Source organism: Phascolarctos cinereus, unplaced genomic scaffold (assembly GCF_003287225.1).
Source record: "Phascolarctos cinereus isolate Bilbo 61053 unplaced genomic scaffold, phaCin_HiC Scaffold_5;HRSCAF=322, whole genome shotgun sequence".
Classification (NCBI taxonomy): Eukaryota; Metazoa; Chordata; class Mammalia; order Diprotodontia; family Phascolarctidae; genus Phascolarctos; species Phascolarctos cinereus.
In genome coordinates this window covers 115234664-115378842 of record NW_027555958.1, presented here as the reverse complement: position 1 = coordinate 115378842, position 144179 = coordinate 115234664, and positions in this window count along the sequence as shown.

The following is a 144179-nucleotide window of genomic DNA, read 5'->3' as shown; positions in this document are numbered from 1 at the left end:
TGAATTGCCAGACTTTCAGGATTTTGTTGCAAAAAACCAAACCAAAACAAACAAAAAAAAACAACAACAAAAACCTAAGTTTAATAGAAAATTCGACCAAGATCCAAGAGAAATATAAGGTACACATCAAAGACTAATTACAAGGCAGTCAATAAGGACAGACTGTTTACCTTTTATATGAAGAAATATGAAACATAGGTTTAAGATTGTTATTAGTAATTGGGTAGTTTGAAAGAAAGATTGTGGTAGACTGGAGTATGATGTGATTCTAAAAAGTAAAATCATTTAGAAAAGGTAAAAGGAGTAATTATTTTATACAAATGAGGTGTGAGAAGAAGAATTAATACAGAGGAATTAGATGGGGGAAGAGGGCTGGTGTTTCTCAAACCCTACTCTCATTGAGAATGAATTAAAGAGGGAATAATACATACATACATACATACATACATACACACACATATATATATATATATATATATATATATATATATATATATATATATATCTAGAAGGGTAGAAAAAAAATCTTCCAAATTCAGAAAGAAATAAAAGGCTAAGGGGATAGGGAGTGGGGAGAGGATAAGGGATTTTTAGAGGGAACCCTACTCACATCATATCTGGGCTAAAGAGAGAACAAGATACACATTTAAAAGGGAATAAATGTCTTCTAAATTTGTAATGAAATAAGAAGATGAGGGAAAAGGATGGAGGGATAGAAGGGTGTCTAGATTAATAAGAATGGGATAAAGAGGGAATAGCATATATATTTCAGAGGTTGTAAAAGTCTTCTAAATTCAGATAGAAACAAGAGGGTGAGGGGAAAGGGTTAGGTTGGAGGATAAGGGATGGGGGGTAGGTTAAGTAATAGGAGGGCATGTTATTAGGTAGACGTAAAGTAGAGAAATCAGGAGAGATAGGGGATAGGAGATACACACAAATATGAAATAAAGATCAGGAGTAGAATTTGTTAGGAAATAAAGCAGGGGTAATAATCACAATCTCAGACAAAGTTAAAGCTAAAATAGATTTAATCAAAAGAAAAATAAGGAAACTACCCTATATGTTAGCCATATTAATCAATATTGTTTTAGACTATTTAAAATAGCTTAGATTAAGCATGATGTTGGAATATTGCTGTGATGAGTTGGTGGACTTAGAAAAATATGGAAAGACTTGGACTTATGAAGGAAGATGCTATTCACCCTTAGAGAAACAGAGGACAAACAAGTATAGTGTGATCTTAAATAGATGCATATGAATGTATACATCTATGTACGAGTATGATTATAGCTATCTAAGTATGTATATGTAAGTGTATGTATGTATGTATGTATATACATATATACGTGTGTGTGTGTGTGTGTGTATGTATGTATGTATGTATGTGTCCGTACTTAATTATAGCCTTCTTGGGGGAGGGGATAGAGGAAGGGAGAAAAAAAGAACAAAGTAAAAAGTCCACAGCACATAACAAAAGAAAACTTACAAGGAAGCAAAGAAAAGATGTTCAGCTCTGAACACAATATGTAGTATTTATTATATAGGCTTTCTTGAAATGGAAATTTGTTGCTGCATATTTTGAATCCTCTTTTATGTTCTGCTCTGCACGTAGCAATGCTTTTTTAAAACTTTTCTTATTTTGTATTTAAGTTTATAATATTGTTCTTTTTCTTTTCTTTTTGTGTATTTGAGTTGTAGTATTTAAATTTAAAATAAATTAATAAAATATTTAAAAATCCTGAAATGTGATTCAGCACCATCTGCACCTATACATTTTGTTTGCTCATTGTCCATCTACCACACTCCATACTTAAGACTGATAGATATCTGTGTATACACACAGGCACACACACACTGCTGAATTTATTCAAAGACATGTTCATCTAGGGCATGACATAATCTGTGTAATATGTTTTTCATCCATTTTATTTCTCCTAGTGTAAATTTTAGACTAATTTAATTTTCTATGTGTGGCTATACTGTGGATTTTCCTGAGGATGTTTAGTAGTATCCCAGGGCATGATAATGTATGTAATTAGTATAATAATATCTGCAAATAGGAACCTTTGGATAATCATACCATTACTAGGCTGATAAATTTGTAGATATTTTGAAGGGGATAAAAATCTCTCAGATCTTGTCTACTGTTTTGACAAATAATCCTTTGTACTTGCTTAGAAAGAATAACATTTTCAAAAGTCTGTGAAAATAAAGTACTTCATCTGGCAGTGCAGAAAGTACCATAGGGGTTTAAAAGAGATCCAGGACAAAGGTGTCTTTAATTCTAATCCTTGGCTCTTGTTACCAGACCACATTGTTTTGTTGGTTTGCATTAAGTACTCATATTCTTTTGTTTCAAACTCATTTCTTTATTTAAAAGGTACTATTTTAAAATAGTTCAGGATAAAAATATATGTTTTTTTGATAACACAGCTTTTTCATATAGAAATATTTAGAAAGTGATAATGATTTTCTTGTAACTAACTTGGAGATGAATATTGATAATTAGTGAAATTGTGTCTATTTAGGATACTGAGCTATTTGGAAAAATATACACTTATTTGTTACCATGTATTAGTATTATAAATAGCCTTAGTCATTAGACATGTTTTCTTCTCTAAGATAGAATGCTGATAGGAGGCTCCAGAGCGAGGGGAGGACTAAACCATCAACAGCTACTAGCAATTTCATCATCAACAAAACACCTCTTCACACGCATAGTCCATATTCTTTCAGAACTTGAAATCTAAGACAAATATACTGAAGCAGGAACATGTGGTTGTACCAAAAATAGAGTTGAACCAATGCATGAAATATGTATGATGCCTTTAATCAGCCTTGTATTCCATTAGCTAAAGGAGCGGTATTGACTTCACAATGATTTTGACTCTTATATCTGGTTTCTAAACGAACAAATTTGCAATCCTAACAGAATTTAAAGTCTTTGAAGGGGGGAATAGGATCTTATACCTTTCTAGTATGCCCCACATAATTTATTTAGCATAAGGCTAAGTATACGTAGGTACTTAATCAGTCATGGTTGTAGGTAATATTATGTGACATAAAACAGAAAAAAAAATAGCATGATCCTTTCCCTGAAGGCACTTTAAATCCATTTGAGAAAAAAAAGGCATAGATATGGAACACCAGATAATAGTTGTTGGGAAAAGTGTGTGGCATTGACAATGAAAGCAATAGTACCAGCACAATAATGGAGGCAAAGCAGTTGATCCCCATGGTCAGACCACAGCTGCTGACAATGACCTTGATGAGAACAACGGTTTTTATAGTATTCTCATGCTTCCTCTTGATATTATATAATAGCAAGGGTTCCCTATATCAGAAGTCAAGAAACTCTGGCATACAGAGCTTATTGAATGTAATGAATAACAGTTAGTATAGTGTTGTGCAAATATACAGGATTTGGAGCAGAGGGTGTGGGTTCAAATTCTGCTCAATTATTTGTGGCTGGTGTGACTTTCTGGGTTGTGGATTCCTTATCTTTTAATTGAGGAGATTGGACTGGATCAGAAATGTCAAACCTAGGGCCAGCAGGCCCCATCTGGCCCACAATACTCCTGAGTTCAGCTTGAAGTAAACTAAAATTTGATTGGAAGTATTTGACAAAATGAATAAAATGCAATAAAACTCAGGTAATATTCACATATTATTTTCTAAGCCAATATGTAGCCCACAAGGATCCTTACTATGGTTTAGTGGCTCCTATTTCTATTTAAATTTGATACAATCAGAGTAGATGTTCTCTAGGGTGTCTCTGAGCCCTGTATTTATCATCCTATGAAAAAGAAACTTAAAGAAGTAAAAAATCAAAATAGGCAGAATGACAGAAAATGATTCATGAGGGTGTGTGTGTGTGGGGGAGGGTCCTGAGATGAACTTCAAAGAATCAGTCAAATTGAGATAAGCTGAAAGTAGAGAACATATTTCAAGCAGAGGTGTAAAAGGTTTCATCATCAGATGCTACAACTATTTTTTGGGGTAAAATATCATTCAGAAACTCCTACCTGACTTCAGCATCTTTCAGTGTACCCAATTTAAAAGCATAATGGATTTAGATAGAAGGGGAGTAGTTGTGCCATGTGGGAGTGCTGCTGCATAGAGGGAAGGAAGAAGAAATGAGCCAAAGAAGGGACATCCAGAAGCTTTAGGGGAGTAGCTGTGGCACAGGTAGGCATAGCAAGAATAGGGAAGGAAAAAGAGAAGGCAGAACAGATGTTATTTTGATGTTTGAAACTCTGAGGTCTGGGAGAAGAAAGCACATTATCTGCTTCTTTGAGACAAGAAGACAGATGATTGAACAGAAACCATTTGTGGATGCTCTCTGACATCTTCACACTCTGCTGCAACTGGAAGTGAACTTTTTCAGTCGCATGATTGATCTGTCTTGGAGATTGCATGAGAACATGACTCACCTGTTGCAGCAGGGGCTGTGAGGAAGCAGTAGCAATCTGTGTATTGGTGCCATCCAAATTGGTTTATTTTCTTTGTTATCTGTCTTGCTTCATGACTTGATTGAAAGTATTACTGTGCCTTTAGTGTGTCTACCATAACATAATCATCAGGTAGGGGCTCATGAGCTATAAATTTGAGTAGTATCTTAATCCAAAGTACATTCAAACCTGGAAATTAGTGAGCACTCCTAGAGCCAAGCAATGGAGATAGGAACAAATACGGCATGATCACAAGATAGTGTGGTGATGAGTCTGACTAAAGAAGACAATACAAGTTGGGGAGTGGTGGGAAGAAGGTTTTGATATACTTGCAGTCAGGAAGACCTGAGCTCAAATGTTCCTCCAGACACTTACTAGCTGTGTAACCCTGAGCAAATAATTCATTCTTTCAGCCATGATTTCCTCATATATAAAATGAAGATAATAATAGTACTTCTTTCAATGGGTTGTTGTAAAGATCGAATGAAAGAACTTATGTTAAATGTTTGTAATATAAAGTTCTTTATAAAGCCTAGTAAGAATAGTACTAACAATAACAAAAATATTATGGGTACTACACACTAGATGTCGGAGAGCCACGGAAAGCAGGATTTTATATGCTTCACACACAGAAGTCAATAAATATGTCAGAGATGTAAAGAGTAAACTGTTATCAATTTGGTTTTACTGAACAAACTGACTGAAAGTGCCAAAATAATATAGTATTTATTGATTATTAAAAATTTTTGACTCAATCATGTAGTTCTTGCCTACTCACATATCACACATTTATAAAATAGACCCAAAATACTGAGAACACTAGAGCCCTTGGTGTTCTCATGGAAAACTCTTCTCTTCTAAAAGACATGCTATTAACATAATAATATCAAGAACACTTGATATAAAACATGACATCTTCCAGGGAGATAGTTTAAGTAAGTCTCTTATGATACTGCCTAGCCTTAAATCCATTACCACCTCTCTTAAATAGAAAAAAAAAGAAGAATCATTTCCCATTTAAATATAGTGTTGTATCAAAACATTTTATTAATTAATTTATATATACGGATGACATCAAACTATATGACTCTGCTGAAAAATACATTTAATGGTTTATCCAGCTCATGAAACATTTCTCTAATACTATCAGGATGTCATTTGAACTGAATAAATGTAAATTTCTTAATGCATGCCAAATAAAATTAGAGACTTCAGGTTTAATAAATGTTTATTGATTGATTAATTGATTGATTCATGCAGAGGTCAGTTGAACCAATGGATTAAGGTGATACTTACAAATACCTTTCTTCATCTCCTTTAGGCAAGATGCATTAAACATAAAGCTCTCAAAGAGCCCTGGCTCTATATGCCAAGAAGTATACTGGCATCATAAAATCAAGCTCATTGAGAAGAACATACTTAAAGCAATTAATATTTCAATGATTCCAGCTTTAACATATACTTTTATAACTGTAAAATGTATCATGACAAGTTTGGAAAGTAACCTGACAGAAACCTTTACTATGTTAATGAAACACAAAGCCCCTTCACTCTAACACACTTATAGAAAGATGAGCACTTGCTTTCAAAAAGGAGTAAGAAGATTGGTAAATATTTTCAGAGCACATAATAAACAGTTTAAAAATCTCTGAAATATTTTTGGAACAAAGAACATCGCTGCAGTGAGCAATAGCAAAAACTGACCTTAGGTGCCATTTAATTTGTTGAATACAACTGAAAATATTTTTTTTTCCTACAAATGGAACCTGCAAAATGATTAGGGCCTAAGAATGGAATCAGAAGGTTCTCCATATAAAATATGCTTTTAAAAAGTGTCAGACAAATGATTGAGTCAGAAGGTTTTCTTTTTTTTTTTTTTTAAGAACTGGAAGGGTTTATGGTACAAATCTAAGACTAAGTCATCACAACCAGCAATTACACATGGGTTGTTAAGCATATTGGATATACTGATCAAAGCAGTTTTCAAATGGTAGGAAATGTGAAAATCATCATGGTAGTCCACAAAAATTTAGCACCTACTGAATACATAACAAGACGATGTAGTGGCTAGAATTACACAGCAGAAGATCACAATGCTTCATGAATGAATAGACACAAATACAGAATCAAGATATCCTTAAGAATTCAATAGATAAACTATTGGATCTAGACTATCATTTCAGATAGAACTATTCCCCATAATTATTCAGACACAAAAATTTAAGAACATAATTTTTAATAGATGTACCACATTTCCAAATTACAGAGAATGAAAAGCTTTCAAAATATAGAGACCAAGCAGAAGAAATAAAAACCACATGGGGACAGGGTTATCTAGATAGACATCTATAAAGGCCATTGAAGGCACAATTCCAAAATCAGGTAGAATGGCAGGAAATACATTCATACATGCACACATACACATATAATACAAATATATGTAATACATTTATATGCATAAACATGGATCATAATCCATCCATACATAATTTAAGAACATTTTAAATAGATAATAGCTATAGATAGATTTAGACATCAGTTATAGCTTTCTATTCTCACATAGTTTCAATTTTGTCTGCTTGGTCTCTATATTTTAAAAGCTTTTCATTCCATGTAGTTTAGAGATATTATGGTACAGGATCTATTAAAATGTTAAATTACCCACACATAATGTATCTCTCTCTCTCTCTCTCTCTCTCTCTGTCTCTCTGTCTCTCTCTCTCTCCTCTCTCTCTGTCTCTCTTTCTCTCTCTCACTCTCACACTCTCACTCTCCCACTCTCCCATCAGCCTTATCATCCTGTCTGATATCAGAATTAGGCTGAAGATACCTCTAGGGGCCATAAATTGAGAAGATGAAATTTACTCCCAATATTTTTATTCATTTGCAGAAGCAGTTATTTTGAGCACAATATAAAAATAGTAACATCAGGGTAATATTTGACTTGGGCCTTTTTTCTGACCATGATAATTTAAAAAGATGATAATGAGATTAATAATAACAAGTTTACATAGCACTTTAAAGTTTACAAAGTATTTTATATTATCTGAGAATCATAACTGGTCTGGAAGTAGGTAGTATAGCTATTATCTCCATTTTGTATGTGAAGAAACAAGGTCCAAGAGTTCAAATGACTTATTCAAGATTAAAGCCATTAAATATTAAGAATCATATTTAAACACTCCTACCATGCCATTGGTTGATGGATAGATTTTGATTTCCGTGTAAAACAAGTTGAATTAAAGGCATATCAAAGTGATGGTGGGACCTAATCACAAGAGGAAGGTCAGTGTTGAACATGTGGCTTTGAGACTCATCTGTGTAAAAAGTACTTATTGATTAATTGCATGGAGTGGTTGACATGATAATGTTGTCTTCCTTGTAAGAAAGTTAGTGAAGATAAAACAATCTATGCCACTCTTGGTCACACAATAGATCTTTCACTATGATAAAAATTAATTAACTTTTACTCCAAAGGTAATTGAAGCATTTTTCAACAATTTTACTTTATTGACAGATGATGCAACTCTTGTGTACTGGCTTGGATATAAGAAAGAGATAAATAAACTTAATATTTAGTAATAATTAAAAATCTAAAAAAATAGGAATTTGGGAAAATTACTGAAATATTGAGTACAAGGAGAAGAGCAAAGAATAGATGGTAGTGTCACTAGGAATCATTGTGATTAATGATTAAAAATAATAGCAACAACCAAACACACAGACAGAAATCAGAAGTTTTTAAACTGTTGATTGATACTGTTTTCTCTGCCAAAAGTAATGATCTTTAGAATTGTTTATCCCATAGGCATCTCAAACTCAACATGTCTAACAAAAAAATCATTATCAAATGATCAAATGAGAGAATATATGTAAAATCTTTTGCAAGTCAACAAATTAACAAGTGTTTATTAAGCACCTATACCATGTCCCAGGCACTGTACTAAGGACTGAGGATAAAAAAAAATCAATAAAACAAAAGGCCCTGTTTTCAAAGACCTCACAGTTTAAGGGGGGCAAGGGAAGAAGAAGGGAACAAACATTTATTAAGCATCTATTATGTGCCAGGCACTGTGCAAAGTGCTTTACACATATTATCTCATTGAAGACTTGAAACTCTGTGATGTAGGCACTATTATCCCCATTTTATAGTTGAAGAAACTGAGGCAGACAGTGGTTAAGAGACTTGCCCAAGTCCATACAACTAGTGTCTGAGGTCAGATTTTGAACTCAGGTCTTCCTGATTCCAGGCCCAGCATTCTAACAACTATACCACCTAGCTGCCTCACAATAGGGGAGACAACATACAAATAACTATAAATAAACAGGATAAATTGGACATAATCTCAGAGGGAAGTCACTAGTATGAATGAAGATTGGGAAAGATTTCTTGCAGAACATGGATTTTAGCTGATACCTGAAGGAAGTTAGGGATGCCGGGAAATGGAGATAAGGAGGGAGAAGATTCCAGGTAAACCTTAAAGCATTATATTAATTATGGCTTTTAATATTGTCATTACTATCTTTTCCACAAACTACCTACTTCTTCCAAATTCCCCCATACTCCAGTCCTTTCAGTCACCTTGCACACTTGGAGCCATCTTAGACTTCTCATTGAGCCTTACATTGTACATCCAATAGTTTTCCATATCTTTGTAATTCTTCTGCCACAACATCTTTTGCATTTGCCATTTTTTTTTCCATTTTCATGTGGTCACTGACCTAATTCAGACCCTTATCACTTCGTGCCTGGATTATTGCAATAGTCCCTTCATGTCACTCCCTGACTCTCTTTCCAGTTTGTTCTCCAAAAAATGGACAAAGTGATTTCTTTAAATCACAGTACTAACCATGTTGTTTTCCTACAGAATACAATTCCACTGTTTTCATAAAAGTTCTTGGGGGCAAATACAAACTCACATGTTTGGCATTTAAAGCTCTTTACAACCTATTTTCAACCTACCTCCCCCGCCCCCGCCACTGCTTGCCTATCTATCTATCTATTTATCTATCTATCTATCTATCTATCTATCTATCTATCTATCTATCTATCTGTTTGTTCATTTACTTATTTATTTATTTATTCATTAACTTTTTAATTAATTAATTAATTAGTTAATTAATTAATTATTTAATTTTTTAGTTTTCAACATTTACTTACACAAGATTTTGAGTTCCAAATTTTTACCCCATCTCACCCCACCCCAAGATGGCATGCATTCTAAATACCCCTTCCCCTAGTCTGCCCTCTCTTCTATCTCTCCCGCCCTTCTCTTATCCCCTTCCCCTTCTGTTTTCCTGTAGGGCAGGATAGACTTCTGTACCCCATTTCCTGTATTTCTTATTTCCCAGTTGCATGTGAAAACATTTTTTTAAACATGTGTTTAAAACTTTGGGTTCCAAATTTTCTCCCTTCCTCCCTCCCCACCCATTCTCATTGAAAAGGCAAGCAACTCAATATAGGTTATACATGTGCAGTTATGCAAAACACTTCCATAGTAGACATGTTGTGAAAAACTAACTCTTTTTCCCTTAATCCTATCCTGCTCCCCATTTATTCTATTCTTTCTTTTGACCCTGTCCCTCCTCAGAAGTATTTGCTTCTGATTACCCCTTTCCCAATCTGCCCTCCTCTCTATCATCCCCGCTCTCTTGTCCCCCTACCCCCCTATTTTCTTGTAGGGTAAGACAGATTTCCGTACCCAATTGAGTGTGTATGTTATTCCCTCCTTAAGCCAAATCCTATGAGAATAAGATTCACTCATTCCCTCTCACCTTCCCCTGTTTCCCCTCCACTGTAAGAGCTTTTCTTTTCTGTTTTTTTTTGTGAGATAATTTACCATTCTACCTCTCCCTTTCTTCTTCTCGAGTATAATCTCTCTCATCCTTAATTTTATTCTCAGATATGACCCCTTAATCTTCAACTCACCCTGTGCCCTCTATCTATCTATCTATCTATCTATCTATCTATCTATCTATCTATCTATCTACTATACATACAATAATTTTTCCTCCAACTACCCTAATACTGACAAAGGTCTCATGAGTTATAAATATCATCTTTCCATGCAGGAATGTAAACAGTTCAACCTTAATAAGTCTCTTATGATTTCTCTTTCCTGTTTACCTCTTCATGTTCCACTTGAGTCTTGTATTTGAAAGTCAAATTTTCTATTCAGCTCTGGTCTTTTCATCAAGAATGCTTGAAAGTCCTCTATTTCACTGAATGACCATTTTTTCCCCTGAAGGATTATACTCAGTTTTGCTGGGTAGGTGATTCTTGGTTGTAATCCTATCTCCTTTGCCCTCGAATATTATATTCCATGCCCTGCGGTCCTTTAATGTAGAAGCTGCTAAATCTTGTGTTATCCTGATTGTGTTTCCACATACTTGAATTGTTTCTTTCTGGCAGCTTGTAATATTTTCTCCTTGACCTGGGAACTCTGGAATTTGGCTACAATATTCCTAGGAGTTTTCCTTTGGGGATCTCTTTCAGGAGGAGATCGTGGATTCTTTCAATTTCTATTTTGCCCTCTGGTTCTAAAATATCAGGGTAGTTTTCCTTGATAATTTCTTGAAAGATGACGTCTAGGCTCTTTTTTTGATCATGGCTTTCAGATAGTCCAATAATTTTTAAATTCTCTCTCCTGGATCTATTTTCCAGGTCAGTTGTTTTTCCAATGAGATATTTCACATTGTTTCTAATTTTTCATTCTTTTGGATTTGTTTTACAGTGTCTTGATTTCTCATAAAGTCACTAGCTTCCAATTGCTCTATTCTAATTTTTAAGGAAGTATTTTCTTCAGTAATCTTTTGGACTTCCTTTTCCATTTGGCCAATTTTTCTTTTTAGGGCATTTTTCTCCTCATTGGCTTTTTGGACCTCTTTTGCCATTTGGGTTAGGCTATTTTTTAAGGTGTTATTTTCTTCAGTATTTTTTTGGGTCTCCTTTAGCAAGCTGTTGACTTGTTTTTCATGATTTTCTTGCATCACTCTCATTTCTCTTCCCAGTTTTTCCTCTACTTCTCTTACTTGCTTCTCAAAATCCCTTTTGAGCTCTTCCAAGGCCTGGGACTGATTCATATTTTTCTTGGAGGCTTTGGATGTAGGAGCTTTGACTTTGTTGTCTTCTTCTGGTTGTATATTTTGAACTTCTTTTTCACCAAAGTAAGATAATATAGTCTGACTCTTTTTGCACTGCTTGCTCATGATCCCAGCCAATTACTTGAGTTTTAAACTCTTTGTTAAGGTAAGAGTCTGCTTCCAATGTAAAGAATGTACTGTCCCAAGCTTTGGGGGTTTGTACAGCTGTTTTCAGAGATACTTTTAGGGACCTGTAAATTTTCAGTTCTTGCAAAGTGGTATGATAAGGGGCGAAGTGTTTACTCCATTCCTGGCCTGTGCTCTGGTCTATTAGTGACCACAAGCACTGCTTTCGGTCCTTGACCTGTGAGGAAGCTTTCTTCTTCTCAGCCACTACAAGCTCCACTGTGCCAGCACTCCTCCTAGCCTCAGAACCTCCGCCCAGAACTCTGGCCCAGATCCAAGCATGGGCAAAGCAAGTGATTCCTGCCTCAGCACTGGCAAAGAGATCCTGGCAATCCCCCTCTGATTAGTCACTTAATTCTCCCTCAGTCTGTGTGCTGGAAGCTCAGAAGGCAGCCACCGCCCCAGCGCCCACCCTCTGTGCTCTGCGCCCTGGCACTGGCTCTGACCTAGCTCCTCTCTCACCACAGAAACAGACTTTTCCCACTGACCTTCTAAGTTTTCTTTGGTGTATGTGGATTGAGAGGTCTGGAAGCTGCCACAGCTGCCTGAGATTTAATCCTCTGAGACCTGCTCCAGGTTCATTGTGGCCTGAGCATCCACGCCACAATGCGCTCCTCTACAAGCCCGGTGTGATGTACCTTTCCGATCAATCATCCAGATTGTCTTGGGCTGAAAATTTGGTTCACTCTGTCTTTTTGTGGGTTCTGCAGCTTTAGAATTTGTTTAGAGCCATTTTTTATAGGTATTTGTAGGGGTTTGGGGGAGAGCTCAAGCAAGTAGCTGCTTTCACTCTTGGCTCCGCCTCCTCTACCTTTACAATCTTGAAAAGGTACTCCTCTTCACATACCCTATATTCCAGCCCAAATGCTTTCTTAATGTTCCTCACATATGATACTACACCTTATGTCTCTGTGCCTTTGTGTGTACAGACCATTGCTCCTGTCTTCACTTCCACTTCATAGAGCGCTCTGTTTCTGTGTGAGGCCTTTCTCTGTAAGTGCTTCTCTCCCACTTTCTCTCTCTCTCTCTCTCTCTCTCACTCCATCTCTCTCTTCTTCCCTCCATATTTACACATATATGTATACATTATATGTGTGTGTATATATATGTATATATGTGTATATAGACAAATAGATCAATAGATCAATAGATAGATATAGATATAGATATAGACAGAGAGACAGAGATCTTTTTCTGTATCAGTATTATCTGCATGTATGGATACATTGTTTCTCTTGGCAGACCTAAATTCCTTAAGGGCAGGCCCTATTCCCCTCTCCCCCCCACTTAATGGAATTTTATTTTTTTCTAATTACATGTAAAGATAGTTTTCAACATTCACTTTTATAAGATTTTGAGTTCTAAATTTTTCTCCCTCCCTCCCTACCCCACTCCTCAAGAAAGCCATCAATCTGATACATATCCCATATATGTTATACATATACAATCATATTATATATATTTCCACTTTAGTCATGTTGCAAAAGAAGAATCAGAAGAAAAGGGAAAAATCATGAGAAAGAAAAAAACAAAAAGCAAAACTGAAAATAGTGTGCTTTGATCTACATTCAGACTCCATAGTTCTTTCTCTGAATGTAGATAGCATTTTCCATCATGAGTCTTTTGGAATTGTCTTAGATCATTGTGTGGCTGAGAAGAGTTAAGACTATCATAGTTGATCATTGCACAGTGTTTCTGTTACTGTGTAAAATGTTCTCCTGGTTCTGCTCACTTCACTCAGCATCAGTTCATCTAAGTCCAGGTTTTTCTAAAATCCAACTGCTCATCATTTCTTTTAGAACAATAGTATTCCATCACACCCATATACCACAATTTGTTCAGCTTTTCCCCAATTAATGGGCACTCTCTCAATTTCCAATTCTTGGCCACCACAAAAAGAGCTGCTATAAATATTTTTATACATGTGAGACCTTTTCCCTTTTTTATGATCTCTTTGGGATACAAACCTAGTATTGGTATTGCTGGATCAAAGGGTATGCACGATTTTATAGCCCTTTGGGTATAGTTCCAAATTGCTCTCCAGAGCAGGCTGTATTTTTCAACTTTTCATTTTGTATCCCTATCATCTTAGTACAGTTCCTAGAACATAGAAGGTGCTTAATAAATGCTTGTTTATTGAGACATATAAAGCAAAGATGATTAATAGATAGTATGAAATCCACGTGAAGATTTATAAGATAGTATCTTGTTATCCTTAGTGAGTTCAAGTCACTAGACCAGGAAAAATACACTCCTGAAGTATTGAAATAACCTGAAGATATGACTATCGAACTCTATTTTTTATTGTAGCTCTGTTGATGATCTTTGAAAAATTGTGGCAACTAGAAAAGATACCATAGACCTATGGATGGACACTCATCATCTTGATATTCAAAAATGATATAAAAGTATAGTGTTCAACTCTAGGATAGTGAATTGACTTCAAATTCCTAGGAAAAAATTCTAAAGAATGAGTTATAAAAACTTGGAAAGGGAAGTAACAATCATTAAGAGCCAGCATGGGTTAATTAAGAAGTCATGTCAGACTAACCTCATTTTCTTTTTTGATTGCATGACTAAATTGTTACATTAGGGAAATTCAGTCAATATAACATGCCTAGATTTCAGGAAGGCATTTGAAAAAGTCTTTCATGATATTCTTGTGAATAAGATTGAGAGATGTAGCCTGGATGATTTTTTTTATTGTTAGCTGATTCACAACTGGTTAAATCATGGTACCTAAAAAGTGGTTATTGATGTCAACTTGATCTCTAGAAGAATACCCTAGGATTCTTTTGTTGTTTCTCTATTGTTCAATGGAGGGCCGTAGAGTTAGGATCACAGATCTAGATCTCATCCAGTGTTCCTCTTCAAGGCTTGACAACGTAACACTTGAATCCTTATTTTTAGGTTCAGGACAAACAGAAGCAAATGACAGCTCTCTGGTGATATACTGTTCTCCTTCATTCTCCATAATGTTCTTTGGAATAAAGTTATGAATAGGTTTCAAAAGACAGAAAACTCAGACTTTAACTAGCTATTGATCCTTAGTCCTTTTTCTTTATCCCATAATCAGGTTTTTAATTCCATGAAGGACTTTTTCTCTTACTTAACTGGAAGTTCATAGTTGTAGACTCTCCTGAGAGAGTTTACCTGAAACCTTTTGAAATGTTTAATTATTTATATCCCCATCCTTGGATCTGGCCAATTATATCTGCAACTGTCAGTCATATCTATATTTTGAAAAGGTGGTTCATTCTAACAGCTGTTTTTAAATGACAGCTTAAAAATGTACTGTTAAAAATGTTCATACCTTCCTTCTTTAATTCCTTTATAACTTTCCCTAAGTGCCAATTGATTTATAGCAGCTTTATTTTTCAAGTTTATCGCTTATCTATGCTTTGATAATGGCCTTTCTGACTCTTCTTTGCCATTGTCATTTGGAAAGATTAGTCTTGGGAAGCAGTTTTACCTGTCTCTTCTATAAGTCTGCAAAAAAAAAAAGTCAGAGTATATGTGGCTAACTTAGGCACCTTCTTTGATTTCTTTATTTGCTCTCTTGCTTTCCTGGTTCCAGCCACACTCTTCCCCAGGTCCTAGGCATCCTGATTCTGGACTGCTAAAATAATTATTTATTAGTTAAGAAGATAATATGCTTGAATGCCTACCTTGGGCTACGTTTAGGTGCTACAAAAGCAGCCAAGAGAGGGTGAATGCATGATCACAGATCCAAAGAGTTGAATACATGAAGACACATGTAAATAAGAATAATATAATTGCATAAATGCAGAGGAAGTGCTAAGTAGAAAACAGTCAGGTTCTGAGGAGCTCATTTTTGAACTAGGTCCTGAAAACAGTGACTACCAAGGGATCTTGGAGGACAGGAAGGAGGAGGAGGAGGAGAAAGAGGAAGAGGAGGAGGAGGAAGAGGAAGAGGAGGAGGAGGAGGAGGAGGAGGAAGAGAGAGACAGAGAGAGAGAGAGAGAGAGAGAGAGAGAGAGAGAGAGAGAGAGAGAGAGAGAGAGAGAGAAGTAGAATAGGAAACACCTTCAAAGGGATGGTGAGGAGATTACTTTAGATGAAAGCTAGCCTATAGAAAATTCAGTGAGAAATGAGAGAAGAGAGATTGTTTTTGTTTTGTTTTTGTTTGTTTGTTTTGGGGATTGGGAGGGAAGGAATGTGGGGTAGGAGTTAGGGCTGGGCCTTCCTATCTTTCACTTTTTTTCCCTTTGTTAATGCTAAAAAAAAAATGTCCCAGCTATGTTTCTCATTACCTATTTATATTTCTCTTTTTCCTGGCCTCATTTAGGCTGTATACTTCATGAAAAAGTTTGCTGAACTTTTGTACTTTTAATCTCACAAAATTCGGTTAAGTACAATATTCAGATTGTTGAGTCCCAATATAATAAAAACAACAGCCCCCTTATAAGGGTTTACAAAGAACTGAGGAGGGGGAAGGGAGAATGTTGCCAGTGAGGAAATGATATAATGGGGAAATATATACTCATGTATTAGGACAGGCTTTAATTGATGAATAGTGTACATGGGAAATCTTTACAAGAGGGTTTCACTGTATAGGGAAGTCTCTTTATACCATTCCTGTGAGTTCTTCTACATCTGGATAAATATCTCTTTAAGCAGTAAATTGCATGTGTCTCTATCACACTGAAACATTACAAAAAAAGTTTCCTCATGTGACTTATTTTCCTTGTTCAGTTTGAATTATTTGGAACCACAAATGACCTGACAAGCTGTAGTCCTGTCAGGACTCACTTTTCCTCAAATGGCTTTTCTGGGAACCGAAGGCCTTTCAGAATGGCTATGTAGTGGGGGAGGGGAAGAACAATTGAAAGCTTGGAAACATGAGGAGACCTCAGAGTTTGTAATCAATTCATAGCACCCCTGAGGGGGAAGGGCTTTGGAGATGACAAGAAAGAGAAAAACAAGGTAAATCCCCTCCAATACTCCTCCTTCAAAAAAAAAGAGAAAAAAGTAAAGAAAAAAAATTATTTCAATTCTCATCTCTTTAAATAAACATAAATGTCTCGAACTTTTATCAGAATAAGTGGTTACACCACTATGATTTTCTATTTATTTTTGCCTTCCTTTATTCAAATTATGAGTCGATCTTACATCTGGCACATACATCTGGCAAGAGAATGTTTATGATTCCTCTGCAAGGACTTGAAATAGGAAATATCAACATGTTTGACAGCTTTTAAGGGTGATGGGCCTTTTTATGACACAGGATAGCCAGTTTGTTTCTTGTTCCTAGTCTAGTACCAAAATGACCCCAGAAACAGCAGCAGGCTATCTAAATTGGTTAAACTCCACCCTGCCAGATATATAATATTACTTTTTAATACATATTTCTGGTCTCCCCTCAATTCTGTTGTTGATCTAGCTATCTATTTTTGAAGTACCACTAGACATTTAGTGTCCAATATGTTAACAAATTTCCTTTGGATTTTATAGATTTGGGTTTAAGAATTGTTGTCTCATTTTCATATATATATATGTATATATATATATATATATATATATGTATACACATACACACATATATTAAATAAAGATGTGTTTAAATACATAAATCCATTAAACATATATTATAGCTATGGTCACAATCAGCAATTTGGGAGATTATTCTAGTATGATAAATAATAGTAATAATGATGATGAAAATTATGATGATAATGGTGATGTAGCTAGCAAATAGAAATCTTTATAGTAGCCAACTGCATTTTTACCAGTAATTGCCATTAATTTTACCAGACCGTAGTTTTCAATAATTCAATCTTCTCATTATTAAAAATAAAACAATGTTAATCCATCATCAGTTTGCAGTATCTCACCATCCTCTGTATTCTTGTCTATAAGATCCTATCTGCAAGTCCTTCCAGTAACCTGACATATCATTTGTCTATGTCTCGGGAATTGAACTCAACAGGCTTTCTTAACATTTCCCACCTCTCTTGAGCTTTAAGAAAGCAGCAAAGAATAGTGGAAATAGTGCTACCCTTAAAGTCAAGGAGAAAATATTGCAAATCTTACCTTAATCACTTACTATTTGTTTGACCCTGGGCAAGTTGATTTTCCTCTCTGTGCCTCATGCTCCTCCTCCTCTGTAAATGAGGGGGTTTGGTCTTATGGCCTAGATGTTCCCTTCCAGCTCTGAATCTATGATCTTTCTGTTTAACCTTCTAGTTTGAAAGGCAATATCTTTCTTTAGTGAAGACAAGTGAAAATGGGATTGAATAGATCTGTCCTCTCACTACCTTTTGTTACTTGATACTGTTGCCAAACAGTAAATAGTAATAATAAATAGCATCTATGTAGTATTTTAAAGTTTGCAAAGCACTTAGGTTATCTTGTTTAATGCTCACAACAACTTTGTGAGGTAGATGCTACTATTATTCTCTATTTTACAGATGAGTAAACTGAAACAGAGAAATTAAGTGACTTGTCCAAAGTCTCACAAATATTAAGTACCTACCTGCCTGATTTCAGTACTTAGTAGAGTGCCTGGAACATAGTAGGCACCTAATAGATGTTTATTGGTTGACTGATTAATTCAGTAGTTCTATTCTTTCCTTTTCTTCTTCCTTCCATGACAATAGCTTATTTTTTTTTCAAATTGTTGTTGCTGCTAGCATTTTTTTTCCAAGCCCCAGTTCATTCTTGATTTCACTTTTCTAACAATGTCCCCATGGACCATTTTTGTATTTATCCTTGGTTATATTATTCTCCTTTTATCTTATATTCCTGTCCTTTTAAAATTGAGTTCATCAGAAAGATTTCTGTCTAACCGTTCATCAGAGAGATTTCTGCCTAACCAGATTAATTTGGTTAGATGCCTCTATTTTTATTTCTCTTTTGCAATGTTGTTTCTTATTTAAAGTGCCCTTTTGACTCAGAATCTATTAAGGATGCTAAGAATCCCTAATAAAGTCTGTAGCCACCAATAAAATAAATAATCCATTAAGTGGAGTGCAGACATATCAGTTTAGATGCAATTACCTAATTTTCTGATAATTAATTGATCTTATGCAGTCCATTGACTTTAGGTACAGTGTATATATTCTTAAACACACACATATACACATACATACATACATACATACACGTATCTTCTTTCTATCCTTGCTCTTTACAAAGATTTAGGGCCAGAGATTTAGCTAGGGCAGAGAAAATTTAATTTCAGAATATTCTTGAGCAATTCTTATATTTTAAAAAACATTTTATAACACTTTGTAGCAATGCATTATAATCTATGCATATGTTCTTCACTGTTTCATTTCAATTATTCTATAGTCCCAGAAACTGGATAGTTGCCCACAAAAATCCCCTCCTGAAATTTGTCAGAATTGGAATTTGTGAAAACATTTGCAAGTTAACTGTAAATATGACTCCTAATTTTCTTATTTTCATATTTCTCTTAGATTTTCCTTGCATGAAATATCTTAACGAACAGTAGGGGAAAACACTGAAAAAAAATCAGCCTGGCTATTTTAAATTTTGGAGGGTTGCTTTTTCTTGCCATTTTTTGGATGCTTTTATGTTCATATAACTCATTTTTGTGATTCTTGCAGCTTTGGGATTAAAAATGAAATCTTGCAGGCAATAAATCCATAGAACAGAGTGATTCTTTTTGCTCTTTTTCTTTAGCATACACTTGTGTGTGTAACGGTGAACACACATACACAATTTCTTGCAGTAAAACTGCAAATTTCTCTCTGTTTTAGAAAAATAGCTCCCAGGGAACTGTCACGGTTGATCAATTAAAAACTATGTTTTAAGTATTCTCTAAAAATACCTTTCAAGTGGCCTGGTCATCTTCAAGGGATTCATCACCAATTTACCAATGGATTCAGTCACTCACCTTAACACGGTATTTTGACAGACATAGCTATGGCCACACAGAAAAGAATTGAGCAATTATGGAATGCATTTCATCAATGAAAAAAAAATTCAATAGTGTCTCTTCTCTCATAGAGTGTGCTTTTGTTTCTGGATTACCTTTTCACTGCTTCAGATCTTCAGTTTGAAGTACTTATTGAGAATAACTGAATAATATGGTTGTGAGAATTTATTTTTTCTTCTCAAATAATTCCATTTTAAAATATATTCCTCATGTTGCCATAATAAGCAGAGGTAGAACCCTTCTCATTTGGTTATTTAACAAAATAGTCCCTTTGCATAGGTAAACATCAGATGTCTTCTGGAGTTCCAGAATTCTAAGGTCATGAGAACTTGGATGATATACTTTAAAAATTGTTTATTTTAAAATTTAACAAATACCAAATTTAGGAACTTAATAAACACCAAATAAATGAGAACCTTCATGCATATAGTAGGACAGGAAAAGAGACTTATACAGGAAAATACAAATCTCTATTATACACAGCTTGCTTTTCTCTTTAAGTATATAAAAATTTAATATGTAACTTTCAAAGCTGTTCTTGGCTATGATTCTTTCTGGCTTTTCTGTTCTCCTTTTTATGGTTTAAAAAATGCTTCATTGACCTTCCTTTCTTTTTTTCCTTTGTTAAAAGTTTGATTACACTATACTTAGCCACCATCTCCTTTCATATGCCCATTAAAAAAACAAACAAATATTGTAACAAATATCCATGTCAAGCAAAACAAATTCCCGTATTGGATATGTCAGAAAATGTATATCCTATTTTGTATCTTGCATCTACTTCAGTCTCCTGGATTCATACTTGGTTATAGCATTGATCAGAATTCATAAGTTTTTCAAAGGTGATGGTCTTTAAAATTTTGTTATGATATAAATTATTTTGGAGTCTTATTTCCTTCAGTTTATAAAAATCTTTCCAGGTTTCTCTGAAATAACACCTTCCATCGCTTCTTACTGCAAAGTAATCTGCCTTTACATTTTTATGCTGTAACTTGTGAAGGCAGTCCCTAACTGATAGGCAAACTCCTTTTGTTTTTAGATTTTTACTGTAACCAAAAATAGGTTCTACAAATATGTTTGTAGATACAGGTCCTTTTTCTTTGATTATTTCTTGGGGTATTGGTTTAGCATGGCCTTCCTGAGTTAAAATTAATGAACTGTTTAATCAATTTTTAGGCATAGTTACAAATTGCTTTCAGAATGGGTAGACCAATTCATAACTCCACCAACAGTATATTAATGTGTCTTTTTCCAGTTGTCCTTTCATCAATTATCATTTTCTAATTTTGTCATCTTTGTTAGTATGATGCATACAAAATGAAACTTCTGAGTACCTATAAGTTAGATTACTGTAATTATTAGTAATTGGAGAATTTAAAAATATGATCATTAATAGCATAGCTATCTTCCTTTGAAAACTGTTCATCTCTCTTGGTCATTTATAGGAGAATGAATCTTTTTCTTATAAATCTAATTCAGTTCCTTATATATCCTATATCTATCTATACATACATACATATAATTTTTTCCTTCCAACTACCCCAATATTGACAATGGTCTCATGAGTTATAAATATCATCTTTCCATGCAGGAATGTAAACAGTTCAACCTTAATAAGTCTCTTATGATTTCTCTTTCATGTTTACGTCTTCATGTTCCTCTTGAGTCTTGTATTTGAAAGTCAAATTTTTGTATTCAGCTCTGGTCTTTTCATCAAGAATGCTTGAAAGTCCTCTCACTGAATGACCAGTTTTTCCCCTGAAGGATATACTCAGTTTTGCTGGGTAGGTGATTCTTGGTTGTAATCCTATCTGCTTTGCCCTCCGGAATATTATATTCCATGCCCTGCGGTCCTTTAATGTAGAAGCTGCTAAATCTTGTGTTATCCTGATTGTGTTCCCACAATACTTGAATTGTTTCTTTCTGGCAGCTTGTAATATTTTCTCCTTGACCTGGGAACTCTGGAATTTGGCTACAATATTCCTAGGAGTTTTCCTTTGGGGATCTCTTTCAGGAGGAGATCGGTGGATTCTTTCCATTTCTATTTTGCCCTCTGGTTCTAAAATATCAGGGTAGTTTTCCTTGATAATTTCTTGAAAGATGATGTCTAGGTTCTTTTTTTGATCATGGCTTTCAGATAGTCCAATAATTTTTAAATTCTTTCTGCTGGACCTATTTTCCAGGTCAGTTGTTTTTCCAATGAGATATTTCACATTATCTTCTAATTTTTCATTCTTTTGGATTTGTTTTACAGTGTCTTGATTTCTCATAAAGTCACTAGCTTCCAATTGCTTTACTCTAATTTTTAAGGAAGTATTTTCTTCAGTAATCTTTTGGACTTCCTTTTCCGTTTGGCCAGTTTTTCTTTTTAGGGCATTCTTCTCATCATTGGCTTTTTGGATCTCTTTTTTCCATTTGGGTTAGGCTATTTTTTAAGTGTTATTTTCTTCAGTATTTTTCTGGGTCTCCTTTAGCAAGCTGTTGACCTGTTTTTCATGATTTTCTTACATCACTCTCATTTATCTTCCCTGTTTTTCCTCTACTTCTCTTACTTGCTTCTCAAAATCCCTTTTGAGCTCTTCCAAGGCCTGGGACTGATTCATATTTTTCTTGGAGGCTTTGGATGTAGGAGCTTTGACTTTGTTGTCTTCTTCTGGTTGTATATTTTGATCTTCTTTTTCACCAAAGCAAGATAATATAGTCTGACTCTTTTTGCACTGCTTGCTCATGATCCCAGCCAATTACTTGAGTTTTAAACTCTTTGTTAAGGTAAGAGTCTGCTTCCAATGTAAAGAATGTACTGTCCCAAGCTTTGGGGGTTTGTATAGCTGTTTTCAGAGATACTTTTAGGGAACTGTAAATTTTCAGTTCTTCCAAGGTGATATGATAAGGAGTGAGGTATTTACTCCATTCCTGGCCTGTGCTCTGGTCTATTAGTGACCACAAGTACTCCTTTCTGTCCTGTAACTGAGGAGCTCCACTTAGCCAGCGCTCCTCCTCACCCCAGGACTGCTGCCCAGAACTATGACCCAGATCCAAGCATGGGCAAAGCAAGAGATTCCTGCCTCAGCACTGGCAAAGAGATCCCTGCAATCTCCCTCTGATCAGCCACTCAATTTCCCCTCAGTCTGTGTGCTGGAAGCTCAGGAGTCAGCTGTCCCCCCCCCCCCGGCCATGCTCTTGGGGAATGGAGCTGAGACCCCACATTCCTCTTTCAGCACCATAGAAATAGACTTTTCCCACTGACCTTCTAAGTTGTCTGTGGCATTTATGGGTTGAGAAGTCTGCAAACCCTGACAGCTGCCCACAATTCAGTCCTCTGAGGCCTGCTTCAGGTTCGCTGAGACTTGCGTGCCCACGCCACACTGCACTCTGCTACCAGCCTGGGGCGATATATCCTTCTGATCAATCATCCAAGTTGTCTTGGGATAGAAATTTGTTTCACTCTGTCTTTTTGTGGGTTCTGCTGCTTTAGAATTTGTTTAGAGTCATTTTTTATACATATTTGTAGGGGTTTGGGGGAGAGCTCAAGCAAGTCACTGCTTTCACTCCGCCATCTTAGCTCCACCCCTCCCTTATATATCATGGATATCAAAACATTTTCAGGATAACTTGATGCAGAGATTTCCCCCACTCCCAGTTACATGTTTCCCTTCTAATTTTTGCTGCACTGATATTGTTTGTTTTTAAATTTTATGTATTCTATATTTTATCAGTTTTTATTTTGATCATATTTATTTCTTTGTTCAATACCTTAGAATACGGTGGGAGATGATGAGCTAAGCCTAGTTCCTGCATGACCATTTTTTCATTTTTCTCTTCAATTTTTGCCAAATCATGATCTTTTCACCAGTTCTTTGGGTTCTTTGGGTTCATCAAACACTATACCTCCAGGTTCATTTACTTTTGTATATTGTGTATCTGTCTTCCACTATTTAACTTGTCTATTTTCTAATCAGTACCAAATAATATTTGTGGTTATTGCTTTGTAGTATAGCTTGAAATCTGGTAATGCTTCTTCCTTAATATTTCCTTTGAGATTCTTGGTCTTCTGTACCTCTATAGGAATTTTCTTGTTATTTTTTCAGTTTTCTAGAATTATCTGTTGATAATTTAATTGGTATGGCATGAGTAAGTATATCAGTTTCAATAGCATCACCATTTTTATCCTATTGGCAGAATCCAACAGTGAAAAATTTATATTTCACCATTAATTTAGGTCTGTCTTTCATTATAGAGTATTTTGTAGTTGTATTCATATAGTTCCTTTGGTGTTCCTATAGATAGATTCTCAAATATTTTATTGATACTATAATTATTTTAGATGGAATTTTTTAATTCTCTTATTGGATTTTTTTGGGAAAAAACAGAGAAATTCTGATGAAATATGATTTTATCTTACATCCTGCAACTTTGCTAAAGTTATTAGTTGTTTTAACTATTTTTAATTGACTCTTTTAGGTTCTTTAGACATCAAATATTTGTAAATACTTGTAAAATATTTACATCAAAATATTTGTAAAATGTGATAGATTTTACTCATTGCCTAAGCTTATTCCCTCAATTTCTTCTTTTTATCTTATTGCTATGACTAGGATTTATAAAAACATATCAAATAATATTAGCTCTGGTTGCTTTTTTTTTTAAGATACTACTTATTATAGAAAGGAAAGTTTTATTTATTCCTATGCTTTCCTTAAAAACAAACAAACAAACAAACCTGAAAGGAATGTGTCTTTTATCAAAAGCATTTTCAATATCTATTAAAGTAATTGTGTGGCTTTTATTAATATAATCTATTATGTTTACAGTTTTCTTAATACTGTACTAATCCTCAATTTCTGACATACAACCATGTTGGTTATATTAAGTAATATTTTAAAGATGTTGTTTATCTTCTTTGCCAATATTTCATTGAACAGTTTTTTTAATTAATATTCATTAGGAATACTGTTTTGTAGTTTTTTTCTTTGCTTTATCTATTGTTGGCATATGTAAGAAAACCGCATTTGTATAATACAAAGGATCTAGCATGATCTGTAATTTTCCTATTTCTGTAATACTATTTACTTAAAATTGGAATTAATTGATCTTAATTTGAGAGGAATCACTTATAAATATTTTTTTCTGCCTACCCCATTTTTGGATGTTCATTTATTGCTTTTTAATTTTCGCTTCATGATATTGGATTTCTTGTACTTCTCCTAACCTAGGCATTTTATAATTTTGTAGCTATTCATCCAAATCATCTAAGTTGTCACTTTTGTTAGCATATAATTTAACAAAAGAGTTTCTGACAGTTTCATTTTTCATTGTCAATCTCTCCTTTAAAATTTTTGTACTTAAAATTTTGTTTCTCTTAGTTAAAGAAGCTATTTTGTTAGTCTTTTAAAATAGCTCACATTTTTATTTATTAAGTCCATTTTCCCCAATTTTCTTTGGGGAAATTTTTTAAGAATGTCTAATTTATTGTTTAGCTGGGGCTTTTGGTTTGTTAATTTAAATGTTTATTGAATCTCCAATTTGTTGATCAGCTCTCTATCTCTTTTATTGATGAAAATTTTTGGAGACCTAAAATGTCTCCTAAGACATTAACATTAACAGCTTTAGCTATATCTCTTACATTTTAAGATATTGTCTCATCTTAGTAACTTTGTTTTCTTAATTACAAATTATTTTCCAGGATGGTTCCAGAATTATTTCTAATGATTTTTATTATCAAGTCACAGCTCCACCAAAATGTGTTAGTGTTTTTGTATCTCACAACCCCTCCAACATTGATTATCCTTGTATTTTGTCATTGTTGCCAGTTTTCAGGGTGCAAAGTAAAACCTCAGAACTGTTTTCACTTGAATTTTTCTTATTTTAATTAATATATATATATATATATATATATATATATATATATATATATATATATATATATATAGAGAGAGAGAGAGAGAGAGAGAGAGAGAGAGAGAGAGAGAGAGAGAGGAGTGTGTGTGTGTGTATAGGCTAGGCAATGGGGTTCGGTGACTTGCCCAGGGTCACAGAGCTAGTAAGCATCAGGTGTCTAAGGTCAGATTTGAACTCAGCTCCTCCTGACTCCAAGGCTGGTGCTCTATTCACTGCACCACCTAGCTGCCCCTGGAATATTCTTTCATGTAGTTGTCAACAGTTTGAAATTCTTTTGAGAACCATTTATTTATATCCCTTTACCACTTCTATATTGGCAAATGACTTTTTGTATTATTAATTTCTATAAGTTTTCTACATATCTTGGATATAAAATATTGGTTTTTTACATGATTTCCTTCAGTCAAACATTTCCCTTCTTTTTCTAAATATATTCTGTTTGTACAAGAGCTTTTCAATTTTATTTAATCAAATTTGTCTATTTTATCTTTTGTAATTACTTTTATCCTTCATTTCTTTACTAATTGATCCCCTATCTATAGCTGGAGAGTTATATGATTTACTTCTAATCTTTGTTATGATCCTCAATATTCAAGTCACATTTCCATTTTGAATGTTTTGTGGAATATGTTGTAGGATATTAGCATAATCTTAACTTGTCCCCAACTGCTTTCTGGTTTCCTCAGCAGTTATCAAATGGAGATTTCTTTTTTAGGCCACTTATCTCTTCTAGTTTATCTAATATTGGATTTATTTTAGTTCCATCATTTCTACTTCTCAATCGTCTAACCTGTTCTCTTGATCTATTTCTTTTCTATTTTTAATTAGTTCTGAATGATTTTTATTATTTCAGCTTTATAATATAGTTTGAGCTTTCATTTCTACTTTTTATTTTTTACATTGGTTTTCTAGGTCTTTTGTTACTTCATGATTTAAAAAAACCCCACATTTTTATTAAGTTAGATGCAGCTAGGTGGTACATTCCTTGATTCAGGAAGACCTGAGTTCAAATACAGCCTCAGGCACTTAGTGTCTGTCTAACCCTGGGCAAGTCATTTAACCAGTATCTGCCTCAGTTCCTTTATGTGTAATATGGGGATAAAATAACATTTACCTCACAGGGTTGTTGTTATGATCAAACAAGGAAATATTTGTAAAGCAATCTTTTGTAGATATTAGTAAATTTTTAAAGATTTTCCAAAGTAATTTGCACCTAAAGTTCTATATAAATGTTAGCTCTCATGATCATCATTATTATTTTATGTAAACTATACCTTTGTAGTTGGATTGCTTTGGTATTTAATCTACAAATTAACTTTGATGGTATTCTCATTTTAATTATGTTGGTACAGCTTAGCTATAAGCATGGAATATTCCTTTTTCTATTTAGTTGGTCTTTTATTTTTTAAAGGACTATATTGTAATTGAATGTATAGAAATATTTGTATGTATTAGAAAATGGACTCCAAAAGGTTTCATACATTTTGGAGTTTCTTTGGATAGAATTTCCTTTCTATTATTGCCTCCTATATTTCATTATTTTTATATTGCAATGCTATTTGTTTTGGAAATTTATTTTATAGAGTTCAAATTTGCTAAACTTATTTATTATCTCAATTATTTACTTTGCTTTTGCTTGCAATTTTAGGATGCTGTAAAATAATAGTGAAGAAGGAAATATCTTTGCTTTATTCCTGTATTTATCGGGAGGGCTTCTATTATATTTCACGTTGTATATTTTACACATACATACACACATACCTACACACTCACACACATTAACATTGGCGTTAGAGTTATTCTTTTTAACCATAGTAAAATATCCTTTTTCTGCTGTACTTTGTAGCATTTTAAAGCATAAATGATTGTTCTATTTGTTGAGATTATTATGTGGCTTTGAATGTTTTGAATGATTAATTATATTGTTTGTTTCCTAATGTCAAACCATCTTTGCACATTAGTATAAATTAAAATTTGTCACAATCAATGATTTCTTAGATAAATTGCTATAGTTTCGGCCAAGATTTTATTTTAAAACTTTATATTCATTGATATTTTGTATAATTCTCTTTCTTTGCTATATCATCCATGGTTTATATATTAAGACTATATTTGTTCCATAAAAGTAGTTTGGTAATATACTTTCCCCCCTCAGTGTTTGAGAATAATTTGTGAAGTATAGGTATGAATAGTTCTTTAAGTTTGTTGGGGTTGGGGTGTGGGGAGGACAAAGCCAAGATGTTGGAGGAAAAGCAGGGACTTGTCTGAGTGCTCTCAAATTCCCCTACAAACAACTTTAAGTAATGTCTCAAAATAAATGCTGGAGTGGCAGAACTCATTTAAGGATGGGGTGAAACAATTTTTTAGCCCAAGGCAACTTAGAGGGTCAGCAGGAAAAGTCTATTGAAGTGGTATGAGAGCGGAATGCAGGCTGTGCTAGTACAGCAAGCCAGCAGCAGGTCTTAGGAGCTACTGAATCAATGGAGAAAGTGGTTTCTTCTGGACATTTCAGCCCAAAGACAGTAAAGGAATTGGACAACTGGCCAGAAGATTATGGGGGTCCTTTTGCTGGCACTGGGTGGAAGATTTTGTTGCATTACCATATTCAGATCAGAGTCACAGTCCTGAGTTGCAGTCTCAGGGCAAGGAGGAAGTCTAGCACACCAGACATTGTGGCTCCAAAGATTGGAGGATGCTGTCACAATTCCAGAGCTGAAAAGAGCACTTGTGAGTAGGCACAGACCATAGGGCAGACCAGGAGGCTAGTAAATATACCTCTCCTTAGATTATATCACCCTGGAAGAACTGAAAGCTTATAGACACCCAGTATTAGCTGCACAAAGCAAACAAACAAACTAAAAAAAAAACCCATGAAATTTGGAACATGGTACCCTCCACCCTAGGAGCACAGCCCAACTTTAGCATAAAGTTAAAAGTCAAGAAATAGGCATAAAAATGAAGAAATGAAAAAAAAATCTTGACCATAGAAAGTTATTATGGTAACAGGGAAGATCAAAAAACAAATTCAGAAGTCAACAAAGTCAAAACTTCTATATACAAAACTTTAAAGAAAAATATAAATTGGCCTTAGGCCCAAAAAGAATTCCTGAAAGAGCTCAAAAAGGATATTAAAAACAAAATAAGGGAGGTAGAGAAAAAAGTAAAAATAAAACAACAATGATGCAAGAAAATCATGCTTGGTGAAGGAGGCAGAAAAAATACGGAAGAAAATAATACAAACCCCAGAATAGGCCAAATGCAAAGGAGGCACAAAAATCCAATGAAGAGAACAGCATGGACAGAATTGGTCAAATGGAAAAAGATATACAAAAATTCACTGAAGAGAGGAACTTAAAAAGCAGCATTGGCCACATGGAAAAGGAGGTAAAACATTTCACTGAAGAAAATAATTTCTTGAAAATTAGAATTGGGCAATTGGAAGTTAATGACTCCATGAGACATCAAGAAGCAAAAAAACCAAACAAACCCCAAATTCACAAAATTAAAAATAGGAGAAAATATGAAATATCTCATTAGAAAAATAACTGACCTGGAAAACATATCAAGCAGAGATAAATTAAAAATTATTGGACTCCCTAAAAAAAAAATTGGACTACCAGAAAGCCATGATGAAAAAAAAAAGAGCCTATATCTCATCTTTCAAGAAATTATCAAGGAAAACTGCCCTGATATTCTAGAACCAGAGGGAAAAATAGAATTTGAAAGAATCCACCAATCACCTCCTGAAAGAGATCCCAAAAGGAAAACTGCCAGGAGTATTATCGCCAAATTCCAGAGATCCCAGGTCAAAGAGAAAATATTGCAAGCAGTCAGAAAGAAACAATTCAAATATGGAGCCATAGTCAGAATAACACAAGATTTAGCAGCTTCTACATTAAAGGATCAGAGGGCTTGGAATATGGCATTCTAGAAGGCAAAAGGAGTTATTGGTACAACCAAATATTACCTACTCAGCAAAACTTAGTGTAATCCTACAGGGGAAAATGGATATTCAATGAAATGGAGGAATTTCAAGTATTCCCGATTAAAGGACCAGTGCTGAATAGGAAATTTGACTTTCAAATATAAGACTCAAGAGAAGCATGAAAAAGTAAACAGGAAAGAGAAATCATAAGGGATTTAATAAAGTTAAATTGTTTACATTCCTACATGGAAAGATGATACTTGTAACTTCTAAGTACTTTGTCATTATTAGGATAGTTAGAAGGAGTATACATAGAGTGAACAAGTATGAGTTGAATATGATGGGACGATTATCTAACAAAAATAAATTTAAGAGGTGAAAAAGGAATGAACTGGGAGAAGGGGAAAGGGAAAGATAGAATGGGGTGAATTATCTTACATAAAGGAGATGTGAAAGAACTTTTATAGGAGAGGGGAAGTTGGGAGAGGTAGGGAAAGGTGAGTGAACATTATTCTCATCTGAATTGGCTCAAATAGGGAGTAACACACAAACTCAGTTGGGTATAGAAATCAATGTTACTCTTCAGGAAAGCAGGAGAGGAAGTGGATAAGAGAAGAGGAGGCTTATAGAAACTAGAGCATATTGAAGGAGGCAGTAGTCAGAAGCAAAACACTTTTGAGGATGGACAGGGTGAAAGAAGATAAAGAAAGTAGGATAAATGGGAAAATAGAATGGATAGCAGTAATCATAATTAGTAATAGTCACATAACTATGAAAAAATTGTAGCAAGTTTCTTTGATAAAGACCTCATTTCATAAATATATAGAGAACTGAGTCAAATTTATAAAAATAAGGGCCATTCCCCAATTGATAAATGATAAAACGATATTAACAGGTAGTTTTCTGACAAAGTAAGCAAAGCCATCTATAGTCGTATGAAAAAATGTTATTAATCAGTATTGGTTAGAGAAATGCAAGTTAAAATAACTCTGAGGTACCACCCTACATTCATCAGTTTGGCCAATATGACAGAAAAGAAAAATAACAAATGTTGGAGGGTTGTGGGAAAATTGAGACACTAATAATGCACTGTTGGTGGAGTTTTGAACTGATTCATCCATTCTGTAGAGCAACTTGGAAATATGCCCTAAAGGCTATAAAGCCATATATACCCTTTGACCCAGCAATAGACCATTAAGTTTGTATCCCAAAGAGATAAAAAAAAAACAAAACAAAAGGGAAAATGGCATATATGTACAAAAACAGTTATAGTAGCTCTTTAAGTGGTAGCAAATAATTGGAAATTAAGGTGATGCTTATCAATTGGGGAATGGGCAAACAAATTGTTGTACATAATTGTGATGAAATACTATTGTGCTATAAGAAATGATGAGCAAGATGCTCTCAGAAAAACCTGGAAAAACTTAACAAGAACTGATACATAGTGATATGAGCAGATTTAGGAGAACACTATATACAGTAACACCAGTATTGTATGACGATCAACTGTGAATGATTTAGCTATTATTAGCAATACAATTATCCAATAAAATTCCAAAGGACTTGTGATGACAAATGCTATCCATCTCCAGAGAAAGAACTGATGTAGTCTGAATGCAGATTGAAGGATACTTTTTTACTTTATTTTTCTTCATTTTGTTTGTTTTCTTTTATAATTTGACCAATATGGAAATATGTTTTCCATATTCCTATATTGCATAACCAATATTCAATTACTTGCCTTTTCAATGAGAGGTGAGTGGAAGGAGGGAAGGAGAGAGAGAGAAAGAGAAGTTGGAACTCATAAAAGTGAATGTTAAAATTTTTTTTACATATAATTGGGGAAAATAAAATATATAATAAATAATTTTCAAAGTTTGTTAGAATTATTCTGTAAATCAATCTGATTAGGAGGTTTTTTTTAAGTTCCTGTATAGATAGTCTCTCTCCTTTCTTTTTGAGACTGGATTGTTAAAATTTTCTATTTTCTATTTTGTTATTTTGAGTATTGTATGTATGTGAAGATAAATTCTCTGTTTCTTTTGTGTTCTCTTTTTTATTGATGTAGAACAATAGTGAGTTATTTCTTTTTATATATTCTGCCTTTGTTATTGTTTTACCTTATTCATTTTTTGTGGATTTGTTTTCTGCCCCCACCTTTAAAATCCAGTTGGGTATTTTTTTTCTCTTAGAGAACTATCTTTTAATTTTGTTTAGGATTTATATAAACTTTTGGTTTCCACTTTATCTATTTCTCCTCTGATTTTCAAGATTTCTTCTGTATTTCTTTTGGGTTTGTTCATTTGTCAGGTTTGTAATTTTTAATGCATATTGAGGTCATTAATTTATTTTTATATTGTCAATGTTTCTTTTTAGGCATATAATTTTTTCTCTGATGCCTGCTTTAGCTGAATCCCCAAAGTACTGACATATTGTCTTATCATTATTGTTGGGTTTTTTTGGTGGTCCCTGAATTGATTACCTTTTCATTATAATATTTTGTGTAAAGGGTACACTTTATACAGGGCAAGTTTTATGCAGAGGATCGGCTTTTGCTTTTGAGGTGTGACTTGGAAACATAAATTTTTAATAAATATTTGTTGACTTAATTAACTCAACAGGAACAACCTTACACATATACAGAGTAGGTGGTTGTCTCTAGGGCATAAATTGCCAACAATAGACTCTCAGTAGATATTTGTAAAATGTTGCATTAAAGAATCTTTGGGGCATCCGGTGCAATATATTTACTCTTTTGCCATGCTACCAAACCCTGATATTATTTTATTAGTGACATATTCCATTGGTAAAGCATTGCCCTCTTCTGGGCACTCTTTTTTAAATGCAATTAATCCTGAGAAGGATAATGGATGACATTGCCAAAAACAAACAACAACAAAAAAACCAACAAAAAACTTTGATTCAGTTACCCTTTATTCCTCCCTGACACAAAGGACAGTAAAGAAGATTAATGAAAAAGTTTAGTGTGGTGATCAAGCACAGAAAAGAGGTGAAAGGGGAAGCAGAAAGAAAAGGCAGGAGGTCAAGAACAAACTCTGTACATCACAATTATTCTTTGAACAGGATTTGTTACTTCAGGGCAGTCAGGAACAATTGCATATCATGCCACATAGTGTCCAAGATAAAAATTTTCCCTAAATAATGAGGTCAGAGTAAGTAGTGTCATCTCAATCTTCCTCTTGGGATAATAGGGTGAAGAAAGGTGGTCTCCATTTTTCTATTCGTGTGGGAAGAGGAGAACTTGATGAATCTTTGACTTTTTCCCAATATGCATAAAGCTAGAGTTTGCAATATGACTATCTATTCTCCCCTTGAGCAAAGTTTAGTTCTAGTTGGAGTGGAGAATTTTCAGGGACAATATGGAGTGCAAGCTAATTTCCTTTTGTTCCCTAGTAGGGAACACAATTAGCATCTTCTGCGTATGAAGTCAAAAATAGAGCTCATTAAGTTTCTCTTTTGCTACTTTGTCATTAAGTCTCTCCTTTGGGTCATATTTTTCTCTCAGATTTACAGCCATTGCTTCTATTGACCTCCATAAGCAGGAACTGTCCCTGCACTGCTGAGTTTTCAGAAACCTTGCTACCCACAGTGGCTAAATGAGATGAATACCATAACCTATGATTGCCTCTGCCTGAAGCATCATGTTCGGAGAAGGTTAGGACATAGTCTGGGAAAACACACACACACACACACACACACACACACACACACATACACACACACACACACAATGTCAATTTTTCTTTCAAGTATTAGAAGGTAGACTTTGGGTTTAAACCATGATATTCTTATGAAAAGAGATTTCTCAGTGTGTTTTAATGAGGCAATGTGACCTGGTACACATAAGGGATCACCCTGGGTAAACTCAAAATGTTAACTATGTGATTAAGCACATAACTCATACTTTCATTTAAAACTACTCTCCCCCCTCTTTTTGAAGCTAAACCAAATCAGCCTGTGATGTGTTCCATAGGTTTTCAAATATAGTTTTGTGGTTAGGTGAAAGATATATTTGTGCAAACATATTTCACTTGAGATTTGGTTGCTCATTCATTTCTTATTAGTCGTTTTTTGCTCAAGAAAAGGTATCAGATATGTGATTTAGAGATCTTTTGAACCTCAAAGACATTGACAAAGAAATCATCGTAGAAAAGTTGATGCTAATATTGTCATCTGGAATTGGGTTATTGGATCACACATCTTCGTAATCATCACCTAAAAAGAATTATCTTATGCTTAGGGATGAGAATAGCTAGAGTTACAATTTTATTTAATTCGTCAAGCATTTATTAAATACCCAATGCATTTCAGGAATCATTACCTGCTGGAGATACAAAGACAAAAATGAAAATATGCTCTTGTACTCTAAGAGCTTATATTCTACTGATCATGAGAAAGGAGGGGGACTGAGTTGGGCAGATATTATCTACAGACAAGGAGGTCTTAAACATATGTTATGGGCTTAGAATACTTCTTTCAAATCACTTGCTGTGTGAGTCAATGAGAAACTCCACATTCCCTGAATTATAATAACTTATCTCACAAATGTCTATTGTGGGTTCATAAGAAATGGTTGCTTCCATGTGGGACTTGTGAAGCAAAACTTGCCATATGAATTCAGTGCTGTGTACACTCTTTGAAGGCTGTTGAGGAAAAGGGATTTTCAGTTTGGATGTGGTTTTGAGAATTTTTTGAAAAGCACTTATGGATTCTGCTGGTCTTACAGGTCACTAGAAAATTGTTCTTTGTTTTAAAAACCCTTTTGAGAAGTTGAAAACATATATGTTTTTGCACAGAAGCATACGTTCAAAGCAGGACTCATTTTTCCTCCCAAATCCACTCCTCTTCTAGCTCTTCATATATTTGTTGAAAGTACATCAACCATTCAGGCACTTGGATTCACAACTTCAGAGTTATCCTGAATAGCATATTCCTTCTTACTACATATATTCATTCAGTTGCCAAATCAGAATTATTTTGTCTCTAAAACATTTCTTCCAACCCCTCTCTCAACCAACATGACAACCCTTCTAATTTAGGCCTTCATCACCTCTAGCCTGGAGTATTTAAAAAACCTCCTATTTGATCTCTGTGCCTCAGGTCTTTCCTTGGTCTAAAGATGTTAATTCCCCACTCAATAAATTCCAGTAGATTCCTATTGCTCCTAGGATCAAACACAAATTTGTCTGTTGGCATTTAAAGCGCTTCACAACCTGGCTCCAACATACCTTTCCAACATTAATTCCCTTTATACACTCTGCAATCCATGCCTGCCATGCCTTTTCAATGGTTGTCCAGCATTCCTGGAATGCACTCATTCTCATATTCATTTCTTAGAATCTCTGGTTTCCTTTAAAGTTTAGCTCCATTGCATTATACTTGAGGTTTTTCCTGATTCTTCCCTCCTCCAGCTGTTAGTGCCTTGGCCATCCATCAGATAACTTGCATTTATCTTGCATTACTGAATGAAGCTATCTAGACCCTCTCAAGTTAAAGTAGGTTAATGGACTGAGGTTCCAGCTGGGAAAGAATTGTGTGCCCTGTAGTGGTGTAGTGAATAGAGTGCAGAACTTGGAATCAGGAAGGTCTGACTTTAAATGTGGCTTCAAACACTGTGTGACATGGGGCAAATCCCTTTATTCTCTGACCCTTAGTTTCTTTGTAAAATGAGAATATATATATATATATATATATATATATATATATATATGTATATATATATATATATATATATATATACAATATATATATATATATATACAATATACATATACACACACACACACACATATATATATCTATATATATATATATATCACCAGGTTATTGTGACAATCAAGGTGGGGTTATCATTTCTAAATCTTAAAGTGGCATATAAATATCAGTGATCATCATCATCATCATCATCATCATCATCATCATTAACTGACATCCAACTGCATGCCCTGAATCAGTTTCATTATAGCTTCAAAGAGTGAAGTTTAGAATTGTACAGGTTCTGGGGCAGCTAGGTGGCACAATGGATAGAGCACTGGCCCTGAAGTCAGGAGTTCCTGAGTTCAAATCCAGCCTCAGACACATAACACTTACTAGCTGTGTGACTCTTGGCAAGTCACTTAACCCCAATTGCCTCACAAAAAAAGAGAAGGAAAAGGAAAAAAAAAGAATTGTACAGGTTCTAGAAGCCCTGAGAGTATGACATTCCATGGGTTTTTCTTGACATTTCAGGAGAATGTTCAGAAGTCAAGGCAAACCAATGTCCTTAATCCTGTACATTCACTTTTACCCATCTCTAACTAGTTACAATGATTTAAATAGATTATTAATTTTTCATTCATATATCTTTAATTTAGTCCCTTAATTTTAGTCACTTGTTTCTTAAATTTAAATTGTTTGGTGTTTTAATTGTATACATGTTTTATAAAGCAAGAAAGAGAATATGTATGATGTTTCTTATTTGGAAGACTTGGCATACTTCAGTAATCATAGCTGACATTGATATTATCATGTACTGTTTGTGAAGTGCTTTATGTATGATCTCAATTGATCTACATAACAGTCCTGAGAGGTAAGAGCCATTAGAAACTCAGTTTTACAAATGATGACCTGCAGTTCAGACAGTGACTTGCACACATAGCTAGTCTTCTTGACTCTAAGTACAATCCTCTATCAACTATACTACCCTGACTCTTGTCAGTGCCAGACATATAGCTGGTGATAAAATGGATACTGGATTTAGAGTTAAGAAGACTTGAGTCCAAATTCCAGCTTGGCTACTTACTACCCATGTGACCTTGAGGAACCTCCTTAATTTCTTTGTCACTTTTCTCATCTGTAAAATGAGATTGGATTAGGTGACCTGTAAGGTCCCTTCCAGTTCTAAATCTCTGAGTGTATGTCAGTATGCTTGCACTAGAACAGGGGTGGAGAACCTGTGGCCTTAAGGCCACATGTGGTCTGGTCCTCAAGTGCAGCCCTTGGACTGAATCCAAACTTTACAGAACAAATCCTTTCCCTATCCCTACACTAGGATAATTTTTTTTTATAAGGATGAAACATTTAAGAGGAAAAAAGAGTGATATTTGAAACTGAGGTTATTAATGTACTTTAGTCTTCAGATAAGGCCACTCAACCTCCATTTGGCTTTCCTTCCAGGGTGCAGAGCTTACACAGTTATGTGGACACCATGGGCCATATTCCATTGAAGAGGGTTGGGAAACAGATTGTTTTTCAGAAGAATCAACTCTCAAATTTATGAATAGCCTGGTAACAGAATCTAAACATACTGGCTACAAATGTTTGGCTTAGATCTGGGGTCAACTAAATGTTTTTACTGTGTCTTCTTTTACTGCTGTCGATCCCCTGTTTTGTAGAAGCTTTGTGAATTACGGTGAGACCTTTTCAGGTTGAGACTTAGTTCCCCTCTTTCCTCCTTCTTATCCCAAACCCTGAGGACTTTGCATTTAAAGCCAGTAAGAAGAACATGGAGTACTGGGACTAATCTTTATTATTTTTGTTCATCATTCAGGGGTTAGTGTGGTCAGAATAACAGCATAAATCACTAAGTCAGAGAAAATATAATATTCTGTAATTTCCTCTTTTGAAGTCACCTGAACTTCATAATTTACACAAATGGTCATTTCTTGGTTTTGAGATGAGGAAGAACATTATATTAAGTAGCCAAATTACTAGAAATCAGCAGTATATGGAGGACAGATTCCCCAAAATATGTAGATCCAGATTTCATTTCATCACAGTCCTGACGATGTGCATCCATTATAAAGTCAAACAGGAGGCTGGCAATTCTTGTGGGAATTTAGGCAATATATCTGGCAAATTTGTTTAATTTCTAATGAAGTCCTTGATATCCCTCTAATTATCCTCTAGCAGTCATCTTCCTTTCTTTCTTTCTTTCTTTCTTTCTTTCTTTCTTTCTTTCTTTCTTTCTTTCTTTCTTTCTTTCTTTCTTTCTTCCTTCCTTCCTTCCTTCCTTCCTTCCTTCATTTGTTCACTCATTCCTTTCCTCTCCCTTTCACTCTCTCTTTTTCTTTCATTTCCTACTTCATCCCTTCCTTTTTTCTTTCTCAATTTCTCTCTTCCTTTCCTTCTTCCTTCCTTGTCTTTGCTTTCTGCCTGGATTACCTAGGAAAACTGCAGCTGCATAAAGGGGATCTAATGTGACCTTGGAAACACAACTGAACAATTTTCTTCCTTGGGTTATATCTGTAATGTGAATATGATGGTGGCTACCTACTCACTTATTTTTGTTTGTTTGTTCGTTTGTTAAGGCAGTTGGGGTTAAGTGACTTGCCCAGAGTCACACAGCTAGTGAGTGTTATGTGTCTGAGGCCAGATTTGAACTCAGGTCCTCCTGACTGCAGGGTTGGTGCTTATCCACTGCACCATCTTACTGCCCCTATTTACTCATTTCAATAAAATGTTTTGAGAATTGATTGAATAGTAAAACATAAAACAGTTTAAACTACCCAAGAAGGAATACAATATATAATTTTATTTAAATAGCTTAGATCTCTTTTCTGTATTTGATACAATGTGTATGTTATCTGAGCACTTGGATTTTGAGAAAGATCTAAATATAGAGTATCTTAACTTTAGGTTCATTAACTTGGTTTCTAAAAAACTGTTTGATAACTGTATTTAATATAATTGGTTTCCTTTGTAGTCTTAAGTATTTTTTTATGTATTAAAACAAAACAAAACAAAACGTTGTTCTGAGGAATCCCTATGCTTCACTAGACTGCCAAAGGTGTCCATGATACAAAAAAAGTTACAAACTCCTAATCCAAATTATTTATTGGCCGAAACTCAAATTCCACAAATGGTGATCAATATTCCACCTGATTTTTTTTTTGTTTTATGCCTGATCTTTTTTAGATTTTGTTCATCAAACTTAAAATGTAAAAGAGATGTACATTTTTGGTGTGGCCAGTAAGAGAATTTCCTTTAGTGTATTATGAATTCTACATGTTTATAAGAGTTTTCTTTTTCTTTTCTTTCCTTTCTTTTGTTCAATTTGGAAGAGAGAAGGAATATTATAAATGCATGTGAAATAAAAAAATAAAATTTTGTGCATCAACACTATTCATGTTATAAATAAATAGACTGTGATTACTTTCAGTTCTATGTGAATGATAAGGCCTAATACATGGTTTAGTGGAGAGATCACTCACCTCAAGTCTAGGAAGAACTGGGTTCAAATCCTACCTCTAACAAATGCTGGTTATGTGACATTGGGCAAATAGTTTAGCTTTTCAGTGCCATAGAGAAATTTCTGTCTTTAATTTGTAGAGAAGAGCAAGATTTGCATTGATAGAGAGGTTCTTCTTCTAGGACTTCCCTATTACCAACACAATCCCAGGTCCAATCCCTATTCCTTTCTATACAATGTAGAGATATATGCATTTGCATAATCTATCATCCTTTTTTTAAATGTAATTATTTAATAATACAAGTAGGATAGCAAATGGTACCCATTTATCCACAATAAAAACCGTTCATCCAAGTTGTTCCTCATAAGGCTGAAGATCTTCCACAGGCTTTAAGTTAATGAAAATGACCTACCTTTTATTTAGCTATTGTTTTACTTTGTTTCATCATAACCTTATTTCAGATTCAGATGAATTTCAAGTACCCTATTTTTCTGAAGGCAGTATACAAACCTTAGCAAAAGTTTTGGGAAAACTAGAACCAGACCTAGTTTCTTTTGGTGTTTCATAAGCTTTATCCAAATTTTAATATAATTCATTTTTAAGATTTTCATAGTTTTCTTCTTTAAATTACATGCAATGTCTTTCATCTGAGCACAGACACTCACAACATTAATCTTTGGCGTGTGGACTTTTCTTCCCTTTAATAAGGGTTTTATTGAACTGAATATTTTCAAGTGATTCCATGGACCATATCAGAAATTAATGTAGCCCTTTAAATGATAGATTTTTATGTCAGTCTATGGACCAAAATATTACTTTTGAATATATTTGGAAAGAGAGATTTTGTAGAACTTCAAAATATTTACTGTGAAACAAAACTGCGTTTATTTAGAGCTGACTTGAAGTTGAAAAACAAACATAATAGACCCTTAAAAAAAAGGAATAAAGCCCCCTACTAACAAGCTGGTGCAGTGATTGATGATATTGTCTCCGTGGGATGGTGCCTTGAAACAACCATCAGTGATCATAATCACAAATGTTGGGGAAATCTTTCTTTTACTTATACAAAACAGCTTTAGAAGACTAAGAATGGGGAACTAAACACAAAAAAGGTACAGATATTAATAGGGAAACTGAGTAAGAAAATCTGAGATGGATCAAAATATGATCAATATAAAATTAAATTATTACGGAAAATTGTATAGGAAAAAGGATTTTAATTCAAAAGTAGGTTCATTGTAGACTGGTCAATTCTAATGATCATAATGGATTCACTGAAATAATGAAGGAAATTAATAGGGAGCCCACCTTACCAACCAATTAGCTGTTCCTCAGGTACATGAACAATACAGTGCTCATTAGGAGACTCTAGAGAGTGAAAATAAGATCAAAGAAGGCCTACCACGCTTTCATGAAGTGTAAATTTTGTCACTAACCCAAATTCTAAATTCAAGAAGTAAGGCTAGAGAAAGAGGAAGCAAAAGAAATCACCAAATCTAAACAATATTAAGGAAGCTAGGATGCTCAAAATACAAATATAGAAGAGAATCATTCCTCCTCATCTAAAAGAAAAGCCTCAAAGAAAATCAACAACTCTACTAGAAGCTCTCCCAGGATTCCTGGGAAATATGAAGAGGTGCTTTTTCTTTAAAAACAAACAAAAAAGATTGCATAGTTAAAATGAGAGCTCTAGATAATGGATTCTCTATCTGAGGTCGATTAAGTATTTTAAAAAATTACATATTTTCATAATGATACTGCAATATAATTTGTTTCCTTTGGAAAGAAGGAAGGAAACAAATATCTATTAAGGAATTGCTATGTGCCAGGCACTATGCTAAATGCTTTATAAATAATTTTCATTTGAAACTTGCAATAATCCTTGAAGCTTCCCCCATTTCAGAGTTGAAGAAATTGAAGCAAAAAGAGGTTATGTTACTAACTCAGGATCACTCAGCTAATAAATATCTGAGATGAGATTTGTACTTTGCTCTTCCTGACTCAAGTTCCAGTGCTGTACCCACTGTGACATTTAATTGCTTCTGTAATTCTAAATTTTTTTTGTGCATTTAAAAACATTATTTTGAATAGAAGTCCCTAGGGTTAATAAGACTAGTGAAGGGGTCCATAACATACACAGAAAAGTTAAGAACTTGAACTCTAAAAGAAAGAATATGAAGAGAAATAACAATTATAGGGCAAAAAATTGGAAGGAGAAAAAACAGAATAGTAAGGTATGAAACATTCCTCAAGTAATAAACATTTTCAAAATTAAATTGGGTCTATTAACAACACAAAATGCTAGAACAAAGTCTAAAGACTGAGGAAAAGAATATGAGAAAATACAGAGTTATTATTAAACTATTATTGGTTATTAAAATGATTAATGTTATCAGTAATCATCCCTCATTAGTAGTAATACTATTGGTAATTATTACTCAGTATTTTCTAATATTATTAGTAATTATTACACATTACTACTAATAAATTATAATTGATTCATTAGTAATAAATCATAATAAATTGATTATTGTAAATTATTATGTTGATAACATTCACAACATATTAATAATGGTTAATAGAAAGTATTTAATTATTAAATAATAATAATTGCTATTAAAATTACCAACTGGAAAACAGCAAAAGGAGAGATGATCTAAGAGTCATTGCACTAAGGATAAATATGAAAGCCAAGGAACCATATGTCAAAAAAAAAAAGAATGAAAGCTATATTGTCCTATGAAAACCGAAGGGCATAGCAAAAATAGAAAGAGTTGACTAGGTACCTATTGAAAAAAAATCCTCAGATAAGAACTCCTATGAACATCATAGTCGAAGTTCTGGAGTGTTCTGTTTAAAGAATAAGAAATATTGCAAGAAGTCAGAAATAAAGAGTTCAGGTAGCTCAGAAAAATACACAGGAAAACTCTATACCTGGAAGCTTCCCACAACACAGGAGAATAATATTTAATATATGATATTACAGAAGAAAAATCAAGAATAACTTGCCCAGTAAAGCTACATATGATCTTGACAGGGGTTGAAAAAAGACCTTTAATGAAATGGGGGACTTTCAAGTATTACTGATGAAAAAAACAAAAGCTGAGTAGATACCTTAAAATGCAAACAAAAGAGTCAACAGAAGTATAGAAATTTGAGTAATTAAAAGGAACAATACTGTGTTAAAGTGTCTTCATCATATTCTCATGGGGGCAAAGAAACAGTCTTCCTTTCAGAACTCTAATGTCTTCAAAGGTCATAGAAGGCATAAATAAGACAGATGGTCTAGGAGCCGTTTTGTGATTTTTTTTCATGCTCTTAAGATAAAAAAAGAACAGGGAAGGACAAAAGAATATACTAGAAAAGAAAGGAGAGGAAGAGGAAACTTATCTTACATAGCTGGGTTGCATCAGAATCCTATACGAACATGGAATAAGGGGTGAAGAGATTGGACTATGAACACACTTCACTTTCATCTGGACCTGACAGCACAGGTTAAATTCAGGAAGCACTTAGTCACAAGTAAAAAACAAAAACAAAAGCAAAACAAAAAACTTTGGAGGATGAAGTGTGAATGAGAGAATAAAAGAAAAGTAGCTTATGAGCAAAAATTGTGTGAGGGAAAAATAATTGTGGAACTGATGAAGATAGCATAAAATGAAATCACTAATGCTGAGCACTACTGCTGTTAGGTTTATACTACCAAAGAGATCAAATACAGAGGAAAAAGTCCCATATGTACAATCTTATAAACCAGCATTTTTTTTTTTTTTGCCACAGTAAAGAACTGGAAACAAAGGCAGTGCCCATCAATTGGGGAATGGCTGAATCATTAATGTCTTATAGATATAATGGAATATTATTATACTTTAAGAAATAAATATTTAGATATTTAGATAAATAGAATATTTTAGAGACATCTTAAAGACTTTAATATGAGATTCATTGAACTTATACAAAGTAAGGTGAACAAAAAGAAGAGAACAATTTGCACAGTAACAACATTGTAAATATGAAAATAAACTCCTCAGTTCAATGACCAGCCATGGATCTGGAGGAGGGATGATGATGCACATTACCTATCTTCTGACAGGAATGATGAATCCAAGGTATATAATGAAACATTACACTTTTGACCATGGTAAATATGTGACTTTATTTAGCTTATACTTATTTGTTACAAAGATTCTTTTTTTAATAGGGAAGGCAGAATGGACCTGGGAGAAAGAGAAGAGTTAGGGAAAATGTTGCCAAAGGAAAAAAAAAAAGAAAAAACCCCCAAAGATGGTCATTTAAACATTTTTAAAATGAAGAGAGTATAACAGAAGAGAAACAAAAGAAAGTCCAGAAAGAAACAGACAAACAAGATAGCTTTGAAAGTAACATGTTGAATCTATTAAATACTTTTGAAATATACAAGATATATGTAGCAGATTAATAACTCCACATGAAATTCTCTTTCTGTTCTACTTTGTACATGGCAATTACTTTTTCCACTAAACTCAGAATGAAATTAAAATGAAGGCAATGAGATTTTATATCAGCAGTTCATATGAAATAAGCTTGATCTTAAGAAAATGACATTCCTTTAGGGATCCATTATAATGAGACAACAATACAAACACACATAATTAGTACATATAGATTGTGCAGGCATTATTATATCTGTTTTACAGATGAAGAAATTGAGGTTCAATGAGGTTAGTCACTGCCACCAATCACACATCTAGTAAGGGTCACATGGATATTAGTAGTCAGAATGGGAAAGTGTGCTCCAACTACTAATAAGTAGATATTGATACAATGAACTTTTTCAACATAAGCACTTTTGAATTGTTACTTTTCTTCCTTTCCTTTCCATTTCTCTCCATTCTAACATTTCTTATTGCTTTCATTTTTCTGTTCCATTTTTCTCCAATATGTCTCAATTTCTGTTGTTACTGGTGGTACTTTGTAATGCATCTTTATTTCCTTTCCTCAATGTTTATTATTTTACTGCAAGACTTCAATCAATACAGGTCTTTTTTCACCTACATTTTAACATTTAGCATTATAGATTAAATTCAAGTCTTCATCTCTGCTCTCAAAATACAATTTTTACTTTCTAATTTAACCCTGTCTATCTCATCCTTTCTAGTTCTAACAGTTTTCTATTCCTTATCCCTGGTTTTGTGTGTGTATATGGGGCTAGATTGGTGCCTTTTTTTCAACTTGAAAGGATACTTGTTTTTCTTCTTCAGTTTTTCAGTTGAGTCTCATAACATTATTACGTAACAGATTAGTTTCTCCATTCAGAGACTAGAAAAGCTTTCTTGAATAAGTAAAATGAATAAAAATTTTAATAGGCATTTTACTACATGCCAGACATGGTGCTAAGCACTAGAGATGCAAATACAAAAAGCAAAACAGTCCCCCTCCTTCAGAAACTTGCATCCTAAAGGGAATGGCAACACTTATAGGAGAGTAGTGGGCATTGAAATATGTTTGGTCCGGGAAGTAGCAATGGTGGTGAGTAGAGTCATAGAACAATTAACAGACAGATATTTTCCAGGAATGATAGTGTTGTTTTGAGTATATTTTCTAAAGGAAGGGATGGAAAGGGTTGTGGATAATAACTCTATATTATAGCGGTATGGCTAAAAGAAAGCCAGAGTGTAATATTGTGTGTTTAGGGCCCCTACATATGGGGAACTCTCAATCAGTGTTTCTATCGTACTTATGAAAAGCCAATTCCTATGCTCACAGAATTATAGCTCTAGAATTAGAAAGGTCCTCAGAGGTGAAATACCTCATTTTATAATTGAGGAACCTGATACTCAGGGAAGATAAATGACTGGCCCAAGGTAAAACAGTTATTAGAGGTAGAATTTGAATCCGTATCCTCTGGCTCCAGAGCAAGTCTGGTTTCCATTGTTGTTCTTGTTTAGTTATGGGTTGAACTAGAGATCTTCTAAGGTTCCTTCCAGTTCTGAGCTTTTGTGATTGTGTATGACTCCAAGTCCAATGCTTTCTTTGCTATATCATAGTTTGCTTACCTGCTATATATCCAATGCATTATTTTAATGCAGAATCTAAGTGTGTAGATCCCTGGGTTATAACAATAACATGATTCCCTTTCTCACTTTACAGATAACAACCTGCTTCCCTCCTGCCCACCCCCCAAAAAACATATATTTACTCAGAGAAAAAGTGAGGAACTTTTGCAAAGTATGTCAATTTTGTTTGTTTGCAAACAATAATATTTAGTGTTCCAATATATTGGGGAGATTCAGTAGTGTATCTAGATTTCAGCAATTAGGGTTGTTGATAGATAAATATAGGCTTATCTTTGTGAATACCCTTGTTATTAACAAGTATTGTTGTGAAGAAATGAAATCATAAAATGTGGTCTGGATCATTCCACTGGGGAAAAAGAGTATTGATTAGTAGATCAGTATAGATTTGGCCAGAATGTTTAATGAAGGATCATAGGGATCAGTATTTTTCCATGACATAGTATCCTTTCTCTTGATTTTTGATAATTTCATCAAATAATACCTATTATATCTGAGATTTGTTTTTTGACCTACCGATTATTTAGGATCAAATTGCTTAGTCTCTATATAAATTTAAGTCCTTTCTTCAATGAATCTTTATTGATTAAAATTGTTATTACACTATTACCAGTACAGAATATGTTTAACATTTCTGTCTTTCTACATTTATTTGTGAGTTTGTATGCCTTAGCATATGATACATTTTTCTAAGAATAGCATGCACAGCTGAAAAATTACAGACATTTTGATTTCTAGACAGAGGTCTCTCATATCTAACTTTTCTAAAATTCAATTTAGGTTTTTTAATCCTTCCTTCCTTCCTTCCTTCCTTCCATCCTTCCTTCCTTCCTTTTTTTAATTTTTTCTATCTTTGTTGCTGTTGTTGTCGTTATTGTTAATAGCTAGGATTTATATAGCGCTTTAACGCTTGTAAGTACTTTGTAATTATTATGTCATTTTATCCTTACAACAACTTTGTGAGTTTGGTGCTACTATTATCCCTATTTTGCAGAAGAGGAAAATAAGATGGACAAAGGTTAAATGACTTGCACAGGGTCATACAGTAATTATCTGAGGCAACCCCTAGTCTAGAGTTCAATCCACTATGCCATTCTCTGTTTATATTTTTATTAGTTATGTTTAGTCTTAAAAAGGGTGCATTCAATTACCCAACCATTATAGCTTTATTTTCCATTTTTCTACATTTCAATTAACTTTTCCTTTAATTATGTAGATAATATAATAAGTCTGGGTGTAATTTCATTGTCTATGATGTCATTAGACCCAATATAATGTTTACTGTTTATCTCTTTTAACCATATCATTTTTTACTGTTGCTTTCTCTGAGATTATGATTGCTCTCCTTAATTTTATGATTTCACTTGAGGTATAATAAATACTGCTTTGACACTTAAAAAACTGCATGGATATTTAGGTTTCAAGTATGTTTCTTAGTTGTAACATATTGTTAGATTTTGCTTTGTCTAATCCTGCTTTCCTTTTTTTTTCTTTTTATGAGTGAGTTCATCCCATTCATGTTCATAATTAAGATATTAATTTTGTATTTCCTTTCAACCTATCTTCTTTCTCCTCTCTTCTTTCCCACTCCAATTTTTATTAAAAAAAAAAAGAAGGTAGTGGTAAAAGAAGAGTGTGATCTATAATTGCAGCAATGTACTTCATTTCTATTGCTCCTTTTCTATTCACCCAGACTCTGTTTAGTGTTTCTTACCCTTTCTTTTTTCCCCTCTATATTTCCCTTTCACAATCTACCCTTTACCCTTTCTCTGGCTCCCATGTATTCCTGTTGAGTTTAATATATTTCTATATGAAATTTTAATGTGAATATGGGTGCATATTAAGGTTGGATTGGAGTTCAAGTAGTTTCCATTCTGTCATCTTTTCCTCTGTGTCTTCTTGCATAACTGCTTATGAGAAATAGTAAGTTCCTCACCCTTCTTCATTTCTATCCTAGTGTCTTTTTTTCCCTTTCATTCTTCTTTTCCTTAGCCTAAATTGATTTGCCTTTCTACCGTTCTTTTAGCTCGTATAAATGCAGTTCTAGTTTTTTTTCATCAGGAACATTTAGAAATGGCACCTAGCTGACCATGTCAGAGTGCTTTAGAGGTCCTAATTCCTTGTGACAACTCTGATCTGGGCATTGCTTATTCTTAGCTATTGCTTAAGCCAAAGACACATCGTGATTTGTATCTACTGGCTCAAGGCCCCCAACCCCAGCCAAGGTCATACCAAATGAAATTTCTGATTACACTGATGCTTTCATGTTTCAGTTCTCTAGTTCCCCAGTCTTAAACACAGAGTTCCACTAGCTCTCAGTATCTCTAAAGGTTCTTGGTTCCAGATGTCAAGTTTCTATCTTATTTATTTATCCTCAAATTGGCTTTTGAAGGATGGTATCATTTTCCAGCTTCTAGATGTCTTTTTATATAATCTAGGGCAGGATAAAGACACTTATTGTGGTTTCTTTTTTGGATTTCTTAATTGTCATTCAGTCTGGTGATATTTAAAAGTCTTTGCTGAAGTACATGCATCAAAGCTCTGCAGCTCCTGCATCTCTGTTGGAAGAATATGCCACATTTTAAGAAGCGTGCTGAAAAATTGTCCAGAAAAGGTCTACTAGGATGGTTAGGAACCTTGAAACCATATCATATTAAGATAAACTTTATAAAGAGCTGTGTCTAATCTTGCGAAAATAGTGGAGACATAATTGCTTCCTGCAAATATTTAATAACTCATTACATGAAAAGGGACTGAGCTTCTAGGAGATAGAATTAAGACCAATGAGTGATAGTATCAAGAAAGAAGAACTTTGTTCAATAAAAAGCAGAACTTTCTAATAACTAATATATTATGAAGTCCTCAAGGAGCTTGCTTCTCCCTTAGTAAAATATTTTACACATAATGGACACTAATTACGTATTTGCTATGTGAACTAGTGAAAAATAAGAATGATTTAAAAATGGAATGGACTACTTCCTGAGGTAATGAGTTCCCCATTACAGGAATTATTAAAGTATGAAGACTTCTCTGTTTCTTCCAGCTGAAGTCAATCTCTCTCTTACATTTCTTTAAGAATTTTACAGGAACTACTTCTTTTCCTTATCACATTCTCTCTTCCTTGTATCATACTTATTTTGCTATATGTTTCATCTATCAATTATGCTTGAAGGAAGAGATTGGTGTCTTCTATTACTAAATTCCCAGTCCCTAGCACAGCTTCCTGAATGTAGTATACACTTTAAAACATCAATTTGAATTGAATTGAATCCACTTGTAAATGATATTGCAAAGTAGATTGATACATAAGGAAGATTTGAGTAAGCCACTTCTGAAGTCCTTTCTAACTTCAAGCTTATTGTATTTGACTACATTAAGATAGATGTCATAGTGTGGTGGTTAATATTTTGACTGAGGAGTCAGAAAGAGATGCTTTGGCTTTCATATTACAGACAGTATGGCCCCGGACAAGTCACTAAACCATTGTGAGGTTTAGTTTTTTCATCTCTAACTTAAGTACAATAATATACGGATAAGAATCAAATACAGTGATGTCTACATAAAGTGTTTTGGAAGAGTAAAAGCATTTCATAAATGACAGAAATTACTATTTTTAAAATATAATTTAGAAAATTTGATTCCATAAAAGTGTACTTATAGAATATTTTATAGAAGCAATATGACATAGTGAAATAAAATATTGATCTCAGATTCAGAAAGTTGTTCTATCATGTACGACTCTATGTGACCCCATTCAGATTTTTCTTTGCAAAGATATTGGAGTGTTTTACCATTTTCTTCTTCAACTCCTTTTACAGATGGGGAAGCTAAGGCAAACAGGGTTAAGTGATTTGCCCAGGGTCACACAGCTATTAAGTGTCTAAGACTACATTTGAACTTAGGAATATGAATCTTCCTGACTCCAGGCCTGGCATCCTATCCATTGTGCCACCTAGCTGCACCCAGAATCAGAATGACATGGGTTCAAATTCCACCTCAGACCCTGTGAAAATATTCTGACTTTTTGGTACCTCAAGTGGTTCCCTATGATTTATTGACAAAATCATAGACAGATTAGTGACTAGAGCTCCCTCATAGGAACTCCTTATGCTACTTCTTATGAAATTATATACATACTTGCAATTCATAGTGTTTTAAACTTTGTAAAGCTTCTTTTCCTAAACAATTCTGGGAAGCAAAGAGCATTAAGTATTGCTATGCTATCCGTATTTTACAGATGAAGACACTTAGGCTCAAGAAACATGAATGACTTGTTCAGGGGCACACAGCCAGTGTCAGAGCAACCTTAAACCCAGGTCTGTGTCAGTCCAAGCCCTTTCCACTGTACTACAGTTTCCTACTGGCTTTCAAAAACAAATGCACAAAGGGCCTACATAAAGTCAGTCTTTTGTTTCCTTCCTTGTATTCCAAGAGGAGAATGGGATGTAAAAAGTTTTGAATAAAAACCCAACAACCTAGTGATTTCCATGATTTGTACCCTAGAGTGTGTAATGAAGGGGACTATTGGCAAATTTATGTGTTTATTATAGTCACATATAATATCCTTCAATTCTTCTTCTCTGCCCTCCCTGCCTCCTAAATAAAAACCGTTAATCACTAGCACTTTCTGGATGATGTGATGACAGCTGTTACCAAAATGTCCCTATTCTCTATAAATTCATTCTCTTAGATGTGAAAACAGAACTGTGAAACACAGCAGAGATAGCCCTTGTGCAGGAGAGAAATGAAGGTGGCAGGAATGAAATAAAAATCCAAGCACAAGCCAAGAGCCAAATCACATTTCCCAGATTCCAAAAGAAGTGACTGAGAAGAGAAGGGTGTCAGGGAGGAGGAATTGGGGTTGGGGGAGGGGAAGAGAAGAGAGAGTTCTTCCCCCCTCCTCTCTTCCTTTTAAAGGAAAAAGAGCAGCCAGCAGAAACTAGATGAGGATCAACATGGGGTGAGGGTGGAGGGACTAGCAACTGCTGAGACAGTCAATAGACAGATTGTTCATCACACATTGCCAGAAGATTAGCTGAGCAAACGGACAGACAATGCTGATTAGAGACTTGAAATGCATCAGTTCTTACAGGGGGGAACAAAGACAGACCAGATTCCTGAAATACAGCTCAGTTAAAGCAATGGACCCCAGCTATGTTTAGCACAATATTTAGATTTGAGAAATGGTGGCAACATGTAGATTTGTTTGTATTCACTTAATTTTTCTCTCCCTGAGAGAGCCTCAAGAGATACATATCTTATTTCTATCAGGGTCCCAAGGATAAAAGCTCTACAATCACACCCCAGCATACTTCTGTCTCACAGGAGTTGGGTAATTCAGAAAACTGAATCTGAGAAAGCAGATGCCATTGAGCTGTCACAATTTTACCTCTTTTTTTTTCTGTACCATGCAAATGAAGGAGATTATGCTAAAATAATTTTTAAACCAAACTGTTTATTGTTTACCTAAAGAAAGAAGAATTTTTCAATTACAGAGTTATTGTGTATCTTAGAAGATAGAAATGTCTACTTTTTGGTTTTTTTTGGGGGGCAGCATTTTCTTTGAGAAGCCCATGTGTTATTTGTCCGTAGTGTTTTCATTTCTAGCTCACACTAAACCATAGTAGCCTTACTTCAGTTCCTTAAAAAATTAGTTCTCAATGCTTTTTACTATGGCATTTTCATTATTTTCCATGAAAATTTTGGGGTCAATCAATCTCCAGGCAACTAAAAAGTATAATGTTTTCATATGACAGTAAGATTAACAAGATACTAGACATTTATACATTTTGTAAAGTATTGATGAATTACCTAAATATAGGATTTTCATTCTTCCAATTTGATATTGAAACTTTATCATAAGTTTATTTTTTTTCTGGTGGAATTAGTCCATCAGTCAACAAGAATTTATTAAGTGCTTATTATGTTCCAGGCACTGTGCTAAATGCTATACAAAGGGGAAAAATTGCTATTCTTAAGGAGCTTATATTCTATTGGAAGACACAACATAAGTATATACATAAAGGATCTATGCAATGTAAATGGAAAGTAACTTTAGGGGCATGGGACTATAGAGAGGGAGGAATAGCCTTCTATCAAGGTGGAATTTGAGCTGAAGGAAGCTAGAAGGTGGAGGTCAGGAGGAAAAGAATTCCAAATATAGGTGTCAGTCAGTACAAATGCATGAAGTCTGGAGATGCAGTTTCATGTATGAGGAATCAAATAGTCCACTGAAGCTGAATTGTAGGGTTCATTTGTAGGTAAAGAAGTGTAGCTGAATTGTAGGGTTCAATTAAAGAGGAAGAAGGAATAAGAAAACTGGCATAGTAGGAATGGGCAAGGTAGTGAAGGGTTTTAAATACCACAAGACTTTATATTTGATCCTAAATACAACACATGAAGATTATGTAGTAGGAGTATGACATGACCAATTCTATACTTTATGAGGATCATTTGATTGCAGAGTGGAAAAGGAATGGGAGAAAGGAGGGAGTTAAGGCAGGGATACCAATTAGAATAAGGCTATTGTAATAGTTCAGGTGAGAGTGAATTAAGGTTGTGGCTGTAAGAGTAGAGAAAAGGAAGTTTCTAAGAGATATTACATAGATATTATGCAGGTAAAAATGACAAGAATTATAGGTGTCTTGATCATCCAATTAACTAATCAATAAACAAGCATTAAGTACCTGATTTGTGTCAGGTATTGTAGTAGATACTGGGAATGTAAAGAAAAAATAGAAGTCTCTCACCCTAAAGAAGCTATATTTCAATACATTTGGTTTTCTTTAAATGTGTAAATTACACATGTAAAATACACATTTTAATTTACACATTTAAAAATTTTATACTGAGAAGGGGTCCATAGAATTCACTAGACTTTAAAAAGGGGCCTGTCACCAAAGAAAGGTTAAGTACTCCTGAACTTGAGGAATGTTTTAGAACACTGGGTTGACTTCCTTTTGAGGATTTATAGGAGCATATGGAAAAGAATCGTATAGGATGAGAGAGGCTGTAGATTGCAAGCAGCATTCTTGAAAAGAGTTTCCACAGTGAGGAGTTGACATCTTCATCAAAAATTTGAAGCATCAAAGAGACTGAGGTGCTTATTTTGGATTGGTCTATAGATACGAGAATCATTGGGGTAGAGGTTATAATTGACCTCATGGCAGACAAAGTTATTTGCAGAAGACAAAGTGGGAGTGAAATTCAGGGTAGAGGAGAGAGGAGATGGTTTGAATAGAGTGGAATCTGATAGAGAATCACTCACAGAAGAAAAGAAGGGTTGTCTTGTGCCAGTATGGATCCATTTAAGGTTAGAAATGAGACTGCTTAGTGGATCCAAACTACATTATTTTATAGCTTGTTTCAGTAACATTTAGAAGCTTGGGAGTGGAAGGAGATAGCAGAGTTTCTTGGTGGGGAGGAGTCATGTTCCAGGGTGGAGAATTGGCAAAGTCCAAATATCACAAGGTCTAGGGAGCAAGGGATCATGGGTGGAGTATAGTGTCTTTTTGGGGAAAAAAAAGATACATTGCTTTGGCACAATGAGTACTTCCAAACAAATACTTTAAAACTCACTGAATGAACTCACTTTTCCTGAGGAAAAGTGTTATTTTAGGATCTTTAAAAAATAAGATATGTGTCCTTTAACTGACAATATAGTAACAACATCAACCATTGTATTTGATTTGAATTTTGTTTCTAAAACTCCATGTTGACATTATTTGCATTCTTATATTCATGTATGTTATTCTTTTGATTCTGTTTTTACTCTTCATCACTTCCTATGTCTTCCCATGTTTCTCAGATTTCTACTTAAACATATATATATAGAATTCCTTATATCACAGAAATATTGAATTACGTCCATATACCATAATTTGTTCAGCCATTTCCCAATTGTTATCAGAAGAAATTGTTATAAGCATTTTTTTTACATCTGGGTTCTTTCTTCAATAACTTCTTTGGGATATAGTCCCAGATTTTGTGACTTTGTATAATTCTAAATTGTTTTTTGTAATGATTTAACCAATTTACAGCAAAACTAGCAGGGAACTAAGTTGTGTCATCCCACATACCATACACAAATGAGTTTTCCCATTTTTTTTTTAGCACCTTTGCTAGCTCAATTAGTGTATTTGGATCTCATGTATATCTTAATTAGCGTTTCTCATCTATTTGTGGTTTTGAACATCTCTACAAATGACAGTTTGTTGACAGATTATATTTCCTCTTTTGAAAACTTTTCATAACTTTTGAAGACTTTTTGGTCTAGTGAGAAATGGTTAGTACTTGCTATTACATATTTAAAAAATAATCCTGCATAAATGTTAGATGTCTAACTTTTATTAGAAATATTTAATGCAAATATTTTTACTCAACCTTTATCTTTTCTCCTTATAATTACATTGATCTTATTTATGAAAATGCTTTAAAATTATGTATCAGTCAGAATTGTCCCTTTTGTATTTTATGAATTTATATCACTTGCCTGGTTATAAAATCTAACCCTATCCATAACTGTAAATAATTTCATCTCATAATTTTTATTATGTGATTTTATATTATTGAATTTGTCCATTTAAAATTTATAATATGCAGTGTATTGTAGTGATTAAGGTCTTTTTAAATGAGTATTTTCCAATTTTCCCAGTGGTTCTTGTTAAGGAATCTTTACCCAATAAATTATTCTTGGGGTTATCAAATGCTGTCAATTTTTTTATAAAGTCTTTTTCACTAATCTATGTTTTTATCCTCCACCCCCCCAAATCCAAGGTCAGATAGTTTTGATAATTATTGCCTTATAGTACATTTTTAAATGTGGAAGTACCAAACTACCTGCCTTTCATTCCCCCCCTTTTATTCTCTGTTATCTTTGAACTTTTATTCATCCAATTGAATTTCTTTGATAATTTGATTAGTAAAGCAGTAAATCTGTAAAATGTTTGAGTACTATAATTTTTATTTTCTTGGTATAGGCCAATGAAGGCATTGAATATCTCTCCAATTATTTAGTTATACTTTTATTTCAATAAAACTATTTTATATTTATAGTGTGATCTTGTTACACTAATTTTATGAATAAAAATGTAATCATATTTAGGAATTATGAGATCATTATTGCTTTGGAGAGAGTAGTTTTAGTTGATAAAAGTATATTATCCCATCCTACTATTTTTCTTATATTTTTATCTACATTGATTTTATTAAGTTGTATGCAATCAAAATGGCTTATTTTTCTATATCTTGCTTGGTTAATAATTCCTTTCCTTCTTTTTTCTATTTTAATTTTTGCAATGTGACTGTTTACATATAAGACACATGTAGAATTTTATTTTGGTGTGAGGTGTAAAGTACTGGTCTGAGCTCAATTTCTGACAAATTGCTTTCTAGTCTTCCTGGAAGTTCTTGTAAAATAAGAAATCTTTCTTCCAGTAATTTATGTTATTGTATGTTGAATACTGGATGACTTTTTTATTGTCTTAAGCTTTTGTTTAACTTGCTTATTCCAATGTTTTGCTTTTTTAATTTTAAACAAGGACCAAATAGTATTGAAGAATACAAAGTATAATATACTTTGAGGTCTGATAATCTTCATTCCTTCTTTTTTCATGATTTTTCTTGAAATTCTAAACCAAACGAATTTGGTTATTATTTTGTCTTGTTATAGTAAGTATCCTCTTGATACAGCAATCAATCTATAAATTAAGATATTGTAATAATGTGTATTATATTGGCATGGCATAACTATGAGCACTAAATAGCTCTCTGATCATCACATTTTATGCAAAGAGTTATGTCATTGTATCTGTATTAATTTCCATTTATCTTGGTAGCTCCTAAATATTTTGTTATTATATTGTTATTTATATATATTATATATTATTATATTGTTATATTTGTTGTTATATTGAAATGTATTTCCTTATTATCATTTATTTCAGATTTTTAGTACTATATAAAAATGCCGATGATTTAAAAATGTTACTTTACATCCATGCACTTTCTTGAAGGTGGTATTACTTCAGTTTGTTTATTGATTCTCTTATGTTTTCTGTGTATACAACCATGCATGCCATCTGTAAATAGGTTTAATTTCATCATCTCCTTTCTGATGTTTACATATTTAATTTTGTTTTCTTGCTATTGCTAGAGTTATCATTTCTAGAACTATAGTTTTTTTCATTAAATCATACCTCTTTTGATATGTATATATATGCATATACAAATGTGTGTGTGTGTGTGTGTGTGTGTGTGTGTGTGTGTGTGTTTAGTTCTCCGACTGCTCCTCTGAATGACTGGTGGTTCTTGGAATTGTTGCATTTTTACTTCAGGAAGTCTTGGAGAGTATCTTGTAATACTTTAGCCTTCAGGAAATTTTAACTTGATTTCCTTTCCTGTAAAGAATTTATTCATGGAGATGGCTCCTTTCTTGAATTATTTATTTCTGCTCCTTAATTTTTATTTGTTTTTATTAATCTCTGTGCTGATTTTTCTCTGGTGTCTTTTCTTTAAACATGCTTATGACCATGAATCCTTTCCTTTCTTTAGTTCTAGCCCTGCCTCCCACTCCAGCCCTTTTTTGCCTGTTCTCTTCTCTCTTAGACAACTAGGGTTGAAAGATATCTTTAACCCTTGAGGAGTAAGGAATACAGCTGCAGGAAGAGTTCTGTAACTGAGTCTATTTTCTGCTTTTCCCAAAACAACTTTTTTACAGGTTCATCTTCTCTCAGTGACTGACTTTGTTCAGTTCCTTGGCTGACATGGGTGGCATTCAAGGCCTCTAAAGCAAAAAGCATTAAGGAAAGGTCATCTGGGACTCAAATAAAGGTAAATTTCAATAAACCTTTGCAATTAAGTCTCTTTTCTACCATTCCACTACTCTTTCTTTTGGCTTCCTATTTCATCCTATGTAGTGTTAAATTGTTGTAATGATTACCTCATTTCTGGGTCTCTCATTCCTCTATAAGATTGCCCTCTCCATCACGGGTCTATACAACTCTACAGATGCCCCTTTTCTTCCTCATGAGCTTAGTAACTTATCTGATCCATGATTCTTAACCTACTATATGAAGAAGGTCCTTGGGATGCTGCCAGAGAGTTAACTCCAAAAGTCAGTGTCTAAACTTTCAGTGTCATGAGATATATATAGGGACAGAGTAATCATGGGCTATGTGAGGGAATTTGGGGGAGTGAAAATAGCAGAAGCAATTGACCGATGAGAACCAATGAGATGAATTTCAGGGTTTTTTGTATGAATTACAGTGTAGAGAATTCTTTGTTTTTTCTTTCTTCCATTGTTTTTTTTTCTTGGTTCTATATTTCCATTATTGGACATTTTTCTTGTTTACTGAAGCATAGGACTAGTAATGGTATTACTACCTCAGTGAATATGGACACCCTGGTAACTTTTTGGGTGTAGATCCAAATTTCTTTCCCTAGAGGCTGGAATAATTCCCAGTGAATTAGTGTACCTGTTTTCCCACAGCCCTTCCAACATTTATCTTTCTCTTTTTTAGTCATCTTTTTCCAATTTGATAGGTATGAGGCAGAACCTCAAAGTTGATTTAATTTCTATTTATCTAATTATTAGCAACTTGAATCAGTTCTCTCTGTCTCTCTCTCAAATGAGACCTTTATCAGAGATATGTTATAAAGATTTTTCCCTTCTAATTTTTACTATATTATGTTTGCACAAAATCTTTAAAATGTTATATAATAAAAATTATACGTTTTACTTTGTGTGATCCCCTTTATCACTTGCTCAGTCATGAACTGTTCCTTTATCTTTAGATACAAAAAGAAATTCCTTCCAAAATTTGCTTATCATATAACTTTTCATAGCTCAATTCTATATCCATTTGGTTCTTATCTTGGTATATGACACGAAGTCTCAGTCTAAACAGTTCCTTCCAACTAATGTGACATTTTTGCAAGCAGTTTTGGCATGTTTTTGCAGTTTGGGAGCAGCTAGATGGTACAGTAGAAAGAAAATCTGAATTAAAATCTGACCTCAGTTATTTATAAGTTCTATGACCCTGGGCAAGCATTTTTACCTCTATTTCCTTCAGTTTCTCATATGTAAAATGAGAATAATAATAGCACCTATATCCTAGTGTTGTTATGTAGATGAAATGAGATAATAATTGTAGGATATTTGAAACAGTGCCTGGCACATACCAAGTATTATTTAAATTTAGCAACAATAATCATGATTGTTGTGGTGGTTGTTATTAAATAATGATTTCTTACTCCCAAAATTGGAGCAGTTGGGCTTCTCAATTCTTATGCTACTGTGTTTGTTGATTTTGTATGTTTAACATGTTCTACTGATTTCTCTCTTTATATTTAGTTTATCAAAACTCACCTTAAAATGTCACACCAAGAATGAAACACAATATTCCAAATATGGTCTGACAATGGCAGCCTACAACAGGACTATGTTCTTAAGTTCTGAACAATCTGATTCTCAATGAAGTTTCCTATTGTATTAGTTTTTTGATAGTCATTTCACATTTAGCTCATAAAGGGAATATAAATCTTCTAAAACTTATGGATCTTTTTCAGATGAACTACTGTTAAGCTGTGTCCCTTCCATCTTACACAGATGATTTTTTTGAACCTTGAGTGTCAGACTTTATTTTTATTTCAAATTAATTATTCTCATTTTAAATTCTGCCCACCATTTTATCCTATTAGTATCTTCTTGATCCCAACCAATGTATTTGATATGTAGTCCAGCCTTGTAATGTACCAAAATTTGATAAGAATGAAGATTATACCTTCACCTTAGCCACTTGTTAGGAAGATGAAGCATTCTTGAGCCAGGCCAAAGTCATTGAGGAAGACGACGGATATGAAAAATGGGGAGTGATATAGGAAGATGGTGTGGACTTAAAAAGGAAGTTTGTTGAGTTATGTTGACATACCAGTAGTATAGAATTGGCAGAGGGATATAAGAAATTTCTCAACTCTTTTTTGTATCTTCAGTCACATATTCCCCATCCCTGAAGAATCTGAAGAAGTCTATTAGAGATACTTGTAAGAGAAAGTAGTTAGTTTGTAAAGAGAGTGTTCAGTCATTGTTCAGTCATGTCTGGCTCTTTGTGACTCCATTTGGGGCTTTATTTTTTTTTTAACATTCTCTTTTATTTAGTTTTCTTTTAACATTTTTCTTTGCATTCATTTATTTTTAAAATTATTCAATTCAACTTGACAAGCATGCCTACTATATGCTAGACACTATGCCTGGCATACAAAGATAAAAAAGAAACAGTCCCTGCCCTCAATGGACTTCCATTCAACTGAATGGAACCAACATATATACAGGTAACCATAATCATAACACATTTATATAGCACGTGTTATACAGAAAGATCATTTAATATAGTTAAATATCAATCAAATATTTTAAAATGATTTATAAAAGCATTTTATATTTCTTTTATAAAATCATTTTTCAGGTATATATTTAGTCAGTCAACAAGCACCTGTTACATGGCAGGGATTGTGCTAAGCACTGGGGAAATAAAGAAAGACAGACAGCCTTTGTCTTTGGGGAGCTTACAATTTGATGGGGAGGAGACAACATGCAAACAAGATTTACTGGGTTATTTGAAGGAAATCTCAGAGGGAAGGCATGAGCACTGAGAGTGACCAGATAATATAAGGAGAAAGTAAGGAAAACCTGTATTTGAGCATTTGCTATTTACTGTGTAGCATGACTGTCAGATAGATAAACATATTACCTATTAATATCATCTTAAACTTCTGCTATAATTGAAATTAGGGGGTGGTGAAGGGAGGAGAGATGGAAATAATTATGTTCAATTTAACAAGTAGTTATTAAATGCCTACTGTATGCCAGGAACTGAAGATATAAAGAAAATAGCAAAGCAATTTTTCCCCTGAGTTTATACAATTTGGGGTTTTCTTGACAAAAATTCTGAAATGTTTGCCATTTCCTTCTCCAGCTTACTTCACAGATGAGGAAAATGAGGCAAACAGGATCAAATGACTTGCACAGGATCACATAACTAGTATGTGTTTGAGGTCAGATTTGAACTTGTGGAGATGAGTCTTTCTGACTCCAGGCCAGACACTCTAACCACTGAGGTACTAAGCTGCCCCCATCTAGGGTGTTAATTGTGGCTAAAGGAAGAAAGGGAAAAGGAAGTTGAGAATCAAGTTGGACACACATTTTAATAATAGGAGAGAAGGTAACAGAAAACCGTTTCCAAAACTTAAATCCAACCTTTGTCTAAATTAACCAAAAGTTCAGAATGAGTAGCATATGAATTCCAGATAGATCCCTTCTTTTCAAGCCATACACACTTATTTGATGACTACCTCCTCTTTCCTAGGCTGTATTTTTCCCTCCAGCACAAGTTCCACTATAATGCTCAGCCCAGCTGATGAATAGGTCTATCTCTTTCTCCCATAATCAAGCAGAAGGTTCTTACTTATATTTTTTCCTCCACTTATTCTGTTTTTGTTTCTCTAAAAACAAAATGTTTCTCACTTTTCTCATCTCTTTGTCCAAGAACCTTCAATTAAGAATCAAATTCAAATTATTCTATCTGGCTTTTGGGTGCTTCCAATACCTGACCTCAGCTTACCTATCTGACCACACTGCAACATAGAATATTAGAACTGGAAATGGGTTTGTAGGTCAACATTTCCCAAACTAATTTGTCTGTAGAGAACTTTCTGGCTTGAAATATACTGATGGAGCCAATAAAAAACTTCTGGGAAGAATGAAGTAAAAAATGAATTAAATCTACTTTCATTCCTCCAAATTTCTCTAAGTAATTTTGATACAGTAAAAATTTCATACTTACTAAGGAAAACATTTCTAGAATTGTATTTTTTCACAGAATTCTTATTTACATTCTTGGACTTTATGGAACAATTTGAGAAAGGCTAATCTAGTAAAATCCTCTTATTTTATGAACAAGGAGATTGAAGAGAGGTGGTATGATTCATCCAAGGTTCCACATATAGTATTTGGGCTATTATATATTAGATTTCAAGATTTGGTGCTTTACCCACTACACTACTAATTCTGCTCAAGTTAATCAATTCATCAACAACATTTATTAAAAACATGTCATTTGCTTGGCCCTAACTGTGATAGGCAGTGGGAACACACAGCTACAAAGATGAGGCACTCCTTGCCCTCAGGTAACTTGCATTCTACTAGTGTTCTACATCATGTTCACACTTAAGCAAATATGGGAGAGATACAAAAGAAATGTGTAATGATGATTTTTTGGGGGTTGGGTGTATTGCCAATGGGGAGTAGCAGAGAAGGTTAATTGCCTAATTTTTCTTGAGCATTTATTATTTTCACTCCTACATATTTTTCATTGTTTATACTATTACACCCTTTCTTAGAATACCCTCTCCCTTCCTTTATTTCTACCCATATTTTATATCCTAACTCAAGTCCAAACTGTTTTCTGATAACTCCAAATTGTGATCTTCTCTCTATTTTCTAAATCAGTTTGTACACTATACTAAACAATTCTCTTTTTAAATATCATCTTATTTTTTTAATAGACTATATTATATAGTTTAGTATTTCAATATTTTTCTTATTTTCAAATTGCATAAAATATATGTATATGCATGTATGTATATATATGTATACATACATAAGTGTGTATATAATTATCTCTCATTAAACTTTAAGCTTCTTATAGATAAAGACAATGTATATGCTTAACTTATTCAATATACATTTAGCACATTACTGGGAATATATGAAAACAGAGAAGAATCATAGGATCATAAATTTAGAAAGGAAAAGAAACATAGAGGTCATCTAATATAATTCTATCATTTTACAGATAAAAAAACTGAGGCCCAGAGAAGTTAAGTGACTTTGAACCCAAATCTTCTCATTCTCCAATCAAGACTTTTTCATTGAATCACAGAATTTTTAAATTGAAAAGAACCTCAACAGTCATTCAGTGCAGCCTATATCCTAAAGGAATCCCCACTATAATCTGCTCAAGAATTGTGATCTGGCCTGTACTTGAAGACCTCAAATGAAAGGAAATCTACTTCCTTGCAAAGGCACCATTGTTAGAATTTTTTCTCACATTAAGCCTCAATTTGCCACATTGAAACTTCTACCTACTGCTCCTGGTTCTGCTTTTGGGGGCCAAGGAACATATGTATAATTCTTCTTCCAAATAATAGTGCTTTAAATACACAAATACAACTATCATACCCCCTATTAGTCTAATGTTCTCTAGATTAAACATCCCCAGTTCCTTCAATGAATCCTTATATAATATGACTTGTGGCCCATCCCCTTCCTAGTTGCTTTCCTCTGGGTACTGTCCTGCTTATCAATGTCCTTTCTTAACCATGGTGTCCAGAACTGAACTCAGGATGTGGTCTGACCAGGAGAGAGTACAGAAGTACTTTGACCTCTTTATTCCTGGAAGCTATGTATCTCTTAATAGAGCCCAAGATTAGACTAGTTCTGGCTGCCACATCCTACTGCTGACTCATACTGAGCTTGAAATTCATACCACAATGTGCTTGTGTTGGTAAAGTCTAGCCCTTTCAGCCTAGAAGAGATCATGAAACAGGTCTAAAGAAAAACCAGCCTACAGGCTGTCATATTTAATATTTGTGTACCTAAAATATGGAAGATACTGCATTTTATATGTACATATATACATATATGTATATATATATATGATATATAAAAGTCAGAATAACAACTTTATATTCCTTTATTGGATTTTATCTTGAATCTTCATCACTACAATAATTCTGTATCCTCTGCATGAAAATGTCTGCATATCTTTAATCTAAAAGTATGGGTAGTAGGATAAGAAGTAGGTAATTATTCTGAGGGAAGATATGTTATTGAAAAATATTGATGAGACTGGTACACCTTTTGGAGACTGAATAGAATTTTAGTGGAACTAACTACTTTTTAAATTAATATCTGCATTTGTTTTATTATTTTAGTTACATTCAGGATCCTATCCAACATTTCCTCATCTTAAGGTTATTAATATTTATTAGGTGGTTATATGCACTATCCTGGGAAAGGAAAGAATTGGCCCCATTTTGAATGGGCTTAATCAAAAGGGTTATTAAATACTAACTAGATGAAAACAAAACAAAACTCCAGAGTTATTGAATAGGGATATTGACTAAGGAAATTTCTGCACAGATAGATGATTTAAAGGTGCTGGACAAAATTAATAACTTTGTAACCCAGAAAACTTAGAGAGCATTGCTTCAGAGACATAGAATATAAAGCAATCCTGCAGATAGCCTACTGAAAATTATGTTGGCTTTCTAAATTTTCAGCAGCAATTCACAGAAGTATTAATATTATATCAATATTCTTTATAATCTAGATCATACCCCCTTAACAACAACCTTGTGCAGCTAAATCATTATTATCTGCATTGAATACGTGAAGAAATTGGGGCCTAGAGAAGTTAGATGACTTGTACATGGTTACATAGCAAGTCAGTGCAGAACAAGATTATAGAAATAGCCTTCATTCTTACTAGTAAGGGATCCAAGCCATATTGTACCACAGGTACAGAGATTATGTTTTAGTAGTCAGAGATCTACTTGCTGAATTTTAACTCGCAAGGATTGAAATGACCTTGTTTGCAAACCAAATCACTTAACTTTATTTCTGTACACTCAAATTTCTTTATAACTCCCTCTAGTGCTCTCTTGTAAATTGTGCATTTTTTTCTCCATGAAGTTATATGGAATTTATTACGCATCAAGTCCACTCTAGACTTATATTATATTTTATCTTCCTTATGACAAGAATTAGCATTCAGTTTAAGACCTATGTGCAACAAAGATTGGGCTCCTATCTTAAGGAAAGAAGAGAGCTGGCCACTTCATTCTGAATGGGCTTCATTAAAAAGACATATTACATATCAACTAGATTAAATAAACAAAACCAAGAACAGAAATACCACCACCAAAACTCTGAGGTCCTTCAAATAGTTACACTAGCTAAGGAATTTTCTGTAGAGCCAGGTAATGTAAAGCAAAACTGAATCCTGGGAAGAGTAAAAATAGTAAATGGTATATAAGTGTAAACATGTGTGTACGTGTGTGTATATATGTATATATGTATATATGTGTATATATACAACATATGTGTATATTTGATATATAAACACTCTCTCTGTCTCTGTCTGTCTCTCTGTCTCTGTCTGTCTCTCTCTCTCTCTCTCTCTCTCTTTCTCTCTCTCTCTCTCTCTCTCTCTCCCTCAGATTGGATTTGAGACCTGGAAGGGACCTTAGCAATTATCCTATCTAATTGTTTCCTTTTATACCTGAGAAAATTAAATTTTAGAAAAGTGAAGTGACTCTCTCAAGGTCCTTCAGCACATGCGTGCTGGTGCAGCGCTCTTCCTCTTTTACTAGTTCCATTGCTGTAGTTAGCATTTAAAAATTTTGTTAACTAATAAATGCTACTTCGTTGTTATTTTTCAAAAGAATTTTAGCTTTATATAATAAAAAAATTCTACACAGAAATTTTCAACTTGACCAATTCTTAGAGGTATATCTGTATCCTAGATTTGCCTCAATTGGTTTTAATAAACTTATGCACATTTACTATTTCATGCTGAGTAAGGAAAAACGTGTTTTTGCATTTTAGCCTGCAAATGTTACCAGGCCATTATAATTGAAGAACAGTTTTAGCTAGATTAGATTGCACTAATTTTATAGACAATACAATTTATAGATGAATCCAAGTGCTATTGATCTCAGTAATTATAATTATTGTTTTTACTCCTACTCATCCTTCAAAGCCCAGCTCAAATGCCCCTTTATCTACAAAACCTTCCTTGATCCCTGAGCTGCTTGAAATCTCTCCCAAATCAAACTCCTAGGATGCTGCACAGCTCTTAGATACTCCTCCAGTCCTTATATTTTAATTGGTATTATCATCACTTTTATACATGTTCTATTCCCTTTAGTATGGGGGCTGCAACTTTCAAAAAAAATTAACTTTATATTTGTCCACCAATCAGCACAGTGATTTGCATATCTTTGTTGATCTTTGTTGAACTAATGCATAATAGTAGTCTAATGGTAAATATAAACTTAAAGTATATGGGGGAGGGGTGTTACAGGGAGGGGTAGATACTAGATGGTACAATGGAATAAAGCAATGTTAGTAAATTAACTATCTAGCCAGAGATAGTTTGCTCTTTGATAAATTTAACAAAACAGTGAAACTTATTGCTAATATTCCACTAAGGAGAAACAGCCTAAAAACATGTGTTCTAAGAAAAAGTATGTTCTGATAGTGGAGCTGAAACTAAAGATTGTAGCCATGAATGCAAAGCTGGTGATCATTAGTGTCTGGGTACTTTTGTTTGCATAAGTTCTGTATCTACCTTTTTTAATGTAATTTTTAAAAGAATTTAAAAGAAAAGAATTCTTAAAAAACACCAAAGAAATCAAGCATTTCATATGCAAAATAGAATTAAAAAAACTGTTCATGAAACTGAGTCTCTTACAAAGCTTATTTTTCCTTTTAAGTACTTAATAAGTTCAATGTGTAATTTTCAAAGCTATCCTGCCTGTCTGTTTTTCCTTCTGGCTTTTATTCTGTTCTCCTATGGTCCTTTGAAAATGCTTCAATTACCCACTTTTTATTTTTTAGCTACACTATTTTTTCCCCTTATTAGGAGAAGAATTAAAAATAACTATCAACTATGCATAGTAACATAAATCCTGTGTTGGCATCCCAAAAATGTATGTTTCATTCTGCACTTTTACTTTATCACTTCTCCATCAGAAGGCACATAGCATGCTTCAATATTAATCCTCTGGAATCTTGTTTTTTTCATTGTATTGATCAGAGTTCTTAACACTTTTGAAGTTGTTTTTCTTTACAATGTTGTTATTGAATAACAATTTTCAGTGGTTCTGCTTGTTTTGCTTGTCCTGCTCCCTTAACTCCCCATCAGCTTATACAAATCTTCCCAAGTTTCTCTAAAGCTGAGCCTTTTATTAATTGTCACAGTGGGATAATATTCTATTACATTCATGATTGTTATATGTTCTGCCAGTTCATGGGCACCACCTTAGTTTCTAGTTTTTTATTCTATAATAAAACTGCTATAAATATTTTTGTTCATATGAATGTTTTCCTTTGGAGTATAGGCCAAGTAGTAAGGTAAGTTACTGATCTGCATCAATGAAACAAGAGTCCAATTTTGTAAAGATCTGGGCATATATTTTACATGATAGCATATTATCTATCTATCTATCTGTCTATCTGTCTAGCTATCATCTATCTGTATACATACATATGTATGCATATACGTATATAATTACATACATATATGTGCATATAATTAAAATCACTAAAATATATCAATAATGGTATTATACAAGTACCTTATAATCAGTAGGTTTAAAGACTATCTTAATATGAGGAAAAGAAAACAACTCCCTAATGATAATTTAATACATGCCCATGGTGCTTGAGGAATCATCCAGAGTTTATAAAGAATACCATGTGACAAAGCAATACTTTACTGTCCAATGCTTGCTGAATAAGTACCTTTTTCTTCATTTTGACTATTTTCATTTCTGTCTCAATTCATAAATCCAAAGCTGATGACACCATAAACTACCAATTACATTTCATATGTTTAAGTGCATCCTAATGAAAGTCACTGTAACTAGAAAATGCAGAGACAATGGCCAGGGGCTTGGAAGCAGGTGGCCTTATCAGTTTCAATAGAGCCATACCTCCTCAAATTTTAAAAGCTAATCAAGTTTGGCCCATTCTATTTAGATGAAAAAATAACAGACTCTCAAGGTGAGTTGTTTCTCTCTGATGGCCATAGCTTCTCCTAATGAGGCTGTGTACTGAATAGATCTTTTCTGAGGCAGAAAATCTTTAATAATATTTTATTTGGAACATTTTTATATTTTATTTCTTATGGGGAAAACCTAGTGGCAGTTGTCTGCTCTGTTATGTGGGAGAATAACTACTGGGTATCATTCTTGAACCTGTTAGTTTGTTCCCTGGGGCTTCATTGAATACAAGGAAAAACACTAGCCTAGAGCCATCCTGCCCCGGGCTGTAAAGTTGTCAGATCTCATAAGCTAAGCAAAGTATTTGGGTTTGGCCAGGACTTGGAGAGGAGACCTCAAAAGGAAAAAAAAAGTCTGTGGAACACACATCTGTTGTGCACCAGATGGCAGCTGTTATTTCATCTCCTGTGGAACTTTTCCCTATAATTCTTGTTGCATTTCTTCTACTGCAGTGTTTATGGGTTTAAAGAAAGGGGAAAAAAACCAAAGCAAAATATTTTGGAAAAAAACTAAAGTGAATGTAGCATTAAAATGGAGCCTTTCACAGTGTCTCAGCTCAGGATGTGCTGAGTTAAGGTTCCCACAGCAATCCTATAAACTATGCAGTGTGCAGTACAATTGGATCACTCGTTACATAATCACAAAACCCTGGGTAATGTTACATACTGTTCAGCAGATAAAGGGCAGACAATAATGGGAGGGAACTGCACTTTTTCATCTAATCTGAAATGTACAGAGCATATTGTATTACTGAAGAAAAAACTACATGATCATGAGGTAAAATATACTAATGAAATGCATGCATGCAAACCAAGGGTGCAAGGTGAAGACTGGTTGTATTGGAAAATCATAATGATTTTCTTCATCTTTGGTGAGAGGCCTCCATCTTAATTTAGCATTTGTTTTTTATGGTAATGATGTGTTTTAGAAAACCCAGATGTCTTTAATGGGCTTGTAAAAAAAGGTATTTAGTGTCATCTTGCTAATTGGCATCAGTGGCATGGCTATGGTGGACCATCATTGTCTTTTGCTTTTGAAAAATGAGACTGCTCACCATGCTATTGCCTAGTTATTTAAATGTTGCCACAGAGGCTAATTTGTGGCCAATAGTTCCATCCACATTGATTGGACATAAAATTTATCCTTTGGGCTGTGACTGCAGATGCTGTCTTTAAGGCTTGATAGTGTTTGAGCCTGGGGAAATAATTTGTGACATTTGTGAGCAAACCCAGCCAGTCAATTTCTGACTGCTGAAATACTCCATAATGTATGATTTGACAATCTATATGCATTAAGTGCCTACTGTGTGAAGCATTGCACTATATGAGAAAGTCACTTCCCTTAAAGGGCTTACAATAATTAGCTAATGATGGCAATATTATATTTTAATAACTACTACATCATGTGAGGGGGGAAAATATAAATGGGTAATTTATCAAGGGGAAAAGATAACAGATGTCTAGCCCCTTTGTGCCAGTGGTAGAGACACAAAGTCAAGACAACTCAAATAAGTCTCTCAAAATCTATGATCCTGTATTGATGGTACACCCCATTCCCCTCCAGTGCCAGTGCTTAAAGAGTACATGCAGAAGAATCAAGAGTCATGAATGGCTTGTGAGTTCTGTAGCTAAAGGAAATACATTAAAGAGATCATAGAACCTTAGGAGTATTGGAGTAGAGGGAATATTTCAATGTGTACTAAATCATTTCTTTCACTTAACTGCCATAATACTTCCCTTCCTTGGTTTGCAAAATATCACTACTGTGATATGATGTGTCTTCCACAACAAATTTAGTGCTGACATGAACATGCTCTTAATGAAGATCTTGGAAGAGCCTCGGCTCCACTATGTTGCTAGGTGTTTTATCAGTCAGAGAACAAGCAAACAAATATTTATTAAGTACTTAATATGTACAAGGCACAATGTTAATTGTTGGGGGTTTATATATCAATCTACTTATCTATTTCTGTCACAAATCTAAACATCATATATGCATGTAATATGTACGCTATATATAAACATTTTATAGATACATGTAAAACAACAAGGTATACACAAGATATAAATAGGATAGGTAGAAGACACTTTCTGAGGGAAGACATTAGCTGCTGGGCTGGGGGGTGAAAGACCTCTTGCACGATATGAGATTTTATCTGAATTTTGAAAAAAAAACCAATAAAACAGAGAACATAAGAGGCAGAGGTGAAGAGTGATAACATCTCATGCATGGAGGACTGCCTTTTCAAAGCACAGAGACTAGAGATTACATTTTGCGTAAGAATACAGCCCAGTATTGTTGGATGGCAGAGTATCAAGAGGGAAATAAGGTATAATAAGACTTAAAAATGCAGGAAAAGGCCAGGTTATGAAGGGTTTTAGCTTCCAAACATGATTTTATATTTGATGCTGGAGGTAATAGGGAGCCACTGGAATTTATTGAGTGAGAGAATTACATGGTTAGCCCTCTGCTTTAGGAAAATCATTTTGTCAGCTGTAGTGGAGGATAGATTGAAGTGGGGAGAGACTTAGGGAGACTAACCAGAAGACTCTTGCAATAGCCCAGGGAAGAAGTGATGAAGGACTCTGCATTTTATTTTTATTCTCTTTTGTGGCTACATTTCTTTCTTTTTTAAAACTATTTATTTATTTATTTTTAGTTTTCAACAGTCACTTCCATAATATTTTGAGTTTTAAATTTCCTTCTCTTCCCTCTCCTCCCGCCTCCCCAAGACAGTGTACAATCTGATATGGGCTCTACTTATATATTCATATTAAGCATTTTTTTTAACATTAGTCATAATGCAAAGTAAAATTAGAACCAATGGGAGGAACCATGAGAAAAGAAACAAAGTAAAATAAAAAAGGAAAGGAGAGCAAGTAATGTGCTTCCATTTGCATTCAGACTCCGTAGTTCTTTCTCTGGATGTGGATAGCATTTTCTATCATGAGACTTTTGGAGTTGTCTTAGATCCTTGCATTGCTGAGAAGAGCTAAGGCTATCAATATTAGTCATCGCACAACATGGCCGTTACTGTATATAACGTTCTCCTAGTTCTGCTCATTTCACTCAGCATCAGACCATACAAGTCTTTCCAGGTTTTTCTGAAGTCAGCCTGTTCATTATTTCTTATAGCACAATAGTATTCCATTACATTCTTATACCACAACTTGTTCAGCCATTCCCCAATTGATGGGCATCCCCTCAATTTCCAATTCTTGGCCACCACCAAAAGAGCTGATACAAACATTTTTGTACATGTGGGTCTTTTCCCCAGTTTTATGATCTCTTTGGGATACAGCCCTAGAAGCGGTCAAAGGGTATGCACAGTTTTATAGTACTTTTGGCATTATGGCTACATTTCTTGAGAAGGACATCTACAATTGGTGCCTTCACTTCCTTCCCTCTTACTCTTTTCTTGACTCTCTACAGCCTAGATTATAATCCTCTCATTTACATGAAACTGCTCTCTCCCAAATTTCCACTGATGTCTTAATTCTTAAATTTAATGAACTTTTCCCAATCCCCATCCTTTCTGACCTGTCAAAATATTTTGACACTATTGATTACCCTCATCTCTGTAATATTCTCTTCTATCTACCTTTTATGATACTATTCTCTTCTGGTTCTTCTCCTACCTTTCTGACCATTCCTCAGTTCTCCTTAGCAGGATCTTCATTCAGGTCATGCCTGCTAACTCTTGGTGTCCCCTAAAGCTCTTCTTCAGTATTATTTTTCTTGGTGATCTTTTCCATTCCCATGGATTCATTGAAAATCTCTAAGGAGATGATTCTGAGATCCACTTATCCAGACCTAACTTCTCTTCTGATTTACAGTCTCTCATCTCCAACTGCCTATTGAACATCTTGAACTAGATGCACACAGATAAACTCAGTGTATCCAAAACTGAATTCATTACCTTTTGCCTCAAATCTTCCCTTCTTTCTATGTGTCCTCTTACTGTTGTACGTACGTATTATCATCTTCCCAGACATTCAGGTTCAAAGTGTAGATAATATCCTTGACTCCTTACTCTCCCTCACCAGCCATGTCCAATCTGAAGCTAAGTTCTGTCGATTCTACCTAATCTCCTCTGACACTGCCACCACCCTCACATATAAAATACTGACACTTAAATCCCTTCTTTATCTGATCTCCTCCTACTTCTCCAGCCTTCTTATATCTTACTCCTCTTAATTTTCTCTTTGATCCAGTGACATTGGCCTCTTTACTATTCCTTGCACAAGACACTCCATTTCTTGACTCTGGGAATTTTCATTGGCTGTCCTCCATGCCTGGAACTCTCTTCCATCTCATCTCTGCCTCCTGAATTCCCTGTTTTTTGAGGTCATAAAGTCCCAGCTTTTATAAGAAGCCTTTCTCAACCCCCAATAATGTGAATATCTTCCCTTTGTTGAGTATCTCAACTTACTCCACATACGCTTTATTTGCACGCAGCTGTTTCAATGTTGTCTCCCCCATTAGACTATGAGATCCTTGAGAACTCAAGAATCTTTTGCCTTTATTTTGCCTTTCTTTGTATTCCCAGCACTATGCATTGCACCTACCATGTAGTAGGTGCCAGACAAATGCCTTTGTTGTTGTCATTATTGTTTCTATTGTTATTGTTGTTGAACTAGAGTGGTGGGTGTGTGAGTGGAAGAAGAGGACATAATCCCTATAATTATCCTCACTGTCAAAATCCAAGTTGTTTATGCTATTAGTAAAGATGTTTAGTAATTAGAGCTAGAAATGGTAATATAAATTTATATTTTAACCCCTTAAACACTTTTTAGAAATGAGAACTCAGTTCTTCCTGACTTTCCTTCTTACCTCAGTCATAAAAATAGTCATTTCGTGGGCTCCCTATTCATTGGCCTGCTTAGGTGGTAGCTAAGCTTATTTTCAAGATTGAATTTGAAAAAAAAATTGGAGTGCTCCAACACAGTTGAGTCTCATGGGAATACTAGAACTGCTGCTGTATAGACCTAAACGTCTAAGATTAAATCTAAAACTGAATGTTGCTCAATATTTAAATCATGATCAATGCAAACAACAGCCTAGTAAAAGTATCATATTCTGAAAGGGAAGAAAATGCTTCCCTTTGAATATCAGAGTTGAGAGAGGCAAAAGTTACCTGAGATGTGGGCAGAAGAATAAAAAGGCCCTAAATGGATATCAAAAATAGGAAAATAATGGGTTGAGATGAAACAAAGGACAGAGGAGAAAAGAAAGTTGAGGGGAAATTTTTTTTTAATTACATAGTATGTATCATTGTATCAAATAAAGATTTCCTTTAGGAATGAAAACTACATTCTGACCTTTTCATTTCCTTGTATAGGGTAAAATCCCCTTATATTCACTGTCCTTATACTGCATGTGATCAGCATTCTAGATAAAATTATAGTCCTGTTATTGACAGTGGAAGTACATTTTTTCTCCATTCATAGTACATTAACATAGTATCTCATGGCATAAACATAATAGCTTTTCTTTTTAATTGCTGGGACTATGCACATTAATTTTGCTGAATGATCTAAACACATACAACTTAAGCCTGTTCTTTAATAAGAGAAATTCCCTTTGAATGTTATGGGAAATACTTGTTTATTTGAAGTGCCCTCAGGCTTCTTGCTAACACATTGATTGTTACCTGCTGTGGGCTTTGGCTTAATTATTTCTATTTATTAATTTGCATTTATCTTAGTTGTCACAATCAACTCCATTTCCAGCATGGAACAGGAAAAGGAGGGAGTAAGTAGACAGAAAGAAAAAAAAATACTGATTAATGTAATCCATGTTAAACTTGAGCATAACAAGTTATTTAAAGAACATCTGAGAAAGGTATTAATAGCAAGAATTAGACAATTATCTTCAAATATGCAGATAAGCTGGCAATAAATAGTATCTTAGAAATTCACAAAGATTTAGACCAACTTGTGGAGGTGAAATGCAGAAAAATGGTGGCTCAAATTGTGGGGAGAAAAAAGATAAGTACTATATAGCCTTTTAATATGAATTGATTTCTACTTACTATTAATTAGTTTCTGCTTTTAACATACTGTTTATACTAAGCCACTTCACAACTAACATAAATCTCCCAAAGTGCCTGGAAATTTTTGTTTTGTTGGCTACTGTCATAAGAGAATCTTAAAGAAAACAAAACCCCTCCCCCCAAAAAACCCCCAATTATACAGTATAGAGATTTCTTTTGGTTTGGCACAGGTAAGCAGGCAGCTTTTTGGCCATGAAAAATCTTTTATTCTATTGTGTTATTTTTAGTTTCAAGTAAAATGTTGTGAAATATACATTTAATGTTGTCAGTGTTTACTGTGATTTTCAGTTGTTGGCAAATTAATAGCTGAATGGTTTGAATGACCTCAATCAGGGCTCCCTTTTGATTGCTACATTTCCCTGTGCCTATAAAATTGGGGTCACCCTTTAGACAAATTGAGCCCTTTCCTGTCTTAAGTTGAATTATGTCTTTGCTTCACTTTGGTCAATTCCAATGTATCTTGTGATTGACTTTTTGGAAATCAATATCTGTGTAGGGTTAACAAATGATTTATGCCATTTATGTCATTTCAATGACCTGTAATATATTTCCTGTAATAATATAATAGGATTAGAAAGGACTTGTTGAATCTACTGGTCTAGCTTCTTTATCAGAAAGGGTGAATACTGTTCCTTTTTTTTTTTTTAATGAATTTAGCCAAATGTTCCCAGAGAGTGGGACAGAAAGATCTAACTCAATAAACTGTTCTTTGGATCTTGTCCTAGGTTTTAATAATGTTTGTAGTATCTGTAGGAAAGATCTTTCATTTTAGCTTGAGTTAAACTCCAGATTTCAATTTATATTATAAGCCCAGGAATAGGACTACTTATAATTGCATTTCCTCTTCATATTGCCATCACTCATACTTTCATTCAGTTGGTTACTCATTAAAAGCATCTATCTAGAAGAGAGGAGAATTTCCAAGCTCTACTACTATTTGGCCCCAGACATTTCCTGGCTTCTTTTGTTTGTTTACATCAAGAGATGATAAGACAGGATGTGACCCCAAGGGGAGTGACTCATTGACAGCCAATCAGGAATCCAGGAATGAAAAGATCCTCTTCTAGTTGGCAAAAATCAATGTTTTAAAAATAGATTTTGAAGAAATGTTTTGTTGGCTCTGTCATTGCACCTGTAAACTCTGATTCATTCCTTCCCAAAACATGTATTTGCTTTTCTGAATGTATAATACACACTTCTTTTGTCAACTTAGACTAATTAATTCTCTCATTTCACTTTATGCTCAGAAAAATCATCCATATGCCACTCTAGTATGTTTATTTCTAATAAATTTTTGCTAAAAATCTAGCTAGCCAGTGACATTGATCTTATTTTTCCAGTGTTTTGAGTTATCAGAATTTAACCTTTACCAGATTCATTTTCTGTATAAATAGAATTAATGGTGTCACTTCTGTATTCACAACCTTTTCATTTTTTCTTACCATTGCCTGCCAAATAAAATACAAGCTCCCTAATCTGACATTCAAGCCTCTTTTCTGCATCTATGCCCTGCCTTACCTTACACTACTCCCCTCTAAATGCATTATGTCTGTGCTGGCCAAATCTATTTAGCATTGTAGACCAAGGAAGAGATAGTCTTATTTGAAATATGAGAAGACTGAGGTCAAGAGTCTATAACTTAGCCAAGGTCACACAGGTAATAAGTAGCTGAACCAGAATTGAAACCTATGTCCTTTGACTCCAAATCCATGTTCTTTTCTCTCTTTTATGTTTTCTCCTTCCTTTGCCTTACACATTCAATATGTTCTTGCCTCTGCCTTGGTTCACTCTATTTCCTATGCCTGGAGTGCCCTTTTTTGATCTCTTTTCTGTGAAATCCTTTCAGTTTCAGCTTAAACATTAGCTCCATCATGAAACTTTTCTTATTCCCCTAGCATACATGAGCTTTCCTACCTCAGGCTTTACATAGTTCATTGTGCTTGCCTAATAATAATAAAAACAACAACAACAATAGCTGGTATTTATGTAATGCCTGCTGTGTGCCAGGCATTGTGCTAAACACTTCACAAATATTATCTTCATTTGATCCTCACAACAACCCGTGAAATGGGTGCTATTATTATCTCTATTTTACATATGAGGAAAAAGGAAAACAGAGATCAATATTTTCATACTTTTTTGTGGAGATAAAAAAAGTACTATATGGCCTTTTAGGGTGCAGCTAGGTAGGCCAGCGGATACAGTGCCTTGCCTGGTATCAGGAAGACTCATCTTCCTGAGTTCAATCTGGCCTCAGACATTTACTGGCTGTGTGATCCTAAGCAAGTCACTTAACCCTGTTTACCTCAGTTTCCTTATTTGAAAAATGGGCTGGAGATGGAAATGCAAAAGCATTCCTGTATCTTTGCCAAAAAAAAAACAACCTCAAATGCTGTCACAAAAAGTTAAACACAACTGAACAACAACATATGGCCTTTTAATATGCCCAAGGTCATACAGCTAGAAAGTATCAGAGGCTGGATTTGAAATAAGGCCTTTCTGACTCAAGGTCCAGTGTTCTATCCACTGCACCACCTAGATGTCATATTAATCCTAGATTATGGATTATGTTATGGATTATAATTGTCATAGACATTTATAATATTGAGTATTTATGCATTTTATTCTCAGTAAGAAAAGAAACTACCCCAATTTTGTATTATCTGACATGAATATCATTGTTGTCAAGACATGCCAAGAATTTGCTAGAAACAATGGAAACTTCTTTTAAGCTCATTTGTCAAAGGATTTAATTAATTTTTGACTTAGTTTCCCCAGTGCCTAGCGCAGTGGTTTATGCATGGCAGGCACTTAATAAACATGTATTGGACTGAATTCTCCTTGCTAAACTGTAAGTTTCATAGGGACAGGGATCATGCTTAATTTTCTTCATATCCTGAATTCTTCTTTGCATTTGCAAGGTACTTCCTAAATACTTAGTCAATGAATAAAAGAATGATTTCAAATTTTTTGTTCATACCAACTCAATCCTGTAAGTAATATCTACTTTCAAGCATCTTCTTCATTATCTCTGGAAAGTTCAAGACTCATAGCCCCATAATTAAGTAGGACTTCTTCTGCCTCTTAGAAAACCTTCATGAATTAGATTGGAATTACATTAGCTTCTTCCCTACAAATTGTCTTAAAATGAATATTTTTTTGTGAAAGAAGAAAACCTAGAAAGAAGGGAAATGGTCAGACTGATAATAGAGTGACATTCTTCCATTAAGTGATAAATATTTTTAAACTCTTCATTGGGACAAGATCTTTGCTTTGATCAGGTCAAATTGAAATTCCTATTCAACAACTTCTTTGCCATAATACCTTATGTGATCTTGCTATAAGAATGCCTATTTCTTCTGCATTTATTATACATTTCTCTGATGTATTCACCTTGCAAGTTCTTTCTTCTATACTGGATGTAATTATCTGGGGAACTGGACTCTAGCCAGGAAAGCAGATTTGATGAAACCACCACAAAAAGGACAAACAGGTGGCTGAAAAATATCCAGGGACAGGCAGTTTACTAATCATTTGGAAACTGCACCAGCAACCCATTCCTATTCTCTGCAAACATTTGGAAATAGTTTCTATCTAAAATAGGATTTCATCACCTCGTTTAATTGAGGTTAACTTTGAACACACATGTACTGGGTATCAGGAAGATCTGAGTTCAAATTCTGCCTCAGACCCTTAATAGTCATGTGATACTGGTTCAGGATGCAGCTTATAATAAATAAAGTACTTTGAAGACCAGAGTAATGGATGTTATCATAGAAATTTACAATTATGAAAGAAAATAGTTGGGTCACATAATGAAAGTGAAAGACAAGTATTGGAGAGCATATGTGCCCAGCAAGTTTCTGTATGATGTTAAGAGTGCCTGAGTAGTGCTCCCAGTACCTAGGGTGTCCCTCTGTTCCCTGCCATAGTGACCTAATGGGAAGACAGAGAAGAGGCACAGATGAATGTCACTAAAGGAAACATCCATCTTGATGAGATTAAAGATCCATTTGAGTGTTTGAACTTTTAGAAGTACAAAAGCATAGTCCTATTGTACTCTTCCCTAGTCACACCTCATGTGAAGGATTTTGTTTAATTCTTAAAATTACAGTATAGGAGTGGTGTTGAAAGTTCGGCAGCACTGAGAGGAGGGCAATCAGAATGGTGAAGGACTGTTTAAGTTCATGCCTTTTGATAATTGGCTGACAGAATGAGAATATTTAGCTTAGAGAAAACTATGTGGGAAGGTGGAGAAAGGGAGATATATACTTGTCTTTAAGTACATGTAAAATTGTCTCATGTGGAAGAATTGAAGTAACAAAAACTTTATTTATGGACCACATAATATTTGCATATTGATTTTCAAAGGAGTAGATAAAGTTTGCTAGGAGGGATGATCATCACTGGGAAGGTGGCTACCAAATGATGAAATCTTTTGTTCATTGGACCATTGATAAAGATAGTATTTTCCAAACATTATGAAGCAAGACTTTTTATTAAACCAAAAAATTGGTACTTTCCCCTATATTCCATAAAAAAAATCTATGTTGATGATTTTCTTAGCTTGTATTTTCTTCAAACAAAATTGAGATTTCATTATACTTTATAGCAAATTTTAGGAATACAACAAAATAATATAACATACAGATATTGGTTGATAGAATAGTTTAGTTTTCACATTTATAGCTTATTAAAATATTAATGATACTTTCATTATGATTGGTAGGCTTGTTTTTCAGTGCCAGGTTTCTCAAAATGTGTGGTCATTAATGATATTGCTACTCATAATTCTATTTCAGCCACTAATTGAGACTGATATTTTATCTTTAAGACAGTTTCAGCAGAAAACCTTGTTTCTAATCAAACTGATTGTGAATCCCAATGGTAAATACAATGGATCATATTTTCTGAACCTAGAGTTTTAAAATTCTTTTTCTCTCTATTTCTATTACTTCAACCATCTTCATTGTCTTTATAGTAGTTTCAACTACACCCATAAATTTTCTCTTCAAACCAGCTATACACTTATCCATCACAAATGAATATTACTATACATAGAGATGATATAATTTTAAGGCAGATTTAAATCTTTTGAAAACTTTAAAGTTTTTTTTATCATTCAACTTTTTAAAGTTCCATTTTTGAAGCCTGTTTTTGTATTTCATTCAACAACACAAATTTCCTTGAAAAATAAACATATTATATCACTTTTAACATTCATAAAAATATTATCTTTGAATTCCATAGTTTATATTAAAATTCAGCAATCAGTGTGGTGACTCACCCCAACAGATAGAGATGGCAGAAGAACATGCCTGCTTGAGATTTGATATGTGTTGATTCAATTTTGACTTCCTTTGGGCATACAGTATTAAATAATATTTGAATTGAATTTACTTTCATTTGTGAATTTTGAATCTTAATATTGCTTTTTCTGACTTTGCTTTGAATTTTGTTTATATTGTTTGTGGATATGGGAGTAATATTAGGGAATAAATTTCAATAAATTTGACTGCTTCATGCTCTCATGTCCCAAGGGTCTTGCACCTTTCAGTTGGGAAAATTGTCCTAAGACATCAGGCATTTCCAACTTCATGAGTGAAAGAGATCTTCTCAACAACTTTGTGAGGTAGGTGCTATTATTATCCTCATTTTACAAAGGAGGAAACTGGGGCAGAGACAAGTTAAGGGACTTACCCAGAATCACAGAGCTAATGAACACCTGAGGCAGAATTCAAACTCGGGTTCTCCAGACTTCAATTATAACAATGGTATGCTACACCACATAGCTGTTGATTATGGGAAAAACGAAACAAAACAAAACAATCAAACTTTGATTTAGTAAATAATTCTTGAAATGAAAACAAATTTTTGATTCAGTAAATAATTCTGGAACTGAAGTATCAGAGCTTTGATAAATTGAAAGGAAATTGCTGAGTGATTGAAAGATAAATGACTTCAGGAGAGAAGGACAACTATTCCTTAGATACACACAAACACATAGCAGAGTACCCATTTAACTATGATTCTGGTGTTTGAAGAAAGAGAACTAAATTTTCTATTTTAAGGGTAGGTTGAAATTCATATGAAGTCAAAATGGTAAGCTCTTTAAATAGAGAATGTTTGTGCATTGTAGATGAGGCAATTAAGCTGACCATAATCTAAAAATTACTGAGATAGAAAATTCAAGGATTCTAAGCCAACCTGCTTTCAGTTTCAGCATGGAATTTAGGAAATGAATGAGATCTATTGGCCAGCATGATTGTGTTATTGTCAGACACTACAAGGGGTCAACAAAGGAGGACCAGTGAAAGAGATTAATAAGAGCAGTCACCTATTTGAATAAAGTACTACTAGAGGCTCTTCTTATCTCCCAAACATCTAGTTCTTTTACCTACCAATGGTAGGTAAAAGCTACCCTTTGTACTCCTTTTATATTGGCATGCACCAATAGAATTACCCAGTGTTAGAGAACAAAATTGGAACCATTATCACTGAATGGATTCATTTAAAATTAATATATGTTTTTTAGAAATAGAAATAGATTTTTTTTAATGTTGCTCCATTAACAACTTTTTTGACACATTAGTATGAATGAGGTTATCAGACTAAGAAAGAAAGCAGAGATCAGAATCCTAAGTAGCTAGAATATAAGACATTGTCAGGAGCTTTAGAGACAAGAGTACCTTGGTATTAGGTGAGAACATAAGAGCACTTGGAACCTGGTCCAACCCGTGTTTGTACATGATGGCATCTAAAGTTCTTTTCTTCTCTAAATCTATGTCACTATGACTCTATGGAAACTGTAAAGCCGGTATGTTTGGGAAAGGTGTCTGTACTAGGTCATTTGCATATTCCTACCCTGGACACTATCAGAACCACACAATAATAACATAGTATGAGATGTTCTAATGCTCCTTGGGGGCACCAGAATTTGATAGATCTGTGTTCAATAAAGGGAACATAAAGGAATCCATAACCATAATGCTAATTAAATACACACATAACAAAAAAGTAATGGTAGAGCACAGAGAAGCATTTGTGGGTCAAGACTATGAGCTCATAAAAATGGGAAATGTTATTTTTTAATGTTTCAAAAATTGTATCTAAAATAGGAAGTAAATATTCTCTGGCCCTCATGGTCTTGGTTATACCTCAATACAAAATTTGTACTTGTTTTATTTTTTTTTAAATAAAAACAAACTAGAATCCTAAAAGAATTATAAGCAAAATGAGAAAAAAAAAGTTTGGAAAATTAAATATGTGATGGAAAAGTGCTAATAATGAGAAAAATTTCATCTTGAGAAAAAAAGAAAGGAAGGCATGAAATCTGTCTGATAATTTGAAAAGAGATATTTAGGAACAGGAAAGGCACTAATTATTTTTATTAATTAAAGTGCAAAAAGGAATTACATTGTCATGTAAAACATTCTGATAAAATATTAGTGAAAACTTTACACATCTTAATTAGAAAAAAGCAAGAAATTAACTAGGTTGTCAAGACAGTTTTATAGAATGGTTTTTTAGAAGATACATGTAAGGCTAAAAAAAAATAAGAACAATCAATAACTAGTAGGGAAACAATTACAGCAATCCTACCGTGATATGAGGGAGTAGAATCGAAGCCCTCTAGACTATGAGATTCTGGGATTTCCCTCTCTTAACTCAGATTGATAGAATATTCATAAACTATACTGATTGCTTCATCATACTGTTAACTGTTGAGTAAGAAGAAAAAACATATTGGAAATAGTTCTTATAAAAACAGATTTTTAGTAGATCCATTAAGTTGATAAAAGACTTTTTAAATTTTTTTTTTATTTTATTTTAGGCAATTGGGGTTAAGTGATTTGCCCGGGGTCACACAGATAGTAAGTGTCTAGTGTTTGGTCTGAGGCCAGATTTGTACTCAGGTCCTGACTTCAGGGCCAGTGCTCTAGCCACTGCGCCACCTAATTGCGCCCTGATAAAAGACTTTTTAATAAAGCATAGAAGACTTCCTGGCCACCACCTTACCAAGTTGTATTTTCTTTGACCATCATTCTTATTTGCATTTCCCTCCCACTGGAATTTTGGACCCTGCCCCTGGTTTCCCTGGATCTGATTGTTGAACTTATGGCTAATTTTGTAGGAGCCCAGGGTTCCACTTCCCTTCTTGGCTATCCTTAGGGTCTATGGTCCATCTTTGCCATTCCTCCCTTTCTAATCTTCCTTTATCTGTTGTCTTCCTCCATTAGAATGGATATATTTTGAGGGAAGGTCTGTGTTGCTTTCTTCTTGTATCTGCAGCACTTAGCTCAGTGCCTCCTACTTGGTAAATATTCCATAAATAATTTATCTAGCTATAGAAGGCATTTCCTTATTGCTGATAAAAATGTTATTCACTAAATTGAACAGAGTATTTATTTTTAATGGAACTCAAAATTCTTTACCATTAATCAGGTGGTTCAATATCCATTATATGATTATTATTAAGACTTCAAATTGAAGGTATGTTAAAGATCAGAACATCACTGAATCTCAGGGTCAGCTCACAGATCTGAGATCTGAGATCAGAGGTCATCTAGTCCAACTTGTACTTGCATGACTCCACTAGTGGGACTCTCTATTTATAAAGGAGGAGATTGAGGCTGAGGAAGATTAATATATTTATACATATTTTACATATAGTGATATGCATATGCATTATCTACCACAATAGAATGCAACTTCCTTGAGGGAAGGAACTAGTTCCTTGTCTTTTTATTTTCAATACCTAGAAGAATGCCAGATGCATTGTAGAAGCTTCAATAAATACTCATTGATTTAATTAGCTGCAGTTTAATCCCAGTTTTTCTGCTTTGGATCCAGAGATTTTTCTAGGACATCAGACTCTTCCTTAGCTCAATATCATATTGTCAGCCACATTTTGCAGATGAGAAAAAGAGAGAAATGCCACGCTCAAGAATATATCAAGGGGAAGATTTAGTTGGATGGAAAAAAAACAGAACAAAACAAAACAACTTCAGGGGCTTTTTCTTGAGTGACCAGTGTGGTCAGGAAAATTCCCTGCAGTATAATGCAGTGTAATATTTTGAGCCCTAACTGTAGCTGTAATGAAACCCTCTTCCTTTCTTCTCTCATCTTTCCCCCTCCCCCTCCCCCACCTCCTACTTCACTTAGTCTGTGGCCAGGATGTCAGCACTCCTGTATTGGTGACTGAAGTGTCCCAGGGTGTTTATCACTGTCATATTGTGATTGTCTGTTTATAGCAGCAATACTTTATTTCATCTTTCACACACAGGCATGGAAATGAAACACCATGTCAAGAAATCCAGGTTGTCTTTATTCTAAAGAGCATGTTGTCTCTTTAGGGAACAACAAAACACAATAAGTAGCTTTTTTTTAACTTGCAGCTTAAGATAATGCAGAAATCTGACCCAATGAAGCATACTGGGTGATCTTTTTTGTACCCGGCACTGGAATGGTTAATTATGCTGTGGTTTTTCTAGGAAGACAACAATGAAAATGCTCTCACCATTGCATCACTATCTAAAACCAAACTGACAGGTCACACTCCTCAGCTGAAACAGATGGTTGCTTATGGGGCTGACAATGCTAATGTAAACTGTAGAGGCTTTCATTTGGTAGTGTGGCTCCTAAGAGGTGAAAAGAACACTTTCCTTCAGGGAAAAAAAAATGAAAAGGAAAAGATAAAAAGAAATGCAGCATGCTGCTGCCTCCTCTATACACCACCACCTTGTCTCCAATCACAGAGACCTGCATGTAGGGGAGTGAAATGTAGGACCGTGTCTTGGCAGAAACACAAAGAAAAATGAGCTTAGCAAAGCTGAGAGTGGACAGTGAACAGAGAGAAATGATCTTACTCTCACCTCTGCTTTTGAATTATGACTGATAATTTTTTTTATGCATTTACTTAAAAAAATAATAAGCAAGGCCTTGGAAATATATTGGAAATCACAAAAGCAGGATCGACTATTCAAGGATCTAGGAGTAGGGGGTGGTATTTATTAAAGAAACACCTAAGATAAGCTATGTTTAGCTTGACTATGTCACAGTTGAGCAAAGGTCATTATAACTGACCATGTGTATTTTCATAGGATCATAGGTTTGGACCTGGCATGGCCTTTGGATCACACCTCATTGTGCTTACTGATGAGGAAAATGAGGCCCAGAGAAGTTATAACTTTCCTCAGATCACACAGCTAGTAAATGTTAGAGGGAAAATGTGAATCTACGTCATATGAATCCAAACTCAGTCTTCTATGCATTATGCTATCCTGTATGATACCCATATTTTGACAGGATGAGAATGCTTGAGAGATAGGATGGCCCTATGACCAGAGGACAGGCCTGGGGTCAGGAAGACCTGTGCTCAATCTTTGCCCACAACAGATACAAGATGTATGACCCTGGACAAGACAATTAATTTCTCAGTGTTCTTGAACGCTTTCTAAATGCCAGAATGATACACATCTGTAATCACTGCTCCCAAAGAGGCTGAAGCTTGTAGATTGCTTGAGTTTAGAATTTCTGCGCAGCAATGGGCCAAAACTGATTAGGTGTATCTACTATGTCTGGCAGCAATATGGTGAGTCCCTTGGACCTGGAAGTGGGGACTACCAGGACACCTAGAAAGGGGGTATAAGATAAACATTATTCTACCAGCCTAGGTAGGAAATAGAACAGTTCAAAGCTTCCATGTCCATCAGTGGTGGGCTTAAACAAGTGAGTGGTTGCAGTACTTTCTGCATGGGGAGAGGCCCAGTCTCAAGAAACAAAAACAAAACAAAACAAAATAAAAAAAAGCCAATGACTTAGTTGGCTCTAGAGAATTGGCTAAGAACATCAGTAATATAGAAACTGTTGATTTGGGGAATTTCCGCCATGCCATATTGACAAAAACATAGATCTGAACACACACACACACACACACACACACACACACACACACATTTAGGAGAAATATAGTAGAGTAAAAGTTCCCTGGATGATAGATTCAGGGGATCTGTTGGCAAGACCTAGCATTCCTACTTATTAACACTATAACATTGAAAAAAATCATTAATCTTTCTCAGCCTCAGTTTTTCCATATGTAAAATGGGATTAATACTTGTGCTGCCTACCTTTGGGTGTTTGAAAAGATAAAATGGGATGATACATTTAAAGTGTTACATAGGAACAACTCTTGAACTATTGGGAATTAATAAGATCTTCAGAAGAGAGGGTATATGCAGAGAACATAAAGGTCCCAGAATAAAGCCCATGGCAGGGAACCCCACATGTGGGGTTGGAGGTTAAGAAATGAATGATGATCTAGCAAAAGAGCCTGAGAAAAAAAATAGTCATACAGATAGGAGGAGGATGAGCAAGCCAAGAGAGTAAAGAGTCCAAGAAGGTAGTCATCAGAGTGAAAAGTTGAAAAAGGATCAAGGAGAATGAAGATTGAGAAAAAGCCACCAGATTTAGCAATTAAGGGATTAGTGGAAACATGAAAGAAATCAGTTTCAGTTGAATAACAGGATCAGAAGATGTGGGGTCAAGAGTATAGATGGGGTTTGACATTGACAAAAAGACTATCATGTCCTCAGAACGGTAGGATAGCAACAGAAGCTGTAGAAAGGCATTGAAATATGGAGCAGAGGAAAAGGAAGCTAATAGCTGATAGTCTCTAATTTCTCATTAAGTAGAAGTGAGGAAATCAATTGAGTCTAGGGGAAGAGAAGAAAGTACTGGAGAACTAAAGAGAGAAGAGAAACTTTGGAGAAGCTACTAAAGGTAGTGAACTAGTGAGTGAATCCTGGAAGTATAAAAGTTTCGCAGTGCAGCAGCGAGGACACAATTGAGACTAGATAATATAATTTTACAGTGAATCCATTTGGCATGGTAATATGACATTTTTTTTAGTGAGGCAATTGGGATTAAGTGACTTGCCCAGAGTCATACAGCTAGTAAGTGTCATGTCTGAGGTCAGATTTGAATGAGGTCCTCCTGACTCCAGGGCTAGTGCTTTATTAACTGTGCCACCTAGCTGCCCTGTAATATGACATTCTTATTGGCATTCACCAGTTCTGAGTATGAGAACAAGCAAATTTGGAGTATGATTCAAGACCAAAAGTTTGAAGGAAATGAATGGTAATAGGACAGAGGTGAAAGGGAATAAGAGGTAGAGGACAGTGTATAGCTAAACAAGGGTTAAGACTAAAAACTAAAGAAAAAAAGACTAAACAAAATAATATGAGGAGAGAACAAGAGAAAAAAGGGAAGAATGTAGAGACTAGAGGTTGTAGCAAGGACAAAGAAAAAACTAAGGAGGAATGAGGAAGAGGCAGATATGGAAAGAAAGGAGATTATGATCTGAGCCCGGGTAAAGGATATAGCACACTTATGAATTATGCAGACATCTAGGGCATGATTGTCATTGTTGGTATGGTAAGGCAGAGTGAAACTATATATTTGGGAAGTTGAAGACATTGATAAACTGGGAGGCCAGAGTGTTAGAAGAAATAGCAGTATAAATGGATGAGGTGAGTCAGAGGACCTAGCATGGTGCAGCGGAATCAGAGAATTTGCATTTCAATCCCACCTCTGACGTTTACTATGTATGTCTTTAGACAAGTCACCTAACCTTCAGAGGCCTCTGTTTCCTCAATTGTAAAGTAAGGGGTATGGATTAGATGGATTCTGAAATCTCCTACAATTTATATCAATTATCTTAAAATCCTATGAAATGTCACTCCTATATGTGTCTGTGAATGAATGTATGTGTATAATTAGTATACTACTGCAATATCCATGAATCATTGCCTGCCTCTTCCGGGTCAGTCTCTTATGCTTTTACTATAGTTTTTATTCTCCTTTCAACTATATGAAAACTTTTCTTCTCCTATGTCCACTATTCAATTCTTAGATTTATGATTTTAGCATTTCATTCATTTCTCTCCTATATCATTGCTTTCCCTTTTGGTCTTCCTCATCTGCTATTTTGGGAGGTTCTATTAATCTACACTGGCTCAGCTTTCTTCACTAAACATTTGATTACTTCCTCCCATGCTCTCTCCCACCCTTATCTCCATACCCAGTTGCACATCTCTAATATCCTCTCTAACAACTCTTTGTTTGGTGCTGCTCAGGTATTGCCACCCACTCACCAACTGAGGCCAAGATATATCATGTACACTCAGGGTTCTTAACAATGTCTTTTTGTCTGTAGATGCTATTTCTTCCCAAATATTCCCTCCCAGTATAACATTGCTTCTTGGTAGCTTATTGTCCATAACTCCTAATTTGATGATTGTTGTTGTTTGTCCTTGGAGTCCAGTGGCAAGACAAAAGTCAAGACACCTGACTGGATGGTGGATGGATGGTGGCAGCTCTCCTTTCCTTCCTTCCTTGTTATTTGAATGGACATTTGCCAGATAGTATTGCTGAATTATATGTCGTACAGTTTTACAGTCTTCCTTTTCCTCAGTAAACATCTCTGTAACCTGATAATTTTGTCTCATTCTATCTTCAACACCTTCTTCTTCAGTAGACTCCACCAATTTCTTGTGCCTTGCTCTGTGTAATGTGTTTTCTTGGCATCAACAACAAGGGTAAGATAATCATTTGATCCAGGGCTTACATCTTAAGGGATATAGAAAATAATGATATTTCCTTCCATTAGATTTCCATATTGATAAAGGTGGCCTTTGTATATAGATTTGATTGGGGTCCGAAGATTGCTGCCAATAGGCAAAATATAACTATCATGGACTTCCCCTCACAGTATGGAGCACTATCCTTCCTGCTTATAACAGTCTGTTTAAGGGGAAAGTCCCACCATATACAGTGAATTCCATTGCCCTTGACTATTTTCTCCAGGAGATGAGAAATCTTAGGAAGGAAATATAGCTAATCGTCTTCATGTATCTTATGTTATTTAACCACTTGTTATAAGAAAGTGGGACTGAACTTATGGTTTTGCTTATCTTCAAGGGTAAAACTGGGATCAATGGACAGAATTTTCAGGGAGGCATATTTCAGCTCAAAATAAGGAAGAATTCACTTAAAATTAGCAGAGTAATTGGAAACTGAATGGGTTGCCTTATGAGTTTGTGAATTTCCTGTCACTGGAGGGATGAGATAATCATAGCAGAGGTCCATCAAACATATTCATCTGACTTTCAGCTGAAACCTTCCAGATGTGTCTCCCTCATTAGAATGTGAACTCCTTGAGGGCAAGGGTGGTCTAAATTTTCTATTTGTATCCCCAGAGTGATTTGTGTATAGTAAGTACTTAATAAATGCTTCATTCATCCTTTCCCATGCTTCCTGCAGCACCTATCAATAAAATATGCAGGGCTAGGACAAATTTACTTTCCTGTACTAATGTGCATTGTTTGTCTTGGTAGGTTTACATCTGGAAAGAGGAAATTTTGAATATTTTGAAATTTAAACATTATCTCCTAACTTCCTGAAGCTATTTTTAAAATGATGAGTCTATGTATATTTTTTTTTAAGTTTCTCCCTCCCTGAAAACTTTGCTTGGAAACATTAGCCTGAAGGATAGTCATCTGTCTGGGCTGACTTGAGCATACTCTTGGCTTGGAGGTTGAAGGCAGAATGAGCTGGCCTCCAGAGTACTGTTGTTCTGTGAATGTATGGCACATCTTTCTCTCTTGAGTTTATGCTCAGCAACTCAGTATTTCAGAGAATGGAATACAGATTCATTTTAAGGCTCTAGGGTTGTCAAATGATAACAAAGGGTAGATGTTTTTGGTAAATAGCTCCTGTTATTTTCAGCTCACTAAAATGCCTTGCTAATATTGATTTCAGGTCTCTAGTGGGCATCTCCTTTTGCAAAAACTATCCTTTATTTGAAGACAAGAATAGACTAGAAGCATTGGGCATCATAAATAGCTTTTTACAAGAGCTAAAAGAAATCTCATCCCTACTTTACTAACAAAAAAAAAGTAAGGCAAAAGGAGTGTACTCTTTTCTCAGGATCCTGATTTCTACAACTAGCTAATATTTAAATTTCTAATATATCATTATTAATGAATTTTTGTGGGTCATGGGACTATATCAGATGACTGAACAATGAAGTTTAAAATCTCAGAAGAATTTGATTCAAAAATTGAGTTACAAAAATTCAAGTGTCAGCTTATTTTTAGTAGAAACAAACCAGAGTCCTTAATTCCTAAGTGACCAAATTATAGCGACAATTAATTTGTTCTTAAATCCTTCATAAAAGTCTTTCTGCAAAACTAAGCATAGACCAATAACTTACACCATATACCAAGATAAAGTCAAAACAGGCACAAAATTTAGATATAAAGGCTAATATTATAAGCAAATTAGGAGAGCAAGGAAGCTTACCTATCAGATTTATGGAGAAGATAAGAATTTATTACCAAACAAGAGATGGAGAACATTATAAAATGCAAAATGGAGAATTTTGATTACATTACATTAAAAAGTTTTCCTACAAAGGCAATGCAAGATTAGAAGGGAAGCAGAAAGCTGGAACACAATTTTTACAGACAGTGTCTCTGATAAAGACCTCATTTCTAGAATATATAGAGAACCAAGTCAAATTTATAAAAATAAAAGTCATTCTGCAGTTGATAAATGATCGAAGGACATAAATAGGCAGTTTTCATATAAAGAAATTAAAACTATCTATAGTCATATGAAAAAAAATCTCTAAATCACTATTGATTAGAGAAATGCAAATCAAAACAACTCTGAGGTACCACATCACACCTATCAGATTGGCTAACGTGACAAAGCAGGAAAATGATAAATGTTGGAGAAGATGTGGGAAAATTGGAACACTAATGCGTTGTTGGTGTGTGAACTGATCCAACCCGTCTGGAGAGCAATTTGGAACTATGTTCAAAGGACTACAAAACTGTGCATACCCTTTGACCCAGAATTACCAGTTCTAGGGCTATATCAAGATGAAGAGATCATTAAAATGGGAAAAGGACCCACATATACAAAAATATTTATAGCAGCTCTTTTTGTGGTGGCCAAGAATGGAAATTGAGGAGATGCTCATCAATTGGGGAATGGCTAAATAAATTGTGGTATATGAATGTAATGGAATACTATTGTTCCATAAGAAATGATGAGCAAGTGGATTTCAGAGAAACCTGGAAAGAATTATATGAACTGATGCTGAGTGAAGTGAGAACAGGAGAACATTGTGCACAGTAACAGCAACGTTGTGTAATGACTAACTTTGATATATTTAGCTCTTCTCAGCAATGTAAGGATGTAAGACAACTACAAAAGACTAATGATGGAAAACGCTGTCCACATCCAGAAAAAAACTGTGGAGTCTGAATGTAAATTGAAGCATACTATTTGCTTTCTTTCTCTTTTTGTTTCTTCTTTCTTGTGAATCCTCCCATTGGTTATAATTCTTCTATACAATATGACTAATGTAAAAATATGTTTAATATGAATGTATATGTACAGCCTATATCAGATTGTGTGCCATCTTAGGATGGGGGGGAGAGAGAGGGAGAAAATTTAGAACTCAAAATCTTATAGAAGTGAATGCTTAAAACTAAAAATAAATAATTTTTTAAAAAGTCTTTCTGAAGTGCTTCATCATAGTGTGCAGGTCGAGAACCTGAATCCCTAATGGTATCTCACTGGAGCACAAAGACTGGTATGTCTAAATTTGAAAGGCTTCAATGACCAAAGAATTTGGACTCTGTATCATAACATTCAGTTACAGGTCTAGTTTTATTTGTATATTCTTAACTATTGTTTGTTCTAGTCCAATACAAACATTTTTTACTTAAACTATTTTTTTTTTGACATTTCCATCCATGCTACTGAGGAAGGATATACTGTACATCCCAGTATTGGTCATTTAGTATCAGAATCACTATTAGTCATTGCATTTGTTCTGTGTTCTTTTGTCTTCATTTACATTTTTGTAGCCATTATGTATATCATTCTCCTTTTCCTACTCTCATTACCCTATATTTGTACATGTCTTTCCATGTTCCCTTGAATTCCTTATGCCTGACATTCCTTAAGTTGTAATGGTATTCACATCCCTATATCACAATTTCAGTATATTGCAAGTTCAGACGTTCCCTAATTGATGGATACTTTGCTTCCAATTTATGGCTCCTACAAAAAGTGCTGCTAAGAATATTTAGTTATATATGGGACTTTGCTTTTGTCATTGGCGACCTTGGTGGCATATGCCCAGGATTGGAATTGCTGAGTCAAAATATCTACACAGTTTAGTAACTTTTCTCTCATAAATCCAAGTTGATTTTCAGAAAAAATTGGACCAATTCACAGCTGTAACAACAGTGTATTAATGTAACTGTCTTTCTACAGACTATCTAACACTGAAGCTTCATATTTAATTATCTTCGCCAGCCTGATAGTTATAAGGTAATACTTCAGGATTGCTCCAATTTCCAGTTCTTATTGTTAGTGTTTTGAATGGTTTTCATGCTTGTGGATATCATGAAATTCTTTTGAAAACAGTTTGTTCATCTCTTCTCAGCAACAATTATTTACTTTCTCTTCATCTTACAAATTTGTGTTAATTCCCCAGGGTGTCATATTTATTAGAGGTGCTTTCTATGAAGCCTTCTGCCCACCAATTTTTTTTTTCTACAATTGCTAATGTATAGAGGTAGGTAGTTGATATTAGTGGATAACAATCTGGACTTGGAATTAGGAAAACTTAAGTGTGAATCTAGCTTCAGATATTTACTAGCTCTGTGACCCTGAGAAAGTAATTTCATCTCTCTGTGCTTTAATTTCCTCTTCTGTAAAATGCAGGGGTCAGACTTAATGGCCTCTAAGGCCCCTTCTAAATCTATGATCCTGTAATCCTATATGTTTCTTCTTACTGGCTTTGTACAAAAGCTTATTTTTAAAAAATCGTTGGAATCATCTATTTTAACTTGTGATAGTAAAGTCTCACCCTATCTACGTGACAGGTACTTCTTTCTATTTTACATTTCTTTAATGCTTTTTAACATTTAGACCACTTATATATTTGGAGCTCAATGTGGTACAAGTGGAGATGTGCTGGATACTGGCTCAAGAGAGTGGGTCATTAAATATATAGACTGAGCATTTATACCTTGGAAATTGGCAATTACTACAAATCACAGCCTGATATGTTCTTTTGTTGAATATTCTGACTTAAAATGATGGAGAAAATATTAATAATGGAGATTAAACTTAAAAGTACACAATAAATACAGTTTCTTTTTTTCAGAGAGCTTGTTTACCAGTTCACTTACCAGCGTACCACTGGGTACATGATATAAAGTCATAGTCTACACCAGACCTGCCCAACTTCATAGTAGGTAATAGCCAAAATTAAAATACACTAAACTTCTTAGGGCCACAGATAGGTTTTTAGCAGCTCACTTTTCAAGTAAAGGTATAATTAATGATTAAACTATTTTGAAAATAAACCATATTAAAAAAGGGAAATTTCAATTAATATCAATTAATTACACTTACTAAGATTTTGGATTAAAATCATATTAATGTTAAAAATTACTTTGCTAAGTGGTACAACTTTTAATATGTTTTTAAGGTTTTCTTAGTGTTTATAGTTAGTTAATGGGATGTATTACACTTGTCAGCAATCAGTTTATCATACTGTGGAATCATGTTTGAAATTGATTTCTTTTGAAATCTAAAAACTAACCTTAGTAGCTGCTTCATTTTCTGGGTTGGCTTTCTTGAAAGCCCATTGTTCCCAACTGAGATTTTTCAACACTTTGGACATTTTAATTTGTTTTCCATTGATATCCAATTTGCTTAAGTCAGGATGTTTTGATTAGAAATGGCGACGAAGATTGTATTCCTTTCAGAATGGCTATTACTTCTCAGCAAATAAGGCATTATTTTATCCCTCATGTAAGTAAACAAGTATCTATTTGCCCACTCCAGATTAAACACTACATGTTCTGATACAATCTTCCATTTCCTTTTATCGCTCATTTTACAAAGTCACCCCTAAAACTTTAATGTCAGAACCAAAAAAATCTCCACAGCAACTGTTCGCATATATAGAAACACTAAACTGAATGGCTGACCTTGGAAAGAGTGCCAGACACTCATGTAACTTGGAGGGTGGCCATGGAATAAGGGAGGGGAAGAAGCCCTCATGTGGTTGCTGCTCATCGTGTAGCAGGCATCTGCTGCATTGGCATGTGGCTGCACTAACTTTGTCCTGTTCAACACTAGTAATGACCGAAAACACAGCAAAAAGATACAACACTCACTCCTCTCAGACTAGAGAGATAGACTGACAATGGTTGGTTGCTGTGGTTCATATGATAAACAGGAGAGAGTGCATAGTGGCAACCGACTCACCAAGTTATATGATGGGCACAATAATGACTAGTGGAAGGTGGGTTAAGCAGGGTATGGATAAAGCACTCATTACAACTTTACTTTCTTTTACAACCTCTACATTTTTCATGGCCTCCCTGAAACCCTCCACAAGGATCCCATGGGTCATATGTTGTGTAGGCCTGGTCTGTACTCATCTTCTAAAACCAAATTTCCTCAGAAATCCTTGGTAAATAGTCAAACCAATTTTTGACTGTTTTTTGATTTATTGAATATTTATTTCACGTGTTTACTTCCATATAGTACCAAGTAAGTTTTATGTTTACTCTTTTATAACATGGTTTGAAATATAATTATTGAGATAATATTCCTTTATTTCTTTTAAAATTTTATATTTTGTTTTCAAATTACATGTAAAACAATTTTTAAATTTTTAAAATTTTGAGTTCCAAATTCTTTCTCTTTCTCCTTCCTCTTGCCTCAATGAAAGCAAACACTTTGATATAGATTATACATGTGCACTCATTTAAAACATTTCCATAACAACCATGTTGCCAAAGAAAACACAGACCAAGAAAAATTAAAAAAAAAAGTTTTTTAAAAAGTATGCTTTGATCTGCATTCAGGATACATCAATTATTTCTCTGGAGGTGGATTAGCATTTTTCATCATTTGTCTTAGAAGTATCTTGGATCATTATATTGCTGAGGATTACTAAATTGTTAACAATTGATCATCATGCAATATTGCTGTTACTATATACAATGTTCTTCAGGTTCTATTTCTTTTGCATTTCTTCAGTTCATGTAACTCTTTCCAGGTTTTTCTAAATCATTCTGCTCATCATTTCTGATAGCACAATATTATTCCTTCATAATCATATACCATAACTTGTTAAGACATTCTCCACTTGTTAGACAACCCCTCAATTTTCAGTTCTTTACTACCACAAAAAGTTGCTAAAATATTTTTGTACAAATTGGTCCTTTCCCATTTTCTTTAATCTCTTTGGGATACAGACCTAGTAGTGGTATTTCTGGGTCAATATATATAGCCTTGTTCTACTTCTTTTCCAATCTTAAACCAATCAGTTTTTCCATGTTCAGTTCTAACTATTGCTTCTTGGCCTGCATTCAGATTACTGAGGAGACGAGTAAGATGATCTAGTACACCCACATTTTTGATGACTCACAATAGTTTGTTGTGAGCCACACAGTCAAAGACTTTACTGTATAGTCAATGAGTAGAAATAGATTTTTTTTTCTGGAACTCCTCTCCTCACCTCTCCAGTGAATGTTAGTAGTTTGGTCTCTCATTTCTTTGCCTCTTTAAAAACCAGCCTGCTCTTCTGGTAATTCTCAGTTCACGTATTGCTGAAACCTAGCTTGCAGAATCTTAAGCAGAACCTTGCTGGCATGCATAAAATGGGTGCAATTGTATGTAATTTGAACATTCCTTGGCATTGCCCTTCTTTAGAATTTGGACATAAACTGATCTTTTCCTATCCAGTAGCCACTGTTGATGTTTCTGTTATATTGAGTAGAGCATTTTAATAATATCAACATTTAGAGTTTTAAATAGCTCAGCTGGAATTCCATCACCTCCACTAACCTTAAGGTTAGTAATGTTTCCCAAGTCTCACTTGACTTTATTCTCTAGGATGTCTGGCTCTAGATCAGTAAACCACACCATTGTGGTTATTGTGGCAATTGGGGTTAAGTGACTTGCCCAGGGTCACACAGCTAGTAAGTGTCAAGTGTTTGGTCTGAGGCTGGATTTGAACTCAGGTCCTCCTGACTTCAGGGCCAGTGCTCTATCCACTGTGCCACCTAGCTGCCTCTAAGATCTTTCTTGTAGAGTTATTTTGTGTATTCTTGCCACTGCTTCTTAACCACTTCTGTTTCTGTTAAATCTGTATCATTTTTGCCTTTTATAATGCCCATTTTTGCATGAAAAATTCCCTTGAATGTTTTTGGTTGCTTGCAATATTTTCCCTGTGACCCTGGAGCTCTGGAATTTGACTGTAATATTCCTTGAAGTTTTGATTTCTTTCAGGACATGATCATTGGTTGTAGGATATCAGGGTAGGTTTTTTTTTTATAGTTTATTCAAAGATGATGTCTAAGCTTTTATTTTTTTTTTTGAATCATGGCTTTCAGATAGTCCAATAATTCTTAAATTGTTTCTCCTTGATTTGTTTTCCAGGTCAGTTGTGTTTTCCAAAGTGATATTTTACATTTTCTTTTTTTTTTACATTCTTTTTGAATTTTTAAAAATTGTTCCTTGATATCTCATGTAGTCATTAGCTTCCACTTCCCACTTCTAATTTTTAAGGAATTATTTTCTTCAGTGAGTTTTTGTATCTCCATTTCCATTTGGCCAATTTCTTCTTTTTCAGGACTTCTTCTCTTTGGTCTATTTTTGTGTCTCTTTTACCACTTGACCTATTCTGTTTTTCAAGGTATTGTTTTCTTCAGTATTTTTGTGTCTCCTTTATCAAGCTGTTGACTTTTCTTCAGTGAATTTTTGATATCTTTTTTTTTCCATTTGACCAATTCTGCTTTTAAAGACAATCTTCTCTTCATTGAATTTTTGTATATCTTTTTCAATTTGGCCAATTCTTATTTTCAAGGACTTCTCTTTGGTGGATTTTTGTGCCTCTTTTACCATTTGGCCTATTCTGTTTTTCAAGGTGTTGTTTTCTTCAGTATTTTTGTGCCTCCTTTACCAAGCTGTTGACTTTTTTCAGTGAATTTTTTTATATCTTTTTCTATTTGACCAAGTCTGCTTTTTTAAAGACTTCTTTTTGGTGGATTTTTATGCCTCTTTTATCAAGCTGTTGGTTTCTTTCCATAATTGAGCCTTGCAACTGCAACCTGGGACAACATATGGACAATGAAACAGAGTCCTGCACTAATGGCAGCAAAGAGTCACCTGCAATCTATTTTTTACTACCTGTCTGACCGCCTTATGGTCTATGGACCGAGAGCTCTAGCCCACATGCATATATATATATATATATATATATATATATATATATATATCTATAAGTGCTGTTACTGGCTTTCCAGGGTTGTGGTACCTGTGTTGCACTGCATTTCACTCATCAGACAGACCTTTCCTGCCAACCCTCTAACTTGTCTTGGGCTGAAAAATTGTTTTACTCTAACCTTTTGTTAGTACTGTCATTCCAGAATACATTTTAAGCCATTTAAAAATATTGTTTGGAGGAGAATTTAGCAGAGTTCAGGCAAATTCCTGCCTTTATTCTGCCACATTGGCTTTGCCTCCTTCTTTACTTTTTATTATTTCTTTTTAATTTACTTGTGATTTTTTTTTACCTTTTGTTCCTCAAAATAAATTTTATTACTTTATGTTCTTTAATGGAGTAACCCTTTAATAATTTATTTGGTATAGCACTAAATCTTTAAATTAGTTTAAGTAATATAATATTTCATATTATATCGACATAATGCAACCATGAATATGAGGAACCTCTCCACTTTTAAAGGTATATTCTAAAGGACAGCTAGATGGTGCAGTGTATAGAGCACTGGCCCTGGATTCAGGAAGGCCTGAGTTCAAATCTGGCCTCAGACACTTGACACTTACTAGCTGTGTGACCTTGGGCAAGTCATTTCACCCCATTGGCTCCCCCCACCAAAAAAAAAGTTTATCTAACTTCTGTACAAAATGTGTTTGGTTCTGTTTGATTAAATCAAATACCAATATTGCACATATGCATGCACACACATACCCCCTCCCTCACACACAATGTTGGTAGACCAAATCCTGCTATTTCACTGATGCTATTATTCATCTGAATTAGTTTCATTACTGATAAACTAGGATTTTCCAAGCAAATCATACAACAGGGATAATTTTGTCTCCTCTTGTCCAAGACAAGCTACCTTTACTTTCTTCCTCTTATCTCACTTCCATAGATAGCATTTATATTATTACACTAAATAATATTGGAGGGAGATATCATCCTCATTTTGCTCCTGGATGCTTTAACTGTATCTTCATGGCAAATGAATCTAGTTCTTGTTCATACAAAACTATATACATCTAAATATCCATATGTGTATGTGGATATGTATGTGTATTAACACACACACACTTTGAATTATATTAATAAAGGAATCTTCCATTCCTATATTTTTAAAAGTTTTACACAGAAATTGGTGATGTTTTTGTGGAAGGCTTTTCTTACATCTGTTTGCAGAATTATGTGTGTTTTGGTTTTATATTATTAATTACATTGATTGTTTTACTTTTTTACAAGTCTGGCACAAATTTAACTTGATCATGCTGAATAATTTTGGGCATATATTATTATGGTATCTCTACAATATTATTTTAAATGTATCAGTATTATGAACAATCAGCCTGTAGTTCTCTTTCTCTGTTTATTACTACTTATTTTGAATATTGACATGATATATGTTTCATAAAATTAGTTGAATATAGTGTTTGATTTCTTTTTCTCTTATTTAAAATGATTTCATTAATACAGTCATTAATTTCTCTTTAACTGTTTGATAATATTCAGTTATGAACCCTTCTGAACCACCTTACCCCCTTCCTGTGGCTTACATAGGGATACAGATTGGACCTGTGATTCCATTAATATAAGGAATTTCCAGACAAGTAAAACTTCTCTTCCAAAGGTCAGTTTCTTCTCTGCAACTCTTAGAGAGATAGCTAAAACACTGAAAGGTCAAGTGTCTTATCTATGATCACACTAGTATATGTGGTAAGAGACAAGATTGAAACTTAGTCTTCTTATCTCTGAGGGCAACTCTATCAACTAAACTAATAGTTCTTACTTTCATAATAATAATAAGACATTATGTTATATAAAAATATCTCTCCCACTTCTAACTATATATCTGAGTGAGGCCAGATTTTTTTTCCATATGCTTCAATCAAGACAAGAACTCAACAGATTGAATGCTGAAGCAGATATGAGAAACTGCCTTCTATTAAGCTACAAATTAAAGACTTTTGCAAAAATGCATAAATGAATCTTAATCTTATTACTAATTGTTTTGGAAAATATAGTTACTTATATTAAAATACACTTTTATAATAACACATACTTAGTTTATTATCATCTTAAATTATTATCATTATTATTATTTGCTTTTTGGTGAGGCCATCAGAGTTAAGTGACTTGCCCAGTAAGTGTTAAGTGTCTGAAGCTGTATTTGAATTCAGGTCCTCCTGACTCCAAGGCCAGAGCTCCATTCACTGTGCCACCTAGCTACCCTCAAAATTTAATTAGTAAATACTATTTTTTAAATTATCAGTTTAATTTGTAATAAGGCAACAGTACAGATATATCTAGGAGAATGCTGCAGCCTGCTTAAACCTAGGAAAGCTCATTTTAAAATTTTCACTATGAGCCTTTATCAACCTCAGAAATCAGTGAATGCAATAACTGAAGGCTTGCTTTATCTTATGTATTGTTTAGAAGTAAGAAAATGATGAAGAAAATGTTAATGATACAGATCAAACATGAAAGTGTGTTATGTGTGAATTTCTTTTCGGAGGGCCCATTGTTAGACATTTATCAGTACACCACAGAATGCAATTCACATAAACAAAAGCTCTATGATGTACTCAATAATATTTAAGAGTCTAAATGGATCCTGAGGTCAAAAAGTTTGAGAACTGCTACACTAAAACATATAGCCTTTTAAATATATAGATTGTTCAATTTGTGGTTCTAAGATTAGATTAAGATGTCTATTCTTTCATTATTTAGATGTTTTCTATTTTGTAGGCAATAACTCATTTTCTTAAATTCTTCTTTATAGTGATTTCTTATAAATATTTTGATTTCATCAATTCACATTTGTTTTTTAATTTGGTAACTTGAATTTTCTTTTTATAAAATGAATGGTTTGTTAATTTTGTTATTCTTCAGCTCTCATTTTTTTTATGATTTCTATTTTTTAATTGAATTTATTTCTTCCATGATTGTAAAAATATTCTTCTTTTGTGTAGTTTTTCACTAAGTAATCTTTTGAGTTTTAAGGTTTTTTAATAGTATACTAGGTTCATTAATCCTCTCTCTCTCTCTCTCTCTCTCTCTCTCTCTCTCTGGCAATTGGGGTTAAGTGATTTGCCCAGGGTCACACAGCTAGTAAGTGTCAAGTGTTTGGTCTGAGGCCGGACTTGAACTCAGAATCCTCTCTTTATATTTGATTTGTGCTTTCAGGGATATGTTTTTCTTTGATGATTTCTTCAGTTTTGTCCCCCAGATTTTGATATTTTGTTCCATTGTTATTCTTTTTTTCCTTTTATTTTTAATTTATGGAATAAAACATGCATTTCCATAACAGTACAAAAAAAGAGATGATTGTACATGAAACAATAAATCTACTATGCACATCTACTATTCCTTTGAAATATTTAACAAAGCTACCATGTATTTTTTTTCTTTTTCTTTTCTTCCCTCCCCCCTCCATATGGCTACCATTAGACAGGAATGGGTATGTGCAATATTATTCTTCACATACTTCTATCAGTTCTTTGGCTAGAGATAGCATCTTTCTTCATTTGTCCTTTATAGTTAATTTGGATATTTATGATAGACAAAATAACTTATTCACTCAAACTCATTCTTTCTTTTCCTTTTATCTTTTCTTTTCTTTTTTTTTGGCAAGGCACTTAGGGTTAAGTGACTTGCCTAGGGTTACACAGCTAGTAAATATGTGTCTGAGGCTGGATTTGAACTCAGGATCTTCTGACTCCAAGACCAGAGCTCTATCTGCTGCACTACCTAGCTGCCCTGTGCACCAAACTCATTCTTAAAACAATATTGCCATTGCTATGATTTTTATCTTAGATGAATCCATTATTCATGAATAAGTTGGTCTCTGTTTAGGTCTGTGTTGATAAATACTTTTGCTTCAGTTTGTATGGGAAGCAGCGTGGCAAGATATATAATGAACCAACCCTGGATTCAGTTCTTATTTCAAGCCTTACCTTTGACAAATATTAGCACTCTAAACCTGGGCTTCTCAGTGTCCCCAGGCAGTTGCTGTTCTGCAATAGAGGAATTTGATAGAGGGAGTTTCTTCACTGTTGAACTTCTTATATTAATGAAATCACAAATCAAGACCAAAAATATTTTTTAAAAAACCAGGTCTTTTTAATAGTTTAGATATCTTTTTTAAAAGCCTTTTTATGGTTTACCTTTACCTTAATAAATGATCAGTTCTTCTGGGACACTAATGAATTGTTAGTGGAGTTGTAAACTGATTCAAACGTTCTGAAGAACAATTTGGAACTATGCCTAAAGAACAATCAAACTATGCATACTCTTTTATCCAGCAGTAACACTGATAGGGCTATATCCGAAAGAGATTTTTAAAAGGAGAGGGTGGTAATGATTTCCAGGTATAAAAATATTTATAGCAATTCTTTTTGTGGTGTCAAAGAATTGGAAATTGAGGGGATGCCCATTAATTGGATAATGGTTGAACAGGTTGTGGTATATAAATATAATGGAATAATATCATGCTATAAAAATGATGAATAGGTGGATTTCAGAAAAACCTGGAAAGACCTATATGAACTGATGCAAAGTGAAGTGATCAGAAACAGGAGAACATTGAACATACTAACAGCAACCTTGTTCCATCATAAAATAAGATTGACTTAGCTCTTCTCAGTAATACAATGATCTAAGACAATTCCAAAAGACTCACAATGGAAAATGCTATCAACAATCAGAGAAAGAACTGATGATTGTTAGGTAGGAAAGGACATTTTGTAGGGCTTTTTACTACCTTTAAAGTTATTACATGTAGATACCTGCCTACTTTGCCATGTAACTTCAGCCAAGGTAAATTCCATTGTGCAAGTTATGTCAAAGTAAGAATTTGAAAATCTTCATTTCTGATACATTTTAAGTTTGAGGAAAAACAATCCCTTCCTCTTTCACTCTCTTCTTCCCTCCTATCCGTCACTTCCTTCTTTCCTCTCTTCCTCTTTTCTTCTCTTCCTCCTTTCCTGTCTTTTGCCCTTTTTCTATTCATCTTCCCTCTCCTTTCTCCTCCCACTGCTATTGAGAATGCTGCTAATAATTAAACGTTTATGAAATGGTGGGTCCTAAACTTATTAAAGTGTTAAAAACAAAGTTATCATGCCATTGAAAGATTGGAGAGTAAGGGCTCTTTTTTTTTGTAATGAGACTTGCATTTGATCTTTTTTTTTTTCAAATCTGATAACTCAGTCATACTTCAATGGAAAGAAGGAATATTCTCATCTTTAAAAATCACTATGCTAATTTTGAGTGGATGTTGTCTATAAACCACAAACCAGCTTTAACTGTAAAAGTTGTATTTCCATTAAAATATTTATTTTTTCTCTTGTGTGAGAAAAATCAACAAGATTATGGATTAAAGACATCATTTAGTCACAAAAGAACTTGGACTGTCATGCCTTTCTACTTGCATCCTCAACATTTGCACACCAAAAACACTTAATGAAGGGCAGCTAAGTGGCACAGTGGATAGAGCTCTGGCAGTGGAGTCAGGAGGACCTGAGTTCAAATCCGGCCTCAGACCAAACACTTGACACTTACTAGCTGTGTGACCCTGGGCAAGTCACTTAACCCCAATTGCCTAAACAACAACAACAACAACAAGAAAACCACTTAATGAATGCATTTGACTTAATTAATTCATTCATCCAATTAGTCTTTTTAACTTTATAGACTCTACTTTTACTTGCAGATGTAGAGAGTGCTATGTTACTATGCTCAGCTTTCCAAATCAAAATTTGTGTTTACAAAATCACTATTTACATTCAGATGACCCCTTTGTAGTTTTGAAAACAATAATTTGTGCTTTGTTTTTCTTTTTAATTTGTGAGTGTGCATATGTGATTGTGTAGGGGTGGGAATAAAGAGCTGGTTGCAATTGAAATGGATTTTTATTTTATTTCAGTAAAAAGCATCATTCCTAGAATAAAATAAAAAAAGAAAAGAAAACAATGTGTCTGTCCCATTGCAGGTACAGTTTTATTGGGTGCTGTTACTCCAGTGTCATCTCCTCTTTCTGTAATTACTGTACCTGTCTTTCCCCCCACCTTTCCTTTCACTGCCAAAGTACTTCCTGTCTCTTCACATTTAGTCTTACCTTTCTTTACTTATTTCTTTCCCTTACAATTTGCTTCAGATTGATGTATCTTTTCATCACTCTGATACCTGGGGTATAGCATCACATACCCAACTAACTGTCCATTTAGTGCTTCTCTTTGCTGCTAACATTTTAAGGAAAGGAGAGCCCTCTGATTCTATTTTAATACCTCTGTCCTCCTAATCACTCTTAAAAAGATAAAAAAAAATCTATGTGTGTGTGGTTGATATTTTTATTTCATGCAATTGAGAAATCAAAATACCTGATTAATTTCAGCCTAGAATGGAGACCAAAAAAATTATCTTTTTCATACTGTCACAGTACTTTATTAAACTGCTTTTAAATTAATACTGCTGGCTAACATTGCAGCAAATGGATTTTGCTTGGGGGGGGTGATAATTGTGAAATTCATTTTCTTGTACTGACTACTAATTGTTATAGTCTTTGTACCTCAAATAAATTTAGTTCTGAGACTGTTAGCCTTTATTTGGCTGTAATATAACTTATAAAATTCATTTCAGTGGAAAGAAACAAAGGTGGTATGCAGCATCCTATAAGATCTTTCTTATGATATTTATTTGTGGGATACATTTCATTTTATTCACACTGCAAAGTATTTTTGTCCTGAACACATAAAATTTATATTCTCTACCATTCATATATGTGTACTTACATAAATGTACTTACATAGATAGGGAAAGCAGAGAGACATTCTGGAGTATGGAATTGTAAAATGAAAGTAGCTTCTTGCTTCTGTTCTGCTCTGAACATCTGTATTTCTGTTTTGGGCAAGGTGTGATATCTCTAGTTTGGAGAATGCTGTATATCCTTTTTATAGGGGTGATTCTTTTAATGACATCAAGCTTTCAAAATGCCTAACAATTAAAACTCTCAGGTGGAGAATTATATTTTAACCCCCAAATTATTTTACATAGAGTTGACTCTCATCTCATTGGGAGATCAGAGGAATTGCTGGAGATCCCTATAGCTCATTACCAATCTATTCTTTTTCCTTGTTTGCTTTTTCAAACACATATACATGTATCATGCACGGGCACATACACACATACACACACAGAGTGCAGCTGCTTGCTTCTGCCATGGACTTGGAATTTTTTTTCTTCTTCCATCTGCCCTTTGTGTAAAGAAATTCTGCCTGAATAATTACTTGTCTGTCCCCTTTGCTGATTCCCAACATCATCATTCTTCAACCTTCTGTTTCCAATTAGTTCTTATCTCAAATGGCTTATTGGCATCAATCTGTTCTCAGCATCACCAAAGTGCATTCAACTATCCCTTGGACCATGGGGGACTCCAGATAAGGTGTAGGCTTGCCAATCAGCCCTCTGCAATCTCCACGGTTTCTTCTTTTCTAAGGAAACCTGAGATCAGAGGTGGTAGTGAGATGTGCCATTGATATAGCACACTTTGGGGGCAAAATGACATGCATGAGCATTGCAGGGACTGTGGAAAGCCTGTGAAAATAGCCATTGTTGGACATCTGGTGTCAGAAAGAGGTTTTCAAAACAAGTGTACAGCATTAAATCATAGTATAGACGGCTTCATGGCAGCTGTCTGCTGCTGGAGAGGGTATATTGAGACATTTGTGAATGGGTGCACTTTCATGCTGACAAGGCATTTTGCTGAGTGCACTCTTGGGCCACAGGAACGTGGGTGACAGTGGACAAAGAAGATCAGCATTTCAAACAACTTAACATGATTTAACTGATGGAGAGAAGATTAAACAGAAAAACAGGGGTTGCCTGGGCTAGTTAGCTCAGGTGGTTGAAGAATGGAGGGAATGAGCCCAAGGTCACAGGTTGGATCCCCATATGGGCCGCTTAGCTTTGCCTAGGGAATATTTTTTTCCTGTAGCACATGCAGTTTTGTAAATATGTGCTGTTTGACACAAGGGGAACTGGTGAGAAGAATATGAATGACTCAGTAAAAAAAAATCATGGAGTGAGGAAAATACTTTATACACCACATTTGACTAATTCTGGGTCAATATATTTATTTTAGGTAAAAAAAATTTGATCTCTCAATAATGATTTTGAATACCAACAACTGTGATATATACTCTCTCAGGACAATTCATATAGTTTTGTTGTGATAATTTATATTTAAATCAATTTCATTTTGCTGTCTTTGAACCAAATGTTTAATCTTAGGCAAGTTACTTAAACTTGATGGACCTTATTTTCCTCACCCATAAAATGAAGGGGGTCATATTCATTGGCTTTTTATGTCTCTTCCAGCTCTTATCTGCATTAGTAGACCTTCAGTGCCAAAATAGACATAGAAACTACAGAGGAAAGACATTGGTTGAAAGCTTGACTCTCTAAACTCTTTTCCCCCTCCTCCTCCTCTACCAAATAAATAAGATGAAAGGAATGTACCAAATGATTTTTGCAGATGTATATTCCTTCCCAGGTATAAAATTGTTTTAAAGGAATTATAAAATAAATGTAGATAAATTCAATTAAGAAAAAAAATCTTTTTTCAAATTTATCCAAAAACATCCCTCCCAAACAAAACAAAGAAAAACAACTTTGTGTTTAAGCTCTTTGTGAAGCACCATTCCTATAAGACACCTGCAGCTTTATGGGATGTTATTTCACAGTTCAGGCTTGGCTTGCCAAGGGTGGGAAGTGGGCTGATTGTATGAAGTGGTGGTGCATTTAGCAACTCATTGTTAACTCACTTCCACAGAGAACATCAATGGATTTTTCTCACAGCAGCAACTAACAAATAGATGGTTTTGTAATGCTGGCTTTTTTAAAAAGTTAAAACAAAATTGATTTTAACAAAAGAAAATTCAACAAATTTCTTCAGGAGGTTTCTCTAGAAAAAATCCTCAGGGTAGCTTTCATCAAAAACCTGCCAAAGTTATATTTTAATAAATCCTTTGTGGGGTAAACTAAACCATAGGATCATAAATGCAGAGCTAGAAGGGATGTAGCTTGGAAGTATATCAGGTTTAATCTCATTTCATAGATAAGAAAACTGAAGCTGAGAAAACTTAAATGACATATCCGATACCATATAACTAATAAACATCTGAGGCAGGATTTGAACCCAGTTCTTCTTCCTGATTCTGAACCCAGCTAGCACTCTATAAATACTACTTGACTCTTGGACACTCTTTCAAGTATCCCTCTAAAGAAACATACATAGGGCATGTGGAAACAGCTTCCTTTTACTAGTTTTACACCTATCTTTCTGATTTCTTTGGACATTCCCAAGAAAGCACAAATAGGACTGGGATAATCTGTGTTTGTTTTCTTGAAAAAAAAAAGGCATTTGAAAGAACAGGTCTTGAATGATAGAAATCAATTATAATCAAAAGATAGTTCAAAATTCTAGCTAACAGTCTTTTGTGGAAAGAAGACAAAAACACTTTTTAAAAGTATTCACATGGAGCTTTTCACTTTTTTCTTAGGGAAGGTTATATGTACATACATACATACAAATGCATATATATACACATATACATGTGTATATCTATGGATATATACATATACATACATACATATACACATATATACATATATATATATATATATATATGTATATATATACACACACACACACACACACACATTTTTGCTTTCTTAGGGGCCCCCTAGGAAGTCACTTGAATGAGAAAACTGAGAAGTGTCAATAAAACCTATATATGTATGTATGTATGTATATATATATATATAAGTAAGGGGTGAGCTAGGTGATGCAGGGGATAAAATGCTGGGCCTGGAGCCAAGAAAAGTCATCTTTCTGAGTTCTATTGACTTCACCACTACACACACACACACACACACACACACACAATCTCATTGTATCCTGACAATAACTAATAGTCAGAATTTTTTGTACCCATTTTGGTGATGAAGCAGAGAAGGTTTAAATGACTTGGCTAGGGTTACGCAGCCAGGAAATGTCTGAAGCAGGATTTGAATTCATGTCTTCCTGACTCTATGTCAAGCCTTCCAGCCACTATATCATTTGGCTACTTTAGAGAAAATCCTGCAAGTTGGTCTTTTCAGAAATCAGGAACATAGCAGTAAGTGATTATTGATCAACTTGAGTTCTGCTTCTGGCTGTTCTATCACAAGCTCTCTAATAGTACATGCCAATTGTGGCAGATTTGATTCCATTCCTATTTACTGGTCCCTTCCATTCCTTCTTGATTCAGAGTTGTTTCAGTCACTCAAACCAATAAGATAAGGAATTTGTTTAGATTAGACAAGGAAATAGTAGGAAAAAGAAGGAAGGAATGGAAGGAAGGAAGGAAGGAAGAAACAAGATAGGAAGGAAGGGAAAAGGAAGGAAAGGAAGGAAGAAAAGGAAAGAAGAAAGGAAAGGAAAGAAGGAAAAAAAGGAAAAGAAAGGAAGGAAGAAAGAAAAGGAGAATGGGAGAGAGGGAGAAGGAAGAAGGAAGGAAGGATCCCTGAGGATTTCTGAAGTAAGCAAGAGCAGCTGGATGGTATCACCAACCCTAGGTCAGCAAAAAAGCTTTGATTGTGGACTTGAAGATCTAAAGGGCAGTAAAAAATGGCAAAAAGAAAAAAAAATGACTATAGAAATTCACATTTGGACATACTGTTCCCCAGGGAAATAATCTTATAGATTCAATAACTTGTACTCCATAGCTTTTCCTTATGTGTATATGATTTTACTGGTTGCTCTCCTAAACTACGAAATCAACAAGATTTGCCTTTGACATTCTCCAATTTCCATTTTATGTACTATCTTCCCTATCCACATCTATTCCCAAATGTTCTGAAACTTAACTGAATAAGATGCTACACTCTCAAGAGAATTTGAATTCCAATAGGAAATTCTTGATGACTGAAATATTAAAAAAGAACATTTCCCCCCAATTACATTTAAAAACAATTTTTAACATTCTTTTTTTAATGTAGAGTTGCAAATTATCTCTCCTCTTCCTTCCCTTTCCTCCTCCTTCCACTCCCCTCTCCCCGAGATGGTAAGCAATCTGATATAGGTTATACATGTGCAATTATGTAAAACATTCCCATATTAGTCATTTTGTGGAAGAAAATTCAAAAGAAAGACAAAGAAAGACAGTAAAGAAGGAAAGAAGAAAGAAAAGAAAGAAAAGAAGAAAGAAAAAGAGAAAATAGTATGCTTCAGTTTGTAGTCAGACTCTTACCAGTTTTTTTCTGTGGATGTGGATAGTATTTTTCATCATGAAGCTTTTGGGATTGTCTTGGATCATTGTATTGCTGAGAATAAGTCATTCATCAGAAAATATTGCTGTTACTATATGTAATGTGATCCTAGTTTTGCTCAATTCACTCTGCATCAGTTCATGTAAGTCTTTTCAGGTTTTGACAGGAATATTTTTAAGCCTCAATAGACTGAATCTTTAAGAATTAGATTTTGGGGACCATGATTGTGTGCCTTTGTAGATTCCTTTGCTTTGTAGCCCAACCAAGTATCTTTGATAAGACTAGTTCTTTAAGAAAGAGAAGTGTTTTGAGCAATGTAACACTAACCACAAATTTTCAAAAGAATAATCATGGGTCACCAACCACAGACTTAAATCATTTTGAAAGAAGTTTCATAAATGCAAAGTTAAAGTTGTTTCTGACAGTTTAATAGAGTCTTACTACATAATCACTTAATCTCGTTATCTCTGTTTACCTTGCTGTGAGCTCAGGACCTAATGTGCTATGTGAGAAAATGGCATTGATACTTAACCTCTAGCTGGGAAGAGTGAGTGGGCCTGATAAAACACATACAGAAGAAATGCAACTTAATATTTAATAAAATTTAGTTGAGTCCAACAAGTACAATACTTAGCTGAGAATTCAAGAAGAAAACAGAACAAAAATTCCCTACCCTCAAGAAGCTCATATTCTAATAGGAAAAACAACAAACACCACAACAGGTTCACAGAAAAGTAAATATAAATTAATTTCAAGAGGGAATGAATAAAAAAAAACATTCATTAAGCACTATCTATGTGCAAAGTATTAAGTTCTGGGGACACAAACAGAAAAATGAAGACTATTCTAGCTTCTCAGAGAACTCATTTTCTAACAGGAAGAGACTATACATATAGTAGGTTTCAAGTGCAAGTAAGATGGAAAGGCTCTTAAGGAGCAGCAACAAAGCTGCTACCTAAAGAAGTCATTTCCTTTTTTTTTTAATTGGTTAGGCAGTGGGGTAAAGTGACTTGCCCAGGGTCCCACAGCTAGTAAGTGTCAAGTGTCTGAGGCCGGATTTGAACTCAGGTCCTCCTGACTCCAGGGCCAGTGCTGTATCCACTGCGCCACCTAGCTGCCCCCTAAATTAGTCATTTTCACTGATAAAATCAATTTTTTTTTCCTGATAGTAAAACATTTGTCAGGGCCAAGGACTTTTGTGTTGAGAACTTTCTTTTCTAAGTCTCCAGTAGCTATTGTTCTCGAAGGGTAGGGGCTTTAGTATCTGCAGAAGTAGCTAGGTCATATTTCTACAGGGTGTGCTTCCTGGAATGGCAGTGCAAGCAGCTATGCTAGATGCAAAACTAGTAGTCTGGAGATGCTGTTATTCCTACTTAGTGGCAGTTGGTCAGCAAATTGGTATTGGTGGCAGCAAATCCCTTCTCCACAGGGATTTCTCTATTGATGGCAGTGCAGCTAGGCCGTAAGCAAGGCTTATTGTCTGGGGGCATTGCTATGCCCAGGGCTCTTGGGTTCAGGCTGATCTCTCTTCATTAGGATCTGAGGAGACATAGTGGTTGAGATGATGGTAGTGGTTTTACTCACCTGGAAGATGCCCCTCCCCCACTCCAGCCCTTTTTCACATTAACTTGTTGCTTTAGCTAGGCTGGCTTATGCTAACAAATAATGGTGTAATCAAAGAAGGCCTTGTGTAGGAATTTGCATTTGATCTGAGCCTTGAAAGGATTCCAAGAAATGGAGGTGAACACAATGGGAGACAACTTGAACAAAGGCTGAGAGGTAGGAGAGATAAGGCTGTCTAAGACAAATGGAGAAGACAAATTGGCTGGAATGTAGAGTACATGAGGAAAATAATAAGAAATAAATATAAGATATGTTGAAGCTAGATTGTGAACAATGATGGTGATGATAAAGAAATAGGAAAGTTAAGAAGAGAAAGAGAAAATGGTTGCCAGACAAAATGAGTTCTGTTTAGGATACGCTGAATTAGACATGTCTATAGACCACATAGAGTGAGATATGCAGCCAGCAGTTGGTGATCTAGGACTAGTGCTCAGAAAAGTGGAGCTTTAGCTGCAAAGTGATGATAAATGATCCTGAGAGAGCTGATGAGATTATGAATATAGAGTGTATGGCGAGAGCAAAGAGAGCCCAAACAGAGCCCTGAGTTACACTTATATAGCAGGTGAGACAAGGATTAAAACTAATAATAATAACAATAGTAACAAAAAGAATGCCTAAAAGAAGAATTTGGAGGGAACAGCATCATGAAAAAACAGGGAAGAAAAAAGTACATTAGGAAGGATAGTAGTCAACAGCATCAAATGCTGGAGAAGGGTTGAGAAGGGTCAAGAAGGGTGAAGACTGAGAAAAGACAAGACTCAGAATTGACTATAAAGACGTCTTTTGCAACCCTGGAGATAGCAGTTTCTGGAACTTAGTGGTAGAGTTGGAAGTCAGATTGAAAACTGTTGAAAAATGAGTGGGATATGAGGATATGAAAGTTCTGATTGTTCTTTTTCCCCTAGGAATTTAGCTTTTTTCTGATTTTAGATTGGAATTTAGATGGAAAAGGGAGGATATGCATATGTGTGTATGTATGTGTGTGTGTGTGTGTGTGTGTGTGTGTGTGTGTGTGTGTGTGTGTGATATAGCAGGACAAGTGAAGTTCTTCTAAGCCTGGGGAGGATTTGGACAACTTTGTAGACAGTACAAAGGAGCCAGTAGATAAAGAAAGATTGAGGAGGAGAAAAAGAGAGAGGATAATTGAAATGATAAATTGCCGGAAGAGTTACAAGGGTACTGAAGGAAGGATAAAAATAGAAGGTCAGACTTTAGCAAGGTGGAATACCACTTCATTAGGGACTGAAAAAAAGAAGAGATGATGAGACATGATGTGGAGAGTATTTGAAGTATAGACATGGAGAAAAGAGCTAATGGCAGATGAATTTGATTGAGAGGAGGAAAAAATGGAGTAGAGGGATTGAGGAGAAAAGAAGTTTGGAATATATTTAGTGGGGAGTACAACAGGGAAGTCAAATAGAGAAGAGTAATAGAATTGAGTAAGTGTCCAGTTGTGATTAGAGAACATAAATTTGCCCTGGACTCAGCATAGTTGTGTGACTCAAAGGATAATAGATTTAAAGCTTGAAGAGACCATAGACCTCATCATGCCAACCCATTGATTTAATAGATGGGAAAATGGAGGCCCAGAGAGTTCCAGTAACTTGCTTAGAATGATACCTCTACCAAGTGTCGAAGCAGGATTCAAACTCACACCTGTCTGACTCAAAATCTAATTCTCTATCAATTATGCCATGATGGCTCTAGAGGAAATTAAAAGGATTAGAATACAATAGGAAAAGGCTAGTGATGGAGAATAAGAATCTATCAGGGTGGCATGGAAAGGAATGGCCTGCAAGAAAATGAAAAGTGTGGGATTTGAAGGTGGGGAACACAACACAAAGCGCTAGTTGACTGTAACCAAGTTTGGGAGTTGGGGAATGTGTAGCCTGATAGGAGTAAATGCCTGGAGTTTGTGGTGGAGATAATGACTAGCTTTAGGAGGAGTGAGAAGCAGAGAGAGATGGAAGGGTGGGAATGTGGTCACAAAGATGTGGTCATATGGAGGCATTTCAAAGTTATAGATGATGGAAGGGCAGCATTTGTGAATGATGATAGATTAAGCTTATGGTCATTTCCACATATGTCTTAAAGATATAGATCGTAGATATTGAGGACGTTGATAAATTGAGAAGTCAATTTGATGGGAGACATCACCATAAATAACGAAGTCCCCATACATAAGATAAGAAGCTAGGGTAGAGAGGAAGGTTGTGAGCTAGGTGCTAAACTTTTTGAAAAAGGAAATGAAAATGATCTGGGACTAGTATGTAACTGCCAGAAAAATCTTCATAGGGTGATGTAGCTGTATGGAATGAAACTAAAAAGATGCAGGATTGCTGCCTTATGGTGGAAAGGGAAAAGTCTCAAAGTGGCAGTAGGGAGAAAGGACTCTCCCTATATTCCCTCCCAGCTTGAAATAGGGAAGGGGGAGATGAGAAGATGTATGTATTCAGTACTAGGAAAGGCAGCTAGGTATATAAAGAAGCCAAGTTTCTGTGATTGCAAGAGGATGAAAAGAATATGATAGGAAGAGTTATAATATGAAGAACAGTTTAAGAATACAGCTAGTTCATCATCATCATCATCATCATCATCATCATCATCATCATCATCATCATCATGATCAGCCTTGATATAGTGCTTACTATGTGCCAGGCACTGTGCTAAGCACTTTAACATGATTATCTCAGTTGATCCTCATAACAATTCTGGGAGGTAGGTGCTATTATTAACCCTATTTCACAGTTGAGGAAACTGAGGCAGACAGCCATTAAGTTATTTTCCCGGGATCACATAGCTAAAGTGTCTGAGGTCAAATTTGAACTCAGGTCTTCCTGACACAAGATCCAGTGCTCCATCCACCACACAATCTAGCTGCAACCTAGTAGGATTAATGTGATTTCCAATAATGTAAAATTCAATTTAGTATAAAATGTAAAATGATACCAAGTAGCATATAATGTGGGCCAAAATTCAACTAATGGGATGTGTGTGAGCCCATTGAGGTTTGCAATACGCCACTAGGTTGTCAGTCTGCACTTATCTATCATCATGTGCAGATGTGATGTGCTACTGTCTACCTACCATATTACCAATGGTTAATTTTTTAAGAGCTCATTACATTGTTGTCCTTGCAATATTTTTCCATTTTGTTAAAAATGGACAAAAAAGATTGAAATAGTAGTTGAACAGCTTGAATACGGCCATAGTAATTCTAAAATAGGAAAAAAAAGTTTGAATGTCTGAATCTATGGTGCAGAATATTATAAAACAAGTGAAATGAAATAAAGAGGTGAATTTTCACTCTCTTTGTGGTGTGCATATGATTACAAGGAATAGAGGTGTTACAGGGATAGAAATGGAGCATGTCTTAGTTGTATAGACTGAAAATCACAATCAAAACCACATTCCTCTTAGCAGAGCAGCCATTTAGGAAAATGTTTCAAGTTTGTTTTTTTTAAATAGTGAAAGAAAATGGATATGAAGTAGATTGTGAAGAAATTTTTACTTCAAGAGTTGGTTGGTTCGATCACTTTGAAAATCAAGTTCAATTGCTTGATGTCAAAATTATTGGAGAATCAGCCAGTGCAGATGAAGATGTGGAAGCTAAACATCCTGATGTTTTGGAGAAAATACTGGAAGAAGATGGATACAGTTATCAACAGAATGTTAATGTAGATGAAACTGGCTTATTTGAGAAAAAGATAACTTGTGGTACTTACATTTTGAAGAAAAAAATAGAATTGGATTTAAAGTGGAGAAGGATTGCTTAATACTTTTCTTGGAAGGTAATACAGAAGGGGGTTTTAAATTAAAATCAATGTTTGTTTATAGATCTCAAAATACCCACACTCTGAGAGACTACAACCAGTGATTGCTTCCATTTTTTTTTTTGGCAGTCAAGTAAGAAAGCACGGATGACTCAAGTTATTTTCAAAGACTGGTTTTTAAGTGATTTCAACCTAGCTATTGAAAAAAAAATATTGCAAAGACAACAATGCTGTATTTAAAGCATTGCTGGTTTTAGTTAAGGTCCCAGGTCATCCAACGACACTTGGTTCCTTTTGTGAAAATATGAGCACACAAATTCACTGAGATGTGGTTAAAGAAAAAGTGCAGCCTATGCTGCTACAATATTTTTTAAATAGCAATAATGATGTTTTTGTCTTGTCAGTATAGGCTTCTCTTTATGTATGACATTTAATTTTTTTGGGGGGCTAGGCAATGAGGTTAAGTGACTTGCCCAGGGTCACACAGCTACTAAGTATCAAGTGTCTGAGTTCAGATTTGAACTCAGGTCCTCCTGACTCCAAGGCTGGAGCTCTGTCCACTGCACCACCTAGCTGCCCCTATATTTGATTTTTAATTTAAAAAAATGTTTTTTAAGACAATTGGGTTTAAGTGACTTGCCCAGGGTCACACAGCTAGTAAGTGTCAAGTGTTTGGCCTGAGGCCAGATTTGAACTCAGGTCCTCCTGACTTCAGGGCCGGTGGTCTATCCACTGTACCACCTAGCTGCCCCTATGATACTTAATTTTTAAAAATTGCTTTATAACTACTCTCATTTTGTAATAAATTTGAATAAGAAATATACCTTTTATTTTTTGTCATTATATTGCCTTAAAAAGATCAAACACATTAAAATTAATTACATATTTCTATTCTGCTGGAAACTATTTTTTTTACATATAATTATAACTTCAAATGGGAAAATCAAATAGTGCGAAAACTTCATGGGATTCACTATTCTGACTAATTAGGATTTAGAACATGACTCTGAAGGGCAGAATAGAAATGAAGGTCAGAGTGGGATAGGGACACTTGAGGGTTATACCTGAAGTAGATGGGGATGAGGTAGCTGGGGAGTCTTAGGGGAGTTCTGTTGGCCATAGGACAGTAGAGTTTCTTTTTTCCAGTGCACAATTGTAGCTGTACTTTAGGACTCAGCCTGATTACTAATGGGGTTCTTTCCCATGTGCAGGGGGGTAGTGGTGGTGTGGGGCTCTTATCTTTGGAAGATCTAGGTGACCAAAGAATGAGAGGCCTAACTTCAAAAGTCTGTTGTTGAAAGTCTTCTTCATTGGTTGTGAAGGGCTGAGGCATTTATACACCTTCCCTCACTTAAGCCTAAGGCTAAACCCTTAAGTCCAAGAACAGATCTTGATTTGATTCTATCGTTAGTGAGGTGTCAAGAGCGTATCAAATATATCCTTGATGAAAATACAAGAAAAAAAAAACACACGTTTTCCGTAGCATCCTGTCTTTTTTAGTGAGGAGAGTAATTCAGAGATTTGGAAAATAGACAATTACGTTGTATCTATTCTTCTTTGATTTAAAAAAAGTAATTTACAGAAAAAAAATCATTTAGTTTACGTGAAGTAAGGTATATTTTACTAATTGTAATAATCAAATGGACCTGTAATCTCAGATCTGCAAATGAACAACCCAGTCCTACCACATTGTCCTATGTAAATCTTCTCCATGAGCTCTCCTGAGCTCATCACTAAGGGTCTGCTCAAATTGCTAAAGGTCTTCTTCTCTACTGACATACTAGTGGAATACATGACTCACACTCTTTCTTACTAGCCCATTTTCTTTTCCAATGACACTTTGTAAAAACGTCATTCTTTCTTCTAATTCTTTTTTCCCATCATAGATCTGCCTTTTGTCCTCCAAATAATCTCCATTTTTTATTCTTAGAAGATTGGAATGTTTCATGTCTAATAGTCATATAACACTAGTTGGTTAGTAAAATGATAAGTCTTTAAAACTATTTATTTTTTTAAAATTTTTTTTAAATTTTGAGTTCCAAATTCTCTCCTTCCCTTCCCTCGTGCCCCTCCCCCACCTGCTGAGAAGGCAAGCAATATATCAATTATACATGAAATCATGTAAAACATATTTCCATTTTAGCCATATCACAAAAAAGCAAGAAAATGAAAGTCAGAAAATTATACTTCAATTTGTATTCAGAGTTCATCATTTCTCTCTCTGGAAGTGGATAGCATTTTTTCATCATGACTTTTTTGGAATTGTCTTAGATCATTGTATTAATCAGAAAAATCAAGTCTTTCACAGCTGATTATCATTACACCATTGTTATTTACTGTGCACGATGATCTCCCAGTTCTTCTCATTTTACAACAGTTCATATAGGTGTTGCTGTGTTTTTTTTTTCCTGAAATCACCGTCTTATCATTTCTTATAGCACAGTAGTGTGAGCTTTTGTACCTCTTTTCCATTTGGCCAATTTTGCTTTTTAAGGAGTTCTTCAGCCAATATTTGTACTTCCTTTTCCAGTTGGCTTATTCTGCTTTTTAGGGAGTTCATTTCTTTAGTAAATTTTTGTGCCTCTTTCATCCAGCTATTAATTCTCTTTTCATAATTTTCTTTCATCATTCTCATTTATTTTCCCTCTACTACTTTTAGATCTTCCAGAAATTCTTGTTGGGCTTGAGTCCAACTTGGCATTTTTGAGGCTTTGCTTGTAGCTGTTTTCATATTCTTGTCTTCTTTTATGTCTCAATCTTCCCTGCCACCATAGCAGCTTTTCATGGTCAAGTTCTTTTTCTGTTGTTTGCTCATATTCCCAGATTATTTCTTGACTTTGAACATTATGTTGAAGTTAGGCTCTACTCATCTGGTGATGGGCAGGCACTGTCCCAAATTTTAGTCTTTTTTGTGATTTTATTTTCAGAACTAGTTCTGGGGATCTGCAAGTTTTCAGTGCTTCCAAGGTGGTATGATCTGGGGAAAAGTGTGATCTTTGCTATCCTGCTCTCCACTCTGGTCTTTACCTTGATCCCTTGCAGCCACAAAAGTTAGTGCTCCTCTTGGCTTTGGGTGTGACCAGGACCTTCCTACAGCCACAAGTGGTAGCACTCCTCTACATCTTGGAACTGGGACCAGAGCCCCTGCTTCTTTGTGACCAACCACAAGTGTACCTCTCTGCCCTGGGACTATGACCCAGAACTGTGTATAGCCAATAGAGTTGCCAGGCAGTACTAGATGCATTCAGCGCAAGCAAAGGATCCCTGTAATATGTTTATGACCAGTTGTTCCACCCCCTTAATGTCTCTTGACTGAGAGCTTCCAAAGCTGCTGCTGCTGCTTTCAGAGCCACCCCCAGCCCAATGCTATTGTAACGCTTGGCCAACTCCCACTTTGGTGCTACAAATCTCCCCTGCTTACCTCTAAGTCATCTTAGGCTGGGGAAAAAAAAGTTTCAATTGTTTGTTATCTCTGCCACTCCAAAATTCTATTTAAGGACTTATTTTAAAATTATTTGAAGAGGAATATTGGGAGAGATCAGCTGGGTGGCTGCCTCTAATTTACCATTTTGGCTTTGCCTAAGATAGGCCTTTGTTTCAGGGAAAATGTTGTGGTCTTTAAAGAAGCTTTGCCATTTTCCAAAGGCAATTCATTGTCACGGTCTCCAATTTTTGTTCAGTTTTGGGCTTACCTCATTGTCCATATATACTGATGGACAAGTTTGATAATTTGTCCATCTAAATACCTCCCTTTTCCACTTGTCCTGTCACCATTCATGTCTTCTCAACATCTAGCCCTGCATTATTCCCACTGTCCAAATATTCTGCTCTTCTAGAAAAAAAAAGACTCATGCAACTGTATGGACTGGGTGTTCTACATGCTTTTGCTAGCTCATCTCATCTCTTTATTCCTCCCTAATTGATTTTCATATGGTATTCTCCACCTTATGACCCTTTTATCAAGCTTTCAATATCATCCCTTTTCCCACCCTCTTGTCTGTGGACCTCACCTCATACTTGTGTTACAGAGAACTCCAATTCAGAGCACCCATCAATATTTTGTGGCTATTTCCTAAGTAGGGAAGAAAAGACTCCTAATTGGTTTCTGAGCCAGAATTGAGCAGTATACAAAAAAGCTTCCATAGAAGTGGCCCTCTCTCTCACAAGGATTTTCACATAGCTGTGAACATATAGCAGAGCTATTTCTTTCTCCTCCTTATTAGAAAACATATATGGAGAGGGAGAAGGAAGAAGAAACACAGTACCACGTGCTCATAGCTATGCAGCAAAGAGTTAGGAAAAGGGCCTGAGGCCCCTTCCCCTCCTAGAGACCCAGAACAGCTCTTCCTCCTCACTCAAAATCTGTCACAAGAGAGAGAAAGGTTGACTATCACCTCTGCCTATTGCTTCTCACTATTTTGTGAAACGATAATGATCATAATATTCCACCATCCTCCTCTACAAGATTTTACAAATGAATTTATGTCCTAAGCCTATGTCAACCTTGGATATTATGTCTCTGGCAGTCATTTCAAATGTTTGCTTTACATAGCACGTTTGTTATATTTACATGGTCTCATATCTCTCAATTGTTACACAATTGATTTCTGCTAAACTTTTGAATGAAATTTTTGTAACTGGTGTCTGTCTTTTCTTCCATCTATATTCTGCTTTTTGGTGCTAATAATTAAATAAGTCAGTTTCAATTTGTCTTAATTATAATTATTTAGTATGCTTGTCTTATTTTATATCTTCTGGAATTAAATGGATTTTTATCTTTACTCTCACAAGTTCGTAGTCTGTTTACCTGTAGTTCATTCAAAAATAACATTCACATTATAGGATTTCTGAACTGGAAGGAACCTCAGAAGTCAGTTTGATCATTTCATTTTACAGATAAACAAAATGAGGCTCAGAGAGGTTGTGTTTTGCCCAAGGTCAAAGAAGTAATAAAATGGCAGAGTAAGGATTCAAACTCAGGACCTCTAAGTCCAGCAGCCTTATCATATCACTTTATCACATAGTAACAAATACTTTCCTGTATCTTACAAGAAATTGATTTCATTTCTTGTGACTTATTTTAGTACATGTCACATCCATTGTCTCATTTTTTCAATTTCAATTAAGAAATGATTCATTATATTACCTACAAAAAATTTAAAAATAATATAGATTTCTTTAGCAGATGTGTTTAGAGTAATAACTTTGTTCAGTAACCTGCTGAGGATGAAAATTAAACAAGGTATGAAATAGAAAGACATGTGTGTGTGTGTGTGTGTGTGTGTGTATGTGTGTATTCACCTAAAGAATAAATCAGCATCAAAGAGTACGTCCTGTTTAAATTCTAAATGGAGTCCCTATCAGTGATGAAGTTGTCCAAATGTTTGTGTTCACAAATGCCATTGTTCTAGTTGTACTAAACCCTGGAACAATACGACACTTTCTAGTGAGATCCACAATTATATGAAATAGATTGGTTTAACCTTCTCTACTTGGTATAAAAAAGTGAATGAAATCTCATGTTGCCCAGTTTGCGACATACAAATAGGTGGAAATTCCCCAAACACATTTAGCCCTTGGGCAAGTAAATATTTCTGGTCTTAGAGTTGAATTGGAGAAAATGTGATTTACTGGCATTTTGAAATTTGCTGTGATAGCTGTTACAAAAATGTATTTCTTCAACAAGCAATGGTGTAAGGCAGCTCCAAATCATGGAATATGACCTAAGAAACAATGAGATGATAATAAATGCCAAGATGTATATCTAACACTTTGCCAACTTAAAAATGCTAAGTAAAAGACAGTTATTTTTATCATTATTAAAAGCAATTAAATTTCATGTCACTCAAATGACAATGTAAAGATTTGTGGTGGGCATATATAAGCTAAAATATGACTTGAAGATGAGAAGGGGCATAAAAGACTGTCATATGATATATAGTTAGAATTTGGGTCTCTTGTACAACAAGAATGAGAGGAAATGGAGAGTGTTATATTGATACTATCAGGATAAATGAATTAGAGGAAAATCTCCAATATCTTAGTAGAACTTCTACATGGAATTTATTGGAGGGAATAGATGAGAATCACATAGAATGACACAAATAGAAGTATTGAGGTATAGAGTACTGCAATCTCTGCCCTTAGAAGGAATATGTAATCCATTGAGAATGATGATAGTGTTCAAGTGAAGCCAAGGTTATCAACAAAGTTATTCAAGGTCTATCTATAGTTTCAGATATTATCACAAAAGACAAGAGTTGGAAAAGATTCTAGTTTTAAAAATTATAATACATTTTATTGACACATCATCTTTATATCACAGTCATTTCGGGAACTTCCTCCATCTATGCCCATAGCAATCATGATTGAACCTTCCCGTTAAACGATGATATTGGATCACATAAGGGACATCTTGCCCTAGTAGACTATTACCTTGATGTTTTTTTCAATTATTCAAAGATCAGCTTCTTATTAGTGATCCTTTCACCTACAACAGTATAGTCATTGTATTGTTCTTTTGATTCTACTTATTCTGCTCTCCATCAGTTTATATAAATCTTTTCATAATTCCCTGAATTCCTGATATTCATGACTTTGTATTATACAATAACATTCCATCGCATTCACATGTCCTAGGCTTTTTCAGCCATTCCCCAATTAACGGATCATTTTATTTCCGTTCTTTATTGCCATAAAACCCAATATTTTGGCAAATAATGAATCCATGTATGTAATAGATATCATATTGCTTGTATTCTCAATGGGGGGACTGGAGAAAGGGACAAAATATGGAACTTAAAATTTAAAAAAATTAACATTTTTTAAAAAAGAAAAAATATTTTGGCAAGTATTAGAATTTTGTTGTCTTTGTCTTCTCTGTGTCATAAACCCAGTAGTAAGATTTCTGAACCAAAGTATATGAATAACCTTGTCACATTTCTTGCATAATTGCAAATTTATATCTGGAATAGGTAAATTCATAGCTCTATCGATGGTATATTAGTGTGTCTATCTTCTCAAAGTTCTTCCGATATTGACTAATATCATTTTTGGCATCTTTGTTGTTGTTGTTCATCCTTCATTCTCAAAGAGGACTAATAACATCGTGATGGTAATGTCTTGACTTGGGCTTGAATTGGCATCTTTACTGATTTTCTGAATATGGAACCTTAGAGTTACTTTATTTTATTTTTATTTCTTTTACTTTTAATGATTTAGAGCATGTTTTCAAATACTAATTAATAGTTTACAATTCTTCTTTCAAGAACTGTGCACCTGTCTTCTTTATACTCAAGGAGGACATGGTACTTTTATTCCAAAATTTCCATTATATCACTTTACCAATCATTTCCTCTCATTGTTCAGATTTGCATCCAGAGTAGCAAACCCTTTCATTATTGTTATTGAGCCTGCTAGAAAGGGAGGGAAATAATTCCTGCTTCTTCTACTATTCTTTCTAAGCCTGCTTACATCCCAAATCTGTTAGGGGCCAATACTCTTGGGATCTTCTAGGTATTAGACATGAGAACTCCTTGACACTTGATATCACAAAATGATGGCATATTTTTGCTTGAGAGGCTGAGACTTAATGGATACAAATGGGTGTAAAGTCTGTAGGAGATATTCTTAGCTCAGGCACAGAGATTATAGCACAAAATTTCTAAATCATTACAAACACACAGATATATTCACCATGAACCCTAGGTAATAAAAATAGAATTTTAAGCTATAGTGCTAAAAATAAAAGACCAATGGTAGTGAATTTCCATTGCTTAGCTTGCTTTGGCCTATATAAGACTTTCTAAATCCTGGTAGATACAAAGGAAAAGAGAGAAAACAAAAAACAAAGATACTGCTGGTTACTCCTCTGCTTAAAGAGTAATTTTCCAACTACCTCTTTCTATAGCAAGGTTGAGGTACCCCTGTGATCCCCATTGCTCTATTCCTATAAGAAGATTGCTAGCTTTCTCTTGTGGCCAACTGGCCAGCTAGAAGTGAAGAGAGAGTCTGAGTGAGAGTAAAAACCTCAGAATATCTGTTTCCCCCTATTTTTAACAGTCATGTCAGATCTCATGTTACTAGTCATGTAGCTTCTTGCCAAGACACAAGTCTGCTGCTCCTCAGATTCTCCATGATGAAATAAAAATATCTAATTTATATTACAAGGTATTCCAGAGTAGGAATTCACTGTGAATCAAGAAGGCCTTGCACCATTAATTTCCAGAAAACTGTCTCCTCAGCCTAGCCCATATGATTTGTTGAAGAACACTATTTAAGTCCAAGGGGTCATGGTTCTATTTTAATAAATAGAAAGCTGCCCCCTCAGTTTGTTCCATATTAAAATCATCTCTATATAGGGTAGATCCATGTGAAGGACAGAATACCCTTTTTAGAGGTTATTAGTGGTTATCTATAATATTGTCAAGGATGGCTGAGCTGAGGATACCACCTAACATTGTTTCTTTATTTTCTGAGGGATGAAATTGTCTATAAATCAATTGTACTTAGAATTTCATCTCCCTAGTTTTCAAGTTATAGGTAAGCAGAAATATTCCTGCCACAACTGGGAGAAAGTACTGGAAATATGTCCAAACTTCAAATTCAATTATCTCAACCTTCCTCCCACTTAAAAAAAAAATTTGACTATTTCATTGATTTTACTACAGCATAGTCAAATCAACTTACCTGTTGTTGTTTTTCATGGTTCAGTGTGCAAGAATGAGCAATGATTTCCTTCATCAACCACCCAGCTGAAAATTGTTTTGCTTATTAGTCAGTATAAATTGTTCTTCTGCTAAAACATAACATATCAGCATGGAAGAATTTAGTGCCCAATTTCACTTTATCCATCTTTCCTTTTCCAGCATTGATGCATAAACACATTAGCATCTGATGTGGTATAGAATAGAAAGAATACAGTGTTACTGTGAAGTTTGGGTTACCAGGGAAAGTGATATGACTTGTGGTTTCATTCAGAAGCAGGATCTTCCCAATGGAGGTCAATCTGAAGAGCTAGATACATGCTAATTGGGAGGAACAATTTGGGCAAGGTAAGGTGGATTGGTCCAATAATAGTGGAGGAGTTAACTACAGATTAGGGTGAATTCACAGTACAGTGTGCTAGACTAGGGCATTGGCTCACTGCTCTTGGTTTTTGTTGTTGTTGTCTGGAGTCTGTACTTATGAATGTTAGGCCACATAGACATGTGTTTCTTAAAGTCCCTGGCCCCTCTACAGTAGTTAGGTCTACATGCCAACTTACCATCATTATTTCTCACTGCATCCCTTTTGCTCTTATAATTTGGACTTCTTGCATTTTCTGAGTATTCAAACTCTTCCACCTCTTCACTTTTTTCTAAGGCCTTTGCTTGGAATGTCCGCTGATACCACCTTTACTTATGAAATTCCTGTCCATTATTTTTAAACTATTTAAAAAAATTATTGAAAATCAATTTTCTATCCTTTCCCCCATCAAGAAAACACAACAACAAAAATAAGGCCCTTGTAATAACTATGTATCGTCAAAGAAAATTAATTCCTACATTGGTCATATCCAAAAATTATGTCTCGTTTTGTTTTCTGAGTCCATCATCTCTTTATCAGGAGGTGGGCAGCTTATCATGCTCATCTATTTCAAATGCCATTTCTTTATTGCTATTCCTCATCAGTCTAGAAAGAAATGATTCCCTGCTCTGAATGTACTTGGTAATACTCATATAATACTTATCATGTGCTGTGTTGTTGATAGCTGTCTATTTTCTTTCTCCTATTAGATTGTAAATTCTTTGAGGACAAGGTTCATATCTTGTCAATAATAGTTTACACAAATTGGTTGACTTTAGGCAAGTCACTTAAGACTCGTCTTGGGGGTCTCAGTTTCCTCATCTATAACATTAAAGGGCTATACTAGATGAATTCTAAATTCCCTTCAGGCTCTAAATCTATGATCTCTATCAACAATTTATGATTTATATAGTGCTTCATGGTTATAATGTGCTTTACATATATTATCTCATTTAAATCACACAACATCTCTGGCAGGGAGGTAGTGTACTTTAAATCTCACAATGGAATTTTCATCGTGCTTTATCAAAAACTGTTTGCTGAATGAAGTTTGATATGTGATTTGGTGTAAAAGTTATTATACAGGGTCCATTTGCCAAATAGATCTTCCTTTTTTCCTTCCTTCCTTCCCTCCTTCCCTCCTTCCCTCCTTCCTTCCTCCTTCCTTCCTTCCTTCCCTCCTTCCCTCCTTCCCTCCTTCTTTCCTTCCTCCTTCCTCCTTCCCTCCTTCCTCCTTCCCTCCTTCCCTCCTTCCCTCCTTCCCTCCTTCCCTCCTTCCCTCCTTCCCTCCTTCCTTCCTTCCTTCCTTCCTTCCTCTTTCTCTTTTTTTTCTTTTATCTTGTTTCTGTCTAATAAAGACAATATTGAGGTAACTGCCCTTGGAGACCATAAAGGTAGGTATTGTTTCTCTCCCCATCCTCCTGACATTTCTACTATCTCAGCATTGCCAACTTTTATCTAAGGGTGGGAATTTCCACATCCATCCCAGTTAATGTAATCACAGGAAGCCTAGACAACTGAATTCAATCAATCAATCAGTCAATCAAACTAGGTGGAAACTAGAGGTGGAAACTAGGCATGGTAAAGTCCTCAAGCTATTTGAGAGAAATAAATTCTTTGACTACTGGATTAAGGTAGATGACCCATGCAGGAAATATCTTGGGATCGTCTGAAAGAATCAGAAACACTTCTGGGCCTAGGTACTTCAGCAATCTAGTTCTACAAGGCACAATACAGAAGGAGACCAATGATGAAGGACTCTTGAGAGTGAACTGGCCTTGGTGGAGACAGGATCAAGTTTCTCCACTTCCTCCACCATTGACCAGGTAATGACTTTGTGGCATTCAAAAGATCAGAAAATCTAGAATTCTTATTGGCATCAATAGCAGCGAAAGTGGGAGGCACACACCCTCATCTCAGATGTCACACCACTTCCCCTCCCCCAACACTACCATCAACACATATACAAATATCACTCCTGCTTCAGAAGTTTTAGGTATTCCTTATATCTTAACTCTAGGATAAAAAGTAAACTCCGCTATTTGACATATAAAACCCTCCAAAATCTAGTTTTAGGCAAACTTTCCTGATTTATTTTCTATTATAGATGTTCCCTTCCCCTCAAGGGGCTTCCTGTGGCCCTACCCCCTCCCCTGCTCTGCTGCCCCTACAACCAGAGGGGCTTCAGTGCTTCCTCGGCCCCAAGTGCAGCAGGAAGGGTTTTAGTGCTTGGGAATGGAGGACCCCTATTGTGAGTGTGCACAGATTCTACTCCTGCGGCAGCCTTGCCTCCCCATTCCCAGTTGAATTCATGAAATGTGAATTTATGTGAACGAGAACTGTCTGTAGTTTACTTGATGCACTGCACATTTTAGCTGAACCTGCTTTCTTGCTGTACCCAGCATATGACATTCCATCTCCAGCCTCCATGTGAAAGCTATCTCTATCTTGAATGTTCTCCTTGGTCACTTTCAATTCTTAGCTTTCTTCTAAGTTCAGCTAAGATAACATCTTTGGAAAGCCTTCCTAGATAGCCTTCCATTATTGTTAGTGCTCTCCCACTCTCAAAGTACTAAGTGCCTAATTTGCATATGCATTATGTTCACTTGTTTGCATAGATGTTTCCTCCCAGTAAAATGGAAGTTGCTTGAGACAGGGATTATTTCATTTTTATCTTGGTATCCCCAATACCTAGGCCTTGGCCTTCTAAAAAGCCTTCAATAAATGTCTGTTGAATTGAATCGTTTATAGGTTATTTCAGCAGAATCAGTTTGAGGATTTTTTCTGAAATCCACTTCCTTTGTTCCTGGTTCCCTCTCTCTAATTGATCTTCATGGTATGAAAAGCAGGAAAGGTTTTCTCTTACAATGATGTCTGGCTTAAAAAAATCTTTTTCAAAGTATCCATTTTTAGTAGTGACTCTTGAGGTATATGATGTCATATGACAAATACGTTTAATTGTACTAAACTTTGGTGATGGGGGATAAAAATCTCATCAGAAAGCTGAACCATTAGAAAGTTGACTGGAAAGAATAGACTTTTATCAGAGATTAAGAAATCCTATTAGTTGCTATTATTTTGAGAGTTTGTTTTTTTTTAATAGTAAGCAAAGCTTTAGGCTCTTTCCATGGGCTATGACTGGTTAAGTCTCCATATCATTCCTGTCTTGTCTTGTCATCATTGAAATGCTTGTATATAAGGTAACATGTTTTGTATGACAAGACAACAGGGGGTCTAGTAGGAGTTGGTGTTAGTCATGATTCTACTTAATGTGCTTCTTTTAATGATTTGTAAGAAGAGAGAAAAAAGCACATTAATTAAATTTACAGATGATGCTAAATTGGGAGGTGTGAGAACATCAGGGAGGATAGATATATAAAGAGGTTAGAAATATGTGAAAGAAATAGCAAAATGATATTTAACTTGCAAAATTTCAGCTAATGTCTTAGTGGATTATTAATCAGAACCCTCACTATTCATAGAAAAGTGAAAGAAATATGATAGCTTCTGTTTTAATAGTATATGTGGCTAAAAATATAAATATATACAAAATGATAAATTCTCTTTTTCACTGAAAACCATTGTATCTTATGGGACTGTCATACTAATTTGGAAGAAATTATGGCTTATTTATTATGTTTCTCTTTATTGTAGTTGTGGACTATTACATTTCTAAAATAAGGTAGGAGATGCACTGGTCCGTTTTCACTGTGGTATATGTCAAATACTTTTTGCTTCTCCTTGGCACTCTAAATGAGTCTGGCTTCTGATACATATCTGACTATATCTGATACACACACACACACACACACACACACACACACACACACACACACACACACACATATATATATATATATATATACAGTAAAAACACATAGGCTACACTCCAATGTTTACAAATCCCACATATTAATGTGCTCTTTATTTCATATTGGTTCCTCCCCCACCCCTTTATTTGGTTTTGTGTGGCATGGAAGATAGAATTCTAGATTTGGAGTCAGGAAGACCTGGGTTCAAGTTCTACCTCTAACACTAGTACAGTGGTCATGGCTGTTACATAGCCACTCATTCTCAAGAAATATTCTGACTTATCTACTAAGTGATGGACAGATTGCACTCCCACAGTGAAGGCTATACCAGTAGAATATCAGATACTTGACAATTAATTTAGCTGAAGCTTTAGCCATTGAATTCTAGGTTTAAACATGCCATTTAATAATACCTTTGCAAACTTTTTTGCTTCTTTATTTTCTGAAGCATACTATAAAATATATTTTTTAAATTTACATTTCCTTTCATTTAAATATGATCTTGTGTATCAACTCAACTTAAATTTTGTAGACCTTTAATTTAATGGACATGCAAACAAAATTAATTTTTTCTTGTTTTTCTAATAAACTTTTTTATACCAAAATTCTTATAGTACTTTAGGAAATGTTATACACTAAAGTACTGCATCAGCCATGTCAGAAAGACCACAAAACATTGCCCTGGTAAACTCCAGTAAGAGTGAAATGTGTCCACTGTTTGTTGTTGATTATCCATGACAAACATTTTGTTAAATGTCTGTTTATCAGGAAATACTTAGCTAGAATGTGGTTAGCCATTATAACAAGGTATATGCAAATGATCTTCCCATGAGACTTTGCAACAAGGCATTTAATTAGCTGTACAAATAAACAGTTAAATATACAAACATATTATAGAAAATTGGCTGGGGTGGTATAGTTGCTTTTGCACTTATAATTCCTCAATAACTTCATTTAACAATAAAAACATATTTTTATTAATGTAAATAGGTAAATTTGTTGAAAAGCAATGTTATGGAACAACCAAGATCATTCTTTACATATCATGGGGAAAAAATGAGCAATTTACCTTGTTATCTATAATCTTGAATATTTAGGGAATTTCCATTGTAAAGAAAGAAAGTCAGTGTCAGAACTACATAAATCCTATGAGGTTAACCACAAAGGGAGAGATTTACAGGACTGTGTATGTTTTATATAAATTACGTTTTTTAATCATATACAAATGGTGTTATCAGCAAAATTCAAGAATATTGTTATATGAATTTAAAACTATTTACCTTATAGAATTCTAAAACATTTTGTGATTATTTGGTAAATCTTTGGTTTCATTTGTTTTTCTTCCAAACTGTTATTCTATTTTTCGTGATATAAACAAACTTATTGATAGAATTTGTTTATGATTTTTGTAGTTATGATTTCCTGGATGTCACTCACATTGATTCTATTATCATAATTGTGCCTTAGAAGAATCTCATTTTATACTTTATTTTTTAACTCATCAAGCAAAATCATAGAGGCATACTCTTAATCAATCAATGCTGCTGAAAAGTTAAGTTGGTGGAGTACTGGCTCATTTTCCTTATCTTCTGTTTGAGATCTATAATTAATTCTCACTGATACATGAGGTGTCTGTGATTCATACATACTGACACAGAAATGACAAACATGTTATTGTGGATCTCAGAGCAGTTTCGCTGTAAGAATTCAAGAGCATATAGAATAGTCTGTTGTTAACTACATTAAACAGTAATCAAAGTTATAAGAAGTGTTGCTGCCCACTGTGTGAAACAATGCTTTTGTTTTTGAGATATAACTTAGCCCTCAAAATAATCCAGGAATATCTTGTTTTCCTTATTTATGCCAAATTAATCTATTTTTAGATAGTCAGCAAGAGTTACTAGGTGTAGCAGCTGACCAGTCAGGCTTCCCAACTCTATTTGCATCTCTGAGGCCCCTGAGGATGGAAAAGAGTCTTTTAATTGTTGATTCAACTTTAGTAGAAACAAGCTTTTAGGAAATGAGGCCTACACTGTTGTCTTCACACCAGGCACACCAGCTCCTGTTGCCATGGTGATCTCCTATAGCAAGAGAGATCCAGTGATGTGGAAAACAAGATGGCTTCCTCATTTGTTTAACCTTAAGGAAAGTTGCAGATATTAGCAAATCATTAAAGCCCTCAATATTTTTCAGCTCTTTGACCTACATAAAGATATCATGGAAAATCCCTATTTGATTGTGAAAAGTTTGACCTCTCTGGCTAAAATATTTACCAAATGTCTAAAACTGCATACAGCTTTCAAATGGAAAGAATATTTTCTTTTAGATTAAAAAAAGAAAAGGTGCCTTCCCATTGAGCTATGTTTCTAGGAACAGGTCAAGTTTCTGTCCATATATAATTTTTATTTATTTTGGATTAGTGTTAGGACTGTGAAATAACACATGGTACATGCAGGCTTTGTGTGTTAAGAATTAGCTGCCTCAGCAGTCTCTCTAGGCTTGTAAAGGAGATATAGTACACAGCACCTTCTTAGAGTACAATACTGATTTTTGAAGATGGAATTACAATTAAGGGTATGAGAGGTTAATAAAAAAATCAGGAAAATGTAGAAAAGACTGATTTTAGCCACCTGAAATCAACCCCAAGGTCCTTGGTCCTGATCACAGCTGCCTCTTTCCCACGCGGCTCAGAAAGATATATGCAAAAAGCTTGGTTCCCTAGTTATTAAATAATTGGGCTTCTTACTGTACCAATACCATTCAGTCACCCCACACCTCATAAGATTGGATTTCGCAAACAACTAAAGTATTTTTGCAAGTAATGGGAGGTAGAGGGCAGGATTAAGATGCAAGTGATTTTCAGTTAATGAGATCTCTGTTTACTTTAATGCCTTCCTTTGTTACATAATATTTAAGCACACAGCTAGAAAGAACCAGTTTTTTTTTCTTTCCATATATAGCACTAGATACATATACATATTGTAAGTTACCATAAATTTTTAATGAAGATATCATGTTACCATTGTTCTGTGTGTAAAAGCAAGGTACTGAATCAATATTTTGTTGCTTCTTTCTCTTTGTATATGGAAACAGTGGGTTAAAGAAAAAGTTTCCTGCCATCCTTTCCACTAATAAACCTTTCCCAAGACTATCTCTTCTATGGTATAGCATTTAACAATTGCATCAGACCTTGGGTTATTAAACTACTAATAGAAGGAAATCTGACACTTGCATTTAGAATTTCTTTTAGATTTGATTTCAATGTCCATTTCATTAATTCCTTGAAAATTTTGCCTGTTTAATTTGTGGGTTAGCCAGAGTTTGGTGTTTTCTTTTAATGAATACCTTGCAAAAACTGAAGCCTTAGTGTGGCAGTTTTTAGCTTCATACCTTGGCTGTTAGCAGAATGTCTGCAATGGATACAGATAAAAAAGAATCTAAATTGAATATGATCTTGACCTGCTCTCCCCATATCCTAGTATACTCAGTCCTCCAATTGACTTGAATCTTCCTTTAGCTATAGTTTCAACATTCTGTTTTGATGTGGATTAAAGGCTAAGTGATATTTTGGCTCAGCTAAAATTTTTACCACTGTATTAATGATTGTCCTGTTACTTCTGTGAGATTTTAACAAGCTTAGAGGATACAGATGGAAATAAATGGAATGCTGAAATAGGCATCTCTGCTATTTAACAAGTGGTATTAAGTACATATTAATAATGTTATATTACAGCATATTAATTTTCTCTGTTTTCCCAATTCACTCAGTGCCTAGATGACATAGCATGCCTCCGAATAGTTCACTAGAATTTACATACTGAAGCCCACTTTAATACATTTGAATTGCAAAATAGAGATGGAATTTCCTAATAGAGAAACAATTATTCTATATTGTAAGATTACTCTCCTTCTTATGATTTGTTTTTCCATTTTATTTGACTAGATTTTTGTCAGAAGTCAGACTGTATCTAGAATATTATATTCAGTACTAGAGGCCATATTTAGGAAAGGACATTGAGCAGCTGGCATATCTGGAGAAAAGTGACCAGAAGGCCAAAGGGCTTGAAGATCATGCCATATAATGATCAGTTGAAGGACTTGGGAGTGTTTAGCCTTTAGCAAAAAGTCTAAATGGAGACTTGATGGCCACCTTGAAATATGAAAAAGAATGTCATGTGGCAGACTTTTTTTGCCTAGTCCCAGGGCACACAAGTAGGATTAATGGATAGGAGAAAAAGAAAAGGAAATATTTATGTTTGTTCTAAGGGGGGAAAAATCCTAACAATCTGAAGTCAAATATATTAACTCAGAAGATAGCAGGTTCCCCTTACCTAAAGGCCTTCATACAGACACTAGATGACCAGTTTTCTGGGATATTGTAGCAGGGAATTTCTGCTCAGCTATTGGGTGTACTAGATGACACTGTAGTTCTGTACTCATTCAAAGAACATATGAATCTAGGGAAATGCAGGAACTTATTATTTGTTTGTTTATTTGTCTTATTAGTGAGATTAAGTTGAGAGCAAAGTTTTTGGTCTTTTAGAGGTAGAAGAAACCATAGGACTTACCTTGCCCAGCCCTCTCATTTTATAAATGTTGTAGCATGTCCAAAGAGATAAATGTCTTGCCTAAGAGCTCACAAAATTTAGTGCTGAGCTAGAGAAAGGTCTGAATAGGATCATAACTGGAAATTCTAGTACTTGGATTGAGCAGCACGAAAGGTGTCCTCAGATCAACTTTGAGTGTTGGGATGTGAAAATAATATAAGCAATTACTGATACCAATTTAACTAAGCAGAAAGAGATATGAGAGGAAAGAAGGCACTGTGAGGAAGAACCAGTGTACATTGGCTGCCTATGGGAGGGTGGAGACTGGTCCAGTGGGAAGAAACATCAGGATACTGACTCATGGGGGGTCAAGACCATTGGTCCTAAAAAAAAAGGAAAAAGATCCCAGGCTACTGTAATTAGTGGTAGAGAAGAAACCATTTAGCCCCAGAGAAACAGAGATAGGTAGGACAGGGAATGAAGAAGGAGAAAGGAGCATGCCATCTTGTAGCTTCTTATTTCAACTTTATTTTCTTGTTATCAGTCAGTCAATAAGCATCTGTTAGTAAGTACCTCCTATGTGCCAAATACTATGCTAGATATTAGCCATACAAATATAAAATGACTACTAAAGGTGCTGCAGGGAAGAGGGACGGAAGGGCAGATTGTAGCAAGTTCTATGTAAATGTAATTGCACCATCTTTTGAAGTAGAATTTAATATTCTGGACATTCTAAATGTGGGGGCCCTCTGAAAAAGTTGCCATTGCCCCACTTTAGTTATAGCTTGGGAACTCAAGATTTCTGGACTCCTAGTCTGCTGCTGTTTGAAATCTGTCACTGCATCTCTGGCACTACCCCTGGTAGCAATATATTTCTGTTTTTAATATTAAAAAGATAAGCCTGTCTCTTGATATCTGCTTCTATTATTCATTTGGCTGTTTTTTTTCTTCAAAGATTTTAGAACTTAAGAATGGGGTATCTTAGGTCAGAATAGCTTCATTTTGGGTCCTTCTTTCTTTTGTACCCCAGAGCTCTGATAGATGCCAACGCCCTTGGAGAGATAGTCTTGCACGACAGTCTATTACTAGCAGTTAATCAATGAACATTTTTTAATCACTTAATATGTGCCAGGCACTGTATTAATGACTGGGATATAAAGAAAGGTAAGAGCCAAACAAGCTAATAAAGGAGATACCGTGGAAAAAAACTATGTACACAAGAACCATATAAAGGATAAATAGGAAATAATCAGCAGAGGGAAGGCACTAGAATTAAGACAGATTGGGAAAGGCTTTCCATAGTAGGTGGGATTTAGGCTGGGATTTGAGTGAATCCAGAAGGAACAGATGAGGAAGGAGAGCATTTCAAGCATGGAGTACAGCCAGCAAAAATGCCTAACAAGGAAAGATGTGATATCTTGTGTGAGGAACAGCAAGGAGGACAGAATATTAGAATATTAGAACTATCATTTAAATACGAGAGATAATAGCAATTTGGCCCAGTTTTTCCTTAGTACTTATCCTACTCCCAGTCACGTAAATTTTTAAAGGTAAATTTTATTAATATCTTGTGTTTATGTATACTTTATATTTCCCACTGCATTTCTTCCCGGTTCCCTTCCAGAGAGCCATCTATTATAATAGTATTTTTTTTAAGAAGGAAGACAAAAAGCTCCCCAACATTAATGAATATAATGGCATTAAAAGTACTGCTGTACATCTATGGTCCCCTGCCCTTGCAAAAAAGAGGTGGGTCATTTCACTTATCTTCTTTGAGGCCAAGCTTGGGTATTATAATTTTGTGGTGTTCTTATTTTGTTATTGTTGTTTTTGTCTTTTCTTTGTTGAAGTCATTGTATATATTGTTTTCCTGGTTCCACTTCACTTTGTATCAGTTTAGTCTTGCAAATCTTAAACACACAAATGTTTCTAGAGTGAGCTAGACAAGGAATAAGAGAAACCTTCAAAGATGAAAACAAATAAAATTACCAGAAGACAAGTGGAATGGAAAGAAAGACAGGTAATATAAGAACACAGGTGGCTGGAATGAAGCAGGAGTATGATGCAAGAGGAAGACTGAAAGATAATTGTTTACAGGCAGAAAAATAAGTGTTCACAGAAACAAATGGATTTGAATGTTTAAAAGACACCTCAAAACTCTGAGAAGTCATTTTCCACTCAAAGTTACCCGCAGGGGCCTCACACACAGGAAACACCATGCTGGGCATAGGTAATGAAACATAGTGGCTTTTGCCCTGGCATTTGCCATCTTCACTGTGGGGAGTGTCAACTTAGGTAATTTCTACAAATGGCCTCATTACTGTCATCTCCACCCATGGTTCATTTTAGGGCCTAGGAGAAGGAGAAGCATGGGAGGTGGGAAAAGTTTCTTGAATATTTTTGTTAAATCCACTTGTTATTATGTAAAAAAAATCACCAAAGTAATGTTATTTATGACTACCTATTTTCTAAAAGGTCATTATTTCTTTCATTTGCCTTGGGTTTTCTGATCCCTAATCAACATCTTCTTCTGTGTGTGTGTGTGTGTGTGTGTGTGTGTGTGTGTGTGTGTGTGTGTGTGTGTGTGTGACACCTTTTCTTTTAAATCCCCATGGCTAAGTTAAAATATATATTTTTTAGTGTAGGCTAGAATAATTGACTGAATATCTTTCTGACCTATTAGTTGAAGCTGAGGAAAAGGAGGAAGTAAATCTAAATTCTATTTCATCTCCCTTTAAACTTATGAGTTAGCAATGAGAGAGGTTTTTTTTTTTCATGTAAGCAACTCATGTTTTCCCTGCAGTGAAGAAAATGAGTTATGCCCACAACTGTTCAAAGTTACCTCATTGCATCAGAATCAAGTAGGGGAAGGAATAATTCTTTGAATAATCAGGAAGGCCCACTTTTTGCAGATAACAGTTATGGATGAAAATTGTAGCTGTGAATTAGTTGAGTTGGAAAGAGGAAAAAATGAATTACAGTACTCTGAGGAGATAGATAGTATCAGTACAGCTACCATTTAAAACCAGGTCAAATATATTGCTGCATATGGAATCCTGTCTCTGCCAGATGGTATCAATAAGTTATTTCTCCAATCAGGTCCATATGAAACAACTGATTTTTCATGAATCCCCCCCATTAAAATCACTTTATTATGGTTTCTTTATCTGTTCCCATGCTCCTGATTCCCTCATGAAGAGGAAATGTTATATCCCTTTAAAAATCATTTGTAATTCCACTTCAAATTTCATGATGCTCACAGATTTATAGTGTGACTGTTGACTCAGCTACACCTGAATGAAACATCCACCTCCTTGTCTAATTAAAAAGAGTTGAATGGCATCAAATTAAATTGGAAAAAATGACTCAGTTTATGGCGCAGGGGAGTAGACATTATCCACACGAAGTAAGTAAACCACACCACTAGTTTCTAGATGTCAGTTCAGAACAGGGTATTTTTCAAACCTGCTAGTTTCATTTGAGTGTGTCACTGAAATGTGATATTCTGTGTAAAACCATAAAGCTAAATATAAAAAAAAAGCTCTAAAAAATCCTTGGGGAAGACCTTTCATTAGTGCTTCTTTTCATATCATCTAGCTAGTGGTTTTTAATAAGCCCAAATTAATGTTTCCCTCTTTTAATTTTTTTTTCTCCTAAGACTTTAAGGCTTATAGAAGTTAAGATCTGGGAAGGTCCCTAGAGATCAAGTGCAATCCTTTCATCTGCTGCTATGAAAATTACTTGTAGCCCTACAAGAATGCTCTATACCTCACATTGCCTGCACCTGGTTATGAATGGGGTACATGAAAGCCATATATATGGACTAAAATTTTAGTGCACAATTTAAAAAATGGAGATAAGTTTAACTGAAAGTAATAGGATACAATCAGAAAAGAAAGAAGACTGAATCCTGGTTTAATGGCAAGAGTTATAAAATTGTCTCTTAGGAATCTCTAAGTATTATGGAGCCCTTTGGCAATGTGGTAAAGTTTATGGATCTCTTCTTAGAATGATGTTTTTAAATATATAAAGTACCTAGGATTACAAAGGAAACACATTCATTCCAATACTGTCAGCAAAATTCAAACACATATTTATATATGTATGTATGTATGTATATGTTTAAAAACCAGGTTCCTGGACCCCTTATGGGGAAATAGTAGAAATAATGGTAAATCATAATGGAACATGATTTCTTGCTTTGGGGTGAGATTATGCCTAGTATTTACTGAAAAAACTCTCATGGTAGGCCTATGGTTCATCTACCCTAGTGTCTACAATTAACTTTTTTTTTTGTATAGGAATTTGTCAGTTTTTGTGAAAGTCACAGTAGATCAAACAAATTGATTCCCTTTAAATCACATGTACATATATTCACTCACCATTGAGATCTAGAAGAGACCTCAGAGTCCATCTAATGCAACTCTCATTATACATGAAGAAACTGAGGCCCAGAGTCAAATAAGAAGTAAGTGTCAGAGTTGGGATTTGAATCCAGACCCTCTGTCTCTAGATTCATTGCTCTTTCTAATGTACCAAGCTTTAATAGACAGCATTTGCCCTTATGGAAATCGGTTTCCCTTCCCTCAAAGAGATCTCATTTGTTATAGGGCTTTGACAGATAATAGGTATTTTCTTAATTCCTTGGCTGCAGAATATGTAATAATTCACAAGAAACCTGAAACTCCTACTCTTCTTTTATTTCATGCTTATTTTCCTAAAATTTTTCTATCTTTATATATATATATATGTATATATGTATACATATATATATATAGCCAATTATTATTTAAAAAGTAATTTTTGCAATGAAAATGCTATATGAGATGACATATCTATTTAAACAATATCCAGGAGTTAGGCAGGCAGGAATCAAGGAATGTAGAAAGTGGCAGTTTTCACACAATCTGGAATACTACAGACAACCTTTGACAGGACAAGAAGACACTGATGATAAACGACTATGCAAAATACTAGCATCAACTCTTGATTATCTGCATACCTGATGAATTTTGCCTTCAAGTTCTTATTGCCATAATTAAATCAAGTAAATAACAAAGTCATTTGGAAACTACTTCCTCTCTTTCATTTAATTTTATTCTCCCATGGTGCTCACAATTCAACAACAACAACAACTAAAACATTTTTAACCAAAACATTTAATTTGCTACTTTTGGGAAGGTGTGAACTATAAATGTGATCCATTTAAGGTAACTAAGCTATAGCTGGTGCTTTTCCCCAGCCTGAAGGGGATGCTATCCATCTCTCCAGCATGGAAAAGGGATTAGAGAAGAACTCTGAGCAGTGCAAAGAAAAAGATGTGTTCAACTTTCTAGTTCCTCCTTGTTCAGGTTTTCGTAGGATGCTTGGCCTTATTTTGTCTTAGTTGCTATGGATTCTAAAGGATGATGGTTGCATCGATATTAAAAATAGGGATAGGGAAAGAGAATAGATCTGTGATTTCCTTGACATGGGAAACTCCTGGATGTGGAAGCTCCTTCAAGTAATGCGGGTTGGCAAATTCTCTATGACTTACAGTTTTCGAGAGTTACCTTGGACACTAAGAGGTTAAGAAAGGTGAAGGAAGCAGATAAGCATTTATTAAGTGCCTACTATGTACTAGGCATTTTGCTAAGGGCTTTTCACAAATATCTCATTTGATCCTCACAACAATCTTTCTACAGTTTAAGAAATTGAAGAATGTAGAGGTTATGTGACTTGCCTAAGGGTCACACAGGTAATAAATATCTGGGGGTGGATTTAGTCTGCAGTCTTCTTAACCTCAGGCTCAGTGCTCTATCCCCTGCACTACCTAGATGTCTCCCAGTGTCAGAGGTTATACTGGAACCCAGGCCTTCTGACTCTGAGACCACATCTTTACCAATTATGCCACACTGCCTCTCTTAATATTAAAAATTGTTCTTACTAAGTTTATTAAATGTTATTAACATTTAGATTTCTTCATAATGTTAAATTTACATATGGCTTTTAGAATCATTTTTTATTTTCCTATACAGTATCAATCAGCTTTCCCACACAGTGTCACATTTGAGGTAATAATAATAATGATGATAATAAGAAAAGGTACATAATTTATAATTATATAATTGTAATAACATAGACATAATTATATAAGTTTGAGGATCATAGACTAAAGCTATAAATAACCTGAAAGGTCAACTTCCTCAGTCACTCAGTATTTCATCACTAAGATTCTGTGAGGTTAGCAAGATATGTTATTTCCTAAATTTTACAAGGTTAATTGAGGTTTAGGAGAATTTAAATTATTTACTTAATATTATAGAAAGCAGTACAGTAAGGAATAGAACTCACAACACCTCATCACCAAGGTTGGAGGGTTGGGCAGAGACTTAAACAAAATGTTATCTCCTCAAACCCATTTTATTTTATTTTATTAAATAGTACAGGAGGAAAAAGGATCTGACCTTTTGAAGAGTTAGGTTGTATCACTTTCTGGGTAGAGAGAGTGGTCATGAGTGAGAGAATTAGTAACAGCTGGGTCAGACACAGTGACCATATGTGTTCCTTTTTAAAAAGCAATTGAGACTATAGATTGAGAGTAAAGTTAAGAGTCAGTTTACTTACTACCATATAGCAAGCACCAGGGTTCTTTTGACTAGGGATCTCTGTCCACAATTAGATTTTGAAAGCACTGATAAGTAGGAGGCCAAAGGCCTGAGGTCCAAGTCTTTGGGGCACGTAAAGAAGGTACTCAAAATCATATTATTCCAGAATTAGAAGGAACCTCAGAGACCATCCATTCCTTCTGTAATATCTCCCGCCAGTGGTCATCTCCTTTATGCTTGAAAGTATTCTTTAAGGTAGAATCCCCTGCTTCTTTAGCAATTTATTCCACTTTTAGATACCTGTAATTGATAGGGAAAAAAATTGAATCAAATATTCCTGCTTTATAACTTCTACCTTTTATTTTTACTTCTCTCCCATGGAGCCAAACATGGCAAGCTTGATCCTTTTTGCATGACAGACCTTCAGCTATTCTGCAACTTGGTTAGGATTCTGTTCAATCCTTCTTCATTTGAACTTGAAGGCTCTCACTTGCTTACCCTTCTTTAGGCACTCAGGAACTTATCACTGTTTTAAAATGTGGCACCCTGAGCTGAATACACAATATTCAAGATGTGGTGTTACCAGGCCAGAATAGAGTGGAATTCACCCCTCATCCACCACCAGTCCTAGCTACTATTCCTCTATTAATGCAGGCCAAATTTTGGCTGCCCTATTTGGTTGCTACTGACATTCTGAACCTGACATCTACTAAAGTTTCAGGTTTTTTTTTTCCAAACTGCTATCAAGTCATGTTTCTTGTATTTTGTACTAACAAAGCTGACTCTTTGAATGACAGTATGAATTTTTACATTTACCCTTGTTATATTTGTACTAACAAAGCTGACTCTTTGAATGAGAGTATGAATTTTTACATTTACCTTTGTTATATTTCATCACATTAAATTTAGCCCAGTATTCCAGCCTGTCAAGATGTTTTTATCCTAACTTTGTTATTGGATACATTAATTATCCTTTTAGCTTTTTGGCATCTGCAAATTTGATAAGCTTACTATCTGTGCCTATCCAGGTTACTGATAAAATGTTGGCTATTTCAGAACCAAGCATGGTATCGTGAGATGTCTGGAGTCTTTTTTCCCAGTTTACATGAAACTGTTCATGTGACCATTCAACCAATTCTGAATCTCTCAAACTGGAATATTGTCTAATCTACTTCTCCATTTCTCCCCCAAAGAATAGTGAAACAGACTTTATATATTTTTTCCATTTAAAATTAGGTAAATTATATGTTCAGTTAAAAATAGTTCCATGATTTACCAGACTAGTAACCCTGCCAAATTAAACTCAATCATAGTAGATAATGCTAAGAGTGAAGTTCCCTGGTTGAAAACAAGCATGGGGTCCTTTGAATCCGGAAAGCCTAGACAGTCAGGGAAGGACTGAGAGTTTTCTTCTTAGATGCTTAAAGGGAAATAGAAGCCCACAGAGAGCTGTTGGATTAATCATCGCTATAAATTTCTCCTATATACTTTAGTCAGTGGCTCCAGAGACTTGTTCTATATTCATCATTTTATCCTAGTCTCCAATACAGCCTAATAGCTTTCTCAAGGATTTTCTCAGACCTTTGGTCAAAAGAATACATTTCCCCAACTTTGTCCTCTCAAATAGTTATCAACAATCACATATTGAGCATCTACAATGTCTTAGGTGCTGTTCTAGGTGAGTCTTTGCCTCCAAGGAGCTCAAAGTCTAGCCAAAGAATATAGCTTGTACACACATACATACATGGTTGCATATGTAGATAGATAATAAAAAGCTATTTGGGGGATGGGGAAAGGTATTAGTAGCTGGGGGACCAGGAAGAACTTCATTTAGAAGGTGGAACTTCAGCTGAATCTTGGAGGAAAGTAAGGATTTGGGAAATTAGAGATGAGACAGCGTATTCTAGGCAAAGGGGAATACCTGTTGTAAAATCAGAGGCAGAATATGGCATACCATATATGAAGAAGAGCAAGATTACCAATTTGTCTGGACTACAATTAGTGTGGAAAGAAGTAATGAGCAATTATGCTGGAAAGGTAGATTATAACCGGATATGGAAGGTTTTAAATACCCAACAAAGGAGTTTATATTTGATCGTTGAGGTAATAGGATGCCCCTGGAGTTTATTGAATAAGGGTGAGGTTTGTTCTTTAAGAAAATTACTGGGCAACTAGGTGGCACAGTGGATAGAGCACTGGCCCTGGATTCAGGGGGACCTGAGTTCAAATCCGGCCTCAGACACAAAACACTAGCTGTGTGACCCTGGACAAGTCACTTAACTCCATTGCCTAATTCCCCCCCCCCAAAAAAAAAAGAAAATTACTTTAGTAGTTGTTACAAAAGATGCATTAGAGAGGGGTGAGGCTCAAGTCTGGGAGAACAACCAGGGTATTGCAATAGTCTAGATAAGCTTCATGATAATAGCTCATCTTGACCATCCCTTCCCTTTAATGTCCAACACCTTTGCATCAGGCTGGCAAACTGAACACAGTGTTAAACCTTAGCCACTCTAAACAGTTGACTTAATGTGGCACACATACCTTGAACAAAGTAGATGATTAGCAGAGATTTTAGAATGGGAGTTCTTAAAGTGGGGTCTGTGAATACATACATACATACATAATATATATGTTTATACATTAGTGTATATACATGTTTTATATATGTATTACATATATGTTTTATATATGTACATGTGTACACATGTGTATGTGTTTATATATGTGTATACACATGCATAATTATATAGATAGATTGCTGTATATTGGTTTCCTTTGTAATCTTACATATTTTGTGTATTGAACAATATTATTCTGAAGAGTTCATGACACAAAGGTTAAGAATTCCTGTCTGGTATTCAATTTAGTTTGTGACTTCATCACAAGTATGGATGAAATGGGAATAAGCTACCTATTGATATCAATTGCAACTGCTACGTACAACCTAGTAGTTTTATGAGTTGCCATGGTAGGAAAAAAATGAAATAAAGCAAGAACATAACTTTGTGGTTAAACTAGAAGATGATGAGTTTCTCTGAATTTAGGTATATATATGGTACTCAGGTGAAAGATGTAAAGTCTGTGGCTCATCCAAAGCTAAGATTTTCAAGCTTCTTAAGACCTGTCAAAGCCTGATTTCTCTTGGCATAGCTTTGGAGAACCCAGGGTCACCTCCATGTTGTGATGAGGCATTGGAATGGGACCTAAGTGGAGGCTCAATAAATATTTGTTGATGTATGATATAGTGTTCAGAGTAGCAGAAAGGTCCTAATGTATTTAACACATATGCCCTATCAACTGAATTACAATCTGAGACAGAACATAAGTCAAAGGCTGTAAAAATGATCAGAGGCCACCCCTAAATGGGATCAAGATAATAAACCCGTGTTTGGAGAAGGACAAATAAAAGTTAAGTTAAAAACAAAGTAATCAAAATGGGTACTAAATGACTTGCATTTATAGAGCAGATGTTATAGAAATGTGTTGTTTTTATTTTTGTACTTTTACACTTATTTTTCATGTTGGAGAGGCTTAGTGCAGAGTGTGCTGGACTTGAAGTCAGTAATTCCTCACTCTGAGTGACGTTTATGACACTTATGAGCTGTGTGACCCTGAGCATGTCACTTAACTTTTCACAGAATCAGTTTCCTAACCCGTAAAATGGGGATAATATTATCTACCTCACAGTGTTGTTTTAAAGATAAAAATGTAGCTAGGGTACCTTTCAAACTCTAATTATATTAATCTGAGCTTATGTTTTCTAAGAAGAAAATGAATTTATATTGTTTTCTAAGTAGAAAATAAATTTAATTTATTCATATTATTTTCTAAATAACAAATACTATTTTTATTTAGAAAACAAAACAAAATTTAAAAGAATGAGCGTATGGGTCACACAAGACATCCCTGCTGTTCCATGACTGAAGGCAGGCCTGCCTGTACCATTCTGATGAAGCAGCACTAATTGCCTAGTGGCAATAGTAGCCTGTGAAGAAGAAAAAGTATCAGGGAGGAATTGACAAGTATTCCCAGAACTTTCACTGAAACTGACACCCCTTTTAAGTGACAGAAATGTCACAGGCACAGATAATCAAACAGGAAAGATCAATGTGACCTCAAGGCATCAGGGAAGTTTTGTAAATATCTTCACACTATATAACATTTTGATACTCCCCCCACTGGGTTTCTTGTTTTACTTTCTTGTATTTTATCTGCTTTCTTCTTGATCTTCTGTCATCTGTCTCCTTGTACAAATTTACACCAGCAGTTTCTTTCTATTTTCACCAAGCCTTGCTCTCACCTTTGCTTGGTTGTCCCAGTTTAATACTGCCGTTCTAACACTTTATTATTTCCCCATTGCTTTAGCCCTTGCCTTCTACTGATCTGCTGATTCATTGTTTTTCAGGTCAGGTTCTATACCTCTCTGGGAAACCTAGTGCAAGCAAACTTTTATTTTAATAAATGCCTGTGGATTTTGTAACCCAAAGAAAAATAAAAACTAAGAAAGAGTCTGAGAATTCCAAAGCTGTGCCAACCCTAAGTCAATACCTACCACATGATCCATATGGTTATATGAAGAGATGTTTAATGTAATTTTAATTTTAAAAATTTTAAAAATTCTATTTTCATTAAAATTTTTATTATTATATCACATGCACTGTGTATATCTATATCTATATCTATATCTATATCTATATCTATATCTGTATCTATATCTATATCTATGTATACTCATATGCATATACTTATCCAGCCATTCATAAATGTATTTAGGTGTATATATGCATATATATGATATGCATACATATACACACATGCGCTCGTTTGTGTGTACACATATACATATACACACATGAGTATATACATACATATATGTGTATATGTATGTGTATGTATGTGTGTGTATATATATGTGTATGTATATATTATCTATCTATCTATCTATCTATATAAAATTTCCTAAAGAGGAAGAACTTTGCTTCTGTGGACATTTTTCTCACAAATATTTAGATATTCAAATATTACCTCTGATAAATTGCCAGTATTTCTTGACAAGTGTTATAGGTTTAGGAGAGAGACATAATTCAGCACTGAAACCATAAAGGGTATTTCAGTGTAAGTTTCCTGGTACATTTCATTGGAAATAACCAGGTTGAACAGATTCTGTGAAGTGACAAGGCCCAGAGCAAAGACTGACTAGAGAAGATCTGCAAATTGATATTGAAAGCACATTGCTCTTGTTCAGTGTGCACTGTTTATAAAAATATCAGCAATGCACATTTTTAATCTAGTGAAAATTTGGCAGTACCACTGAAATCCTTTCTAGCAGAGCATTCAAAATGACTTTAAATAAACAGAGCCAGCAGCCAGGAAATGCAAACGGAAGGCAAATTTACAGCAGTAAGCAATAGCTACCAAACTGCTCTTATCCCTGGCTATAGTTAAATAATTTACTCTTCACCACCATTAAATGTTTAAAAATCATCATTTGTGTGTTGACGTGAGCTTTTTTATCTTAGTATAATTATTCCTTCTGGCCACTCTGGGTGTTTAATCCTGTAAACAGATCCAGGTTCTCCCCAGGTTGTTAGTAAATAGTCTGGATGCCGGTAAATGGTCTTCTTACCCATGACAGAGCCAAAGCTAGAGCTCTAAATGGCTCCCAATCTCCCTCTACAAATGAGTAATGAGACAGACATTGCTAAAGCAAGTTAACATGGAGCTTTTCATCATAAGGCTCCTGCAAACATATATAAATGTCTTTACCTACTTCTCCAGACTGGCTTTATAACATAACCTGACAGCCCAGTCTATCCCAATATATTCAATTACTGCCTGTTGTACTGGGTGTTGATACACTTTCGTTTATTATATACCAGTAGAGATATGGGTAAGACTAGACTCATGACTTCATTGGTACAGGGAATTCCTGGATGAAGACACTTCTTTTACCAAAGCAAGGTGGTGCCTCCTTTTCGACTTCTAATCTTAGAGAATTCCTATAGCATTGAGAGGTTAAGCAACTTTCCTAGCATCCTGTTGCCTGGACATAAGCCCAAATCTTCCTATATCTGAGACACACTTCTCTATCCACCATGCCAAGTTACTACTGTACTGCATACATTATCTGAGAGAAATAACTATTTCTTCATCCACCTGTGTACCATAGTTTCTGCTTATACATTTGCACTGGAGATGTAGGTCTGGAGCTCTGAAGAGAAATTGGGATTAATTTGGGAGATGTGATGAATAAAGTTGTAAGAATAAGTGAACTTGCTGAGAGATTACAGTGAGCCTAGAAAACTGAGGATAGATCTTTGGTGAAAACCCACAGTAAGCGATAGAGTAGAGCCATTAATAGAGACAGAAAAGATTTTCTGCTTCCTCTTAGGTGTTGTTTTCCCTCATGAGAATATAAGTGCCTTGCGGGCAGGGACTGCATTTCTTTTTGTTTATGTTAATATCCCCAGAGCTTAGAACAATGCTAAATAATTGCTAGTAAGGCCCCTTTGATACTGAAGTTGAGTGATTTCCAGTCTTCCTGACCTATGTCTTGCCACTGGATTCAAATGACTCTGGAGGACAGAGTGAGGTTGATGATTTTGCACAGCCCCGCCTCACTTAAATCCAATTCACTTGCATGTCAAGACATCACCCTCTTGATGTCATTGGTCCTTTTCTAGAACAAAGGACAAACAATGACAAGCTCTTCATGACTCAATTTGGGGTTTTCTTGGCAAAGATACTAGAGTGGTTTGCCATTTCCTTCCATTTTACAGAAGAGGAAACTGAGATAAGCAGGGCTAAATGACTTTCCCAGGATCACAGAGGTAGCATCTGAAGCCTGATTTGAACTCAGAAAGATGAGTCTTCCTGACTCCAGGCTGGGCACTCTATCCATTGAGCCACCTAGCTGCCCCACTAAGACCCTCTAGTAAGTACTTAATAAGTGCTTGTGGACTTGGCTATAGAGATAAGAGGAGTGTCAGGAGAATGTGGTATCCTGAAGGCTTATGTAGGTGATAATATCCAGTGGGAAGGGGTGGTCAACAGTGAATAGAGCTGTAGAGTGGTCATTGGCCATTTAAAGTGACCATTTGAGGCTTAGGAAGTCACTATTGACTATAGAAGAAATAGTTTTAATGGTGTGGGAGGGGAAATAGAAATAACCAAAGGGTTAAGAAAAGAATAGGTAATAGGAAATAGCATCAGCTCACATTTATATAGTGTTTTAGGGTTTGCAAAAATGCTCTACATACATTATCACATTTTCAGGATGGTGGAGGTAATTCTGTAGACAACGTTTCCCAGAAGTTTAGCAGGAAAACAGAAGAGACATAGAGGTTGGAATGTAGATGGTTTAAAGAATCAAAGACAGTTAACCAAGGGAATATATCTTTGAATCAAGTTTCTATTATAAAGATCTGTCTAGACAGATAGATAGATCTAGAACTGGTTCAAATATTTTTGAGCAAGAACCATTCTGCAAAAAATAAATGATCAAAGGATATGAAGAGGTAATTCTCAAAAAAAAAAGAAACAAAATCTATCAGCCATCATCTGAAAAAAATGATCCAAATCACTAATAAAAAGAGAAATGCAAATTAAAATAACTTTGAGGCTTCATTTCATTCACATAGGATCAGCACAGATGACAAAAAAGGTAAATGAGAAGTGTGGGAAAGGACATGAGAGAAAAGGCATACTGATGCATTTTTATGGAGCTATGAATATTGGTCTAGCCACTCTGGAAAACAATTTGGAACTATATTTAAAAAAAATAAACTAATTATATATACTCCTTTTCCCACTGATGCCACTACTAGGCATTTACCACCCAAAGAGAGAAAAGAAAGATGGGAAAGATCACTTTTTTTTTTATCAAAGAAATGGGAACTAAGGGGTCGTATCTATCAGTTGGAGAATGGACGAACAACCTGTGGTATGTAAATGTAATGAAATATTGTGCCACAGGAAAAAAAGAAAGGGATGAACTGAGGGAAGACTAGAGGGTTTGTAATGAACTGATGCATAGTGAAATAAAAAGAATCAACAAGACAATTTATAAAATTACTACAATGCTGTAAAGAAAAACAAATTTGAAAGACTTAATAACTTTGATCAATGAAATAATCAGCCATTACTCAGGAGAACCAATGATAAAATGTATTTCCGTGTCTTGGTAAATAGATGATAGACTCAAGGTGCAGAATGTGACATAAATATTTAGCCAAGGCTAGTGGATGGATTTGCTTTCTTTCACTATGCTTTGTTGATTTCAGGGGACAGGTTTTTATTTTTAATTTTTGAGGAGAGGAAGGAGAGTTGGAATAAAGGCACATAATAGAAGAGAAAGAGGTTTAAAAGGAAACATAGTTTAAACAGGACAGCTCTAGAGGCAATGTGCTGAATTTGTTGTGTATTTTAAGGAAAAAACAGATCCAAACTGTATGTGGTAGAGATTCATGGTATGATGTGCGATCCTCTTTTTCTATTCATCTTTATTTGGAAATTATCATATTTGCTCATATTTGTCAAGTTCAAAATATCCTCCTGCCCTCCCCCAAAAAGGATAAAAAATAAAAGGAAGGCTATACAGTTTTTTCTTTTTAATCTTTGAATTTTTAATCTCTTAAATTATTGAATGAACCTGGGCATGTTTGTAGACATGTCTAGTTAGTATGGAGGAAAATACTGAAAACTCAGGGGAAAGATGGGGTGACTGAATACTAAAGGCAATTGCAGGGAATTGAATTAATGGCACCTACAGAGACACATTTAGCCTTCTTATGGAGAGCAGGTGATGATGCAGATGGATTCTGAGAGAAAAAAAATAAGGGAGCAACAGAAGCTCAAACTTCTCAATAGAATGTAAGTTTCTTAATAACTGGAACTGGTTTTCCTTTTGGCTCTGTATCCTCAAGACTATAGTATAGTGAATCTCACATTATAGGTGTTTAATAAATGTTGGTTGGATTGGAACTTTATCCCTTTCTCACGTTTTGTAAAGCACCTAGCCACCATTTATTTAATAAATGCTTGCTATTAAGGTTAATTTCTAAAGAAGCGCACTTATAAAACTATTTACTTATAGATATGTCAGGTTAGGAAAATAGCATTTCCAGATCGGAATTCTGCTTACATACTTTTAAAAATCTTGTGAATTTTGTTCACTTAGGTATTAAAATCTGTCCTGCTTGCATTTTTTAGTCAAATATATCTTTACATTTCAGTGTGCTGCCAGAATGCTGTCAAATTTAAGATAACTTAAGCACTCAAACATTCTTATTCTTGTCATTATTTTCTTCCTAAACTTCACCTACTAGCCTATTACAAATAAAACCTCATATTTTGGCTTAAACTACTTTGGTGTATTCTCTTTTAAAAACGAAGCTAGTCTAGGGAGCTATCTTCTTCATCTCTTGTTAATAAAAAATGTGTATGTTTCAATCTACCCAATTTTT